At 41.2% G+C, this 144,179-nt stretch overlaps 2 protein-coding genes and 1 long non-coding RNA gene across 6 annotated transcripts; all 3 read right to left on the reverse strand.

Moving 5' to 3' along the window:
* Positions 1-20,347: 20,347 nt before the first annotated feature.
* Positions 20,348-23,185, reverse strand: LOC120441176. The gene is made up of 3 exons (XR_005613851.1): positions 22,704-23,185; positions 21,339-21,579; positions 20,348-21,196 (listed from the first exon to the last, which is right to left on the reverse strand). It is a non-coding gene; the product is annotated as an uncharacterized LOC120441176 (long non-coding RNA).
* A 6,619-nt stretch (positions 23,186-29,804) lies between these two features.
* Positions 29,805-115,828, reverse strand: LOC116334243 (mediator of RNA polymerase II transcription subunit 13-like). Of its 4 annotated transcripts, none has more exons than XM_039615212.1 (32): positions 115,335-115,828; positions 114,226-114,860; positions 96,446-96,683; positions 62,426-62,510; positions 59,451-59,534; positions 48,453-48,598; positions 46,220-46,426; positions 44,903-45,067; positions 44,630-44,786; positions 44,422-44,526; positions 43,548-44,204; positions 43,205-43,418; positions 41,887-41,965; positions 41,653-41,774; positions 41,343-41,439; positions 40,978-41,195; positions 39,571-39,749; positions 38,010-38,935; positions 37,601-37,780; positions 37,253-37,482; positions 36,957-37,155; positions 36,572-36,839; positions 36,236-36,488; positions 35,964-36,152; positions 35,625-35,848; positions 35,380-35,522; positions 33,784-33,942; positions 33,307-33,471; positions 32,909-33,063; positions 32,422-32,586; positions 32,111-32,220; positions 29,805-31,802 (listed from the first exon to the last, which is right to left on the reverse strand). In XM_039615212.1, the coding sequence occupies exons 2-32, from the start codon at positions 114,295-114,297 to the stop codon at positions 31,670-31,672; spliced, it is 6,324 nt and encodes a 2,107-aa protein (XP_039471146.1). In that variant the 5' UTR covers positions 114,298-114,860; positions 115,335-115,828; the 3' UTR covers positions 29,805-31,669. The 4 variants fall into 4 exon arrangements, with proteins under 4 accessions (XP_039471146.1, XP_039471145.1, XP_039471148.1 ...); XM_039615211.1 differs by having other exon boundaries at positions 115,244-115,828; XM_039615214.1 differs by having other exon boundaries at positions 40,978-41,192; positions 114,226-115,828.
* A 14,579-nt stretch (positions 115,829-130,407) lies between these two features.
* On the reverse strand, positions 130,408-139,155 carry mtfp1 (mitochondrial fission process 1). Its single transcript, XM_031757598.2, has 4 exons — positions 138,865-139,155; positions 135,088-135,215; positions 133,513-133,745; positions 130,408-132,223 (listed from the first exon to the last, which is right to left on the reverse strand). Exons 1-4 carry the CDS (start codon positions 138,932-138,934, stop codon positions 132,157-132,159), a joined length of 498 nt encoding a protein of 165 aa, XP_031613458.1. The 5' UTR covers positions 138,935-139,155; the 3' UTR covers positions 130,408-132,156.
* Between the last annotated feature and the right edge of the window lie 5,024 nt (positions 139,156-144,179).

The raw sequence follows: 144,179 nt of genomic DNA on the forward strand, positions 1-144,179 counted from the left end.
CTGATCCGTATGTGTAGGTTTACGGTACACGTCAGCCTTTAGATGTCCCCCATTACTGATGGAAATCTCACAGTCTAAGAAGGCTAACCTGCCACTTTTCATATCCTCCCTGGTGAATTTGATGTGTCGGTCCACCGAGTTAATGTGATCCGTGAAATGTAGTACGTCCTGAGATTTGATTTTCACCCAGGTGTCATCCACATATCTGAACCAATGGCTTGGTGGTGTTCCAGGGTAGGATAGCAAAGCCCTCTTTTCCACTTCTTCCATGTACAAATTGGCCACGATGGGTGAAACTGGGGAGCCCATGGCACACCCATGTTTCTGCCTGTAGAACTGACCCTTGTATGTGAAGTAGGTGGAATGAAGACACAGTTCCAAAAGCAAACACACTTGGTCGATGCTGAGAGTGGTCCTGTTGCTGAGGTTGGTGTCATCCTGTAATCTCTTACGGACTACCTCCAACGCTTCCGTGACTGGGATGCAAGTGAAGAGAGATGTAACGTCGTACGAGACCAAGGTTTCATCTGCCTCCATAATGACATCTCTCACCTTCTCAACAAAATCCAGGGTGTTCTGGATGTGGTGTTCAGAGCTGCCCACCAGCGGGTTGAGGATCGAAGCCAGAAACTTGGAGATGTTATAGGTGACCGAGTTGATCATGCAGACAATAGGTCTTAAAGGTGCACCCTGCTTATGTATTTTCGGTAAACCATACAGACTTGGTGTAGACTCCCCTGGGTACAGCCTGTGGTATGAGGTCCGGTCGATAGCCTTGTCTTGTTCCAACTGCTTCAGACAGTCTATCACCCTCTTCCTGTAGCCACTTCCTGGGTCTCGTTTCAGGGGCTCATAAGTATTTTCATCACTGAGTAGTGACAAAATCTTCTCATGATAGTCTTTCTGGTTAAGCAATACTGTGCACCTACCCTTGTCTGCCGGAAGGATGATAATGTTGTTGTCATCACTAAGTGAAGTGAGTGCCTTCCTCTCCTCCATGGTGATGTTGGATGCTGGGGGCTTTGCATTGCTGAGACAGGCCGAAACTTTCGTCCGTAGTTGCTCTGCTTCCACTTCTGCAATATTGTTGTTGCGAATTGCTGTTTCTGTGGCTGTGATCAGCTCCACTAGCGGGATTTGTCTCGGTGTGACGGCAAAATTCAACCCTTTGGCAAGGATGTTTTTCTCTGTTTGGGTAAGCTGTCTGTCAGACAAATTCTTCACCCACTTGTCCACATCCTCTGTGTCGCATCCTTGTCTCTTCTGACCACTGAGGACACTCTCCGTATTTTGCGGTGGTTTCCGACGTACAACAAGTAAGTCAAACTTCCTTTGTTGCCTGGTCTTAGACTTCTTGTGCTGTGCTAGACGAGCCTTCTCAGTGAAGTCAAACACCTTTTTAATAGTATTCTCATCTAAAAGCATTGTCAGTCTCCGTCGGATCCGCTCCTCTTGAGATTTTAGCATGTCGATGGTAAAATTTGTCTGCCTCACCCGTTCATTAAGCAACTGATGCTGTGCCTTCTGGAGGATTTTTGTTGCCCGGAAGCCTTTAACTGAAGAGCTCATTTGCAGACTCTTAGGAGTAATCCTGTTTTGTCGGCATCTGAGGCTGAATCTCAGGTGGTTCCTGTAGTCCGCCATCTTACGTGCTGTTTGCTCATACTGACGTACAAGCTTTAGGCAGTCCTTGCCAAAGTGGGTTAAAACGTCTTGATGCATTCTCAGTCATCCAGGAAAGTAAATCTCCAAAAGTTGAATCTGTTCATCTGGACGTAGCGTTTTGTGGGAGAAACGTTTCGTCACTCATCCAAGTGACTTCTTCAGTCTCAGCTGACTGCAGGTTTCCCCAAACCTTATAAACAGTACATTTGCATAATGACTGAAACCAGCCCACTGAAGGAACAATGGGCTGTGAGGTCAGTTCCTTAATCATAATTATGCAAATTCCCATGACCATTGATCAACAATCACTGACCAAAACCCACTGATCAAAGAACACTGATCAATGGCCATGAGTACCATTCACAGAGAGTTGGGGAATGGCTTTTTTATGTGTCTTTTTTATCTCTGAATTTCATTAGATTTTAAAAGACACACGCCCAATGATTCAGGCTAGAGTTTTGTCCTTTGCACATCATTTTATCCACTTTAATGTTGTTTCCATTCATCTCTGTACTGTATGTGAATGTGAAGATTTTGACACCAACTCCTGGAGCTGAGTCTCTCTAGAGCTGTGACAGTGTGACACATTGCGCTGTGCTAATAAATTCTTTACAGCTCTTAACTGCAGGCAATGTGCAAACCATCTTGGAATTATTTTCAGACCATTATCTATAATTTAAACCTAATTAGTTTAGCTTCACTGGTGACTACCTTGAAAGCGTTAGACTATCTGTGATTTCATTATTTAGCCTTTTTGTTGTCAATGTTGTTTAAATTAACACCTCTTTAGCATACAAGAGGCAGTAATTAGTCAACCACAAGACTAGTACAAAGGAAACTTTTGAAGATTACGTGAAAGTCCCCCCGTTGAAGGCTAGCGCTGCACTATTTCGTAGACTGGCGAGGAATACGGCACAGTGTGTTTCACATTAGGGAATAAGAGAGTGACACTGTGCTTGAACCTGGCATGTAGTAACATTTATGGTGGTATGAGAGGTGGTTAAAGTCAAACTCACACAGCCGTTTTTCATTCTTTTAACTTTTTCATCTTTCAGCAAAGCATGCTCTGTGGAGATTGTACCTTTGTGTGTGTGTGTGTGTGTGTGTGTGTGTGTGTGTGTGTGTGTGTGTGTGTGTGTGTGTGTGTGTGTGTGTGTGTGTGTGTGTGTGTGATTGCAATGAGGAAAATTGTTGGTGCCTCAGCAACACCTCTGGGATTTACTAGAACAACACAAACACTTATCCACCAAAATAAGCTCACCTGACATTTGCAAAAGACAGTTTTCTGAAGGCATTTCATTAGATCTATAAACGTACCGTACATTTGATGACCAGTTAGCTTGTGTATTTGTGCACTTACGAGCATATCTCTGCTTTTATTTGCAAAATGAGAAAGGTGGGAGACGCGGGGAATTGGATTCCTTCAAGCCTGCTGTTCCTAGTCAGTGCGGCTGCAGACAGCTGGGCGCCCACTACAGTTAAGATCAGAGGCCTTGATAACCTGGGCCCTGATTTATGGAGAGCAAGCGGCCTCTGCAATCACCTAATGAGGTAGAGAACGCAGAGTGTTTACATGTTTATTAGACAGCCAAAACCAGCTGGGGACACTATTTTCCACCTTCTCTCTTCTTCTCCTTCTCTCTGTGTCTTAACAGTTCATTAACAAACTGTTGTTGGAGAGCAAGTGATGGTTGAACCAAACAATAAGTAAGGCTAGCTGATGAAAAGAATGATGGAAAAAAAAAACACTTCTTTTTTTTATTGCTGCCAGTGAATAGTCGCCTGTGAAGAGACACTTTCTTTCCTCCAAGTTAGTGTGCCTATTTTGTTTCCACAGCAAAACTGTGCAGCACATATTTTGCTGGTAATTCAGTTCGTCTATATATATAAATTTCACCATTGCTCACTGGAAATGAGATCTTACGATCCCTGCTGCTGGCAAGCCTGTTAAAACAAAAAGGAGGAACAAGCAGTGTTAAACTAAGGCAAGATATGCATGTGAATTATATGTTTCCACACGCACATCCTCTAAAGGTTATGGTAATAAATGATAAAATAACACACCGAGATAAACACCAGGGCAAACAAAGACACTTTCCCATCAGCGCCTCCGTAATCCCTCAGCACCTGGGAAAAACTCATTGCTGTCCAAAAACGTTAACTCACAACAGATCTCCTTCTTTCTCCTTCACTCAATTTTTTTTTCCCCCCATTTGGCCTTGTAAAACACTCACAAATCAAGTTCACTTTACATCACAGTTTTGTAATTGTTGTTTTTGTTAGCGGGACATGGTTATGAGGGATTCCATTGCTCGTCTTTCACCGAGACATAATCCCTGCTGCTGCTTGATTATTATTGTTCTGGGCTGAGCAAGTGGTGAACACAAACTACGTACGGTGTCAGAACCTAACCCGAATATAAGGGAGATCCGCAGGGGCCTGGACTGTTCTAGAAAGGACCTGCAAGATGAAGAGGTCAGTATAATCAGACACACAGCAGCAATGAATTAAATCTACTTAACAATACTTTTTTTTCTATAGCCTCCTGACTCTGGATTATATTGCTCCTCATATCTGATGGTTTCACAACATTGCGGGAGAAGCGCTACAGAAATTCATCACTCCGTGTTTGCTGTTGGGCCGGTTTCTGTCACTTACAAGTTTTGACAAATCCATGCAGTGAAAGTTTTTTTTATTCATTGCTGAATACATTGAAATCGTTAAACATCAAGCAGGAATTATGTATGTAACAAAGCATGTGTATACTTCATATAAACGTAATGTCCACTTTAGGTAGACCAGCACAATAAGCTAATCACATGGTAGCAATTTAGTGCATTTAGGCATGTAGACGTGGTCAAGATGACCTGCTGAAATCTGAAACATCAGAATGGGGAAGAAAGCTGACTCTGAAAGTGGCATGGTTGGTGGTGCCAAATGTGCTGGCCTGAGAGTTTCAGTAACTGCTGATCTATTGATCTTCTCGCAAAACCATCAATAGATTTTTATTTATTTATTTATTTATTTTTTCTTATGTTGGGGTTATTTTGTTGTCCCATCCAACAACAAAGTAAAGAGAAGCAACAGCTGATCAGCCAGTTTGGAAAGTGTCAAGAACTCTTTAAGTTTACTCATATGAAGTCATGAAAACTGAACACTGTGAGTCTTGCGGAAAGGTAGCAAAAGTACAGAAAAGTGCAGCACTGAAGAAACTTTTTTACTCAAGTAAAAGTGAATAAGTGCATAAGTAAGAAAGTAGCTCCCCTAAAGGAAAATTCTACTAACCGTTTTTGTACAAAGGTAGCGTTCTGCTATATTAATATAATAATAAAATAATATTAGTACATGAGAATGCAAATATTATTCAAATTTAAACTCTATGTAGGACACATGCAGTGACGGGAACTTTAAAAAATAAACTTTTTTCTGTTGCCTACATTGTAGAGGGTGACTTTGCCTCCTCACCTAAATAGAAAACTGAGAACAGTCAAGGGTTAAAGTGGGATTCAGCATGTAGGGGAACCCTAAGGTCTGTGTGGTGGCTCAGCACGGGGAGAAGAATCACAGCTCCCAGTCATTTCTAATGTGAGCTTCAAAGTGCAGGCTGTGATGAGCTGACCTGCTGCTTTTTGTGGATTTACACAACTGAACAAGACATACACAATTTCACAAGCTATCATGGCTGATGTCTGTCCCCTACGAGACACTATACTGTCTATACTGTCTTTACACTAGACAGTTGATATAAAGATGGCATTCAGTGAATTAATCTAACCATCATCATCATAAATGCAAATTCATCTCTGCTACACTAACCTAACACTGACCATGAGCACCACAGCCACTGTGCACCAGTCCAACACAGTGCTTTACTGTGAATTGAAATTACCTGCCACTTTAAAAAAAAAAAAGCCAGTCCCTTCATGTTTCCTCCACGAGCTATTCTGAAGTACCGCAAACCCAACATACGGACCCTGCAGTCCTTCCAGCCCACTTCAAATCCCGAGTATAAACGCTATAGATGATACCATTGAACCAAAAGTAACAGGTCTGCTTTTAAAATGTGACAAGTAGAAACTACAGATATTTGTTTTAAAATGTATGGAGTAAAAGTAAAAGGTTTTCAGGAAAATAAATACTCAAGTAAAATACTGATACCTGAAAAAGTGCAGTTACTTCCAACCTCTGGTCTTATGCGTACTCCCACCATATATACAATCTTCTGCAGAGAAAATGGTCCTTGGCCTCAGAAGTCAGCAGTTAACAGCCTCTGAGAAGCTCATTGCTTTCTATATTTGAAATAACAGACACACTCAGATACAGTTTACAGGAAACCTGGTAAATGAAAGAAACCCTTTTTAAGTTGGGTGAATAGTTGGAGTGCATACCATGCGCTGAAATGCCCTCAGCAGCGCAAGGTGAACAGATGTTACAAGTGTGTAATCAGATGATTGGGCTTTCACTAATTCATGGCTGAGACGGTTTAGGATGAGCCAAAGAAACAAACAAATGCTCGGCACATGTGAATATTCCTGCTGGAAACTGCTGGAGAACTACTTAGCCTCATTGAGTCTATTTAAAGAATGCTAAGGGTGTCCAAAACTGCTATCAAAGTTTAAAAAAGGGCTTTTTCAGCAATCTAAAACCGAATACATTTTTTGTGATTTTCCATGTAAGCCCAGCTCTGTTCTTTCTCTATAATGATCAATTAGTTTTGCTCATCTCAGAAAATAGTAAATCCATCCTCTGGATGAGTAAAAGCATGAGAAATATTATGGCAAAGGTGCACAAAAATAAAACACATCTTTGAGTGATTTGAATGGTGAACTGTCACCTGAACAGAAACATGTAAGCAGAGCGGCTGAGTGCTTTTAGGGACTCACAAAAACTAATAGCATAATAGATACCCTCCTAGTGGTAACAAAGCTCAATCATCAAAGTCTGTTATCTCATTTTCTATCTTATCTCTCCTCCTTTGCCCTTAGCTGTCGACCGGCCGGCGCTCCATACAGCCCCAGTCCTAACAAATCACTCATTTTTTATACAATTACCTCCCGCTCCCTTCCTGCGCATGGCTGGGTGCAAGTGTCGCTCCGTCTGCCTGCCCATTGTGTGTTAATTTTAGGCCCATTATTTTCTGTAACAAATGTGCAATGGGCAGAGTCACTTTCACATTAATAGTTTGCACCCAGAGGGGAAGTCTTCCCCCTCATCATGGATCAAAGGTCTTCTCTATTGTATCTAACTTCCTGTTTCCCTTTTTAGCCGATGTATGTTGTTTTTTCTCACTCTCCCGAACTGGACCAAAAAGACTTGGGCAGTTTTGGACATTACTGTAAGTGGAAAGCACGAGCAGATGCCCTTTAACCCTCTTGGTGATTGCAGGAGAGCTGACAGGTGAATTGCAGAGCTAGGAGGAGATTAGAAGAGATCATAAAGTGAAAGTTCATGCTGATACCACAGATCCATGAATAGGAGGAAAGTTTGGATGCTATTGTTGTGCTGTCAGCAGAGGTGTCTGAATTTGATAGAATGCATTGTCACCTCCGTCCTAACCCCCACAGACTTGGAGTTGTCAAAGCTGAGGAGCAAAGATTACCCTAACCTTGGTTTTTACAAAGTATGCCTTTGCCAAATAAAATGCAGAAAAATGCTTTATTTTCATAATCCTTTGTTGACAGTACTGATTCACCGTGTGCGTGTGAGGTTTATGCCAAGTGCACTTTTAGTCTAAAGAGTTCAGCCTTACATATAACCTCCAATGAGAGAGCACTTTCGATTAGTGATTTACTGTGTGTCGTGTCACAGGAAGCTGTACAGTGTAGCAGAATGGAAAGACCCTTATATCGCAAGGCTAAATAAATCTAATTTCATTGTGAACCAGTAACCCAGCAGTTGTTGCCTGTGATTCACAAAGACACATTGATGGGGAAAAAACATAAATGAATAGGGCAACATGCCAGAGTCAAGAAACTGAAAGCAAGATTAATTACAGTCATAATTATATGACTGTAATTTACATTGTTGGGAATAGTAGCAGGACATGCCACGACAGTCAATCAGATGATGGCACAAGTTTTAACAAACCAAGGTAAATGAAGAAATTTTGCTAACATCATCTTTGTTATCAAGTGTGTTCCAGTACAGATACTTTCATTAGTACACTGCTATGGAGTCTATTATTATTATAATTATGTCTGTCACATCTCGCATAATAGCTGATTTAGACTCATTTTTTTATGGGTTATGACGTAACCTACGTAAGTGGCCTACGTAACATTCATCTTTGTGTATGGTGTTAATTATCTTGAAATCCTGGCCTAGTGTTTTATGTAGTTCCAGGCACAATAGGAACTAAATTCTGGGACTTTTAACCTCGTGGATCTCCACTTTTGTTTTTCACTTTTTTTATTTTTTTATTCCATTGCGATAGTTTCAGCAATCTCCCTCCAGGAATTTGCTAACATACATGAGTCCTTATATTGATGCTCTGATCATTATTCTATCGCTGATTCCTTCAAAAACTGCAATGACAAAGTAAGCTCAGAGTAATGCATAGGAGGAATACAGTCACAACCAACATGACATCTAGTTACACTTCCAGGGTTTCACAGGGGTCTGCAGTTTCAGTGTACCTACCATGTGACTTAGACTTAATGCCATACATATAAATTCCCTATTATTCATACAACGAGTAAATTAAATTTTGCCTCAATAATTGAAGTTTTGTACTAAATCACAATTGAAGCTTTTGACTAAAACTTTCACATTATAAGCTGCAATTTGCAAATATTTAAAATGTCCTGGAATTTCTGTCTAATGAAAAAGTTGAGCTCATTTTAGCTCAGTGGGCAAGCAGGCAATGATATGCTACATGGCCGGAGTGCAGTGGCCTTTTTTCTGCATGTCTTCTCTCTATCTCTCCCTACTTTCCTGTCTATTTTCACTGCTCCACTATCCAAAAAATTTTTTAAAAGAAGACCCCCCCAAAAACCATCTATCGTTAGCTAGCTAGCTACAAGTACTGATTTTGCTAGGAATCCTCCTTATACTGGCACAAAAAAATTGTTTGTTTTTTTTATGCAACCAAGGTTTTCCACACACATGCGAGTGTTATATAAAAGATGAACCGTACACTAGTCTCAGCAAAACAGTCAGGCTATCTGTGTTTGTGCTAAACAAAAATGAATATAACAAGGAAGCAACAAGGAGACATTTCTCCAGACCTAGACATCCTATGATAAAGGCCACACATGGGTAAAACTGATTGCTGATTGCTACAGGGATGACCTCCTGTGTTACTGGGGAAGAAAGCTGTGCAAGCTGCCGGGAGTTTGTCATCTGTCGCCATGTGACGTGTCCATCTTAATGCAAAATGTCCCCAGAGGAACAAGAAAGGGACTGAGCCCTGCAGACTTACAGAATCAGCGGTTTGCTTGTGATACTTTATGTCAAATAGTCTTGTCTCTGCAGTCAAGGCTGATGATTTCACAGTATCTGTGTGGCGAATCATAGCTAACTCTCGGCTAGTGGACATTTAAAGCAGTCTCCTCTATTCAGAAGCTGCTGAATACATATGTCTCTATGTAGGCTCTCCATGAAGGGCAGTGCCCATTACTAGGCAGGTCTCTCTGTTACTAAGCAAGTCTGTCCGTTACAAACACAGGTGTGGCTAGCCAGCACTCCATTTGTTTGAGCTTGGCAAGGTTATTTGGTCTTTGATGTGGTCAGGTGAGACAGGTAAATCCTTCCACTACATAAGTACAAAATGATTTAGACCAAAGTGAAAAAATAAAGGTTTGCTAATTTAGACGGTGGGACCTGCTTCCAATTCTGTCATTAACAAATGGTATATATAATGGAGGTCTTAGAATATATTATAGCCCGTACTTTAATGTAGACAAACCACTCATCACCAGTGTTTAGGTGAACAATAACATATTTTTCATAGGCATCTACACCGCTACTGCAATCTGTGTTTCACAGGTTCTGACTGCTTGTGACTGAGTTTTACTTCCTTCAGAGAAAAGTGCTTTGCATGCAGCCATGTGAGGACTGATAGATGACCATTTCTAAGAAACGTCATGTGTAGTACAGACATTTTCTTTCTACACCTTGACACCACCCACAAGGTAGACTTTGACAAATCAATTATGCACGCAAGGTGATTCAAAGACCTTACATTTGTTTATTTAACTATAGGTAAATCCACCTGGATGTGAATTTCCTTGACAAATTCATGCAATAGAGCCGGACACTGCCTCCGTCTCAAGCCTAGGTGCACGTCTATTTGTGTTACCCGTGAAATGATGGGTTGTTATAGCTCCGCTGGGCTCTGCCTGGAATGAGCAGACAAATTGACTTTATCCTTTCTGTAAAGTTCAGGGGTCTGACAAACAGACAGAAACACACAGATGGGGAAGAATATCTCTGAGCATCTGTATGTCATGGAGTCATGGGGCATGTTTAGAGATTATAGAGCAGGGTTGAGACACAGTGGGGGTTAGGGCTGTGTGGAACGGAGCAGACCGAGTAGGGGGGGCAGGTCATTGTGCCTTCAGGCAGGTGGGGGGGTAGGCTCAGGAGTTAATTGGTAGTTTGGGGTTTGATGATGAATGGTGGTGACAAGTCTGCGTGGCCAGACCCAGTGAGCCCCTGCTGCATATTCACTGTGTCGCAGGGCATTGCAGCAACTGTCACAGCTCACCACGCCCGAGAGATAGAAGTAGCGAAAGGGGCAGGAAGGGAAACAAAGACAGAAATTGGTGGGAAGAAGAAGTAAAGGAAAACAAGTAGTGCAGAATAACTGCATGCTCTTACCTTTTGGATCGAAGCCATGTGCTAGGTTTTTTCCCAAGTCGGAGCCGTTAGAAGAGAGAGATGTGAGAGTTTCAAGCTAGCTAATAAGTGTGGGTGAGTGGGTGTGAGCTTCCATAGAAGCATGACGCTTAAGTGACTCAGTGAAGCCCTGTTCCTAATTGTGGAAACTATTGTAGCTGGGGTGCAGGTCACCCCGGGCCCCAGGAAGGTTATACTGGCCCTCTTAAACCTGTTGTTGCCTGGCGCTCACATAAAAATTACACCTCGTAAATATGGACAGCTAGGGAGTGTGTGAAGCAGGACAGGGTCGATTACTTCTCTGAACCTTGCCCTTTGAACTTGCAGTCACCTTGGTCCTGCTGCCTGTTGGGTTGTGCACTCACAGCCTGCATGGCAGACTGGCAGACAAGCAGCAGCATTTTTATTGCTTAGGTAGTTGCTTTAGCACTTGAAGTAATTCTCCAGCAGAACAGCTCTGCATTATGCATCCCGTGTCCATATCTGCTTCTTCTGTGTGTCACACTTTGTGTTTCATTTACAACCAGAAAACACAAGAGCCAGACAAAATCCAACCAAAACTATGAACACAGGCCGAATGTTGGTGATCTGACAGTTGTGACAAAAAAATCTACTGTATTGCTGCTGTTCACTGCTTTCCAATTTTACTGTGTGATTGCTTGTGTCCTTCTACTCGTATGTGTCCCTGCAGCCTGAGCATGCCAGATCTCGTCTGATCTTGGACGCTAAGCAGGCTTGGGCCTGGTTAGTACTGGGATGGGAGGCCACCTGGGAATTCCAGCTGCTGTAATCTCAGGTGGCCTTGCTCAGGATGAAGAGTGGAACATCCTTAAATCAGAAAGTTAGTGGTTTGATCCCTGGGTGCTCCAGTCTACATGTCAGAGTATTCTTGGGCAAAATGCTAAACACCAAGCTGATCTGGATGCATTCGTGTGTGTGAATAAGGTGTTTAGGTGTCCAAAAAAGCAGTTTTTATGAATGAAGCTTCGAGAACTCAGAGTAAAAAAACACTATATAAGTGACAATACATTTACAATGTAAAAGATGGACGAAGCTACCATGATGTTACTCATGTTCTGACATGATGAGGAATGGCAGGTTTGTACGGTGAGGTCAAATGTACTGCATCTTAAGAAAACACCACCAAAAAATAACACAATAAATCTCACAAAACAAAACACAAGTGCTTTCGGGGAGACAATAACATGACAGAGCAGCTGCAGAAGTGATAAGTTAACAGTAAAATTTACAAAATTGAGTTATTTCTTATTCAGTAAGACACAAAATGAGTGACTGAGCCCATAAACTCATTACCAAAGTTTTCACAGAGGTCTGTGGGCAGAGGGTTGTTTTCCCAGAGACTTCTATGGGAACACAAGTGGTCACAAGTATCGCCCCCTGGTGGCCATTAAAGAGAATGCAGAATGCAGCTGGAAACTGCCATTTGGGAGCAAGGGAGAAAAGTAGGGTAAATGCTAAAGGTTAGCTAAATGTTTTAGCAGTGAATTCTAGTATTTGCTTCTTTGTTTGTTTAACTAACATCACAATTGTTCACTAACCATTGTCTTACGTTAACAAAATAGTCGTTTTTGAATAAAAAATACTAAGTTATGTCACAATACAAAAAGTTACCACTTTAAAAGAACAGACAGCAGAAAATTAAAGTAGCTAGATATCCTCTTCGCACATGTGGCAATCAATTGTATGAGGTGTACATGTGCAGAATGCACCTGTTCTCATATAGCCTCCTTTTTGTCATTGCGGCTGGTGTTACCTGGGGGGTATAGCCCACAGTCTTTGTTAGTCTGATATTGTTTTAGGGCATATTCATTCAGTTTCAACCTCCATCTATCTCGCTCTTCCCATTTTCTCTTTCTTTGGTTTTCCAGGAATCTATGTGGGAACAATAGCTGTACAATTAACGTGAACCAGGCACAAGAGAGCCAGCGTTTGATGTTCCTGTCGAGTGGCCTCCTCGCTGAGGGTAGGAAAGCAATGTTTGTCTGTGCTTCAGCTTCACGGTGTTGTTTTCCTTCTTTCTGAAGTGTGTTAGCTCCCAGATTATTAAAATTCAGGCCATAAATAATAGCTGATTGCCACTGCAATATGCCAGAAATAATGTTTACAAAGCCAAGGCCCTCATTATCTCCCCAAGCCCTAAAGTAGGAAGACAAGGAGTGGGAGGAAAAAAAAGAGAAACATGCTTTTAGCCTCCTGTATGCTCACTTTTACTCTGCTCTTCTTCACTCTCATGTCCTCATGTACCACTTTCCCTCTGACTTAGTGGGAGGAGAAAGACAAAGCAAGTTAGAATCATGCAGATATCTGACTAATGGTAGCAGCAGTAATGGAAATACTTTCCACTAGTTACCCTTTAAAAGCAAAAATGAATTTATACAGTACTTTAATCTTCAAAAAGGGTTGGTGTTTTTTTGTTTTGGGTTTTTTGTGTTTTTTTGCGGGGGTGAATATAGTGCATAATATAAAACAGTGCTCCCAGTACACAAATTATCATTTCTAACAGTTCAATTTGTTGTCACAGCAGTAGTCTTACTGTTTCACCCCTTAAAAAAAGTGAGGAAAAAAATCAACAAAAGAAAAAGCGCCTCTATTTTATGTTGTCTGTTAGGTTCAAACACTGGACCAGTGGAGTATAGCTAAAGTGATACGCTATTCTTTCATCAGCTTTCCCCATTATTATTGCCCAAGGTCAACAGCTGGATGGAAAACACAGGGACAGGTTGTAATGAACTGGCCTGAATGTTCATTTTGGCCAATTCTCCACCTCCAAATTCACATTCCAACCTCCAAACTCAAGGGTAAGAATTAAATGTCTTGTGTACTAATTCAGTGTGCGCTCATTTTCACCCAAATGTGCACTTTCCAGGGTCACAGCTGGCTTCAGGGAATTCAGTAATTAAGCAAAGGCAGGAATATACAAGCGATATAATATACAGTTATAACATATAATTTTTTTCAAATTTATATCAGCAATTATTAATGGAGGTCAGGTTGTCTACTGAGTACTAAAATGTAAAGGATCAAATTTAAGCCAAATCTATAGATAATTTTGTATCAAATGATCAAAATATGATTGCACTGCAAATACTGTGCCTCTTACTTCTGAATTTCATGTCTTCAGACCTGTTTTTTGCTGGCTTCTAATGGTTGGACATTCTCCAGAGACATCATCGCAAAAGAGTAACACAGTAAAACGAGTAGGGGGGGGCTCCATCCGCTGGAGTGGTTCAGCCAAATAAAACCCATGGACATGAGGAGCGCAGCCAATTTATCTTTAAATGTGGTCATGATGAGAAAGGACATTCAACTGAATGCATGCTTTGTAATTGCACAATGGCCATTCTGGGAGGAAAATATTGGTGAGCTTTTGGTTGCCTGCCCTGGCAACTCAAGAAATAAGCAGTAGCGTTTACATGGGAGTGGAGGCCAAGATCATAGAACTTTTGCCCCCAGAAGTGTCACAGGTTGATGTAGCACATTTACACACACAGATAAAATATTTCAGAAATATGTAACGAGCAAAGTTTTGAACATTACTTTAATTTCATAGTAATTTACCAAGATGTCTCTGAGCTGTGGCTGCTACAACAAAGAGAAGATGCAATTTGGAGCCCAGAGAAAATACAAAGCTTTTGTGAATGTTGTGTACTGTGTGTGAGTATGGGTAGGAATAAGCACATGCACTACGCACACATACACTGATAAAAATACACCAGCATACACTTGCACATTCGCAAACATACAAACAGACTTAATGCATACACTTTCAGTGCAGCGGTGGCAGGTGCTTGTTCTAAATTTAGTTGTATTGTCAGCGTCTTTGATCAGTGGGGCTGCTGATGGAGGGCGGTGAGGGCCATGGTGTGTTTCCATAAGAGATGAGGGAAGTAGACAGAAAGCGTGTCACATGAAAGCTTGTTGCTTTGTTGGGAAAGCAAAGTGGAGGGAGTGTATATGGAAGTGTGAAGTAATGGGCAGGATGTTGAACCCTCTCAGGCAAAACATAAACAAATGTTAATCCACACTGATACACGCAATGTCACATGTCCTTCAAACACAGTGGAACAAATTAGGAGATGTACAGAATGACAGACTTTATATATATATAAAACATATTTATTCAGTCCTCATTTACTTTTCCAAAAATATAATTTTTGCCTTTATTACATTCTTTTTTTTCCATCCAAAGAGTATAAGATTTCTATACTACAGAAAAGCTGTTTAATTGGCACCGTTGGCTGAAAACAGGTTTCCCTTCCTCAGGTTATCAGTCTTACTCATTGCCATCTAGAACAGATGTCACATAAACGTGTGGAAGATACTGTTTTGCTTGAGTATGGTATTTAAAAAAGTCATCTTTGCTTAAATTTTCCTCTTCAATAAGGCTACACTGTTGAAAATGTCACTTTACAGTTAAGTGTTTCACTTGTTATTTTACACTCTGCTTACTGTAATCAATAACAATCAATGCTCAAAGAAATGATGGTACTATACAACATACATGATTTACAGTATTGTTATTTGTTTGATTTCCATTATATGTTCTTTCAGTGTTCCTACCATAATCTCCTAAATAGTTCATTACTCTAAATTCTAAGAGCATTTCCTCAGCCGTGTACGCTGACTTCAATTTCTTTTCTTTCCTAAACAAGATAAACACTTCCTCTACTCGCTGGGCCGCACGGTGCTGTCGTGCTCCACATTTTATGAAGATGGCAAGAGGTGATTTAATGCCGCGGGAGTCTTGGGCATGTCTGCCCATTGCAAGCTAAACTTAAATATTGCAATCTCAGCCATAAACACCGGAAAGCAAGTTACATATCCGACATCCACAACTATTAAAGTCAAACACAAATAACAATAACAATATTCTAAATATATGATTTCCATTTTAACACATAAAATCTCATTTTCCCAAATATTTTATTATACTGTGAAAAAGATATCCTGTCAATATTTATTTATTTTACAGTAACATTTACAGGGCTTCACGTTACAAAATTTCCATTTCTTCTCATTTTTTTTTAATTTAGAGAAAAATCATTGTTTTTGTTAGGAATTCAGCAAATTTTGTCATCCGTGTCATCATAATACTAAGCAGTAACAGCAAACCACTTGTTGTCCCAGTTGTTAGGAAACAGGAAGAAAACTGAAGTTTTCCATGGAAAATTAAACTTTTTACAATCACACACTTTTCCTCCTTTGCCCCCAAATGAGATGAGCCACAGCGAATTTTACTGAGATGCAATCATGTCACTGTCCTCGGTTGTCCGCATGAAAAATGGACTTTACAGTCAAATCAGTGCTGACAAAGAGGAGAGGGATAACTGGTTGAGGAAAAAAAAATGCAAAGCCATAAGCACAGATCATGGGAGCTCATGAACAGAGGTGGAAGAAGTAACTTTCAACCTGAGTGTTTTTACTCCATTTTCCGTCTCTTTAAGTGTGTCCAGGATTTTCCATTTGGCTGTCGCTTTAGATCTGCTTCTTACCTTCAAAAACTCCTCCACCCTTCGTGGCAGCTAATGGAAATGGTGTGGAGGTGTGGCACTCAGATGGGATAGGTAGGATGGTTATAGTGTCAGAGTGAAGGAGATCCTTCAAATAATGGCTTTTAGCAACAGAAAAAATTATTTCTAGCTATCTAGGTCAAAGTATTGCAACATTATTGTGGCACTTTTTTGTGTCTATAGCTACAAAGTTGCTCTGTGAAAAGTGTTTTTGTGTTTCTGTCAGTGTCCTCCAGCAAGAAATTAGAAGTAAGGTTCTTTGCTTGTGTGAAATAAACTCAGTAAACAGGTTTTGGCGAGAACGAGAGCAGAACCAAACAGAGCTAAAATGCAATAGGGCAATCGCTGCCAGCTGCAGCTCTCTATTTGCAGGTGAGAGGGAGAGAGAATAAATCACAAGTCAAATGCCAATACGCCATCGGGCAAAATCTCTCAACCTGATGAAGCATACCAATAATCAGATTTGGAGACCCATTTTGGGAGCGCGCGATCCGGGAAAAAGGGGTATCTTTGGGTGATGATATGAGCAGAACAGACGGAACAAGGAGCACTTTTTCCTGACTGACAGGCAGCTCCAAACAAGGCTGTTCTTTGAGGGGATAAGGGTGAGGGTGGGGGTGGTGCGTGGTCTCTTCCCCAGACGTGATCCCAGCAGCTTAGAAAAAAACACAGAGGAGGAAAAATGAAGTTCTTTGTGGAAAACCGAGGATGCACTGGTTGATTTGCGGGTCAGATAAGGGTAGAGAAACTGAGAGTTTGACAGCTGAATTAGTCTTGGCAATTTTTGCAGTATCATACATTCATGTGATTGTGTGTTTGTTGTACATGCGGTCATCTGAATGTATGTTTGTCCATATTTATGTGCACATTTTGCTTTCGTCTTTGTACCTTCTTTTACATGCTCATTTGAAAGAATTGCTCTTCTTATTTTTTTAAGCAAACACGGACTGTATGCACTGAGCTTTTTCTGTTTATGAATACCCAACCGGTGACAAATGTGTGTGTGTGTGTGTGTGTGTGTGTGTGTGTGTGTGTGTGTGTGTGTGTGTGTGTGTGTGTGTGTGTGTGTTAGCGCACACACACACACACACTCTGGTCTCTCAGTCCACACAGACGCAGGCGTAGAAGCCAGTGTAAACAGTTGCTGCTCTGTCAAGTTGAACGTAGAGCACCTCAGGTGTCACTGCATTTGCGTCAAACTCGGCCCTTCTTATCACACACTCGCCATCGCTCGGTTTGCCGCTGACTGTTTTCATCCATTTCGTAGTGATGTGCATTTACCTGTAAAGACTCCATGAAATGTGAGAGTCCTCGTGAATGGGATTTGTAACAGTTTAAGTCATGATCCATCCATCAAAGGCAGAGTGTGTTTAGACAGAAGAATCTTTCACACGAGTCATAATATTGTAGAAATCTGCTGTAGTCTGAGCTTCATGAGCGGCTGAACGTAAACCTGGAGAGCTATGCAAATCACCCTGCACTGTCTGCTCCTTCAAGCAAAACTCAGGTAAAACAGCAAGTTCATGCAAAACTGTAGATCTCCGTCTGCCACGCTATGAGATTTCGCTGTGAGTGTGTATATGTTAAAATAGTCATAGTGTGCACAGGTAAGCATGCTTCATATGTTTTACATATATTAATGCTGTACCAGCAAGAACATGCCACCTGAGCTTTTAACATGATTAAAACAATTTGTCTTTTATTGTTTTTTTAATTACTTTTTAATGCATGCAGGTCCATTAACTGCACAGAGTAGTTGTGATTAATTTCTAATCAAACTTTCAAAATATTTGCACTCTAATTTGTTTTTGTTTTTTTTTTTTACAAAAAGAGGTTAGGACTATCTAGCAGCTTCTTCTGGCTTGAATATTTAGGCTGTACTACTGACCATTGCATCTGGCTTCCTGGCTGCAAATTTGAACCATTATTCTCTGAATTTGAAGTCCAGATTGAACGCGTGCTGCTGCATCTCGTTTAATCTGCTGATTGCTCGTCGCTCGTTGCAGTGCTGTTTCGTGACGGGCGCCGGGAAACTGGAGGCGAAGCTGCCGTCTGAAGCTGTGGTAATGCAAAGTAACTGTCCCGCACAGTGACAATGTCAAACAGAGGAAAGGCTTTCATGATGATGTCAACGGGCCGGCTGTTTGTGCGACTCTTGCTGATCCATTCTATTGAGCTCTGTGAATGAGAGAGCAGCAGAAGCAGGAGGAGGAGGGGGGGCAGCAGGCTACTGTAATGTGGAAAACACCGGTGCATTTACAATGAGGGACGTCAATTTGCTGTGATGATTTTCCTGTCTTTCAGGCTCAAATCGCTGTAGCACTTTGATGTTATATATTTTGTTCAGGTGTTTGCAGCTGCAGCGCAAAGTGAGTGCCTTTGTGCCTGTGTGTGTGTGTGTGTGTGGAAGTGTGTGTGGGAGTTTGTGCCAGCCGACCACTGTACAGTCATGTATCCTGCCGCAGCGGCGCCAGGTAGGGAGCAAGTACAGTCTGTGCTGGAGCAGAAAGAGAGACAGCAGGCCCGAGTCCGATAGCGTAAGCTCGCTTGAACTAAGCCTCAGCCATCTAAAATGTTATGAAGACGAGACACCAGGCATGTATATTCTTTCATTCATTCATTCATCTTTATGCTTTAAAGGACTGACCAAAACTAACCGAGCAGCATAATATCCTAATTAAATGACGAATTTTTTATTTGTTGCTGTGCGCGTGCGTTGTCATTCCCTGATACTGAGACCTAAAACTTCATTTCATTTCTATTTGAAAACGATCTTGCAGTGAAAAGGTGTCTTTTGCCATAGACAAAATGAGACAGTTTCTCTCCCTCTCTTTCTTTTTAAATTTTTGACACTGCAAATAAAATTCGCAGATTTTTATTTACTTATTTTATCTCTTATTATTATTTCTGAAATGCTCCATTAAGTTAAATATTTGTACCGTTCTTGCATGTGTTCGTTTGCTTGTGATAAGTGTCGTATTTTCTAGTGCAGTGTTCACATAATATGACCTAATTTATTAAACAGGCCATTTTGAAATTATCTGCGTTATTTGTTTATTTGTTTAAAGGAGTCTGCAATGAAAGCGCGCGTGCCCTCCTGTCTCGCAGTTCCCTAGCGCCATGCAGTGGCGGGAAAATATTTTCAATTGGATTTAATTTAAGTCTAAAACTGTCCTGATGTGATTTATTGTGTCACCTTGTGAAATTCACTCCATCCTCGTTTCCCTCTCTCTCTCTTTCTCTCTGTCTATTAACCCACTGACAAGTCTAAAAATCCAATCATTTTTAATTCCCCCCTTTTTTTTCTTAGTTGACTCGTCTTGTTGGAAGATTATAAAACAACTCTTAAAATAAGCGATTGTTCCGTGATTTTAAACGTCCGACTCTATCAATTTGACCCAACTTTGATCAAAGATTCAAAAGCGTTTCCGCCCAAAATCCGTTTCAGGCGGAAGACTCTAACAGCTTAATTGGGACTATCAAGTAAAATTGATACAACATCCTCTCGCTCCGCTTAAGATACCTACAGAAAACTGTGACACTTTTTTCTTTCTTTCCTTTCTTTTTTTTTTCTTTCGGTCTAATGACCCCTGCAATTTTCTTCCACCCAGACTCATTTGCCGGCAAGAGGAGGAAATATTGCATGGGACCATTTGAGGAGATGATTTTTCTTTGAAACCATTTCTCCGGGTCTCTCCAAAGGGGAGTTTGAAAACATGTCGACCCCAATTAGCGCTTCAGACTTCAGACTGCACACCAGAGTCAACGAGTTTTTTTTTTTTTTTTCAGCATCAACACAGACTTACAAAATTTTAATTTACATTTTCATTATCCGTATCGTGATTTTTTTCTACATGTTTTTTGGAGATGTTGAATACGACATTATTTATTGCTATTTATTGTATCTGTATATATTTTTTAAAGTATTTGAATTAGAAAGCTAGCTTTTTCTGAATTAATACTTTTTTTTTAAAAAAAATGTGCAACAATAATACCTTTGGGAGGTACATTAGAATCTTAAAACCTGTGCGCTAAACTTCGCTCTTAAACGTGATTTAATTTTTTTTTAACCATCAAAGGCAAAACAAAATGTAGAATTAGAAGAATTAGACACGGTTTAACATTACCACAACGTCATGGAATAAAAATAAAATAAAATCTCATAGTTTCCCGACCGAATTTTATTTACATATTTATTTATTTATTTATTTATTTATTAGGAGAGGTACGCACTATTAAAGTACTGTCTAATTTATTTTAAGGCATTTCTTTCTTTCATTTTGCTTTCTTTCCACCTTATAGGCCTTGCAAAATATCCCACAATAATGACACTAGATTTATTATTACAGGTGAAATATATATATATATATATATATACATGTATATATAAGTACATTTTTGTACTTAAATTAAGATGGCATACTACTTAAAATGCAAATCCACAAAACACGCTGCAATATTGCAGCACCATTTTTGTTTGAAACAAAAGGGTAATTCAAATCACCATTCCTGCACCCTGACTTCTCACCCTGACTTGGAATTATGTAACCAAAAGAAATGTGATTATCCATTATGTCCATTTCAATACCGTTTCATCAGTAATGATACCAGTATCATAGCAATCATTTGCCCCAGTTGACTATTAATCACCTTCCATTAGCGTCTCTTACCAGGCTTTCAGAGCGGTTCCAGGATCCCAGTCTATGTTTCAGGATAAATTAGTCATCAAGCCAACCACAAAAATACAATAAGTCACTGTCTTTGTGTTCCTGTGTGTCACTCCTGCATACTTCTGTGCAAACGCATGCATTGATTAAAATATGCTTCCCCACTATCAGGATAGGACATGGGACAGTATCCCAAGGGATCACAAAGGTTCGTGTGGGCAGAGCGACAGAAAGGGGAGAAGGGGGGACTCATGTGCAACACTTTAAAAGAGGCGGGTTCTCCATCTTGCTTTGTCAGGAGGCCTGCTGACATGGGGAAACATCTGCTGCGTAGAAATAGAGACTGATGACTCAAATTATGTGCAGTCCGAGGGGCTGCCAGCTTCCAGAAGATGGGGAATGAAATGGCAGAAAATATGTAGACAGCAATCCTTCAACTGAATGCCCCGAGATATGTTCCAACCCTACACAATTCAACTCTTCCTCATACGTGGACTGTAAGAAAAAAAGAAGAAGAAGAAGAAAAAAATAAAGAGATTCAACACAGCTAAATGTTTCTGTAAAGAGTGAAAAGTCAGAGGATAAGCAGGTATGTGTTCCCCTAAAGTGGGAACACAAAGAATGATGCGCACCTCACCTCGCGTGCTTACTGGGACGACCACAACAAAACCGGGATCTGCAGAGCTGTTTGCAGTCTGTCTCCAATAATGAACCTCTCTGCTGCCATTTGATCTGGCAGCTGAGAAGTCTGCCTCTGTCTACTGCATGTTGCTTGTTGTGTTGGTCCACTTGAGCGAAGATGGAATTTTTAGGGGCACGTTTCACTTCTTAGTTTAGTCTCCAGCAGCAGCGTGCCGATGTTTTCATGATTAGGATGGCTAAATTAGAACCAGAAAAACCATAAACCAAGACAAAAAGCAAGAGAGAAACTATTCAAGTGCCAAAGAGGGGATCAGCTCTTTCTGTTACTGACACCGTGCCAATGAGCTTTTGTTTTGAAAGGACGAATATTGACATTGTTATTGTAATTATAATCACCACATACAGGGCTCATGGCACAGGGAAGGACTCTGTTCCTTGACAGCATGCCGTTGTTGTGATCATCAAGGCGACCAGGCACAATATTGGATCTAAGAGTGTTTCATCAAATTTCTCCACCATAATAGTGTTGATTTACATGCAACTGTGAATCCTCTACATGAATAACAAAAGGAAGCTGAAAAGGAGGGAAGCGGGAACGCGTGCTTATGGACTCGGTTTCAGTCATGCTAGTAAGCTGATTTATCTTACCATAAGAGGCAGATCTTAAGAAAATGCAAAGAGAGAAAGCTAATGGATCATTATTATGTGTTCCTCACTCCCTATCTTTCAAATGACTGCAGGGCTTTGCAGTTCTGGCTTTGATTCGCAGCCCATTCTCCTATATGACTTGAGTGGACTAGCTGAGCTAAGACATGATTTCCAGAAGATTGCAGTGTAAGTGCCTCTGGCAAGACCTTTTTATTTATTTGGCACTTGATTTTATCCCACTCTCTTGTTTTTGGGAGACACAGAGTAATAGAGAGAGAGAGGACGTTTCTTTTTACTTACATTGTTTTGGTTTTAAAGGATAAAAATCACTATGAGATAAACGTCACAATAAATATTAATAGCCGATAGTTTTGTGTAACCATCTTCCACATGCCCGGATTATCAAGTTACAGACCCCTGGGTACAAATATCTGGTGGCCTCTAACCAGTTTGTGTAAGTTGGGCCCTTTGATTTCTTCAATAGTTTGACATGTCATACAGAAACATGTGCATACTGTACATATACAGAGAAGAGTTTTAAATAGAGAGCGCTGTGGCTTACTGGGAAAAGAAAAGTAACTTTCACAGTGCACTGTTTCACTAAAATCTTTAAAATGTGTCTGATATGAAATGGAAAATGGAGCAGGCAGAGCTTTTTCACATTTTTAACAGGATAACACTGTATTTAATTTTATTGTCTTTACACACACACCTGTTGTTGTCTCCTCCCTGCCCCTCTGTCTGGTTGTCACCCTGATGATCTCCTCCTTTACTTCCTTTCAGCACCACTTGCCAGGAACACTTTGCTCTATCTGCTACACTTGTGCACAGTCCTGCTGCCAGATGAGTGCTAAAAACAATGATTAATGATAAAGTAAAGCTCAGAGAGTTTTTGGGGGGAAAAGCACACTTTTGGGATGTGACCGGTTATAGAAAAAGAATACATACAGTTTTTTTCTGATGAAATATGAAAAATAAGACGTATTTCAAGGAATATTCCCTAGAGAATTTTCCTGGTTACTTCCCTTTTCAGTTGTGAGCTGCAGGAGTTCTTCCACTGGAGGGCAAAAATGGCCGTTTTCATCAAAGTGGCACATCCATTTGTTTTCTGTTTTCCTCTGTCATTTGTGTCATAGCCGCACTTCTGCTTGTTTCATTCATTTTTTCTGCAGGAACTAGCAGTTTGAGAGAAACTACTATCCTTAGCAATGTAGGGGAGAAAGTCGCTAGAGGAAAAAGGACCACTGCATTCTGCCAATAGAAAAGATATACATACATACACAAGAGAATGAAATTCTAGTAAGTTTATTTATTTATTTATGATTTTGATCTTGCCACAGTCTACAACTGTGGTGGCCCCCTGGACACATGCCCAACATGCCATTACATAATCCAGCCCAGATCCTCTAAAAGAAGAAAGTTTGCATTTAGTCTGGTCTAAACCAAACTTGCAAATTGTGCTATATTTATTTTTTCCTGGAAATATGGTTGCATAGGTAAAGACAAAAGGTCATAGGATGAAATCATTCCCTGCAAAGCGTGGAGTCTTCCATTTACACAGGGAGTGTTAGTGCACCTATAAATCAACAGCGTTTGGATCTGAATAAAGGATTCAAAGGATTTTGTTTTCGCGTGCGTGTGTAGTCAGATCAGTGTGTAATGACACAGAACTGGTTCAACGTCATTTGCTGTTTGCTTGCATGTGTTTGTCCTTAAATACAATAGTCTTCATCACCGTCTGTATCGTGATTTCTTCTTAACTCCAATAACTTTGTCTGTTCTTATGTGTTTTCTTGCACGCATATTTATGTCTCTGCTTGTCATCTGCGTGTCCTAAATGCTTCCTGATGACGGGAGGTGTCACAGAGGACATATTTTGTGCCACACAGGACATGTTTTGTGCAAATGCTTGAGTTGTGATCTCTTGACTAACAACTCTCCCTTGTGGGCACAGAGGACATTGCATGAGCAATGAAAGAGGTTTGAACACCTTTACCTTTCATCACTGCTTCAAATCATGCTGGTTGTGCCTTCTAGACAAGTCCCATCACATCGTCCCACATATTAAACACGCACACAATTTAAAACGGATGTCTCGTTTGCAGATGTGGCATTTTGCGAGCAGTCTAATCCACATGCTCTAACAAATACAGATAAAATAGCTCTGAATGTACCAAAACACAATAAAACATATTGCTCGTGTGTGTCACTTACAAATACAAAAACTAATAACGCACGTCTTAGCTTTGGTTGAATTAAGAGCGGTGTCTTTACCATCCAATTAAAGGTTACATCATTGTACTGTATTTTACTAAATAATGATTAAAAAGCACGATACTCTACAACCGGCAGCAATGCAGTCGAAACAATAGGCTGTCGCTAAAGAAAACACTGCAGTTGCTAGGCAAAACAGGAGTGTATAATTACCAGCGTGAGTGGCAGTTTTCCATCAGCGTACCTAACATTGAAATTCACTGTGATTCAGTCCCAGGTGTGCCGTTGTTGCGTGTTTACAGCAGCTTCAAACATGTCTCAGCCAATAGCAGCTGCTGAGTGGAACCTCCTCTTAATAATTAGGTCAAATAATTAATGAAATAATGAAACAATGAGCCTGGAGAGGCCGTGTTTTACATCTCAGAGGCGTTGATAGGGCCTCATCGCCATGCCAAGTGGGGGCTGAAGTGTCCGATGGCTTATTGGTTTTAAGAATCAGCCAGACGCACAATGTGCTTTTGTGCAGAAAAAGATTTTGTAAAAGAAAAAAAAAATCATGAAAGCATTCGAGAAATGTTCTGCTATCAGTCAACAACTGAAAAAAATTAGTAACAGCAGTGCTTTCTGTGATGTGATGACTGATGGCAAACATCTGTTACAAGATTACAGTTTATCATCAGTGACTGTCAGACTTGTGTAGAAAATGTGACAATGCCAAATGTTTCAGCCAAACACGCGAAAGTCACACGCCCACGCAAACTCTCATAGCTGTCACTCTGTTATCTGTCAGCCAACAGCTGCGTTAGTTTTGATATTGTAACCAATAAATAACCACCAAAAAAGGGACAAAAAAGGTTGTGCACCCTTTCCTGTAATTACTGATTATAACCTGTGAATAACCAATGACTCCTCAGCTGCAGGTACATATATGCAGTCTTTATCTTTTATATTGCATAATCTTGCTTAATGGCTGTTCTCATTTAATTATTGCAACATGGAATGTGTTTAATTGATATTTTGTTTCCAAATGTACAGAATGTCAATTTCAATTTTTGTTTGACCTGTCAACGTTGCTAATTAAAGTTGTAATAACAGCTTTTAATTAGTGGAAAAACCTTAAGAACAAATGAAACGTAATAGAGTCCCTGCAGTCTTTCCTGTTATCAAGCTTAGCTAAAAAAAAGACATCTTGCAGTATATCAGATTAAATTAAAACTTAAACATATTTCCAGCTAATTCTGGATGTGCCAGGAATATTACTAAACAATGAGTTCATCTTTTCCTTACTGCCTATCTGTGGTTTCTTTAATCCCACTTGCCATTTTTCTGCACTCACAAATCTTCAGTGCACAGTCCTTATCCTCAGTTTTCTCCTAAGGCTACGTGCCCCCGCTCAGCTTTTCTGGATTGTTTGTTGCACGCAGTTGCAAGTGGATTAATGTCCTTCAAACTTTTATGCCCGACATAAATGACAGATTGTGTCCTCTCTAGTGTTTTGATGTGTGTAAGAGGGGGCGCACACATGGACTGCTTTGAAGTCCACAGAGCTTTTATCTTCCTCTGTTTAGATTGGCTAAAGTGTTAAGTGGAGTTCTCCTTCGGCTTGAAGGATGTAATGCCCTGCTGTGAGAGATTTACAGAAAGGGAAATTGCAAACTCTGTGTGCTCGTTTTGTGGCCTCTTTTTAATAAAAACTATTTATGCAAATGGAAAGTCTGGAGATGGAAAGCAAATTCAGACAAAATCAGATGTTTCCAAAGAGGCTGCCGTACTGAGTTGGCAGATGTTCTGTCGCTTCAGCGGGGACCCCATAAACAAAAGCTGTTGATGGCTCTTCGATGAGTGTGAGCTGCGCCAAAAGCTGCATTTCCTTGGAGCCATCTGGAAGATGGCTGACAATATGCTCGGCTGGAGCTGGCCGAGCATGGGAGAAAGGAAAAGTGAGGGCACTAATTAAAATGAATGCTTACGATCTAATAAAGAGGAACAGAGCTTTTTTAAAAAAAAGCCTTCCCCATGATTATGAACTATTGATGGACAGCAGAGGTGTCAGGTCAAAATAAAAATTAAAAAAACCTGCTATGTGTTCTCACCTTCATTGCATTTTTTCTGGTGTCAACAGTTTATGAAGCAACGTAACCTCAAAAACTAAAATAAAATTCATCAGCTGTATGTACTGTAACTTGATGATGATCTGTAGCTCGTGTAGGATCGATGTCAACAGAACAGTCAGCATGTGACTTTAACTAACCTATTCAGGAACTCCCAAAAAGCCCATCCTCAGAGAGTGCTTTATCAGGTTGGTAGCTTTTGCACTCATCCATCAAAAAGCAGTATTTGAGAAAGTCTCACTTTTGTTACATCAGCAGATTCAGTCGTTTAATCTCATCATCAATAACCGAGCAAACCTTCACACACGCCGGCAGGATAATGATGAATAGTTCTTGCGAAATTAACATTCCTGGAAGTTTTGGTGAAAAGCATCTATAGAGATTGTATCAGTGCTCATTATTCTCACATCGGAGGGTTGCAATCCTGACCTCTACCACCCACAAGTCGTGTAGTGCTCTGAACCCTCCATGACCTGGTGGGTATATTAAAAGCCAGGCAGACATAAGACCTACCACGTTGTCCAACCCCGCAGGACTACCGCCATGACAGACACCAGACAGACCAATAAGGTATCCAAGGAGTGTGTGCGCATGTGCGTGTGTGTGTGTTTGCATTTCTTTCTTCAACCATAGGAAGATCAGTAGTGTAAGTAGCAGCTACAAAGCTGCGTGAAGATACAGCCGCCAGCTGCCTCCACTTTAAAAGGAGCGAGCGTGTCAAAACAGCACATGGCTCTGCCCTGCACTCTCACGGGTCATCTCCAGTGACAGGCTGGCTGTAGCACTGGCCTCTCTGTGCACCTCTGCACTGTTTGTGCTTTTTTTCCGAGGACTGGGAAACAGAATGGTCAATTTTTTGTTAAGACACACATTCACAGGAACGTTTGAATTGCTCTAAGCGCAATAACAGTGCTCTGCGAAGTAGCTGCAGTAGACATAATGATCAGTCATTCTGGTGAACTTTAAATGGTACCCAATTTTTCGCTCATCACATGAACTACTCACATTAGTAGTATTTTCAGCTAGCACACTGTGAGTCAGCCAGCAGCATTACCTTTGCGAACTCTTTTATTGAGCTCTCATATAATGGAACTGGTTGCAAGCACCTATCTGCTGCTATAACTTACTGCAAATAAAGTCATGTTTGTGTAGTTCTTAACACATAGCTGAATCTGTCAATTTGGGGAACTGCAGATTTTGTAATACCCCAAACATGTTTTAATGGCTGTTAGTATTCAGTATTCAGTGTGTACTGAGATGAGTAACGTTGAAGTATATATATAAATAAAAGTCAAAAAGTGAAAAACAAAGGGAATAAATACAAATTAAAAATGCTATTTCTGCATCCTGTTTCATGACGGCAAGCCAGAATAGGTCTTTATTAAGCAACCTTGTGATGTCATGTGGTGCACTGTTGACATAAAATGTAATTGACTTCTAATTGTGTAGCACTAATGTTATGTCAAACCAGACCCTGGCCTCCTTTGTCCAGTGTGTAGGCCATTTGGCTGCAAAAAGGCACTTGGAAAGCCAGATAACAGGTGAATGGCCATGGCCTAATAGGCCATCTGTGGAAAACACATTGCAGTCAATTAAGAGTCCACTTCCTCCAGTTGTCATGGCCATTACACAGCCCCACCACGACAAGTGACTCTTCAGTGGCTTTTACTTTTCAACTACTCGCTCTTTTTCATTCACCATGTCCTCGAGCTGCCCAGTTCCTCAAAAAGAGACTTTTTTTCTAGTTTTGTTGTCCACTATGCTTTTCTAGCTTCTTTTGAAATGCAATTTTTTTTTTTTTTTTACTTAGCAATATTATGTGACCCTGATGGTCAAATAGAACCTCTTTCACAATCTCTTTTTCTCTCTTGTCGGCACATATTCTCCCTTCTGGATCATACAAAAAAAGCAGAGCTCTTACCTCCCTTTGAGAGGACAGCCTTTAGAATCATTACATGTATCCAATGAGCTAATTTAAAAATCCTTGTCTGGAAACGTATTTACTGTTTTTCATACGGCCTTCCCAACATTTAACACACAAGCGCACACATACACACATGCACCTTTACAGGCAGCCAACTCTCCCACAATCCTGCATTTTTCACAAATGTAACTTTATAAAAGAAAGCATCAAACCTGCAGGTTTGAACAGCAACTTTCAGCAGTTCACAGCCGCATTAGCAAGTCTAATATGGCACACCTCAAGTCACGGTACAGTGACATTTCCTTCGTCGGTTCATTTTTGTTTTTGAGTAACACTGACGCATGACAGTTGACGTGCAGAAAAAGCACTTCTGTAATGTGACAAAATCGTATTGACGTTAATTCTTTTTACAAAAGGAATTTAATCAGCTCTTGTGTTTGCAGGTGTGAGCTGAATACACACTATAAAACTCGACCGTCTTGTTGAACAGGAAGGGCAGATTGTGCGTGATAGTCAATCAGCACTGAACCGTGCGTTATTTTCATTTGCTCTAATGAACCAGTCAGTAAACGTCGCTTTCTTCAAAGGTTACTTGTAATCTTATTTCCACGTTCAGTTTTACTTCCAAAGAGCCTGGAGAGCTTGTTGTCATTGCGCAGCCTTAGATAATCCTTGGGTGCTGTGAAAGACGGATGCTGAAAAACAATGATTCACACCTCTTGACAGCAGCGCAATAAAAGGCTTATCGCGCTCGTCTCACAGCTTGTTATATGACGCTGTCAAATTATGATTGCTCTTACTGTGCACACACTGTTTACACCATTTCACGTTTGAGCTGTTGCTCTACACAGACCTACAGCCAGCATTTATGTCCGTAAAAGATTTTGAATCAATGTATATCCTAGTCAGAGTCACACTTACTTTACCAATTAGTTACTGTAAATGGTGAATCCTGAACCCACTGCTTGCCTTTTTTTTCTTTTGATACATTCTGTGCACATGTGCATTTGAATTAAACTAAGCATGATTAAAGTAAATGAAGCAGACATAGTCATCAGCCATTCACATTAAATAATTTAGAAGTATATTCAGCAAGTGCAACTGTGAGTCAGCCTGTAACATGACTTTTTGAAACTCTGCCATTGAATTTCGCATTAAGAATTCAGGTTGTAGCCCTGCAACAGTTTGGCAACCTGTCCAGGGTGTATCCTGCCTCTCAGATAGGCTTCAACCTCCCACAACTCCGAATTGGATGAGCAGAAGATGGATGCATGGAGGAGGTTGTATATCATAGCAAATTTGGCTCTGTAATTCTTGGCACATGTTGGGGCGCTTAATACATCCTTGTCTACCCGAGTACTGTTGCTGACCATGTCCGTCCCTTTCTGGTTTCTTTAACAGCTGTGTGATGCTATCATGTTAATATGGGCCAAAATCTCTGAGAAATATTTCCAGCACCTTGTTGAATCTAGTCCACGAAGAATGAAGGTAGTTCTGAAGACAAAAGGGTGTTCCTAATGAAAAGCCTAGCTAAATATCACCAGTAGAATAAAAAACAGTAGCATAACATGTAACAACACAACTTTACTTAGATGCAGGACTTGTTTACATTTAACCATAAACTGGATAACCCAAAAACGTGTGAATAGTATGGAATAATGTTTTAAAAACATGACAAACAGTCTGAAGTTTGCAGTATTCGGTATTAAAGGACACTGAACACAACTTCATTTGCAAGAGTTTTAATAATTTACTAAAAAAAAGAGTGTAAAAGTAACAGATCTCTCCCACCAAAGTGGATCTGTTTGATATTCAAAGTGATGACAGATGTAACAAATTTTTGCAAACTTGCCTTTGTACATTTGTGTATACTTACTTGGCAATTTAACCTCTTGGCTGTAATTAAATGAGTTTTGCACTGTATACTGTATATCAAAAAAAAAAAAAAAAAAAAAAGCTCAAAGGGAAAAAAAAATACTTTGATATGAATTACGTGAAAGTAAACCAACCAGCATTAAATGTACAACTTTAAGAAACTCCAAAAAACACATCTGAAAAGTGTATATACAAACATGCTAGGAATCTAACAAAGAGCAGACTGAGGGAAGCTGAAGAGAGACAGGCCTTTCTAATGGTTTTCTTGACATCATTTAGGAGAGCCAATAAAGTAAAGCATCGTTCGGAAATGTTTCATAATCTCGCAATACCGTGGTTTTTTATTGCCTATTTCAAGTTTTTGTTAGGAGAATAGGAACACTTTATAAATATACAATTCATAGCGTATCTCCTGTGTGAATTTAATTTAACTTAAATAAAAAGTTAAAATGTTCAGCATCTGTAGAAAACAAAAAGAAACTAAAATGCATCTTTAATAAATGCTCAGACTGTGCCCATCCCCAGTAACATTAAGTGCCTGCTTGAAAGAGGTAATATATATTTATGTATGTACACATATATATATATATATATATATATATGTATATATATCAAATTCTATGACATGATATAATTTGTATAAATATGGCGTCTTTACAACTGCATTAAAATGACAAATTTTTATTTCAGATCCCAAGACGATTAATGGTCGAATGGGAACAAAAAGGCCTTGTTTAAGTTTCTCATTTTCTTGTTTTAAATATTAAAAATAAGTCTTGATTCTTTGTAAATGTATGCCATACATTATAAACAACACGTGTTACTCAACTGTACAAATATTTTCCATCGTGTTCATATCTACAACACTTTGGAAGGTACGAGGGGGAAAAAAAGTGCCATTATCAAATAGTCCCCCGTTCTGGAGCGAGTGGGAGTTGCTCCTCTCAGAGTGAAGGTAAACGTTTCGGTAACCAACCAGCAACCGAGACACAAGGAGCTCAGTTCTATACAAAAAAATGTAAAAACACCTTTGATGTAACAAAGACACGCGCTTGTGATCTCACGTCACTCTGCTGGTTGTAAAACACGTCATGTGGAGTCATGTGACGCTGCACAGAAGTCCCTTTTGACAGTTGAGGGTGTTTAAAAAAAGAACCGTACGGAGCTTCTCTGTAAAAGTCATCCACAGATGCTTCCAAACACTCAAAGACATGCTGCCCATGTGGGATATAATGGGTTATAGTTGGGATGGATCTGTCCGTGTTCCCCGAAATGTTTACAGAACCATTTCTGAAGGTGCACCCTGCACTGGCTTTCCACTGCGTCGCAGCTGAGTGACGTTGCTGTTGAAAACATTTCGCTCTTCTTTTATTCGTTACATTCCAGGCATGGGATTGTCTGGCTTGTCCTGTCCTTTATTTGGCCATCAATCCATGTCTACCTAATACAACAGAGGAGCTCTGGTGCTCTCTGGTGGTCGGAAAGAGGTGTAGGCACAGGAGAAATTAAGCTAACCCTCGGCCTTTGACTGCTGTCCTGGAAGTCTCACAAAAGCTAAAGCATGTTTAGGATGGCATTGTACATCTGGACTAGTATGGCCAGGTGGACGGGCAGGCAGGATTGGCGATCTTGAGTGGCAGGGGTACACGTCAGCCAAGAGAGGGCATTGTACTGCTCCAGCACAAACCTATGAGTGGAAAATATACACAGTTTTATCGAGGCGCTAGGTAAAAACTGCTGAAGAGGAAAAAATGTAACTGCTGTTTTGTCTATGAGATCACACCTAATTCTGAACTCATTCTTCACACTAACAAAAATATGCAAACATCTGCCAAAGGTGATCATTATGAACTTTTCAAGAACTATAAGAAGAAGGCTTCATATTTTCAGGCTTTATGCATCTTCCTTCATCTGAATTGTTGGTGCTAATATGAAACATATAAATTTATCACGCTTGTCGATTTCATTAGCATTTAATGCACATAATGAAGTTACCTGAGCACGTCAGAGGTGGTCTTTGAATCCAAGGGGTGGGGGGCCCTCTTAGTCTTCTCTGACACGATCTCATCTGACTGTGTTATGGAGATGTGGTGGTGGAGAGAGGCCTGCGGGCAAGAAACACAAAGCAGTTTAAAGTACTGAAGTTTGACTGTAATGAGAATCTGTATGACTTTTTGAAGTTTACCTGAAGATTTTATAAACGGATCTATAAACAAATCAATAAATTTCAGGTTTGTGTCTCTCTGAGTTTCTCCCTCTGTCTCTAATCCTGAAAGCTTTACATTCATTTGCAGTGTTGTGGGTACCTTGAGGAAAAGCGGACACTGTTTCTCAGCCTGCGGGCAAGAGGCCCAAAACCAGTGAGGAAGTCCGTTCGCCTGTGCAGTGGAGACGTAGTAGCCCAGAGCCAGCGGCTGCTGCTTTAGCTCCTCCGGGGGATTGTCCCTTGACAGCAAGCGCTCTCCCTGGCTCTGCAGACAGAGAGAATGCCAGCAAATAAATATTACCTTCATTGCAATCCGGGGTCATGGCCTGTATAATTTATTCATCTGTCAACAGGCTATATTTCTGACCATGTGCACTGACAGCTGTGGGCTGTCTTCCTTAAACAGAACTGTGTACGTTAGCATTTTATGACAGGCAACTCTTCATTTTTCAACCGAAATAAAACGGTTATGTGTAAACACAGCTCGTTTACATTTTAAAATATACGACAGTCGCTCTTTTTCTTTTGTTACAGGGTGCCACTTGTTTCAAGCCTCTGCATTTTCTTTCCACTGAACCTTGACTCACCCTGGTGTGCTGGAAATGGGATCCCATTCCCATCCCAGATGGAGACCCAGGCGAGGGCACGGGAGAGGTGTTGGGTGAAGAGTGGAGGTTCAGCATTATGCCAATGCCAATGTCATTCTCCAGTTCATCAGGAAAGGGAAGATCAAACATGTCATCTGAGGAGAAAAAGTAAAGTAAATGCATACTTTACTCATCATAACATCAACTATCTGTGGTCATTAAAAGCCTACTCAAAGCACACAGCAGCACATATCTGAAAACTATTTTCAATGTGACTTTCAAAGCACAAGGACGCCACCTGTTGGTACAAAAATACCATTGTATTTATCGAACTGTTCAAGGTCTACTGCTAAATAATCTTATTACTCTAGCATAACTGCTATCCTGGGAGGCGTTACCATTATTGTCTTCTGTCGGGTAGGAGCTGGACGCCAGCTGGGTAGTTGAAGAAGTTGGGAAGACTAGAATGTGTGTACAGGAAGCATCCTGAGGTGTGTTTAGCTGCGAGGTCTGCAAGTTCAAAGCAGTGCTGCGGCCAAACACAGAGCCCATGGTAACCGCATCTGGATCCGCATAAACAGAAACACACAAAAGGTGAGGGGAAAACTCAGATTATGTCTTGTATTTATTAGCTATTAAACTGAAGTGGTCAGCACATGTGTAATTATTTATTATAGCTCAATACAAACATTTGTTTATGTACACTTTTTCTTAGTTGCACACTGGTGCAATAAATTTCTGTTATTAATCTGTTACTCTCACTGTTGTGATGTCTGAATGCTCAAGTATCCGCTATTATTAGTGCCACGGCCATAAACATGACAGCTAAACTCATAATTTATTATGCTAACTGCGAAAGTGGGTGAGCTACTTACCAGGCATGACCACGAAGGAGCCCTGTGGCTCCAAGGCGACCAGGCAGGCGCTGAGGATTGTTGGAGAGTCAGCAGCTGAGATCCCACACATGCGGCACGCCTCCCTCAGCTGGCGTCCTATTGAGTGGAGGGAGTGCTCCCCAAGGAGTGAACTCCAGTCTAGTAAGAGAGAAAGAGTGGGAGATATAGAGATGTAGCATGAAAAGCAAAGGTCTTAAGAGAGAGCAAGTTATGAAATGTCTTTCCATTATAAAACGTGTCTCTATGTGCGCACGTGTGTTTGTGCACCAGTCTATGCCTACATCTGTAATCAGTACAGGTGGGTAACACGAAACTCTCCATTGAAAAGGTCAGAAAATTAAATTACAATAAAAGAATAAAAGAAGAGTTCATCAGAGAAGTCTGTGCTGACTGAATGGCCCAGTTGTCTTTGCTTAAAGCCAGAAACTGAGCAAGTCCACTGAGTCCCAGCGTCCTTTCAGTGGATTATATGGAGCTCAAAAAATTAAAGGAACACTTTTCATTCAGAGTATAGCGTCGCATCAGTTAAACCTCTGGGATATTTATGTTGTTAAGTAGCAGAGGGGGTTGTTGATCAGTTTCAGCTGATTTGCTGTTAATGAATTTAAGAACAGGCGCACTAGAGGGGCAACAATGGGACAACCCCTACGGGAATGGTTTTACAGGTGGAGGCCTCTGGCATTTTTTTGTCTCCTCATCTTTTCTGTTTTTTTCACTAGTTTTGCATTAGGCTAGGGTCCGTGTCACAACTGGTGGCATGAGGTGATACATGGACCCTAAAGACTTTGCATAGCTACCCTAACTTCTCCAGTTGTGTCTCCCAACAAAGTCCCAGGAGCATGGAGGAGATCCCAGGAGAAAGGAAGTAACTCTAGAAGAGCTGGACAGGGTCGTAGAAGGTCCTTTACCCATCAGCAATACTGGTATCTACTACTTTGTGCAAGGAGGAACAGGATTAGCACTGCCAGAGCCAGAGCCCTAGAGAATGACCTCCAGCAGACCACTGATATGAACGCCTCTGATCAAACAATCAGAAACAGACTTCCTGAGGATGGCCTGAGGGCCTGACGTTCTCTAGTGAGCCCGTGCCCACTTCCCTGTGGGGCATGATTGGCATTTCCCATAGAGTACCAGAATTGGCAGGTACACCACTGGCACCCTGTGCTTTCCACAGAGAGCAGGTTTACCCTGAGTACATGTGAAAGATGTGAAACGTTGGGCTGACTATAACATCATTCAGCATGACCAGAGCTCAGTGATGTCCTGGTCCAGGTCTGATTGTGGAGGCCTTGAACATCTTTTCATTCCTAACACATTGCCCAGTCCATATCACTATAGATATTACAAATAGATATTTTCTCTCATTGAGATCTGATGTGTTTTCTAATGATCAATTTCATTTTTTTCAGCACTGTAATATTGATAGATGTACAGTATGAAGAGTAAAGGTCAGTCCCTAAATTAACCCTCAAGACTTTTTACTGCTATCTTGCAACAAACACTATTCTACTGCACACTATACTTCCTCTGCTGATAACCTATCAGAAAGAACTGAAAATGAGTTGCGTCACTCACCTTTAAGCTCCCCGTGGCCTAGTCGGCCTAATCGACCAATAACAATCCTCCATGGCAGTGATGTCATCTGAATGATGCCAATGCACCACTCCCACAGCTTCTGTAGTCCCATCTTCCTAGCTGACACCTTAGGACGGCGGGCTCTGAAGTGAGAATGAAATCATGAAAAATGCTAGAAAGATCGGACCACCATGTCACACCAAACACTATGACAGGACAGGCCTTTCACTGAAACCATTTCTCACCTGTTGGGCACATCAATGTTGATGATACAACTCTCCAAGAGCTCTCCTTGCTGGTCAGTGCAGGAAACAAGCAGCCAACGCTGGTCATGTGACAGGCAGTATCCTACAAAGAGCACGTTGTATTTGGGAGGCAGCTCTGCCCATATTTCTCCTGGTTCTGGCTGCTTGGGACGGCTCGGACCGAGCACAAAGGGTGGAGTGTACAGCTGCAGTGGGCTGGGGTGCTAAATTAAACAATTAGGATTTTATTAAAAAGGGAAGTTATTATATATATATATATATGAGTGAATATACTACAGTTACTGAAACCAAAACATATCATTGAACTGTCGTGCTTACCTCTGGACTCTTAAGTACCGAACTGACAGTGGAAACTGGGCCAAAACCAGTCAGGGACTTGATATGTGTTTGCTGGGGTAGTAGACGCCTGCATTGAGAGTAACAAGAGAAGGCCAGGGAGCGCAGGTGTTGCAGGTACAAATGGCTCTCTCCGCTAGCTGGCTGGAGGAGATACTGGCACGGCACCACCTAAAATACAAATGATGCAAAGAAATGTTGAGGATGGCGATCAAAAGTAAATTCTGCTTCCTGCCTCGCAATTATTTTCTTACCTGTAGCACCAGTGCGGGTCTTGTTGTTTCAGGCAGTGTCTGCAGCATCTCTGTGTAGCAGCGGAGAAGCCCTAGCAGCCAAATGCTACTTGACTCTACCTCGTCACCTTCTTCCTCCTCCCCTCCATCGTTTCTCGCTCCGCTTGAGCTCAGGAAAGCGTCCACTATGTAAATAACGATAGCTGGTGGGTTGGCATGGCTGTCCACTGAGTCAGCCACAGTGGGGATGCCAATTCTAGACTGCTCGGAAGAGCTGAAAAAAGAGCAGAGGACACAAGCTTCAGTGTAAATGAGCTGGAACAACAGCTGAGATGTTTAAATCATTCTTAATCTTACAGTTCAGGGTTTTCTGCTGGTGTGTTGGCTGGTGGGGTGGAACTAGGAGGTCCTTTGGAGTCACTGGCTCCTCCTTGGGTCTCTTCTGTCTGGCCTGAGGTTGCTCCAGTTGGGGCTGAAGCATTTACTGAACTGGCACCACCTGTAGTTTGTTCTCCTTCTTGAGTGGAAGAAGAAGGCTGAGCTGAGGATGTGTTGTTCACAGGCGGCTGGGCTTTGGGAGGTAACAGAAGACTGCTGTCCAATGGCAGGGCAGAGAGCTGGGGGCCTGAAAGCGATAAAAAGAATACATGCTCATCTTCATTCACTGAAGATAAAGAAATATACAGATTCAAAAACAGAGCTAATGCGATCCAGTTAGTTTACTCTGTTCAGTGATTCTCACCAAGCTGCTGCTTGCAAGCATAAGCATAAAGTTTGAGTTTGTTGAGGTTGTCAGTGTGCTGCTGTCCAACCCAGGGTCCAGTCAACCACTGGTCCACATCCAGCTCCTCCAGCTTTTCTTTCTCCACATCTTCTCCCACGCGCACGATGCCATCTCTGGACACCTTGGCCAGTGGACGGTGCTTCCCAAGACGGCATGTCTGGAATAGGAGTTGGGAAAAGGACATGAAAGTCTCAAAGTATGTACAAATGAGTTGAAATCGGACCGTGGCTCTTATTGGGAGTTCAATCTCCTACCTCATAAACAGCACTCAGCTCCAGAAAGAAGGATCGGGCAGCAGACAAAAGCGAGGGGCTGTTGGGACAAACCACCATATAAGCAACATCTCGTTGCCCACCGTAAGGTTCCAGCAGCAACTTCTCCCAGAAAGGCAACGCCAGCGGGGACAGTGCCAAGAAGTCCCGCTCCCGGTCATAACCCAGCAGCACTGTAGGAATGGGCAGGGGCTCCGGAGACTCCTCTGAACCTAAGGAAGGAAAACATTGTGATATCTTTAAGATATATATTATGGCACAAAATATACAGGTAAAATTCAACACAAAGCGCTAGCTGTTCACGCAAACACTAAGAATGCACTGACTCACCATAAGAACCTCTCCCTGCCATCTTATGAAACTGCTGCCAGGTGAGCGGACCCTGAACATGCTGGATGTTTTCCCAGGTCCGTCCTGTTCTCTTTTTCTGGATGGCATCCTGCAGGAAAGGCTGCAAAGACAGCAGCATACGCACCATATCCTGTGACGACAACATGCTCATATCCACCACTTTCGAGACACACGCACATATACACACATACACACACAGAAAGTATACAGATGCACAGGCGTTAACAAGATTCTGAACACCAGAGAAACAAAGAAATACATAAAGAAATACGAAATACGTCATAGTTTACATATAAAAGCAGCCCAGCATGCATAATAAATATCTTAATTTAAGGGATTTTATCATAATTATTTATCCACTCTTTAGAAGCCAGACCACAATTCTTACCATTAGTGTGAGGCCAGGAGTGGAGAGCGGTACTTCTGACAACAGATAGATCTACTTTCCCTCCTGTGGGGTTATCCACGTACTGAAGTCCCTGCTCCAAAGCATTGTAGCAGGCCGTACAGGCGTCACTCCCATCTGCCCACTGCTTTTCAGACATCCAGCTCTGGAGGAGTGCCCCTTTGCGGCCGTGGCAGGAGCAGCTCAGGGGGAGATGAAGTGAAGCCAGAGAAGAAATGGGGTGGGAGCACTGTTCCTGTAAAAGGACCATGACCGCAGGAGAGGCAGGCGCTGCATCCTGCGGTCGCTTGGCCTTGGAGTCTCCCATAGTCGGGTCCCGTCTGGAAAGTGCTAACCTCCTCTCAGCTGCTCGCCCTACCTCGGAGGTTCGACCAAAAATGTCGAGCTCGTCCTCCAGGAAGAGGCCTGTTCCGAGGGCCAGTCGCCTGTTCACGATGGCGCTGAAGCCACACATGCAGCGGTATTGATCTTCACCAGTTGAATCTGGGATATAAACCCCCACGTCTGCTCCTTTGACATTCTGGTTGCAGGCACAAATACAGCAGCTGTCAAAGTTGCGATCCTTGAAGACACTGAGGACAGAGTCTGAGAGCAGGAGGATTGTGTACAGGCTGTGGGCCTCAGGCAGAGACGGGCCCGGCCGAGCTAGGGGCTCTACAGAGCTGAGCGGCAGGCTTGTAGAAGGGGTGGAAACTGGTGAGCTAAGCTCAGTACCATCCTGCTTTACTGAACCCTGTCCAGAGCTTGCGGTGTTAATACCCCGTGGTGTACGTGGAGTTCTTGGGGTGGGCACAGAGAAGCGTGGGGTGGCAGGAGATGGGAGGATGCCAGTAGTGATACTGGTAGAGGCAGTAGCTCCACTCATCTGCACATAGTCCTGGTCGGCGAGGGGAACACTTGGAATATTTCTGGAAAAAGAATCGAAAAAACACAAACAAATAGCGAGACAAACAAGATTAGTGTAACTGTCTGGAGAGCATCTCTTAAAGGTCGTGCAGTTTGTTCCAAACACAAAAGGAAATCCTCAAACTAAGTGATACCATGCTTAGAGCACTACACTCTTTCCAGTGAGGCTAAAAAGTGCCCACAAGCCATCCTTTCAGGACTTGCATGCTTAAAAAAAACCTTTAAAATGAACTCATTAATTATCCTTGGTAGATTAAAATCCTTGCCACCAGGGGGCAGCGTTTCACCAGTGTTGAGATGTTTTGGATGTCTGCTTTTCTTTAAACTACCCTCTTTTTTTGCCTGGCCATCATTGTAAATAAGAATGTGTTATTAATGACCAGCCTGGGTAAATAAAGGTTACAGTGACAGGTACAAGCTAAAACTACATGAAAGTAAAGCTGGGCCCTAATTCTCTCCAACACAATAAACAGATGTTCTACACATAAAGTCAAAACAGTTGTGGTGTCTTTGCATTCTGTTGACAGCTTTAGTTAATTTCAGAAGCTTTAAACTATTTTAAACAGTGATTTACAATTACAAGACAAGCACAAGATGAAAGTCGTTTCACTCTCTAATGTGATAACTGATTACTCACATGTATCCATCCTTGGTGAAAGCAGAATTCTGGGGATGCATGACCGTGGGGAAATGTTCCATCTTGGGCAACAAGGACCAGGAAGGACGGTAATAACACTGTTCAGGAATCTTGAGTGGTGGAAGATTCTGGCTGGGTAGGCAGGGTAGTGGAGCAAACATGGAGGAGCCTATCAGTGGCTGGACAAAGAGAGGAATAAATGTTTGTTATTATTTTATGTTATGTTGTTAAAGAGCAGAAGTTGAGGAAAAGCTTCTGTCTACTCTAGGTGCAATTATAAAGGCTATTTAGAAATCAGGCTTGCAAATAAATCAACTATAACAGTATTTTTCCAGATTTTTGGAAAAAACAACTCAGTGACCACATTATTGAATGTGTGTCCCCAGCATCGTTAGCAGTCCCTACCTTGAGTTTCAAAATTGTTGCTTATCTACTAATCACAGATTTTCAAATTATAAATACCTCCTGAAAATCACTGAAATGAATAAACCAGTGATTCCACAAAATTAATGCATCCATCCAGTTCAGTTCTGCTTCTCCATTTCAGGGTCACGGGAGGCAAGAGTCTACAGGCATAAATCAATCTGCTAATTTTCTTGAAAAACATAAAAAATTTCTTGAAAGAGCAGAGAACTGCAGTTTTTAGCAAACATCTCCTGTCTGTGGTACTCTGTTGACTATTTAAAGCAACAGGATGGCTTGGGGACACTACCCATGTTCATATTAATATGTTTTTTAGAGCAAACAGAACAGTGACATTTTCTCAGCTTTAGCTGCGTAACTGATATGTTAGCAAGATATTCCTCAGTGCTCAAGTCTTCTGTTTGCATTAGGGACGGCATTAGGATTCTAAGAAACTGTTAAAAGCAGATGTTCTCCTTGAATTATTCACACGTTTAAACATTCAATAACATGTCATAAAAAGCAGGATTATGACAACCCTTATCTGCTTTAGATCACTATGTATGTCAACTCATCATGAAGTCATATTCACTCAAATCTAATATTTATGTATTTCAGTCTTCCTTCTCATATCGAAGCTGCTCTAACAATATGATTTGCTCTGAGTAACTTGCTTGTGTTGTCAAGAAGATGCACTCAGTACGGAGCAAATGCATTCATAATGCATATGATTAGCATTCCCAGCTCACCGAACCTGCAGTCAGTACAGCTCTCTAACATTAAAAGGTATTAGTGAAACACTTCCAGTGTGATATGAGCTAGCGCCAAGTCAGCCGAGTCAGACATTTAAATAATAACAAGTAAAATGGACAATTTATCTTATTTCCATCCATCTGTGCACTTTTCTAAATTAACGCCTGCTGCAAAAAGCTAATGACATGTTTTTATACCAGGGATCAATTCAGAGTGTCAGATCTAATAATCTTAACTACCGCTTCTCCTCACCTTGATATCCTCCTGCCTGGGACTACCAATGTCATCCTCCACCTCCATCCTGTGTTCAATCAGCTGGGTGGAGGCTGCTGTAGGAAGGTGGTCAGCAGGTCCAGTGGGCGCGGGGGGCTCTTGACTCGGGGTGTCCCGATACGTCATGATGGGAGAGAAGGCTGGGTGCTGCTCTAGAGAAGGCGGGGTGGGAAACATCCGCTGGAGATCTGCTACTGCTGAAAAGAAAAAGAGATGGACAAAGAGACACAGAGAGCAGGGAGAGGTAAATAGATGGTGAGCGGAATTTAGAATATTTAACACCAAACTACTACTCGAGGGAGCTTTTGAGATTTTAAGACTAGATACTCATCAGAGTGACTCACTTGATGGATAAGGTACTGCAACTCTTCCTTCTTTTCCAATAGGACGATCTTCTGTTGACACTGGTACCTTAGTTGAGTGCTGGTTTGGGTAAACAGTCTAGAAAGTATTACAGGGTAAGTTATATTACTAAAATACTTCATACTTTAAAATTCTTAAATCTTTAACTAAAAAACTGTTTATTTTCTAATATGATATTTGGAGTTTTGTTCTTTTGTTTGTTTGTTTCAATCTAAATCAAAATTAGCACTACAAAGTGTCTTACCACTGTTAACACTGTTACAAGAATATAGATAAAACATTATATTTTACCCCCGGCTCTTCATCGTCTTCATCAAGTATGTTGTCTAGATCAGAGATGTTGACCACTAGATCTATTTCTCTGGTCAGAGAGGGATTGGTTTTAGCAGCTCCGTCGTCCTGGCCTGATTCGTCTAAAACAACACAAAACATCGTTAGACTGAACAAAAATACTCACGTGTGACATGAATTGCTGTTTTGTAGAATATGTAAATTATGTTTATGTCTGTGATTAGGACCCCCCACCTGATTTTGGAGCAGAGTTAAAAATGGACATAGCATCTTTTCCATCAGTTAACGCTCCATTGCTGGTGATTTCTTCTCCCTAGTGGAGGGATTCAAATAAAATGAAAACATTCGCAGGTTATATTCAGCACAGTTTCAGTAAAATATGTCGAGAGCCTCACTTCATTATTATAATGTACGCTTTGTGCTGCAAAATGCCTTATCCTGATAAAATGCCACATTCTGTAGCAAAGAACACAAAGCATTAGCATTTTAGCATTTGCAATATTAACTGTCAGTTTCTTCCTGTTAAAAGAGAGTTTATTCTTCCCACTGTCACCAAGTGCTTGTCATGTGATTGATGGGGTTTTCTCTGTATTGTTGTAGAGTCTTTGCCTTATAATAGAAAGTATTGGATTGAATTGAATTAAACCTACTTAAGTGTGTCATAGACAACATGATGGGTTAAAGTTTATTATTCACTGTCCATTTAGCTTTTTTTGACTTGTCCACCCTACTAGGGGCTTATCCAAGTCTTTAGCTGCTAAATGCTCTGTTATATTCACCCTCTGGCTCACGGCTGTTAAACTCATTTTACTACATGAGCTGCATATATTTAAATTTGAACTTAAGTAGGCTAGACTACTAATAACCTATAAAGACTATAACCTATAAACTTTTTTTAGTGTTAACAAGTGTTTAAAGGAAATGCCCTTTTTTCACTGTAGACCCATACTGAATAAAATAGCAAATTCTCTATTAATTCATTTATAGTGAAAAGAAACACAATTTTCTGTTTGGTTTTTTTATGGTGTGTCTATTACTTATTTTGGTGTAGCATGGCAGGTCAGGAGTCTTTGTCGGTACAAAGGCTGTAAAAATGACGATGATTCAGATCTCTGGACACTCAGTTTGGACTTTCATGACGTGATCAGTTTTTAAGCTTGAAACCCAGAGGAAAATCTACATTTATACTTTACATCTTTGCAGTAGTCACATTTTGCAAAGTGGAATGGATGGCCTGGTTTTGACCCCTGGGCTGGACCTTTGAAAGCCCAGGCCTGGTTGATAACTATGTCTGCTGTTTGGGTGACTGGACAGATAAGACTGATAGCTTTATTTATTTTATTTTTTTACTCTAAACAATTACCTGTTACAGCACGATTGATGGCAACTGTAAAACTAAATTAAACAACAAAGCTACTATGAGACTTCCTTGCATACAAGTGGTCATGCAATCCATAATTAATAGATAAATATTGATTTTAACCACGTTACATTTTTCCTGAATCCACTTTTTTGGTTGGTATTTGTATTTTCAAACTGTGTGTTGTCCTACCTTGGCCTTCTTGCTTGGTTCTCGCCCTTGACCCTTTAATCTCTTGGAAGTGGAGAAAGTGTACTCAATGTCTCCTTCCTTAAAGTCATAGGGATCGTCCCCATTATCCCGAAGTGCCTCCACACCTGGCTGCTGGAACAGGCCCAAAGTTTGGATGTGTTCCCTCACTCGCTCCTCTGAGATTTTAAATCTCTTGTGCGCCTGTGCGTATAGTCTAAAGGAGACAAAAGAACAAGTTTATTCTTCTGTGTTCTCATGTACCATACAAATGCACTAAATTCCCAGTATTATATTCAGTATACTTCCAAATATTATTTCCCCAACACTGGTGCAACTCTCCTACCTTTTAAGCGAAGCTCCCTCGATGGTTGTGTCTGTTGTCACTTCCTCTAGTTTATCAATGGGGAGTTCAGAGGGTCTAAAGTCAGTCTTATCAGTCCTGGGAGTCCTGAAGCCTCTCCACCAGCCAGCCCCGCTCTCCCTCTGCCTCAGCAGAGCTGCATACACAGCTGTCTCGCTAGTAATCACCCCCAATCCTGAAGCACCATCTTGACAGACGGGCATATCCACAGGCCCATCCATAGCCTCTGGGTCTTGTACCCGGGGGTGCGGGCTAAGAGTGGGTGGAAGTGGAGATACTGGTGAATGGAGAAGGGACTCAGGGGCTTTTCTGCCATTGGAGTGGGGCTTGGAATACTTGCAGGTTGGCAGAGTGGCCAGGGACTCTATGGGTGGATCCAGCGCCACGAGGCCACCGAGCTGGGGCCCTCCTGGAGAGTCTTGTTCCAGAGGACTCTCCTGTGTGACAGACAGACGATGGTGGAAAGGAATAACAGCTGGCCTCTTGGACTGTTTGTCACCCTTTTCTGTCTTGTCACTGGTCTTGTGTTTGGGCAGGGAGGGAGTGTATAATGATGAGCCAGAAGACTGAGTGGGGTTGGCACTAGTTTGGGAGTTGGCAGTGGACGCAGTGGTCAGATTCAACTTCTGCTGCTTTAACCTGAAACAAAAATAAATAGTAATCTACTTAAAATTCTCTGAAAAGACTTCCATCTAAATTATATGTCTGAAAAGTCTGTTTTTTAAATACTTTAATATTTCTTTAAAAGACCCACAAGCAAATCCTTCTATCAGATTATCAGAGCACGCATCAGCATGAAAACAAGAACACCTGAATCTAACAAATTTGGAACAGCTTGGGTGCAATTCTGGAGTACCTAGAGCAGCTGCAGGGTGCTCTCGCTCCCAGATCGTTGAAATCCCACGTGGTAACTCCATTTGGCACTTCCTTTCGAGGCGTTACTTCAGTTGACTGATTCGGTCTGCGGGGAACGAACAGATTCATGAGGGCGCCAGCTCAGCTGCATCACTGCACTTCAATTATAATCCAGCCAAAGTCAGGGAGTAAACTCCAGATTTACTTACACATGCTGAGGCTGGTTGAGATAGCACTCCCTCCAGGCCTGATGGACCACCTGACAAGTCAGCTTCTTCCCAGAATGCTTTGGGCTGATGCTGGTGATACTCATGCTGCTATCTGGTGTGGGCACACTTGAGGCTGAGGTTACGAAGCCGCTGTCCGCTGGAAAAAAAAAAGAGAAAAAAAAAAAAGAGTGAAACACTGTCAATGTAAAGCTGTCTAGTTTCAACACTTCATCATGTGTGTATAATGCCGTGGCATGTCTGTGTGCCTGTTACCGGAGCATGGCTGCTCTGGTGATGTTGGTGGCGTCAGTGGCACGCTGCAGTGGTTCAGCTCTTTGTTGAGGCCCTGAGCTGTGGGAACAGGTGGAGGCTGCTCCACTGGTAGGTCTCCTTGGGCAACTAGCACGAAAGCAGCTGGGTAGGTCATTCTTACTCCACCTGAGAATACAAGAAAAGAGGATCTGCTGTTATGCAAAAACAGGATACATTTAAATGCTGGGTTAATTTTTTAAATGGGCACCATTTCTAGATAATGCTAATAATTAGCCTTACATAAATAAAGAAGCTGTATAATGTCTGGTTCTTTTTTGTTAATGTAATTACCCACTTTCGTACTCACCGGTCATGAAAACATAATCAAATCTAAAATCCTTTTGTACTCCTTCAGTATTATTTCTGGCTTTCCTCTTTAGATGCAAAGCAGTTTTAATTGTAATCAGGTCAAACCAAAGCTGTGGAATCAGACTGATTAGACAAAGCTGTTAGAGTAACTCCCCGGGGTTTTTTACCTCAACTTCACTTCACTATTCTTCCTTTCTGTCAGTCCTGCTCTCTCCTCCCCTGCCTTCCAGTCACTTCCTGACTTCTGCTCTTTGATAACTGACTGTAAGGATCATTGCAGTATAAGCACCTCATCCACTAATACCTCAGCTTAAACTGCCTGGGAGTCTACATGAGGACAGAGGGTAATTAATGTGATGTTGATCTCTCGGTGTTTGCTCTAGTTCCTTCTCATTCTGAAAGAACTGCAGTCCTCTTTACTAAGTACTGCTTTTTGGTAGTATTGTATGCAGGATATGAGTTTTATTGCAGACCGACTGCACAGCAAAAGTTTTTTCTTTTTTTTCTTTTTGCATTGATTAGGTGACCCTGAATCCTCCCTTAGTTATGCTGCAATAGGCCCAGGGTGCTGGGGGTTCCCATAATGCACTCAATGTTTCTTCTTCACTCACCTCTTTGACTCTCTATCTGTTATTATTTTTTGGCTCTCTTCAGCAGGCCTGTCTCTCTCCCCTCAACCCCCAGACAGTCAGAGCAGATGGCTGCCCCTCCCTAAGCCTGGTTCTGCTGGAGGTTTCTTCCTGTTAAAAGGGAGTTTTTCCTTCCCACTGTTGCCAAGTGCTTGCTCACAGGGGGTCATCTAATTTTGGGAGTTTTCTCTATATTATTGTAGCATCTTAGCCTTACAATAAAAAGCACCTTGAGGTTAGTGTTGTTGTGATTTGGTGTTATATGAATAAAACTGTACTGAATTGAATTGCATACCATTTTAAATCCAATATCTTTTTCACCACCATTACTTTTCCATACCTACAACGACCTCCACTGCCACGTGACTGTTGCGATCGTAGGCCTGGCTCGTTTCCTCTTTTTCCTTCTCTCCACCTCCCTCTTTCTGCTGAAGTACCATGGGGTAGAAGTAGCTCCACTCCTCCATCAGCTTCCGCACTGCTGGATCACTCATCTTATAGGCCTGACCTGTAAGAGTGCCGCTCAGACCGTACGGACTCAGGATCACTGCATAGATAAATTAATAATGTAGAGAAAGTAACAAAGTTCACACATCAGTAGCTCTGAACCATTTTATTATTTTTTTCTGCATTGAATTTTATTTTCTTTGCACAGCAAACCTTTAGTGATGGCTCATAACTGCAATGCTGAAATACTTACTCTTGTTTGTGCTATTTATACTTCTACCACTGGTAGAATTTGACTTTTTACACTAGCGAATCGAAGTGTTAAGTTTTTATACACATAACACACCAGCAGCAGCGCCTAAAATATAAGATATTACTTTTAACAAAGCAACCTGAAAGTAAAGTATGTAAAATACTTTGTAACCAACGGGATCCTCACTAGGCTATTTAACCTCTCCCCGACTGGTGCCACTGTTCCCACCTGTCTGAAGGCCTCCACTATCATTCCTATCCCCAGAGAACTGGTATAGACAGCCTCAATGACTACAGCATATAGCCCTCACATCTGTAGTCATGAAGTGTTTAGAGCGGATAATGTCTCAGCACATCCGAGACTGTCTACCCCCTATCCTCAACCCCCACCAGTTTGCTTACAGAGCAAATTGGTCCATGGAGGATGCCATCACCATCACCCTTCACAGAGCGCTGAGCCATCTGGAGAACAGGAAGAGCTACGTGAGGATGCTCTTTGTGGACTACAGCTTCCTAACCAACCGGCCTCAATTAGTCCGAAGCTGAACGTCCTTAAAAACAAAGAACTCATAATTTACTTCAGGAGACACAGACAGGTCCACTCCCCTCTGATTATAAAGGGAGAACAGCAATCTGTCTCCACCTTCAGGTTTCTGGGCACCGACATCTCTGCTGATCTGACCTGGAACTGCAACACCAACGCCCTGGTAAAGAAGGCCCAGCAGTAGCTGCACTTCTTCAGTGTCCTGAGGAAGAATAAGCTTGACCAGAAGCTGCTGCTGGTCTTCCACCACTCCTCAGTGGAGAGCATGCGCTCCTACTGCCTGGGTGTTTTGGTACACAGGGGCTACAACAAGGAAGGGTGCTCATACAGTAATTATCACAGCCCAAAAAAATCACTGGCTGCCCTCTGCCACCCCTGGAGGCCATCGCCAGATCCTCCTCTCTCAGAAAAACCAGCGCCATCACAGGTGACAGCATGAACCCCACTCACCACCTGTTTGACCTGCTGCCCTCTGATCGGCGCCTCAGGTCAATCAGGTCCCACACCTCCAGACCCTAACCCTAACCCCCCAAACCTTCCACTGGGTCATTTGGACTGTTAACAAACACTGTTAACAAAGCCATGGTCTGAGTAACCCCCCATCACTCAGGCCACTCTATTTCTTTACACTACTTCCAAGCACTTTGCAACTTGTTCTCTATTGTGTGCCTTTTTCTTCTTTTTGTATATATATCCTTCTTGATTGTATATATTTCTCCCATTTGCTGGTTATTCCTGATGTCTGCTATTTATATTTTATTCCAGCACAGTTGGACCACCGACAAGAAAGGGCTAATCTATTCTATTCTAATTACATACTGATTTGTATAATGCACAAAATAGTGTCACACTCACAAGACCAAAAATAACTATTATTTGTGCATCACAACAGATTTTGCTCATTCATCCAAGCAATAAGCAGTCATGTGTCGTTGTTATTTCAACTGTGCGGTAATACTAAAAACACATGACTGAACCACACTGCTGGTCTGAGTGATGTTTCATTATTATAAACAGCATGGGCACAATTGTTTATTCAGAAACAACTCTATGGGCTACAAACAGTGATCGCCTGTATTTCACTTAACTGTGGCTTCTTGAAAGTGAAAGCAAAAGCGTTCAAGTGTAAACGATTCAAACGCTTCCTCTCTACCTGTTGCTGACTTGACTGTCGTCTCATATTCCATTAAGGAAATTAAGAGACTTCCATTTGTACATAATAATAATCACACCTCCGTTGGATATATACTGAACACGAGGATTGCTTTGTTTTACATGCATAAGCACTAGAAGAAAAAAACATAATAATACATCGGGTTTGTGGTGTTACCCTGTACTGGTGTGACGGAGGTCTGCGCGAGACGGATGTGGTGTTCTGTGATGTGGTACGCAGGCTGGTGCTGGGCAATCTCCACACTTGTGCACACGTTGCTCTCTCCATGGAGGAAGAAGGAGAAGGAACACGACAGGTGTTCGCTGGGGAGAAACGACAGTGAAGATTCAGATGATGGGATCAGGGATGAGCGTAAACAGCGTAGAAATGTGGTGGCGCGCTCGGTGTGCTGACCACAGAGACACGGGAGCGAGTAAAGGTACACAGCCTGATAAAATAAAACTCGTTGGCAATACAACACAGTTCACGCTGTCCATTTTAATTACATGTAAATTTTTCAGTGTAACACAATTAATTTTATCTAAATTCATTTACAGAGTCATTACGTTACTTGAGACTGAATAAACCCAAAGATTGGATCGTCTAAAAAAAATGTTTAAAAAGTAAAACATGAAGCTGCCTGCCTTTTAGGCCACAGAATAACAAATGAGAGCATTTCTGCAAATAGCAATTTAGAGAGCAGCCTCAGAATGGATCTTGGTAAAAGCCTCGCTGAGCTCCACCTTCATTGATCATCTTCATCAGTTACCAGATATGCTCCTTATTGCAGGTATAAATCCTCATTTGCTTATGAGTGATTGTGGTGACTACATGTTTACATTATGCAGCGCTCTCTTTATTACACAGCCTGGGCATAGTTCATCATGTTTTTCTTTTTTTTTTAATCACAGAGGATAATTGCTGGGGCCTTATTACAATCTATGTACCAGTGGGCGGGCTGGACATCATCACAAGTACCTCGACAGCTTCACTGATGTATATTTTTAATCTTTAAACTTCCTTGCTACCTTGGTTTATAGATATCAGACTGACAATAAAGTCAGCAGGTACTGTAATCTTCTTGCGATTACCCTGCTGCCTATGCAATATCCCTTCTGCCCCGAGGGAGCTTGACCTCCATTTGAGTCGTAATGGATCATCAAATTCAATAAAATGGCCAGCTCCACAGTCACTCATTTGGGCAGAGCTTAAAACGCAGTCTAGGGTGACGGCCTCCAGATGGCGCTGAATGCACTCTAAGATAGAGCAGGCCAATTTTTTTTTCTGCTTCATAAACATTCCTGATGCTCCTGGAGAAAAAAACACATACCCTCCTAACAGCAGGTGGTTTGAACACAGGTCTGCACAATCACAGGAGAAGAGCAGAGCTGAAGCACATGCATATGCATGCACGGGGCTGCGACAAACGGGTGCACAGGCGCATGTCGCCTCCACACCTACAGGCGCTGCCCCACTGTCTCCCTCACGCACGCACACACACACAGACAGACACACACAGTTCATCATCTCTGCAGTTCACATCTCTGCAACACATGACTCAAAATGATTTCAATGTCACTGTCCTCCAACCTTGTCCTCACTGCATCATCCCACCATATGAAGAGCTATATATAGCTGCATGGGGAAGTTCAGGCAAACAGCTGCAAGTCATGAATACCGCTCATGCACATACGCAAACAACTACAATTATCACTGAGGGATCTTTAGTCTCTCCACTCTTACATGCTTTGATTCTGAATGTGTTCACTTTTTCACACAATTTCAGCACTTGGTTGGATTAGTAAGTTTTTATTTATTTATTTATTTATTTATATATTTTATGGTTGATCAGCTCTCTGATTGGCTGATTGACTCTTGATTGGTTAACTGTACACAGTCCTGCACAAATTAAATAAGGCTGTTGAAGGCTGGTTATTCCCGTCTTATGCTTGTAATTTATTTTATATCTTTACATTATTTATATATACACAAAAATATGACTCCCTAAAGGACTGTTATAGACAGCCGAGACCTAATCGCAGGGAATCACTGTAGAGAAATATCTCTCTTTAACTATCTGTCTGTAACTCAGACATTGATCCAACATAATTAAGGGCTGGATCCTTCTGATATCTCAGCTAAATTTACTGTGCACTGATACTGACTTGTTCACAATGGGGCAGCCGAGTAAGTGCACTTGAAAAAAGTAAAAACGTCGCAGGGGGACGAGGAAATATTTGCTTGTGCAAAACATGCCGACCGATAAAGCAATCAATGAAGCCAATAACCAGTGTGCAACAATTGCAACAAAGGAACTCTCGTAACGGCAATAAATATGCGATCATATGCAAGTCAGGGAAAAGCAGAACTACAGAAAGATCATCAAGCTGTAGGGCTGACGCAGCTGGGAGATTGATGCTCCCTGTCCTTTTACAAAGGGCATTTTCCTGCACAGTAAGCGAGTGTGAGTGTGTGTGGACGCACTGGGCTCCTTGCATCCTCTGGGGCATTTGTGCAGTCGGCAGGCATGTGTGTGCAAGAGAATGGGAGACAGAGATGCGAGGCAGCTCTCTGTGCTGGGCTGTATGAGTACAGGTATTAATAAATGAAGAGGAGTGATGGTTGAGACTTGCCTAAGGGCTGACAGTACAGGAGGAGAGATAGAGAGAGGAGACAGAGAGAGTGAGAGAGGGAAGGCTGAGAGTGGGATGAGAAGAAAGAAGCGGGAGCGTGAGGGGGAAGAAAAGGGAAGACAGAAGGAGAAGAAGATGGAGAGAGCGAATTAAAGCCGTGCATGGGTAAAATTGAGACAAAAGGGGGGGTGGGGGACGGAAGGATGGAGAGGAAATTAGGAAGACAAGGAAAAGAAAGATGGAGTTAAAATGAGGAGTGAGAGCAAAACAAGTGTGTGAGAGAAAGAGGAAGAAGTGAATAATTCAGTGCCACACTCTGCAATTGCTGCACACATATCGATGAGATCAGAGTTTTAATGGGTGGCTACTGAGCATACTTTTATGGTGAAATCAATCAGGAAATGTAGAGTCAGACAACACAAAGAGACACACCGCACACTGTTTGTGTGGTTTCATGTGCATGTTATGTGCCCACAATAAGAGGTAACGGTATAAATGTAGTTGAAGCGAATGTATTACATATGTGCAAACATGCAAATGCCTTATGCATGCAGAAAGTGGCATTAAATGCAAGCACAGCTAATGCAACAACGACAACATACGGTCTAAATGCTGCACGCGTGTTTGAAGGGATTGTGTTTTGGCTCATGTGACAACGTGTGTCTTTTTACCCGATCACAACAGTACCAGCCAGCCAGCCAGCAGGGAAGCTGGTTAATGTCTGACATGCATCATGGACTTGACACAGACACACACACACACACATCTGTGCATATAATCACATGCACACAAAATAACAATGTTTATCTCGGTTGTTGGGCTGCTCTCATGTCTAACCCAGGAGACACAAAGATAAAGCAAGATTAGATTAAAGGAGATACAAAGCAATAAGCATTACAATCACAATGCGCAAGGCACACAAGGCTCCTGTTTCCACTCTTAGATGCACTCCCAAAGCCCATGATGTGATAATTATGTTTAGCTATAATCAACTGTAGTTACATGCACAAAACACACATATCAGTATTTTTCTTAAGATTCTCTGAAATCTAGAGGGATTAATCTGCTTAATCTGCACTCATACTGTTTTGTCTGTTACCAGCAAAACTGAGAGTTAAACTAACGGTTACCCTGTTCCTTCTCACAGTCTAACCTTTCCCACACAGTTGCACGAGTGTACACATTCCTCTGGTGCACACAGGCCACTGTGGAGGATGTTTGCACTCCTGTGAGCTCTTGTTAGGAACGTGTACACACACGCTCCGAAAGTCCTTTCACTGCTGAATTGCTGAAATTATGGCAAACAAATCTAACCAAGCCACCTACCATGCATAACGCATAACAGACTCAGGCGTATGCTGCTGCATGTACAACACCACTATTAAAAGTAACATAGGGGCACATGCAGTAAGTTTGATGTATTATTCAGCGGCCCCTGGTGAGTGGCCTTAGCTAGTGTTGCTATCACAATCTTTGTGTTCAAACAATCCTCACAATATCTATATGGATGCACAATGAAAAGGTGTGATGTAGACAAAAAAAGCACAAAGATTGATTGATTAATTCTTTTTACAGAATCTCTGCAAACACTCAATCCAATCATTACCAAGTGGCTAAATTCAGAGAAAAACTTCAATGTGAGCCACTACAGACTTTTACTTCATATCTATGATCTAATTAAAAACAGAGGGAAGGGGTCTGGTTTTAGGTTGTTGCTCTGATGTATCACCATCCTCTCTATTGATCTGTATGTTTTTTTCTCTCCTCCTTCTTGAACTCTCTCAAATGCTCTCTGTGGTTTCTCACCTGGTAATATAAGAAATCTGGGTTATTGCGCATCGCATGTTCTTTGCGTTTTGTCTATAGGGAGGCTGAACGCGTGGAAAACGTTTCAAAAGGAGAAAATCTAAACCTCTCAATAATCCAAATCATTAACAAACCCTCTGATGACTGGTGCCACTGTCAAACTTCACAACTTAATACCACACTTAACTCTGGAAATGATACTATCAGTATCATTGTCTTGTGCTAAATTAATAATTTTATGGCTCACAGTGCATTTAGTCAATCAATGAGCCATTGTATAGACTTTTAGCTAGTTCATGAAAAGAAATAGAGACAAGAACATTAACATAAAGTAGTCAAAATTCATGACTGACTGCTGAAGTTTTAGCGATTAAGCTTTAATCGCTTTTGTTGTCATTTTTCACTACAAACAGTTGTTTCAGAGTCATTTGCAAGCCAGCCATTATTTTTCTTCAGTGCAATACTGTACCATGTAGTAAAATATAATAATTTGGCTCTAATATACGTATGGAAATACAGTGGCTCAGAAAAAGTTGCATGAACCTTTGAGTTTTTCTGCATACAAAAAAAATAATAAACTCAAACATTGTGGGACTTTTTTTTCATATTTTCCTGGTAAACAGACTCCAAAGCTACAGGAATACTGAAGTAATTATCATTTGAACAACAGCTCTGAACTTCCCACTTCCACAGTCCTGGTCATGTGGTCTAGCTGCTAAATCTTCAACACTCATCTCGGTCAAAAACACAAACAATCAAAGCCTAGACTGAAATACGATTTGAAATTTTTTGAAATTTTTTGTGCTCGCCGGCGCAGCACTGAGAAAAATCGACAGCAAATTATTGGATGAAATAAGTATGAAGGCAAAAAGTACCGAAAACTCCCAGCAGCTAAACTTAAAAGAACCGGTATAAACAAATTAAAATACACTGATTTAATTTAAGCAGCTAATTCGCCTGAAATGATCCCACATCTGGGATGCTGACTTCCTCCCAGTTGTAGTTTTACATATATGATCATTTCTTTAACCTTTTTTTTCTTATAGCTCAAAAAACAAAGAATATATTTGTGCAAAAACTTCAAAGCTTTCAAAGCTGATCCTTTCCTCCACTTTCACATTAGTATTACTCTCCACACAATAATGAGGATAAAGAATGTGTTACTGCGTCTGTTGCAGCGAGGGAGGGGGTGGTTGCATACTTACAATGAAAATAAATTAGGTCATCTGATTTTTTTATTTGTTTGGTTTTTTTTACTAACTTGTTTGTGTTGTTTGTGAATGAATGTGACTGAATTTATTTATTTTTAAGCTAGGACTCCATAAAACCCAATTCCAGCCTCCCTCCTCTCCTGCTCATGCAGTTAACCGTGGCATCTGAACTGTGCATAAACATAAACAAAGACTGGTAAATTATTTCACAGGCTAAAACTCAGATGTAGCAAAGTACATAGAGAGTTTTCAGAATGTGAAGGATAAGAGATGACGGGGGGGGGGAGATCTTTTTTCTCCTTTCATTTCTTTATGTTATGTTTTTATTTCTGGAGATTCTGTGACCTTGTGGTGTGGCCTAACACCAGATGTCTGTTGCCTAGGAGATGGCTCATATCTCAATGTCACTTATCCCTGAGGAGAGGAGAGGAGAGGAGAGGAGAGGAGAGGAGAGGAGAGGAGAGGAGAGGAGAGGAGAGGAGAGGAGAGGAAGAGGGGAGGAGAGGAAGAGGGGAGGACCTGCAGTCTGTTTTAAAAAGCTTGTTCTGTCAGATCAGGTAAGAATTTCTGAGATTTAAAAAAATATATATTTAGGTAGGCGATGCAGCTCGTGTCTGTTTTATAGCCGTGCTACACTAAAATAACCACATTATTTATGCATGAGTATATAACCATTAGTGAAATTAAAGCACCAATATTAACAAGCATACTGTGTACTGCACTTGACATGCATAGAATTGACTGAACTAATGAGAGAGACAGACTCTAATACAACCATTCAGCCGTCTATAGTAATGATTAATTTATGACCCCCTACTTTCACTGAGCCCCACCACACACACTGAGCCTCCACCCCACTCTTCCTCCCTCTCACGCTTCTCCTCTCATGCTCTCCCCTGTAACTCTCTCCCCTCAGCGTCTGATGCAATGCGTTACCAACCCAGAGTGCTTTCCTCTCATTCAGACACAAAGAGAGCAGGAGTGTTGGGTTAAGAAAGGAGGGGTTGACGTTTGCGTTGTTGTTGGTGATGGTGTTGGTGGGAGTGGGGGTGGGTGGGAGGAGTGGGTTTGGGAATGTTCTCCGGGATGCGCCGATTCCCGCTGTGCCCCAGGGACACATACGAGATAAACACCAGATAAGCCTGACAAAGGCAGCAGCGCCAAGGCGCAGGAGTTGGCACAAAAAGGGAGCATGCCATTGATATTAGCACCAAAGCGCCCCCTGTTGGGGATAAAAAGGCAAAGAGTGGAAGTGAAGAGGAGACAAAGGAGGTGGTAACACAGCTGAGGCGGGAGGTCACTCTACGCCTAACTGAGCAATGTCCCCCTCATGGCATGAAAACACTGATGGCCAGAGATCTGCAGGGGTTTTTAGGACTCACACTGTCAAGTGCGGGGCAACAGTGCAATTGTGGGAACAAGGGATGGTTTCTGTGTGTGTGGAGAATGAGGGAGGGGGGAGGCTGTGTGCTGGAAGTGAGCTGTGGAGATATGTGGCAAGTGCAGGCACAAAATGTACAGACATCTATAAAACACTTGTATTTGTTTGTGTGAGCGTTCAAGTACATTTCTCTCCGTCTCTGTCGTCCCTCGCAGGACTTGTAATAATTCACAGAAAGAACAAGTCAGGATTGGCATAGCAGGGGGGCGTACCAGCTGACAACATATTCAAACAGAGCTGTCGAACTCAAGAGGAATTACATGATGTGTAGAAGTCACACACACACGCAAACACACAAAAACGCATGTTCAAACACCGAATGTGTGTGTATGCATTATGCCCACTTACAGTAGGACACACGTACCAGCATCTTCACACCATCCTACTGCCCACAAATAATTTAATTAATCTCCAATAACGAGATATGTGATCACCGCTAACTCTACTTAGTAAGATGTACTGTTTGCATGGGTTGTTGATTTGTTGCATACTTGTACGTCATTTGTATATTGTGCAGTTTTATGTTGCCATCTTGAGGTCTACAGAGATAAATTTATAGTTTTGCTAAAATTGGGCATCTTACATTAATATGCAAAAGTCTTGCGCAAACCGTGATTTCTTTATATTTTGCGTCCAAGGAGCCACTTTCCTGTAAGTTTGTAAAGTGCTCTCCATGCTTTCTTTGGACACTCATTTCACTCATTATCGCTTCAGTTCTTGTACACGGCCATTTCCAGAGGAATGTGTTTTGTTTGTTTGTGTTGTTTGCTTGTTAGTCTTTGACTCATGAATCATTTAAGCATAAAAAAACCACCTAACTCGAGAACATAGTCAGAATCAGAATTACGTTTTAACGCCAAGTTCGCTTTTGTGTCATGGTCCGAAAACACTGGTACAGAAATAGAATATAGTGTTGAAGAGTGTCTACACATAAACCATTTTGAACTGTATGTTTTGTATTATTTTTATTTGAATAGTATATTTGTATTTTTGCACTAACAAGGTGAATCCCAAAGAGCAACTCGCTGAAAATTATGCAAATCTTGACATGGTGTGGAGTGTATTCTTAAAAAAATTGTGAAAACTGGAAATGTGAAGGATAAAAGAGGAAACAGCTGGACTAAAAAACTATCTGCGGTAGATCAACAGTATCTGAAAGTCATGTCCTTAGGAAATAGGAAAAAAATTCCAGCAAAGACATGACACAGTACTTGAGAAATGTACCTGACCCTTCAGTTGATCCATCTACTGTTCACTCAAGCCTCATCAGAGATGATCTCAATGAAAGGGTGGCTGTCAAGAAGCCACTCTTAAGCAAGGGAAACAGGAAGAAAAGGCTGGCGTTTACCAAATTACACGGGAAATGGATTAAAAATCAGCTGCAACAGGTCTTTTCACATTTTCCAAGATCAAGACTTTTACACAGTATATATGGATTATACTGAAATCCCCTCACATGAACTGTCCCTGAAAACAACCCTTTTTAAAATTTTATTTAACACATCATTACTTTGTCGTCGCTCTTTTACCAGCACAAACGCAAATGTATAGCATTTGTAAAAAACATCAGCTGTTACCACATGTTTCAAATTATTACAACGTCATACATCAAAGGCCCTGACTGGACTGGAGGATAATAACATTTGCTGGGGGGTTTCTTGTGTACAGCAAGCCATTACACATCACCAGTATAACACATGACCTCAAGAAAAGAGGAAGAAGAAAATGTTAAGAATCTATTGCCAAAGCTGCATGCCTTTCTAGCTGGACTCTTCTGCCCTGAATGCATTACCCCATTGGGAGAAGTTAAACAGGCGCTTGGAAAGCAAACATCCCCTCTGAAACAAACCTGTACTACTTCCAAACAGGGCTGCATTTGAACCAGAGGCAGCAACAAGTTTGCTACACAGTATCAAAAAAGTGTCTGGTAGGGCGATGGAGCCAAGTTATATGTTCATGGAGCTCAAGCATGGCCATTCATACTTCATTAAAATAATTAAACCAATTAAGAAACAACTGAATGACGAAAATGTTGCTGGGTTTTTTTTTTTCCTTTTTGGTTTTTTGTTTTGTTTTTGCAGCATAAAGTTCTGAAAACAGACATTTTCCTGTCAGTTAGCAAAATCTTTCTGTTTTATAATTACAAGACAGCCTGGCCAATCAGCTACCAGAACGTTTTCTGTAATTTTACACATTTATTTCTTACGATTCAAGCCCAAACAATTGTGCTGACAGACTTCTATTATTAATTACAGCAGATTTTATTTATCACATAGAAAAACCGAGCAGCATTATTGAAATTGCACTTCTTTTCTCATATTAAGGCATCTCAGGGATTAAATGTGTCAATAAACTTCTTTACACTGACAAATGGGGGATTTCAGCGCTCTGGCACATGTGAGATCAAAGAGAGCTGTATGTGTACATGATGTACAATGAGTTTGGCATCTCTGGCTTAACGTTTCTATTTCTATTTCATTTATAGTTTTTGTTTTCAATTCACTTTAGTTCATTGTCCCTCAGTTCCTATAAAAGTTACTGCTACTTTAGACTCTTCCCCCTCCTCCATGCACCTCAGAAGCTGCGTCAGAAACCACTACTGAGCCAACACAAGCCGCCAGACTAGCTTCAGTGCTCACTCTAATATGTTCTTTATAAGCATTTTTAAAACTATCAGAGGGACGAGCTTGTTATAGACGTTAGAGGTTTTATCTTCATATGCACAGTGGAAATATACACAGCAACCTACACTGTGAAAATTGTATTTCACTGATCTCTCCCTTCACAGAAAACAATTCTAAAAATTCTAATGAAAATAAAATTAAAGATGCACAAAATTTTGGAAAAGAAAGTGGAAGTCATACATGTGCAAACAACGAAAAGAGTTTAAAAGACCTGCGCTTGAAAAACTGAGTTGTATCTCAACTTTGTGCAAGTGTGCAAACACATCTGTATAAATCAGTGGAGCAGCAGATAGCAACAGTCACAGTAACACTCAGCAGTCTCATTCAGGAGTCTGATGGCGGTGTCACAAGCATTCACATCCTCTCCATCTTCATAAAATCATTCAGCGAAATAATCAAAACATCCGCACTCCGAATTATATCTGATTCCTCTATTACTTTATCACCGATACATACAGTACATTTTACCAAGAGTGCTTTTTGGTACAAAGATGTCACAGTCGCGTCAAGCTTTCTCACAGCGTTTCACAGATATATGCAGTACAAGTGACACACACTCTCTCGAGATGTCACGCGGCATGCCTCGCCGAGAGGCTTCCACCTGCTCTAAACAGCTAAACCCAAGTTTGCCTCAGCACATCACAGCAGAGTGCACTTGTGTCAGCAACTTTCTACAGGAAGAGTTTCCTGTGCATTTGTTCCTTTGCGCTACGTTTGAATGACAACGCAATTTACAACTTAACAATGTCCAAATATATTATATAAGCACATGCATGATTTGTGCGTGTGTGTACTCGTGTGTGTGTGTGTGTTTGCTGCAGCTACGCAATATAAAGCAGATTTCCAAAAGGAGCTGTTTGACAAAGCCACTTACTTATCCACTCAGCGTTTGAGCGCTGCTATGTTAGAAATGTAAAGAATGTTGCCTCCTCACCAGCAGGAAAAGCTGAAGTGGGCCGACTGAGCTGTGTGAGGGAAGTGTAATGGCTGCAGCAACAAGTTGAACTACTGTCATCACACCCACCCCTCTTTTTACTCTGTTTCAGTCTCAGTGACTGTCTCCCACACTGCCTACACAGCTACACAGCATGATCCACAACCCTTCCCTCACCCTGGGAGAGAGAGAGGGGGAGCTGTGAGAACTCAGCTATGCTCTCACCTTCCACCACTGCTCTAGTTTTTAATAGTCTCACACCACGGGCCAGCTGCTGAAACATCAAGGACAGGCGACTCTACAAAGTGTGACACAGCTATTTGCACAGCCAAGCTGTGTCACACTTTGCACACATGCATTTCTCAGAGTCAAACATACATGAAAGAGGAAAAAAGAAGAAGAAATCCTATTAAAAGTAACCAAATGAGATGTGTGCATGCACTTTTGTGCCAAGTGTTCGACTTACGTGTTGCCCAAAGACTTCTCCTCCAGCTCGTGCGGCTTGAAGAACCATTTTCCAATCCTCACGAACCCCTTATCCGTCAAACATCTGCAGCGATGAGCAGGAGAGGAAGGAAAACCCAAGAAGAGAGAGCCATCAGTTTTCTCTCATCATCAGCAAGCAAGTGATTGATTAACTGCAACATCTGAATAGCATTGTGCGCTTCAATCAAAGCATCAAGTAACAAATAATATTGTTGGAAAGCTGAAGTTTTTGAGTTTGTAAAAGTGATGTTCAGAATGAACTTTAAGGCTTCTGCATGATAGCTTCCGATATTAATCATTTTCAGCCTAATAGTTTCAGAGTTACAATTATAAAAAAGTTATAATTAGCCTTGCAAAATTTGTATTAGCTTTCTAATCCTCCTGTCTTGAGCCATTTTACTTTGGCTCTTTGCTTCTCAGAACTGTCTACTATTTTACTTATTACTAGTAATGCTGATATGTAGTTTGCAAGTGCACAGGGGAAGGAAGAGTAATTTTCTGCTAATCTGTTTCCCCAACGTGATTTGCACTTTTGCACATGGCTTGCCAAAACCACTTCTTTCATCTGATCAAAATATGATCACATCAAAGTTCAGTTCAGTCATCACGCTCCCTGTTTGGCTGGGCAACCAGGTCTTTTAGAAGTTTTTGACTCGTCTCTGTGTGCAGGTGCCAGTGATTCCCCCGCTGAAATCTCTGACCTGGGTCAAGGAATTACAGAGAGATTTCAAGAAGTCCACCTCACTCACCCAGACTCAGCTATCCAAAGCTTTCAGTCTCCAGCTGTACCATCTTTGGTGCATTCTGATTAATGCATTTTCTCATCTGATCGTGCCTTTCCATTGCATATAAGCGATCTCTAAGTTTTACAATAATATTCATAAGGAACAGATTACTATAATGAGTGTAGTGTATGTATGTCTCTTTTCTCTTCCTAGATTTATTAATCAATCTGGATGAAACTTGCTACATAAACTGGCTACCAGGACCATCAACATCTATACAGCTTTTGGGAATTATATTTATAACACTGACATCCTCACAAATGATTCATATTACATGTAGTAACTGATCTCAAAATGAAATGTATCAAAATTGCATTTGTGTGTATGTTGCTGTTTATAAATGCATTTTGGCAAACAATTTCTTGACTGAATTGTGTCGTCACTTCACGTCATCGCCATATAAAGAACATTTTAGCATACAACTGCATTTGTGCAAATCCAGCTGACATACAGCAACGTTTGCATACGTCTTCTCATTTTATCTCAGTTTTGGTTTCCACCAACTTCTTAGGCAAATGTCTCTCACAATATTGACCAATAATATTCACCCGCCATAATATTGGTCTTGTTTTAACCGTTTTCATTTCTATGAAATTTTAAATGGTAAAATGAGGCCTTGCCTTTTTTTTCCTTTAGATGTAGGGAGTTGATGTTTTTTTTCTCATTTCCCTTAGCTCTATCTTGAGGCCGCTGTGTTACCCATATCTCAATTTACCTGCAACAGTGACTGCCATAAAGTGTGCAGGAGAAAAACAGCAGGAAAACCCCCAAAACACACTTATAGCCTTTTTTTTAATCATCTGGCAAACTAATCACTTATGATTACGCTGTACAAAGTGTCGCTATTCCATTTTATTTATGATCATATTTTCTGATTCTGCCCACTGCGTTGTCTTTATTGGAGCCAACCAATACATTCATCTTCAAGTAGATCAAGGGTATGGGGATAATTTATGGTAATAAATAACAATAAAATAGCATCCATCCATTTGAGAGTCGGGCTATAAATTTAAATCTATAAATCTGGCGGTTGATGTCACACTTTCTTTATTCAGCAAAACGTCTTTACTGTGATTGGCCAATTTACTTGTGACACTCTGTCTTTTACAGCTCTTATTCTCATGCCAACTTAACGAGCAGCACAACAGAGTTATTGTAACATCTTAACTTTTACATTAACTTTAGCAAAAGTTATATTTCTGTCTTTATGCTATTCAATCCTTTAAATAAAAAAACTGCTTGTAAAAGAAAAAAAACTGAATAATTTTTGATGACAATAATCATAATTAAAATCAGAGCTATAATATCGGCAGCCTGAGACAGAGGTCAGCTTGATCTGCAGAATATAAAAGAGAAAGTGGAACCGATACCTTTAGTGTTGAAACAGTGAGCTATTTAAGGAGTTAGCTTCAAGGTAATAGGAAGGTTAATTCAGCATGCCCCCTATGATGATCACTGATGCTTCACTTAATAGAGAGCAAATATGTGCTGCTTCATTTAACAGATGGCTCTGACTCAGAAAGGAGAGCTTTGGGTACTTGAGCAAGTGATTCAGCACTCAGTTTATAATTCCATTAAGGTGAAGCTCATGCAGGAAAACTAACGCGCTCTGTCACTTTGACTTAAAGTTGTGGTTTTTTTATTTGTTTGTTTGTTTGTTTGGTGACTTTCACAATTCAATTCCCAAAACAGGAAGAAATACACCCCTATTTAGCATTTAGAAGAATCGTGTCGCTGTGTAAATATTTAGGAAATGGGAATCTGAGGACATATTGCACTATTATTTTACCCCTATCACTTTGTTGTTGCACCGTTGAGCTGGGTGCAAAGGTAATAAAAAAAACTAATCTACGTGTGTAAAAGGCTGAGCTGGCATGAAGCGACGCTGCTGTGTCAGACGTGAAGCCCTTCTGTGTAAACTCTGGCGGCATTACACCAGCTCGCTGTGGTTCAGCGTAAACAAGCAAAGGCGCCATAAAGCGGGGTCTCCGTGAACACCAGCATGGTGAAATCTCTGTGTTAAACAGGACTGCTCATTATTTGCCTCAACAGGCTACACTTATGGGTGCCACAGTGGAGTTATCCAGCAGCAAGCTTGTTGTTAGACACCATTTATTTACATTTATTTACAGCTCTCGCGGTGGACTGGAGAAAGTGCTGATGGTTTTACCTTTCCAGCAGGTTGTGTATGGCCTTGAACAGAAGGGTTCTGCACTCGTAGGAAAGCCCGCACTCCCACAGGCCCTCCTCACCAACTGAAAGAAAAGGAAACAAAGATATTTGTCAAGATTTTTTTTCTTTTTTCTTTCTTTCTTTACTTTTTTGTTCATGAAAATTAGTAGTTGTATCAATCAACCAGCCATGGAGCAACATCCACCAATCTCCAGCATGCTCAGCCCTAACCAGTCACCAGCCTAGCTTGCAACTATCACATTTTCTGCTCATTTGCCTCTGCTCTATCTTGGCACCGCTGTGTTACCCAAATCTCAACTCACCTACAATAGCAACTGCCAACAAGTGTGTAAAACCGCAGTAATCCCCCCCAACACACACTTTTAGCCTTCAAACTATTCACTCATGATTACCCTGTACATTATTATTTATTATTTATAGCCATTTTTTCTGATGCTTTGTCTGCTGTGTCCTTATCAGAACCAATCAATGCCCTAATCTTCAAATAGATCAACGATATAGAGATAATATGTCCAATTACGAGCCACATGCTAACATGCTGTTAGTGGGGAAGCTGCTCACTGTTGATAACAACAAACCCAATCAGACACTTAAAATCACCCTCAGCTGACTGATCTGGACATTATAAAGAAGATAATAAAGGCAAAGTACAATAAAGCAAAGTGATTAAAGTTAAAGCTACCCAGAGCCTCGGTATGAGCATCAAAGCTGGTGAAGTTATAAACATAGTGAGAAATTATGTACACTTGACACTTGTTTTGTTATCTAAATCTCCTGCACCTCTATTTGCTTGATGTAAGGTAAAATCTCTCAAGCAAAGGCGCGTGAGCAGCAACTCACAGCTCATTTCTTTTTCCAGTAGCAGACTACTTAACTGTATATAAATGTATTCAGTTGTGTAAGTGAATAAGTTTTGCAGTAAGTTACAGGCATTACAGGCATATGCATGGAAAAAAGCAGAATTTTGTTTGTATATGCTGTCAGTCAGAGTCTTTAGAAAGAAAAATCAGTGTAAGGAGGTCACACTTTGCAAAAAGATCGGAAACTGGAATCACCCAAGAAAATTGTGATGTGGCAGCCGTGAATCGGTGCATCTCTATTGAGAAAGTATTACATTACTATTATCTCAGTAAGTAACGTCATTTACTGTGACAGTTGGACATCTGCACACGCCACCTTGACAATAATAAACAGCACATGGTCAACATGTTAACGAAATTTTGTTTATGGATAACTCTGTCAAAACATGCTGCATGTGCTGATGAAATAAATTACACATCATATTTAAAATCAAGATGATGCCCGTGTGCGTGTGTGTGTGTGTGAAGACAGAGAGTTTGCTCGGCTGTACAGCTGTCACATTGGCTGCAACGACAGCCCAGTCAAACCCCATGCAGTTGTCAGCCCCTGTTAGCCTGAGAGTGAGAGCGTGCCTGTATGTATAAAGGCTGACACACAGGCTTCGCCCTGCTCAGGTTTTTACATGAATAAAGAGTTTTAACTCAATTCACTTTTCCTTTAAAAACGTGTCTGAAGACAAATTAAATCAAGTTTGTCTAAGCAGTTTGGTTTGCAGTATGCTGTGAACAATCCTTCTGCCTCCTGATTTCTTTACCCCCCCACTCCGGCTCCCACCCAAAACCTACCCTGGCACCAACCCCCTGCCTTCCTCCTCCCCCAAAAAAGGAGACACACTCTCACACACACACTGACAAATGCACACACAGCGGCCAGTTAACAGTGTTTCTCTTTGTTCTTCGCCATATACCTGCAGGGCTGCTGGAAGAACTGGAGGATTGTGGGTGGGTGTTGTGTTTGCTTATAGGGTGGTGGCAAACAAACCAAGCATCACAGAAATACACAAGGAAAAAAAAAAAGGAATGAGAGACAGAAGCAGAGGCAGATCGCCGGGGGGATGGGTGGCACAAACCCCAGAAGAGGTTTCCTCTTTCTCTCCTCTGTCTCCTTTTTATCTCCTCCCTGATTTTCTCTTTCTTTTTTTTTTCACCGTGTCTGTCTTTCCCCATTTCTGTTGCTTTGTTGATATTTCCCTCCTATTTTTTTTTCTTCTTCTTCTTCTTCTCCATACCAGAGTGAATGAAATTTCCTTACTCGCCAGAATTACCCTGTAACCATGGAAACGCTGGCGGTGAGAGCATGGCGCCCTGGCATTCAATTTCAGCACTGGTCCCTCCCACCCCTCACCCCTCCTCCTCCTTCTCCTCCTTTTCTCTGTTCTATTGCTTCCAACACCCCTCCACCGTGCCCCCGCGTCCCCCCCACCCCTTCCGCCCTCCCACCCACCCACCCCTCATTTACTCCTGCTTCAGGGCTCAGACAGGAAGCTCGCTCATGCCAGCTCTTCTACAGAGGAGAGAGAGAGAGCGAACACCATGAGCAGAATGCCAAGTCTCCACAAAATCCAGCTCATTAGCTCTCACTGTCTCTATATCTCCCCCTCTCTCTCCCGCTATTAAAAATCCCACAATTTTTTTACCTTCCCAAACTCTGGCAGTCCTGTACAACCCATCTTCATTTACTCTCCTCATGACCAGCTCCATAACACGCTCCTGACCCCTATTACTCCAGAACTATGTCACGGACTCCTCAGCCTCACATTTTCCAACACTTCCACCCAAAAGTCAACAAACTGAGCCGCCATCTAAAAGGAAACATTGCCACATTCGCTCCCCTAATGCATGTAATTTTGTAGCTAATAAAAGAGAAGAACGCGTGCAGCAAATCCCAATGGTAGCTCCAGCGTACGCTTTAGATGCCAGAAAACACGCGATTCACACTGGACGCTCACGTTTATAGTGTAGTTGTCAAAGAGCCAGCTCACTGCGCCATATCAACACAAGGTGTGACAAATCACTGTTGCAGGGAAACAAGGTCAGGCATCCACACAAGCACGTGCACAAGCTATTAGTGTAAATATAGAAAAAATGGAGTGTGAAATAAACTAGCAGTGGTATCAAAAAGGGGATGAAGAAAATACCATGAAACTGTCATTTCACCAACGGTCGGCCGATGACCACCACTACCTTTCCACTTTTAACTGCCTGTTTTATTGGAGGAGAAACATGGAAGGCCTGATGAAGAAGCGCTCTGTCAACGCTAAATGCACAGCTAAGTGCAATACAGCTTTACAGCATCATGATCAATCATTCATCCCATCCCGAGCTACAGGGAACTGCATCACGCCTGAAAGATTTTAAAGGAGCTGGGTGCAATCGACCTCGGTCTCCATTAGATTAAACTGACTCATCAGTTTTTGTTTTACTAGGTCTGACTAATTAGCACTCAGTTTTTAAAGAAGCAGATGCAATTAAAAGCTATTTTCACATTGATTTACATCTTACACTCAGTGCAAATTTATGTCGAAGTAGAACGACAGTAAGGAAAAATGAGGGGAAACAACTGCAAAAGAAGAGTGTGTGTGCAATCCACCTAAGTAAACAGCAATAATTGAATTATTTACTTTATATGTTGAATGATATGATATATCATGCATGCTTCAGGATCTCTTCATTTTCCATTACGATGCATCCCTACAATAATAGAGAGAAAACCCCAACAATCAGATGACCCTCTATGAGCAAGCACTTGGTGACAGCGGGAAGGAAAAACTCATTTTAACAGGAAGAAACCTCAAGCAGAACCAGGCTCAGGGAGGGGCAACGATCAGGCGAGGGTGAAAGGAGGGAGACGAGACTAAGGCTGTGTGAGAGGAACAATGAGAAAGTATTTTTGTCAGAATCAAGGCTGACTTTTTTAAACCCTTAAATTCCAATGATGGCGAACTGTAAGCTCCAATATAACACTGTTCCCTAAACACTTCACCCGCAGATATCATTCGACGTGAACAGCATAGCCAAAGTACAAGAACTGCCCATTTAAAGAAATTTAAACTCCCTAGCAACAGACGTGCCAAGTGTGAAGTAGAAAAGTGAAGAGCACATAAACAAACAGCGATTCCTTCTTTTGTTAGTAACATAAAAGATGAAAAACGGGAGTAAATTCTAACATCTGAGAAACTGGAGGAAAAAGTCAAAAATAAAAATCATGTGGAAAAATTACACAATTAGCAAAGCAGCTGCTGTTAATCATGCCAATCAGGCAATCAGTTGCTCAACTAATATCTTTATGAGCGCGTGCGCGGGTGCAAGTCTTTGTGTACATGCATGTAACGTGAGGTAACATCCTCACAAATGCATGTTTATTTCACGCAGCCTTGCCACCCTCAATCCTCGTGCCACAATGCTCTTAACTGCTGCGCCACGTCAAACACAAACAAGCAGTGATGGAACTGGGTCGCCACTACCACTCTGAACACTTCTCCCTCTCTTTTTCTCCATTCCACCCTCTGCATCTAACCCCAGCTTTCCACCTCCATCTGTCCATCCGTCCCTCTTTTTTCTCTTTGTGTGCTCTCTCTCTCTCTCTCGCCTTCTCTTTCAGCTCCTCAGACTGTGTTGCCCTGGCACCACTAGAGGGACTGACCGCTCACTATAACTCTGAGCTAATAAACACAAAGACGGTATTGATCCGAAGTCTAGCGGTGACATCACGCTGCCTTTCATACGGTGACCTTTTTCCACGCTTGAAAAAGTAACACGCTACTGTAATCACATTACATTTTGTCTGCAAAAGAAAGCACATTATGGTTAATACTGAGCTCTTTAATGATCCCTCGTGCTTTGTGAAAAAACCATGTGAGCCAACTCTGTGGCAAAGATGGGGCTAAAAATGGCAGAGCAATCTACAACTTTTTAAGGTTTGGAAATATGCAGTATAATTCAAATTTATTGTGCAAAGGGACCACGAGCGTGAAGGTTAAAGTGAATAATGCTGGATACGCCCTTATTAGTATAGGGATTTGTGCTGATATGTAGACATAATTATTAGCACAAATGTCACTTGGCAGTTATGTAACAATGTGTCTCATGACGATGCAAAAGTAATGTAACGAGAAGTGTGGCAGATGACTTCCTCCAGCTGAGTTACTTCGTGAAAAGAAACAAAAGGTGAGGTCTAATACATGACTTTTTTAAGCATAGCTGTTTCTCCCCCTCCTGCTCTCTGTCTTGTTTTGGATCAATAGCACCAGCAGTTCTGCTGTCCACCGGTGTCTGTGCCGTGCGCACACTATGAGCTCTCACTGGGCAGCGTGTGCGTGTGTGTGTGTTTATGTGTACAATTTCACACAAACCCCACTGCCACTTTACTAATTAGCTGGCCCGCTGCATGTCTGAGCAGAGGTTGGTCTCTGTTTACTCTGTGTGTATGTGTGCAAGCATCTATGTGTGTGAGTCTGCAATGCTTGGGTATGCATGGCAACACAGTGTGTGTTTTCATTAATATGAAAGAAAAGAAACATTACAAGGCTGCACAGATGGGGAGAAAGTGAAACAGAAGAAGACGTGGCACAGAGGGGAAAAGGGAGGAGGACGATAACGACACATCTCAGAAGAGGATGACAAATCTACAAATGTGGCTTGGGGAAAGAGGCAGTTTTCATAATTATCCCCAAAAATTCATTTATAACTGTTCCGATATTTACTGAGGTTTTTTTTTTTTAGTCACAGAGTAAAAATTTATAACTCTGTTTTACTTTAACTCTTTTTTTTTTACTATTTAAACATTTTTATTAAAAGAAATCATTTGAACTTTAACTGAACTGCACCCACTCAGTGGACACTTCATTAGGTACAACTTTATTAGGTTTAACTGCTTATTAAGGCAAATATTTAATCAGCCAGTTACACGGCAGCAACAGTACATTTAGGCATGTAGACATGATGTCCTGATGACCTGCTGAAGGTCAAGGTGAGCCATCAGAATGGGGAAGAAAGATTATTCAAGTGACTTTTAATTAGGTAATATTTGTTGGAGCCTGACAGGCTGGTGTGGATATTTCAGAACTGCTAATTTTCCCACACAACCATCTCTTGAGTTTACAGAGAATGGACCAAAGTAGAGGAAATATCCAGTGGGTGGCAGTTTTTGGACAAAAACGCCGTGTTGATGCCAGAGGTCAGAGGATAATGACCAGACTGCATCGAGCTGATAGGAAGGTAGCAGTAACTCCAAAAACCACTTGCTACAAGGGATGTAGAAAAGTATACAATGTGTTGAATGTCAAAGCAGATGTTAGGAAACTGAAGCTACAATTCACACAGGCTCTTCGAAATTATACAATAGAAGATTGTAAAAACATTGCTGAATCTCATGAGCCTTGAGTTTTGCTGTGACATTCAGATAGCAGGGTCAGAGTTTGGTATAAACAACATGAAAGCATGGATCCCTTTACCACCACAGCGTACCCGTCTTCTGATGGCTGCTTCCAGCAGGATAAGGTTACTAAAAGACTAAGAATACTGAGAGTTGCATATAGCTGTAATTGAACACAGACAACATCTACAGTGTGTATGCAAATGTGCTGATGTCATGAAATGCTCACAGTACAGTTTATGACAATGCCCGGCAGTCAAACACAAGTATAAGCGCTAACGCTTGATGAGGTCTAAAGATGTCACCCAGGAAAATTAAAAGGCTGTGAAAGCGGCCCATTTCGACATGCCTGCAGTGATCTTTTGGATCAGCACAAACACAAAGTTCAATTCTTTTTTATTCATTTATTGATCGGCACGTTTAGCCCATGACGCTATCCCACTTTATTTTTCTCCCCTCTCCACATAAAGGGGAATATTCCAGCTAATAATGTGTGATTTTGTGATATGACGCAGCAAACTTCTATCTTTTATATTTCTTATTTAATACTCACACAGACATCATAACAATAAAAACAACAGTGTGCAGGGAGAAGCCAGATGCCCACAGGGGATTACTAACAGCGCTTTCCAGTACAGTAACAGTAGTTTGCTGTCTTTTTGCTGGCTGGCGATATGGCACTGCTGCAGCATGAGCCAGAGTTTATGCAGCTTATAACCTAAGCATAGTCATAAACAAAGAAAGAGAACTGTCCATCACTGTTCTCCTCTTTTTCCTCTTGAGCCTTATTGAGTAAGCGGATCTGTGAATACGCAAATCACTCCCTGCCTCCCCCCTCAGCCGCTTGCCCGGAGCCAGCCCAGCCATCCCTATCATTCGCGAGCCCCATTCACTCATAAGGTCTCCTGGTAGATGAAAGGAGACGCAGCACTGGTCCACACTGCCAGAACGTGTGTTTTTTCTTAAGCTGGAGATGAAAACACAGTTCTTAATTTGTCAATTAGGAGCTCACATCTGAGGCATCCAAACCTGTTACAGCTCACAGGTGAGGCGAAGCAAGAACCTGTTGCAGTATTGGAAACTTCTCTTGTTTGTCTTTAGACATACTGTAATTTTCTTGGGAGCGATTAGCATTGCTAATTCTTGGATAATTAAAAGATCAAAGGGCCTTTTTTTTCCTCCACAGCTTTTCTGTTTCACATGGTCAATTTTTTTTCCCCTGCGTGAGTTTGACACGGTGTGGCTGTCTTACGTAACAGCAGCTAGTTCTCTTCTCCGGCCTACTCTTTCTGGTTGTAGGTGTGCAAATGTGTTAAAATTAGCTGTACAATTTAGGTAGAAAGGAATCCTGCGTGCATTTCCATGATAACTGGCTGAAAAGCAGTGCTATTTTTTTCATTGTCTTCAGTAAGCTACATGATGTGAATGACACACGAGAATAAGATGAGAGGAAATCAGTTAAACAAGCAGCAGCTGACATTAGTGGCACAAAGGCTCGGCATCGTACGATGCTTTCTTTTTATCCTTGTAATACTCACATCGGTGTTTTACTGTGAGATTTACACATTTTAAAAGTTATTATGTAATATGCTTGTAGGATCACAAGCTTCAAATCCAGCAGAGGTTGTTTAGATGTGAGGTAACAAACACAACAAGGATTTCTGAAATTAAAAGAAACTTGGTTTCTGTGCTTGCTGCTTGTTTGCAGTCAGGGTGCTTTAGAGATCAGCACCAGGTTTCTACTTAGACATCCATACAGCTCACTATGTAACATTTAATTTTTTATAAACACACGCACAAAAAAGGAACATATTTCCTTTTCACCTGATTTCAGCTTCATGCTGTGCCCTCAATCCCTCACACACTCTCATGATCTAGTGACACCGTTCTCCTAAACCCGTTACCGACACCTGTCACTTCAACGCAACGGACCAGATCTCTAAAACACACCGCTAACAATGCAGGATTCAGAAGGCGGTAAACAGGAAACGCTGTGGGCTTTTGAATTTTACAGCTTGCAAATTGTTTACAACCTTTAAACTGCTGGCACAATGACTTCTGTTTCCCTTATTCCACCCTGGACAGTTTAGATTTACAACTTCTGGTTAAAGCTTTAATTGTCAGCTGTGCGCTTATCATCATATTTCACTGAATACTGATTGTTTCCCATGAACCTTCGGGTGAAAATAAATTTTAACATGGTATACGACCTGAGGAGAAACACCTTTAACGTGTGTTTGCGTATGCAAATTCATACGAAACAGACAAAAAGAAAGGGAATGTACACATGGAAGGCACTCAGACCCAGGAGGTTCAGAGAGAGAGAGCGAGGGGGCAGCAGTGACAGCGAGGAGGAGGAGGCTCTGAGAGAGTGAGGGGATGAGGAGATGGGGGGGAGAGAGAGATCTGGAATCAATTAGGTGACTGAGCTGAAGTTGCTTGCATAGTTGTGGTGGGGAGTCAGGCGGAGGGGAAAGAGAAGGGACTGGGGTGTGAGTGTTGTGCCATGAGCGAATGTGTCTATATAAACACAGCTCGCAAAAATAAGTGCAGTATGCGCCCGCCCGTCTTGATTGGACAGCATATGTAACTGTGCGTGTGAGCCTTTTTACCTGCTAGCCCTGACATCATCTCTTTAACCAGTAAAGTCAAGCCGCAGTAAAGCCCCTCGTCCGCTGAGCGCTCCTGAGCTAAGGTCAGAGTGGGTCACAAGAGCGGATGGCTGGCACCGACCCAAGCCATGTCAACACAGCAGCTCTCACTATTCCCTTACGCAACTTCCTCTCGTTACTTCTGCGTGCACCAGATTCACACAGTGTATTCCTGCGCTGGCTCTGACACTGGGGGAATTTGAGTCGACAAAGGAGGAAAAAAAGCTCCAACACTGCGAACTTTTGAGTCCATGTTGTTAAAGGAAAAAAAAGAAAAGCCATGGTTTGTGAATGGTTAAACATATGCAGAGGATAAAGTGAAGTCACAACCTCAAGTAACGCTAATTGAGGTTTATTCACATGATTTCAAAAGCATGTTGTGCAGCGTCACTGATGGCCGGATGCGAACCCTCTGAACAAGAAAAAAAAAGAACATCTTTCTTAAGAGTATTTTGCAAACCTTGGATCAAGGATAAAATGTCTTTTTTTTATTTTTTAGGAATTTGGTGGGAAGGACTGCAAACTTCAAACTGTGACTCAGACATCACTTCTTTAATCATTATAAAATATGTATAAAAAAGTATGCCTTTTCTACTACACTAAACTAAAATAAAGCAAATCCTCACAATCACATATACTTTAAACTTTTTTTGTCAATAAAAGCAAAATACATTACAAAAAACCCCACACAAGTGCTGTTTAAATTGGTCAAAAAGAGCCTAAGCTAGGTTGTTTGAACTTGGAGTATGATATGTATTACAGTATTAATATTTTCAAAATGCTACACAGCTACAGTTCAGCGTCTGGGGTGTTGGGATATGAAGTGCTTGTGTACATTAGGTCAGGAATAGATGGTGAAATGTTACAACTGCGGACTGAAGAGGGCTCGGAGAGCCTGGAGCACCTCCGCTGGCAAGCAAAAGGCATATTGATGAGAAGAAGGAAAGTTCAGAGAGCAGAAAGTAAGAAATGAAAGCACAAAATGTGAGGGTTACTGTGTGTGTGTTTGTTTGAAGGTTAAAAGTAGACAGTCAAGAAAGTCTGAGTGAAAATTCTCTGAGAAGTCAGCCTCAGTGTGAGCGGCACATTTTATATACTCAACAGGGGGCACGTCGGAAATGGGAAAGAAAAATAATATTAACAGAAACACAAAGAACATCTTTAAATTCACAAACTGCAACCGTACGCTAAAACTGAAAGACGCCAGCTGCTGCAGCTCAGATTTTCTCATCAGCTCAACAAAACAGACTCCAACCCATCATTCATTCAAAGTTAACCGGCGATCGGTTTCTTCGGCGTGTTTCTACATTTGTCAGCTTCTTGACTTTTTTTTTTTTCATTTATTTTTAATTCAGTAAACAAATGTGGCACACACTGTAAGCTTCTTGATTTATTTATCATCTCACCAGTCAGCCCAGCGCTAATTTGAAGCGATGCTGTGTATGATTCTGCAGCTTTTAATCGGGAAGAGCTTGTCGACACCATAATTTATAATTTACAGGATATTTACCGTATTAATGTAGAGTCAATGGTGCAATCAGAGTGACTGAAGAGGACTAAGCTCGGGCTATTATGTCAACAAGAACAAAATAAGATTTACCACTTTATCTCTAATATAACCTGCTAGAAAAAAATTGATGTGTAGATGTGCGTTTATAGGTTTAGCGGATTTGTTGGTATAGAGGACAGAGAATCAGGGGAAAAGACTTCAACACAGGCATGAAATAGGAGGTAAGGAGATGAAAAAGTGGGGGTCGGTATGTAAAGTGCACTTGTGTTGGTGTGCACACGCGCTGGCCTCTTGCCAACCCTGACAATAAAAAAAAAAGAGCCAAGTCTGTGGAGAAAAGCCAGCAGATTTATCCCACACCCTTATGTAATTTGACAGTCACTTAGTTCTCTCAAACCAGCACAACACACACGCACACACACACAAAGCAACAGCACACACTAATCTTTTGATGTCTAGGATGCAGACAATGGATGGATGGATGGATGCTAAGCACTAAGTGCAGTGGGAAATATATAAATGAATGTTCGTCCGTGGCGTCCCAACTATTTTTCACGCGCTGCAGTGAAAACACATTTTGTCTCTGTGGACACACATAATGACAATTAGCCTGTTAGCTTTTAGCACAGAATTAAAAGCAAAAAAATAATATTGGAATTGAAAATGAATCCCAATAAAATCTGCGCGCGTCAGTGTCTCTGTTGAACCGCGTTAAACGGCTATTAATCAAGACAGATAAAAGCCTGTTTCCTCAAACGCCTGGATTATTCCTGTATTGACTCACAGATCTTTCATCTGCATTTCTCTAAACCTGAATGTTTACCATCAAAACTGGCCTGTTTGAGTTAGCACTTTTACACGATGTCTCTTCCATTCCTTTAGATATCCTACTGCAGCGGTCCCCAACCTTTTTTGCGCCACGGACCGGTTTATGCCCGACAATATTTTCACGGACCGGCCTTTAGGGTGTCGCGGATAAATACAACAAAATAAAACTAGTACCGGTACCGAAAAAAAGAAGATTTATTCATAACACACATGAAAAGACCCAGGAAAACCGAGTTAACGATAAAACGATAACAAAATAACGCTGAAAAACGATAAAACCCTGAAAACATACATTTCACACCTGAGCCTCAACTCTCGCGGCCCGGTACCAAACGACTCACGGACCGGTACCGGTCCGAGGCCCGGGGGTTGGGGACCGCTGTCCTACTGCATAAAGAGCAACGCACTGTGACTTTCTCAAGGAACTGTGTATTCAAATGAGAGGTGTTTATACACGTAGCTCACTGTGAAGTCTTTACTCAGGGATAATTATTAGCCAAGCATATTATTACACTAATGTGTATTCCCTTCACAATTTCAAGTTTATGGACTTCAGACTGCCGCATGAATAAACTGTCAATCATCTCATCCATGCTTGCCGTCTAATGCATCCTCTAAGAATTAATCCTATTTGGCTGAATACACAGGAAGCAATAGTAACTCTTTATATCAGCCCGCAGAGCTGAATGCGGTGTTGATGCCTCATATTTACAGTTTGCTCTTCATATAAGCAGATGCTGATGAGCTATTGCGCTGTTGGTCTGTGTGACTGTAGCGTTTACACCTGGATTTATGCCTGCTAGCGTTAAATAAAAGCATATAAATGTATAAAAGATACACAGTTCCACAAAAAAAGATTAAATTAAATACCGACATGAGAAGTGGACAGGGCAGAGTGTTAAAGGGGCCTCTTATAATGTTCAGCCTTCAAAGAATTATGACCTTCCTTTGCGGTTGCTCTCAGCTTTACAAAGCTAAAGCTACACAAAGCTGCAGAAGCTTTCTGTTCATTGCTTGGCGTGAAGTGGGTATGGATGTTGGACTGACAGGTCCTGAAGGTTACAAAGACAGTCGAATATATCCCCCTGCAACATCGTGTCAGAGAGTGAGTAGTATTCTGGCAGGTTCAGTGTCCAGAAAACCAATAAATAAATACCTAAAAAAACAAGTTGAAGGTTTGATAATAAATAAATATTCAGTTCCTCAACAGAAAGCCTGCAGCAGTAATTGAAAAGCACACAACCAGATTACTAAAAAGCAGAGAGGCAAAAGTTTTGAAAGGCCTTTGAAAGTGGTTTCATTTTTGCCTGTGCAAGACTCCACCCTCTACCACCCACCTTGCCCAGCTGCCACTGTTGTTGAGCTCCCATCATTTATTTATTGAGGTTATTAATTGTGGTGTCGATGGGAAAAGTTGTGGCAGCTCAAATACAGACAAACAAGGGAGAGTTCTCCACAAGTCTCCACACCTCTACTACCACATTTACTTGCCTAATTAAGTTTCTTCTTCTTCTTTTGCTAACCAACTAATCTTTGATAGCTGCCCCTGACAGCGAAGCATGCCTGCGCTTGTTCGTGCTTGTTTTAATCCACGCAATTAGGAGAAGGTGAGCTCGCTTTGGGCTCACAGGTTATGGTGTAAAAACCACACATAGCCCGTTCACACCATATCGGGGAAAAAGATATTGGCAAACGATCAAAAACAATTTGTCTGATGTCCACGGTTTCGCAGGAAGTGTTTGTGAAGTGGGACGCTGGAGAGTGACTGCAGCTGAAGGGGTATTTGTTTGTTGTCAGTAATGCCTTCTCAAGTGCATGAGGTCTGATATTTTGAGAGTTGCTCAGGTAGAGGGAAGCGCTGCCTTTTGATCCCCATTCATCCAGGGTGTATCTGCAGACTGTCAAAGTAATGTGTCAAGCGTCGAGCAGCCAGTTGTGCTGGGATTTGTATGAGTCAAGCATCGGTGCTACAGTAAAGAAAACAGTTTATCTTTTTGTTTTTTTGAGACGACTGAGGATTAAACAGAAGTAGACTTTGAATAATGTAGGCATAGTATCATGTAAGCAAGTGTTCATTTATAATGACTTAGTCTGGTGCACGGAAAATAAAGTGTGACAAGCATTTTAACTGATGCCTATTAAAATGAAACACCGGCAGATTAAAATATAAGAGCATTTAATCTTTAGCACTCGCCAGAGTGGAGAAGCTAGCGATGTAAAAGGGACCATTTCTGTGTGTTGACCCTCAAGTTAAGCCACAGACACTTGAGCACCTCATTAGAAGTGAATGGGCTTCGAGGTGGGAGGCAGGGCAGCCATGGAGAGGCTTAGCGGGCCTCCACAGAGTTTCCTAACTGCCACTAGAGGGGAGGCGAGAGAGAAAGTGTTGGAGAGAGACAGAGACCGAAGCGCTGTCTCTTTCTCTCGAGGATGTTGGAGAAATGGACTGTTCTTCCTCCCTTTCCAGGGAGCATTCAAGGCAGTATTTGTGCTGGTCCCTCATCTGGTCTACAGAGTTTAAGAACTTATGAGGAAACATTTTCAGTGAAGTATTTTAAAGTACTCTCAGAGATCAATAGCTAGATGGTCAAAACAGCCCATCAGCAAATATGCCTGGTCTCTGAGATCATCACACCACTATTCATCAAACTGAATTAAACATCTCAGTGGAGCCACACGAGGGCTGCAGGGACAGAGATGCTCAAATGGGAGCCATCAGTTTACTCTAATGAGTGTCGGATACACAGGAATCAAGTCTTTATTCAGTTTTAACCATTTTCTTGCCTTCCTTGCCAGGCACTGAGACGCCACCACGTATCAGTTATCTTAAGAACAGCTGCTTAATTTAGAGTTTATTAAATATATATTGCAAAACAAAATGTTAGCATTTAATCAATAGCTTTCAAAGTGGATGTCGTTCATCATGGACATCATGGCACTAGAATTACTGCACCCGTCAACTTTTGCCTGAAATGGTTGTTCCAAAGACCCCCGTCTTTGAAACTACCAACCAAGTCCACACCATTCGCCGTCAGCTGCCGCTGTCTTTACACAGATTTGATTGTGATTCAAGATGATAATAAAAAGGCAATAAGATGAAGCCAGTCTGCTATCAGTTAGTAACTGCAACTACATGCAATTTGTTTCTCACAATATGACAATGAACTGGAAATCACAAATCTTTTGTTGTCTACATACACGGAAATTCACATTAACTACTTAGTCTCAGAGTCCACTCAGAAACTCATAAATCTGAAACAGAAATTCCTTCACAGCGATGTAGTTGGTGCAGGACAGCAATTTAACTACAACCAGTTGGCAACCAGTTCAGTCCAGTCCCCATCTACAAAGAGACGCATCACAGACAAGTTGTGCTCATCGGCACAGACTGACTCACAGTGACTGCAACATGTTGGCAGTCGACCTTTAGCTTTTAAATGAGATTAGAAATTATTTGAAAACCTTCACAAAGCTGTCTGAAAGTGATTGCAATTTTACCCAAAACAGTTTAGACATCTTTGTAGAACGTACAACATAAACTACGTAAGCGGCCGATACCATTGCCATGCAGTCCGAGGAGTCCTTCCATGATCCCCTGCTCCTTGTTTTTGTCTTTTTTCTTTCACTTCTTTGTACATTCACTCACATCAGTTCTTTCAATCTCTATCCAGGAAATACTGACATCTGCGAGTCCTTATATTGACGCTAGGATTATGGTTCCTTATACTGAGGTTGACAATTATTGTGCTCTCAATGATCCATTCAAAAACTGCAGCGGAAAATTAGCCATTACGTTTATTACTTAACCAGTGCTTTTTGGCCTGCAGCCTTCATCGGGGTCATCAAGAACTATATTGCAGACAGCACTTTAAATATCATGCTGTGTAGGGTGTCAGTGGAGCTTGCAGTTATGACGTACCTACAGTTTAGATTTAGCATAGAAGCATAAATCCCCTCTGAGCCCAAATGAGATGAAAATCTCTTACAAGAGAGTTGGCCATGACAGGAATCATGAGTCATGCATAGCTAAGCTAGCACAGCCCAGTGTTAAAAATCAGGAATTGGAAATGAGTATAATAGTTTTTCTTTACTGTGCCAGAATTGTGATTAAAGCCAAAAAAGATGTACACATACTGATGATGACAAACTACAGCTTGTAAGGAATCTGTGGGAATTCATTTTACAGGCAGTGATGTTATTCCCACCTGATTACAACAAAGTTTAAAAAGAAAATGCATAACAGTAATAGCATAATATACCAAAGTAGCTAAAAATACTATTTAATTATTCTTCTGGCCGATGTGTAAGTAGCCTATGGGCATTATTGAACACATTCCTAACAAAGAGCACATGTGGAGGTGTTCAGTATCCAAAAAAATGTAGTCTCCGTGATTGGTAATTGTTTTAACAAGCAGCTCTAGCCCCTGTAGGAGAATCGCAGGCTATTGTGGAGACATTGATTGTCTGTTTACTGCAACAAAATCAGCATTTCTCTGCTTGTGATAAAAACGCCAAGGGAAAAAATCAATTTGGCCATTGCAGTCACTTGATGCGAGCTGAGAGGCCTCGCAAACTGCAGATATCAAAGGCAGCTGGCTCATCTTCAGAAAGGAGGCTCGAAGGAAACAACAACAGCATTCATACCATCTATTTTAAAATATAAGCATATATAGCTTCATTTTTGAGTCATGTTTGCTGTTAAACAAATTTGGCTTTAGTCTGCACTGCATAATACTCGTGTCCTAAAGCGAAATAGAATTAATCTCAAAAGTCACAATGGAGGAAGATTTGGAGCAGTGCTATTCTAATTTATTTCTTTATTTATTCGAACAAAGCATGGCGTCTTGTTGTTGTTGTTTTCTGCCTTTTGTTAATGATGTTTTCCCCACAGTCAAGTCAATTCTATGCACGTAGTCTAAAATAAAATAAATAAATAAATGAAAACACAAAATTGCCTCACAGAGCTTTAAAATCTGTGCAACATAAAACACCATCTACTGTCTACAACAATACTTCTGACAACACAAATAAACTTTGAATGTATCATCTCAAAGCACACAGCAGAACACTGAGAGAGTGCTTTGTAGCGAACTACATACCATCATATATACCATTAATTTAATTTTCAGATGTTATATGTCAGACAAATAAATTCCCACTTAGAGTCACACTACATATATATATACATATATTTACATATACATATATATAAATACATATATATACAGAGAGAGGGAGAAAGAGAGAGAGAGTTAGCATTAGCTAATGCTAGTTAGCTAATGCTAGCTAGTGCGAGTTACCTAAATTGGGCAGCAAACTATTTCTATAATATATTGATCATATTGTATAAATTATTATTAAAGAAAACATCTGAGATGCTTACCATTTGTTCCAGAATAGTGTTAAATATGAACCAGGGCATTTTTTTCTTTTTCTTTTTCCCCCAAATTGCTATGCTATGACATCATGAGGCCATTGGTCAGTTGCAATGTTCATCCTGAAGCAATATTATTATGGACATGCAGGAACAACACAAACATAAATAGATAGGTCACTTGTATCTTGTATCCATGCATGCAGAAAAGTCAAAAGTGGAGTTTAGCAACTGTTCTAAGTGCCACTGTCTCCTTTTATAGTACTGCCACATCATCAAATAAAGCGCAGCTAAAGTTCAACAACCTTCCTCAACTTAATCATAAAAAACAGATTCTCGGCACAGCTGCCTTTGCGAGGAGTACACTGGTGAAAAATACATAAACAAAGCTTTGTTGTTTTTCAGGGATTTTTATTAAATCTGCTGTATATTCCATAGCAGCAGCAAACTGTTCATCCCTTTGAGGTCAGATCGAAAAGTTATACCGTGTCCACATTTGCCCAGATTAGTTTAATCCCACAATTCCCTTACAGCCTCTCTTCTTTCTATGTCTGCTTCTGTAAAACTCCTTCTCCCAGTCTGTCCTTCATTTTGTCTCTCAATCTCTTTTTCTATCTAAGACACACGCACCCACACAACAACAACACACACACACACACACACACACACACAAAGCTTTCATTCTTTCAGTTTGCGGTTTTTCTTTCAAAACTGAAAGGTTGTGAAGGAAAAGCGTACACTCCCACCCCTTCTCCGTGCAGCTGGGAAACTTCACCCCTACCGTCATGTCGCTCTTTCTCACTCATACTCACACACACACGCACACGAGGTGACGAGGTCACGGGCCACGCCCTGAGAGCCCACAAGGGGAGGAGAGAAGAAGAGGAGGAGGGCAATCAGAGATTCTCTGTCCTTCCCCACAAATTTGCAGACAAGTAAACACGACTGTGGCAATTTTTTCCTTGTTTCCTAACTCATTTTCCCTCCTCCCTTCGTGTGGCGTGTGTGTGTGTGTGTGTGTGCCTCCATCTGTCAAGTAAAAGCCAGAGGATAAAGTTTCTCCCCCCACGAAAGCATGTTTTTCTTCTTTGCGTTTGGAATTTGCAAGTAAATTTGTCCATCCTGTTAGAAACAGTCATAGCTGAAGAACAGACTGATCCTTTCTCACATATTCGAGATAAGAGAGATGTGAACAGGAGGTGTGAAGTGACCAATTTTCAAAATGAGTGTATGTTGTTGTTGCTGGCAGCACAGCAAATAAGAAACCAAAAAAGAAAAAAAAAATGGAGAAACATGTGCAGAACACCACACCAACTGCATATCTAACGGCCTAAAGAGAAATCGCAGATGTTCTGCTCTCCCTCCAAACAAACCACCTCTTTTCTTCTTTCTGAAGCATGAATTCCCGTCTCTCTCACTCTCTCACACACACACACACACACACACACACTCACTCCCGCCATTCCTCCCCTCTCTCACTATATGTATCTCTGCCTTGTCCTTTCCCTCCCTCTTCATCTTCCCACTCTTCCCACCCCTCCTCCTCTCTTTTTCTTGCTCATGTTTTTTTTCTCCTATGATGGAATTGCTGCTTTCCACATGTGACTCACTTTTTCACCAGCCAAAGCCAGACAGGGGGAAAAAAAAAGTCAAAATGCATGTGTCTTCTCATTGCCTCTCTGACTCTAGTAAGTCCCTCTCACTAGGTGAAACAGCATTCCTTCGGGGGCCTCTTATAACCTCCATAGGTCTCCCTCTTTCAGCGAGGTTGTTTCCTATTGAGACATGTGTCAGCCAACGACCTAGTTCACGATTCGAGCAAAATTTGGGAGGCTAATTATTCACCCCCTCTGTTTGAGTCTCGCTTCTGAGAGCTGCTCCTAAGACAAACCCTGAAGGAATAAAGAGAAGGAGTAGGCCCTGATTGGCAACCGTACACCCACACCTTTTTATTTGCCAAGGAACTAAGCGTGCTCGCAGATATTCGCCACCTTAACATCACAGAGAGCAACCCCGAATACAAGGGAGGAAAAAGGAGGGGGGAGCACAACAAAGCTCCAAAAGGAGGAGGGTTAGCAGGAGGAGGAGAGATGGCTAGAAAAGGAGAGCGTCAGTGCATAGAGCTAATGCCAAGTAAAACTTGTTGACACAGAAAAGAGGCTACCAGGGAGTCGTTTAAGATTAAAGATAGATTTAATTTCTTTTTTTATTATTTTATTGCTTTATTTTTCTCAAAATCAAACAGTTTTGGATGAAGTGACAGCAGATTTCCTCTGCTGTGAGCCAATAAAGTGAAGTTGAGCATTTGCCTCTAAAAGGACACATTTCAGTACAGTCATATTATTGAATCTATGGAAAAGGCTGGTTATGATAAAAGCACGCTTTGCAATGCATGAAAAATGTAGCAGGTTACTGTTCTCGCCATGAATATCTCTCTTTGAAACCGCCCCATAAAGATCTCTTTCCACACTCACAGAAGTGACTTTTATCGACTTTCTTTCATTCACTTCCTGTCTGTTTTATTTTACCCCGGCTGAACCCTGCGGCCTTTGTCTCGTTAGTCTTTAACAACCTCCACCTTCGATTTGCCAACTTCTGGCTGCAAGTCGTAAATATCAAGGATTTTCTAAAGCTACTTTTCAGACGTGAACTCCTTTCCATTAATCTGATGGCATCTGAACATGTCGCTTTCATGCCTGAATGCACATCGTAGTCACTTTACCACAAACAGTCTCAACAGCAATCTTACTACAGTGAGTCTAGCCTAGTAATATTTGTGTGTCACTTTGAACTTGGCAGAAGTTTGTTTTAAAGAAAGGCAGACACAAGATTGTGACTGTGCACATGTCTCTCTTACATTCTTTCATCTCCCTGAAGGCACGACTGTTTTGGAGAATACCCTAAACGGCAATAACGTAAGAAAAGAGAGAGAAAAAAACACTTTTGGCACGTGATATCCTCTTTCGGTCTTCATCTGCCCAAACGTATCTGGCAGAAAACCTCAAAGATTTACCAAAAAAGTGACATGTTTATTTTCTACACAAAGGTTAAAGTCTGAACATTTTAACATTTCGTCTCCTACATTGGTTCATCAACATCACAAAGACAGCACAAAACAGAGAGTTTGCATTTCCTTAGAAGCACACAAGCACACGCACACAAAGTCTTCCCCCAAATCCCAGCACAGTTGAGCTTTCCTGGCTCACTTAACCCTGCAAGTTCACACTAAAGCTTGATTTAGACTTCTGCGGGGAATCTACATCCTAACTTACGACGTAATTAGAAGCCGCTTTTAGCCCTTCGCTGTAACCTTCCACGGAATTCAAGTCATCGTGGGCAGCATCGACGCAACATGTAGTTATATTTCTCAGGAGGTGCACTCCTGATTAAGGATTAAAAGGAGTTTCGGGTAATGTCGATTATGTCGGTTCTTTAATGCTGTTAAAGGTCAGGTTTACAACATTCACAAGTAGCGAACTTAATCCCATTTTTGAATTTTAACAGGAGTGAGTCAATCTTCTTGCTTCCAGCTGATTTTAGAAGTCTTTCTCCTGAGTTTATTAGAAGGCCTGCTGCATCAGACAACAGCAGAAGCCACCCTTGAGCTCCTCCCAAAACAGCAAACGAACAATAGCGAGAACTTTATTAGGGGCTTCTCATAAGCCACGGCAAGCATGACGACAGGATAAATCGACATCTAACAGCTAATCACTCTGTGTTCCTCGCGTCAGGCAGGTGTGCTGTCTCACAATGTTTATAAGCCACAGTTTAAAAACAGGTCTGTCTGCTTAAGTGTGTGGATGTCTTCTCACAACCACACACAGGATGTGGCTTATTTAATTATCATAGCAATTAAGAAAACTCTGACCTCATTCACTATATGTCACTTGAATTACCGCCAAATCTCCAGAAGAGTGCACAAGATCGAGCGAGCGCTGCAAGTTATGCTTTCAGCAGAAAAAGTATATAAATATATACACCATTTCAAGGGGGTTTAACAAAACCTATGTGGAAAGAAAGCTCCACTTTGAAGCCCACATTATCAGGTCGGAAGCACACTTTCTGCTATGCGCACTGGCACCTGTTTTCTGCGACAGCATTCAACATTCATCCAGGGAGGACTGGTTCATCGTGTTTGCACACAGCTCTTAAAAAATGTTGCTGTGTATGCAGGGATCACTTCGGCACACTGCTGAGCAGGGAGAGCATTGTCGCGAGCTCTTCACTCCTCCTCACTTCTTTATTTTCCACTATACGTTATCATTATGATGATATGGGGAACAATGGCTCGGCTAAAACAATATGCAAAGAGAAGAGACGGGAGAGCAGAGGAGAAAGAAAAGATTATATCTGCCCAGTCTTTAGATTTTATATACAATAATAGACCTGAGTGCCATTGTAGCATAAGGTTATGTATTCAGCTGCTCGCTGCCGTCATTAAAATGATCACGTGGTCACAGCTCAAGCTAAAAAGTGAAGAGGCAGCACTTTAGGATCACCACCTTGAATCCTGGCTGCAATAATCAGAGAGGTGAAACAGATTCCAGTCGGCTAACAACTGCTGCCGAGATGCACTTTCAGCAAAACGCTTAATCTGTCACTGATTCGAAGAGGGTCTTTAGCCGACCGGCTACATGCTGCAGGACACAATAGTGCTATTAGGTTTATGATGCAAGTATCTGTCACTGTGTTGGGATGGTGCCACAGACTCCACATCTACTCTGAACAACCTCAAAAATCAACACATAATGAAGCTACTTGACAGGACACTTTAAACACAGCAGTACTTCCTATTTAATCCATGCAAAATCTTTCAAATGTTTAAAACACACACACACACACACAGAGTGGTGCAGCGCAATAAGTTTGCAAGTTCTCATTTTATCAGCGTGGGCTTCCTCCCACAGTTCAAAGACATGCTTGTTCGGTTAATTGGCGATTCTAAATTTGCCTTAGGTGTGGATATGAGCGTGTGTTGTTGTGTCTCTGTGCAGGGTGTACCTAGAGTCAGCTGGGATAGACTCCAGCTCCCCTCACCTTGCAACTCTGAAAAGCAGCTAATAAAAGCTATTCATCACACATTCTTCAGCTGATAAACAACAATTTAGAAAGAATTTTTCCTAAATTGTCAGTATTTCTTTAATGAGACGGCTTTTATGTTTAGCCGAAGAGACTGAAACTGTGCAAATACCTGCTCTGGATTAATGAAGTTATCTTATGTAGTTCCAGCAGACAGTAATCTAGTTTGCACATTAAAAAAAAAATTGTAACTTTGAAGTTCACACTTGCTGTCTCTTTATTCTTCTCTAATGCAGAGAAATAACAAGTACAAATGTTAGAAATGAGGCAGAACCAGGAACTGTCAAAGTCCATCACTTTTAAAGACGTGAGCAGTGACAGCTGGAACAAACAAAGCACGTATCTCAGTTAAGGGTGACACTTGTTCCATTACCAGTCACCTCATTGTTATTTCAGGTGGGATACTGGTGGAAAAAGCATGCTCCAGTTCATGCTATAGTCAATTTTGAGGTTTTGGGCTACTTTATAATGAGATGTCTGTTGGATGTTTGTGTAGATTGGAGCATATCTGCATGTTTAAAGACGACATTTCAGAAAACTTGATGCTAAAAAAAATATTTAAAGCATGTGGGGAGGTTTTATGATGATTCTTGTTGCTTGCATGTTATTCTGTTCCAGTCAAAAACCCAGAGACGTTTCACAATACATAGCTTTAAAGACTGTTATAGCCAGTTTTATTACTATCAATATTTATAGAACATCTTATGGCGTGAAATTGATTTTTTTGAATTTATTCAGTATTTTTAGATTCATGAAGGTGATGAAAAGATATTAAAAACCACTGACTCCGATATGTTAACAAACCAAGAACAAGAATCTATCTGGTTTTTTATCCAGCGTTCAGATTCTTGTTCTGGAAAAGTGAGCACAGCGGTGCATATTTGGATAAATAATACGCATCATTTGCACATTAAAACATAATATTGCAGAAAACTAATCATAAAAAAACTATTTTTTTCTTATTTTATTATATTGTGCCCCGTTCACCTGCAGTGTCTCCCTGTTGAATTCCTCCAATAAAATTATGAGCTTGCTCCATGTGTAAAATGCAAATCCAGGACTGTCAGGCAGAGCTGCGAAATAACCTGGAAATTGTGTATGTATGGCACTCTAATAACTGTGCATTCCTGCCGGCAGCTCCATAACAGTAATAACCTAAATCTAACCTGTATTTCTAAAGCAGGTGGCAAGTGGTGAGGAGGGTTTGTCTCCACAGGCCAGATTATGAGTTCACAGCCAGACGTGGACAGATAGAGGCAGAGGTTAGCCCTCCTTCCTGCTCTCTTCTACGACACACACACACACACACACACACACACACATTTTGGCAACCGTTTTTTCACAGGACAATTACCTTGCGACCTCTGCCAGCCCACACACACACACACACACACACACACACACACACACACACACACACACACACACACACACACACACACAACAATTACGGACAGAGTAAAGGAATGATAACAGTCACAGTCGAGCAATACACACACACACAACCTGTCATGATGCGTATACACACTCCACAACCCCTCCAGCGCCACAAAATATGGCACTCTCTTTCTGAAGGGCACAGCAGCACCCAGCTGCAGCATTCAAACACACGAGACACTAAGACTATCGGACTCCCCGTACACATTTGGCACAGATTTCCCTGTTTCACCTTGTTTAAACCAACTGCCTGCAGAAATGTCCGATTCAAACACACTCACACTCTTCTTTCTCTCTTTTAATTTCATTAAATCTGATTATTTTCTCATAAGCATTTCTGCTGTAATCCACTTGTTGGGTCACACATCTTTGTTGCAGCAGCCAAACACTGAGCTGATAATGGATATGCACAATTGAGGGTGTTTTTAAAATTCACTCCTGCTGTGGCTCAAACATTCACTGGTACTGCAAAAATATGCTGAATGACGCTGATGACATTTGGATGTAAGATAACCGTATGGGGGGGATGCTTTACATGTAATACCTGGAGTATATGGTGTATAATTATCTCTCTGACGCCTTGTTTTTCTTTGCTCTTTAGTTTGTGGTCTCTTAAGATCGTTTCTGAATAAAACATGTACATAATTTCCTTGAGACAGTGCGGTTAAGACGCTCGTCTCTGGAACAACATTCACCCCCAGCTAGGATTGATTCCAGTCAGAGTCTTTTTTGCTGGATCCCCCCCACCCCTCCACCCTCGACTCCTACTTTGTATTCCCCTCAGCTTTACTACAGTTTCAAGAAAGAAAAGGAAAATTCAGGGTGCTGGAAGTCGTCCTCTTAGTTAAAGCTTAAACAAAAACATATAGATTTTCAAGTGTGAATTTCCAGCAGGAGCCTTAACGCCAGGGAAATGCAAATATCATAAATTTGCCTGATTGGGATGCACGTTATAAATATTTCAGCAGCCTCAGATGAAATTATTCAGATCATACAGCATAGATTAAATTGCAAACACCTGCTACACCCGCTTAAGTGAATATCCCTCTAACTCTTCCTCCTGCAATCACCTTGACCACATGCTGTTTTGGTGGCACACCGGAGCACCGCCTATGGTGTTATCAAAGTCATCAGCCTTTCGTTTTCCACTGCAGAGTGTCCTAACTAGATAACGCTCCACCCACACACCCTCTTCAGCAAATCCATAATCAATCCCATTATAGGTTTCTTTGTCCGGTTGTTAACCGAACACATTTGTGGGCTGATAAAGCAAACTGACATTTTCATTTTAGTGATCAAGCTGCTGCTTTTATACGGAATAATTTGTGACCGCAGCAGCAGAATAATTTGAAATTCATAAGCCCACTGTTAGGGTTCCAAGGTTCAGTGGCTTTACAGCACATGTAACACTTGTTACCGAGTCTTTTTATAATATATATATATATGAAAGCCATGTTTGATATTTTTATGTGTTTGTGCCAGGAGAATGGAAAAACCATGACAATGTCTCTCTATGAAAGAAATACACCTACCAGAGAATTCTCTTTTTTGATCCTAACCATCACATCTGCACTTTCTTTGAGACTGAACAGACCTTCTTTTTTTTATGCTGTAAAACATAATCGGCAGTGAAACAACGTAATTTAGGAGGTTTAATAAAAACTGGGCCATTACGCAGATACAAAGATGTGACTCAGATGCAAGTTTTTTTTAAGTTGCAGTGGAGGAGAGGTAATGACTCATCCTCATCCAACTACTGTGGGAAAGTCATTCCACCACAGGAAAGGAAGGAGACTGCAAGGCCACTGCAGGGAAAGGGATAAATAATTAGACAATTGCACCAGAGCAGAGAGCGAGGTGTCTAGGTCACGACCTGAAAGTACAAGTTTTGTTTTTAAAGTCAGTATGTATAGCCACGGCCACAAATAGACACAAAGGACAATTCTGACAGCAGCTGTATGGATGAAAAGAAGGAAAAGGTTAGCAGGATGCAGGAGTGGATACAGTGTGATTTGGGAGCTGTGGCGGGCCGAGATGATTGCTGTGATTTGGGTTAGGCAGGAAGGAAGGCATGAACATGGTGAGGCTGAGAAAAAAAGTGTCATCATTATTGACTGTACTAAAAAGATGGCTGTACGCACTCGGTCTTCACCACTTTTTTTTTTCAATCAAGTCTTTTCAACCACAAAGCAGTCATACCAACCCTGCTTTATTGTCCGAGTAATTCTAAATGTGACATTATATACATTACATAATTCTTAAAACTAATGATAGAACCATAAACTCTTTAGAAAATCAAAGACCAGGTAACCCAAAGGGTCGTTTTCACATAGACATTTATAGAATCCAACAATCTGGCAACCTTAAGATAGGATGCACTTCCGTATCCTTTAACATAGTTTATGATTAAATATCCCGTCAGCAAATATTGCTTCCTTGTAGCTGACTGCATCTCAAAAGGCAATATTTAGTGGTAAGAGTAAACGGTTCTCTTTGATGGAGGAAAAATGACAAAATGCATTTACCAAACACAGTTCCTGTCTTCTTATGGGAGCATAAGAAGACAGGAACTGTGATCGGCGTGTAAATGCCATTCGTCATATCTCACGCGAAAGTTTAAACTTTTCACTTGTTAGGTTTACACTTTAAAAATGAACCAATCATAATGGACACTGAACATTGACGCTGAAGGGTATCCTATGTGTTATAAAGTGACGCCAAAGGAAAGTGACCAAGCGTCAGCATGTGATGCACTGGGAATGAGACTAAGCCCTCCTTGCTCAAACAAGTCTAATAGAAATGGCAGGAGGCCCACTAGTGAACCCTGGGGAACGCCTCCATGTAAAAAAAAAGGTACCATTGGACCAGAATAACAATATAGTCTTCTTTCAGCTGTGCTACAGTAGATCATCTGTCTCCATTTCACCCTATCCCTGCAATCCTCCTCTCTTCGTGTCCTCCTTCACTACATCTATGTCCTTCTCTCTCTCACTCCCTCCTAACACGCCTTCCCTCTCTTCTCTTCCTTTGTATTTGGCCAACAGAAGCATAGTTTCCACCGGCATCCTGTCGGCCAACTGCAGGCAATCATTGTTAACCCTGGGCCCCATGGTGGGGCCACAAGCCAGTATACTCCTAGTGCCAATCCCAAGCCTGGATAAATGGAGAAGGTTGCATTGGAAGGGGCATCTGGAGTAAAAGCTTTGCCAAGTTGAACATACAGATCATCAATAAATAATAATAATAAAGTAAGTGATTAAAAATTCCGGGGAGTTATAAGAAAATGAAACCCAGGAATTCACTGTTAATATTTCCAAGACGTGTGACTCCTTGTGGAAGATAGAGCTCTGAAAAGCAATCCCACTAATCTGAATCTTTCATACAGATTTATACCGACTGTTTAATCATAGGAAAAACGTATTCCTAAAAAGATTTTCACCCCTGCCTCTTGTGCTCTTGCTTTGACTCCTTCAAATCAAAACAAAACAAAACAAAACAGTAAATCTGAAAGCTTTCACTCCAAAACTAGGTTATAAGAGTATAACCACCATCAAATTACCACTTTCATGTAACAGATTTACAGCAAATATGAGCAAACCAAACCGTTTCTTTGTGTTTTGCTTCAAGAGCGATAAATCACCTCTTTAGTTTAAAGACCACATGGGGTATTAAGTTTAAGATATTATTTGATGTACTGTCTTGGTTTGGCTGAGTAATTACTGTAGTGATTACAGTGGACCCAATTTTGACACATTTTTAGCCGTGCATCCTGCAGAACTGAAACATTTTAACCAGCGCCTCTATGCAAAGCAGCTCTTTACAGGTCTATGAGCCATCACCCTCACACTCACTCTCACTCACACACACAAGAGTGGCTCGAATCATCTGTTTAACACTTGTGATTACATGTGTGAACGTGTGACTTAAAACCCACCTACTGACTGCCAGACATTTTAACCATTTGAACTGATCTTTTCTCACTGTGGCTGTGTAGTGACATGTTGGCTCTCTGTCATGACTTACAGGGACATTTCAAGGGAAGAGAGCCATCGTTAATGTCGAAGATTTTTCTTCCCTCGTCTGACATATCAAAGGTGCGGAAAAAAGACCAACAGAACCAGACAGTAAAATGCATTACCTCGTTCTTGCATTATGACACTTTGACTTATGTGTTGTGGTTTCATTCAAACCAGTTCTGTCCCTAATCATCTCAAGGTATATTCAAAACACCAAGTGCTGTTGCCTCACAGCAAGTGTCTTCTATTTCCCTGAAATATAAGTTACCAAAGAAAAATCCACACCAGGTAGTTGATGCTGCTTCATGAAAGCAGCACCAGAAAAGCTTCCTGGTTAATTCTGTTTAACCAGGAAGCTTTTCTGGTGCTATTTACAATTACGAGTAATTGTTATCGAGTAATTCATGCAACAATTCTTTTAAAGATGCGACCGCACTTTCATCGTTTGTAATAAATGATCTCATCATCGCCGTGTCCCGCAAACAGACAAAAAAGAGAAGTGTGTGTTTGTTTGTAGCTGCTGTAAAGAGACAGTGCCACACACACACACACACACACACACACACAGGCTTCTTTGTGTCTCTGTATGAGTATGTAAATCTCTTTGGTAGGTGTTGCTTCTGCTGGATGATCAGCAGGTCCAGATTGTGTGTTCAGCCACCACTTTGACCATTATGCATGTTTAAGTATGTGCATATGTGTGTGTGCGTGTGTACACGACAGCCTGTGTGTTTGTGTGTATGTGTGTCACTTTCTCTTTGGCTGTGCTGGCAACACACTGATGACTCAGCCCATTCAGCACACTAATCCTGTTTCCTCACAAACTGTACTCAGCCCACACTGGGTTTTATTATGCTGTATACATTATAGGCCAATGCCGTCTGATTTTAGGACAGCAAGTCACCATGAGTTGAACATGATGCTTTAATGCCTGTCATTTAACCAAAGGCAATACCACAGAGTGCTGCAGTATAGTGAGGAAGGAGAAAAAGATGCAAGGCTGGATCCAACAGTAAGCTGCACATGCTGCTGGGAGTAACTCAAAGCTGCAATTAATTAAGACTAAACTGCAGATGAAAATATCCATCACTTTGAATAGTTGGAAGCCCGTATCGATATATTTTTGAATTTGGTTACTTTGTGTATATTTAAACAAATGCGCACAGGGAAGTCAGCTACACCTGTCCTGTTACCTTAGATCACCTGAACATTAAAAATATTAAAAACAGCTACTTGGTGCCAGCCAGTGCCTAGCAGGACAGCCAGAGCAGGAGATGTCTGTCCCGTGTCAGAATGAGTTTGTAGCGCTGTCCAGCAAGTGGGTTAGAAAATTTAAGTGAATTCTACTTACATGGAACATAAACGTTACAGTGTTTGCTTAGACAACAAATGACCAAATATAATTCCATCTATTTTTCAACCCTTTAAGCCAAATGTATATACACATCAGTTTTTGAGACTTCTACCTCATCAGTGGGTTTTTTTTTTTTACCTGAAACTAACAAAACAAATTGCACAAGACATTTTTAAGCAATAAATTACAAAAAAAAAAGTTGGATGTAGTAAATATGATACAAATTAAAACTAACATTATTAATATTATTATTATTTTATTTTTTTATTTTATCAGATGGGTCAAGAAACACTATTTTCAAAGAATTCAAGTTTGCTGGCAATTAATTCATGGTTCAGGCTTTAAAGGGTTAAGGTTGTCTTAGGTAGTCCTAAAAAAAAAAAAAGATTTCTAGGTTTTTTGAGGTAGTGCTGTACTTCTGGTGACTTGGCTCCACAAGTAAGACAGGCTGCCACTGTTTTTGGCTAGCTGACATTAGGCTTTTCTTAGCCTCAATCTGGGACTTTACAAGAAATACAATCACTTTTAGACACAAATAACTTTGTTATCCAGTTAAATTAATAACACTTATTATAATGTTACAGACGGGCTGGGCTCCTACCTTAAAGTTATCATTTTATTTATAGTCATTAGCCTTTAGCCGTTACCTTAATGACAGCACACCAGACAGCTTAGGGCCCTTTCACATTGAAAGCAGCATGCACTACACCAAAATTTGTGTTCAAGCAGCCACTACGCGCTTCCTGTACTACGTTGTTTTGTGGCCACTCATGGTCTACACGAGTAGTGTATGGATAACTAAATATGTTTGATCTGGCAAAGAGTTTGTGCCTGATGCAACCTTCCCAATACCAACACCGCCACTGGGAGTAAACGAGCTTGGGACCACCTGATGCGGGGTTTGTAGCTTTCAGGTAACTGCTAATAGTTAAATGGCTAACACTGACGTATGCACAAGCCAGGTTCATATTTATAATACCTCTTCAGTACTTCAGTGTTGCTGAAACTGAAGCTTCATTGACCTTTCCAAGGGTTGCTTAGTGTTGTAAAGGTCAAAGTTCAACTGCTAGTGATGAGACAAAGACGGTAACATTGATATCGATGCTACAAGTTTCTAATCGAACAGTAACTTTTAGTTTTGACAGCCAGTGACTGAGGATGCAAATGACATGTTACTTCAAGTTTTTTAAGCAAAAGATAACAATAAAGGTAAAATCCAATCACTGTAAAATTCTGTGTCCCTAAATTATGTTTAATTACTTGACAATAACTTTCAGGAACGTTTCACCTCAAGAAAGACAATCTGCTTTCTTCTAAATCCTTCTAACACCTACCAGCATGGGTACATTACACGCAACACGCTTTAACAAGATGACTTTCCCAGGATGATGTATTTGTTTAAATGATCTAAGAGTCCTAGCTCTTTGCCTATTTTTACACTGTTTACAGGGTGCTACAGTTTAGTTCAGCTATTCCAATTAAACTCTACAGTCAGTCTCTTTTAAGCTGATGCGTAAGGGATGTTAAGCATCATCGTCTTCTTAACTATTACAAGTCTGATATAGCTTCTGAAAATTTGAAGGATGACAACCTCTTTGAGTGGAGCAGCCAGCTAATATGTCAGAGCACACTGCTTTAATATCTGCTGTATGACTCAAAACATAAATACTCTAAATAGCTCTAGCTGTTCCATCAAATGTGTATGAATCAGTCTTTCTTTTTTTTTTTAAATGAATTCTTGGATTTTAAATTTTGTTATATGAATCTGGCAATCATGTCCATTTGATAGTATATCCATTAAAAAAACATTTAAAAAAGAGTTTAGATTTTCTTTTCTTATCCATTCGTCCCCTTGTTCCAGGTGGGAGTAAGTACGGAATGGCCACAATCTTTGTAGACTATAATGGATTAATCCCAGTGGCTCTAATTATCCCCTCACTTTTCCATTAACACCAAAATAAGTATGACATACATGGTACCCTGGAGATTCAACATAATAACTTTTATCCCCTATTTTTATAACTGTTCTTTTCAACTGTAGTGAACTTTTGTTTAATACTTTGGTTTAAGACTAAACAGCTGCAGCACTAGTGACATTTCCACCAGCCCATATTGTTATTTGCATCTAGTTTGCATTAGCAGTAATGCAAACTAACTGCTCAACTACAAAAGTACGCGTACCAGCTTAAGCTTCGTTCAACAGTGTGTTGAATATATGAAGGTGTAAGGCTTTTAATGGGGTAAAAATGAAACTCTGTTGGATATTTTAGACTGGCTCGGTCAACTAAGAAGGAAAGCAAGGCGAGCAATGTGATGTGAGAAATCACATGACTTTCGCATGTGACAAAAGAGGACAGAAGTCAGAGCAGTGAGTAAGCGAGGCAGAGAAAGAGGCGCAGAAAAGGGAGAAAGCTAAGATCAAGCTTTTCCACAGTGAACAGATATGCAGGTGTGCAGCTTTTTAAAGACTTCTTAAAACACTGATATCCCCTGTGTGTGTTACAACTGATTCTAATTTGGAAGAAATCCAGCTTCACTTTAATTAACAATTATCAACCACTTCTTACACCCCAAGTGCTATTTTCAATGCTTAATAGGAATTATACATAGGAGACCTGTGAGATTTTACAAATAAGAAGTGTTATCATCAGAAGTGTATGCTTGATGTGTGTGTGAGTACATGTAGGCTACATTTGTTGTGCTGTAGCGAGACATCCCACAGCACTAACATCGCTCCAAAACTGGCCTGTATAAGATAAAAAAGTGGAAGTACTGAAAGTCAAAGACATAATCCAGTAGATTCTTACTTCAAAGACTGAGACTACCTTAAACCTGCTCACTTGGACTTCAGTTAAACAAACAATTGCGAGATCAACCCCTGTAACACAAGGCACTGCTAAATTAAATGGCATATACAGCAAGACATAACAGTGACTATAATAAGAAATAGATATATCAATAGCTCAATGAATGCGTCATTTTTCAGTTTCAGTTGTGTGATGCTACCGTTGTGTTGGAGACAGTCCTAATCTACCCTGGGGGGAGTACTGGCTGACATGGGAAGGTCATGAGCTGAAGCAACTCACCTGGATTTTCCAGATGAACTGCTCAGGTTTTTCTTCCTTTCTACTTGTTGTCAACCCTCTTTGCTGTTTGCTACATTTAAGTTAGGGTTCATCTCATTTAAACAAGCATCTTGTGTGGATTCCTTTCTTCGCCCACGCTAACAGCAAAAGACTCAAAATGTGATGGTTCCAGCTTCTCAATAGGAAATTTTACTGCCTTTCAGCACCTTATCGATATAAAAAAATTAAATATTTATAGTTTCAGGATTCAGTTAATCACTATGAGAAGAGTGTATAGACTACAACAGGCTGATGTACAATTAAAGCTATTAACAGGCCATTTGTGAACATAAACAGCCGCCAGCATTGTCACCAAAGCAAGCCTTGCCACTTGGCAGCCATCTCTAAACATCTCTGGGTTCTTGTTTGGATAGTTATGTTGAATCTAATTCAGCCTGAACATTTAGATACAAGTCTACAGTTAACAAAAATAAGCAGAAATATCACCATGTGACTTTTGTTGTTGATTATTACATTTTTTAAAACAAAACATTGGATGTTTAAATGTGTAAATGAGGCTTTATCTTTTTTTCTTTTTACATAACAAAGATACGATTATTAGATCAATTTGTGCCTTTAAACACACGTAATGCAGAAAAAATATATTTCAGACTTAAGAAGTAAAAATGTTTCATTACAATTATTTTTTTCATTTTGTTACTTACTTTTGCAAAATAAGGTTTTGTAAAACTGTAAATATGTTGTATTTTAGTACATATAAACGTGTTTACACCATATATAAAATATTAAAAATGTACATTTTGGTTATTTTCTTTCGACTACTCTAAAAGAAGGCCTCCCAAAATCTCAGAATATACCAGTGCATGAAATATTACCTTGACTTTCTTTTAAAGTAACGTATAAAGAAAAATGTCTAACACGTGTTAATGTGCAGGATACATCTCTGCATTGAAAAACAGACAAATAGTAATAAAATTCTTAGAACAGTGACACCACTGCAACAGGAAGAAATCAATAACCATAAAATGTAATTAAAAAGGCTTAGATTGTTATCAGCTTTATTGGACCTTAGTGTGCTAGTCAAAGAGAGTTATCATCAGTGTTTTAGGCTGCCATTAGCAGCTTGTAAATTGGTGAGGTAATGCTAAAATTTCACGCTCTACATGCTTGTTTTATGGCTTCAGGTAACTTTTTTGCTCCGAAAGCCTAAATGCTGCCACTGTTCTCACTACACTGACTCAATGTGTTTGCGTGATCGTTATCCACTTTCATAGATCTTCTCAAATCGATGACGATGGGGGAAAAAAATACCATTTTCACAAAGGCCAGATTATATCAGAGTTTGATGATGTGAGTAGATATAAAAGTGGAGTTTGGATGCTGGCAGCTTAGAGGGGGGAGGGGAAGCAATGAAAAAAGGTGAGTTTTCTCTATGTCAGTGATGCAAACGTAACTCAGAATATACAGCGTATCTTTCTGTCTTACACGTTTGTGCAGAGTAAAGGGCTCTCCCCAGCAGCGGTAAAAACATCTGTCAAATACCTACTGCAGTGCCTGAAAGGCCTTTTCACGTCAAGTCAGCTTTAATAGACAACCGAAAAACTGAAATTTTCGCTACTGCTTCCACCTCTCCATCCAATATTGTCTTTCCCAGCTCCCGACTCTTGTCCTGCTGAACCAAACCCAACACAATCCCTCTCCTGTTTCCCCTTCCCCGTCTTCCACAGGCTCGGTCGATACGTTAGACTTCCACACACGTGCGCAGCGAGATAATGCAAATGTTGCTATAAATAGGGACAACAGTGCTGACAGTAGCACTCTCTCAAGTGAGATATCTCGGTGTAATTTTCACCAGCACACGCCGCCACACATAGTCACGCTGGCAAGAAAAATCTACTCGTTTGCTGCGCTTCATCATATTGATAGTCCTGAAGCAGCATATAAACACTTGAGATGCAAAAGCAAACACAGATATGAGCTATAAGGGCTCAGAAATAGGACTGCTCCACACAAACCGGATCAATATGCCCTAAACATCTTAAACAAATGTGCAGCCGACTAAACAGCCTGAATCTGCATAATACTCAGGTCTGCTATATGAGAGCCCCTGCGGCTCATGTATAACATACAGGCATTATGCCACACTATGAAACCCTGCGTTATTGTGTGTATTTTATCTAACACACAACACATATTTCACTACTTCTCTGACAGTTTTTCATAAAATCCACTAAAAGCACAAGAAGACTGTATTCCACATGATAACTCCCCTCTATATAAAGCAACTACAAGCCCGTAGAAGCTTACAACCTCAACTTCCAGAGCACAATGGAAGCCGAGGCGAAGACCGATGGGATGGAAAAATAATTGAGATGGATAGAACACGGGAGCGACCCTCATCCTTCATCGCTTTCATCCTCTTTCTCACCTTCCAGCTCTTGATGAATGACACCAGTGAGGTTGGGCTCTTCGCCCCACCAGAAGATCCACAGCTCCTTGGCATCGGGCTTGATTTTGCGTCGCCACACGCACAGCAGGTTGGACTGCACGCAGCGCATGAAGCTGCGCAGAACCGGGTCGTCCTGGGCCGGGGCGGAGATCACGGGCCCGTACTCCCCGCCGCTGGAGAACCTGTAGCAACGCCATTTAATGCCCGTCAACTCCGCCTGGAAGAGAAGAGCAATTAAAAGAACCTTAAATGTTGTACTTGTAATGCAATGTTAATACATACAGTAAATAGTAGAGTAATTTCCCTGTGGCTTCAGTGCAAACATGGTTAAATGCAATGTAAAATAATTAGTTCATTTATAAGTTAATTTAGCAAGTAATCTTTTTAACAATTCTTTAATCATTCACTTTTTTTTCTCTTGTTCTTTGGTTCGAGCCTCACCAAAGCGAGCGGGTTTGCTGTTTCACGCTTTTTTTAATACTTCTGCATTGAATATTTTTGTATTTCTGGCCAGACATTACAGGACGCTGTCTTGGCTTCAGTTAAAAAGCGACGGTTGGTTTTCTTCTTTTCTATTTTTGACACCGATATGAGTTTATATCAGGAGGAAAATTAACAGTCTTGCAGTGTGTTGCACAGAGAACAATCTACTGCTTGACAACAAAGAAACCAAGAAACTGATTGTTCCATGATTGAAAAAAAAAAAAAAGGAGGCAAAGACATGCACACACACAGCAGCAGAGCTGAGTCGGAGCATGTGAACGCTTCTAGGTTCCTGGGAATCGTTAGGACACTGACATGACACATTTACACCCTTGGAAATAAATGCTCTTCCTAAATCGCGCACAAGAAAAAGTCATTTGGAAACATCACAAACTTTGATAGGTTGTGCACAGCCCAGGATGGGAAGGCTCTGCTGCATGTGATTAAAAATGCTCATAATATCATAGGTACCGATCTAGCGAACATCAGCGATATGCTAAATGACAATGCCCAACCCAGCCGCAGCCTGTTCACCCCGCTGCCATCTGGCAAGCGATACAGACGTATCCACTTCCGTGCCACAGAGAGCAGTTTCTTTCCTCGGGCTGTGAGATTACTGATTTCATCCTCCACACTTCAACACAGATAATAGCTTTACTTTTCACGACCAAATTATTTATTCATTCTATTTCATTTACTTTTTGTTTTGTTTCGTTTCGTTTTTTGTCGGCAGCATAAATGAACTACAGCTGAACGTCTTGCAGAATGATGATTAAAATGATCCTGAGTTTAATAAATGTCATTTTTTAATCATTTATTAACTAATAGTTAATGTGCAATACTGTTGTAGTGAGGATTTCTAAAAACATCAGCTTCTAAAAAAACATTATTATATAGAAGGTGAATTAAAACCAACATTAAGGATGAACCCATTAGGTGTGGTTTTTAACAGTGACCATATAAATTGTGTTATCACATCAGACCATGCTGATTTAATCAATATCTGCATGTGTGCCGTCCACTCATTTTCTATTTTCGCCAGCTTCCTGTTTACACAGCTATGATCGTTGCGTAAACAGTTAAAATTATTTAACGTTTCCCTGTTGTGTTGTTGTAACCTTATTTAATCGATGCTTTCACTTGCCGCTCTCGCCGCTGCTGCTGTAAAGATAGCATAAAGAGTGTGTAACTACTGCAGAGAGACGAGCTGGAGAGTGACAGGCAGACGTAAAGGATGGCCTTGAGTGAAATGCATGAATGAACTACTGCAGGAGTGGCGGCACTGAAATGCAGGCCAAGCCAAAAACGAGAGAGAGAAGAAAAGAGGAAACAAGTGTCAATTTCAATGGTTGGAATCTGGCCCAGCAACTGACATCTTCTCCATTTAATCTAATGAGATAAAGGGTGTTTCTGTCGCCTGCTGCAGACTTGCAACTTTGGAAACGTCTCCTCCATCAAAGCCTGACAGGAGACATAATCCTGTCATAATCCTGATTTTTTTTTTTTTTTTAGGAGCACACACAGTGTGGGTAAAGAAACCAAAACACACAAATGTCAGTGATCCTGTGACGATCATGTGTGCTCCGGAAACTATATTCTGATCTTTGTTTGTGTTTTCGTGTTTGCATTCGAGCATGAATGAGCAGAGTGCACAAAGGCATTGTTGAACAGGACAGAGATTTGGCAGGCAGGGGGAAAATCTCTGAGTGTGCTGCGCTGCCCTCCTCTCCTCCCCTGTGTTCACCCAGCTGTGAGGATCATGTTTGGCACACTGGCCCAGGCACCAAGCCATCCAAGGCCAACGGAGGGAAGAAAAATACTGACCCACTTTAACGCAGAGACAGGTAGAAAAGAGCAGCTCAAAGGAAATTAAAGCCCGCGGTGTCTTTGAGTGGGTGAAGAAAAGCAGGCTCCACGGTTGTGATGATTGTAAAAAGAGGGGACAAGGAGGCTTATAGAAATGTTAAGTGTGTTTGCAAACTGGCGACTACTCTCTGCACCCAAGTAAGAAGCTAAAAAGAGAAAGCAAGGACTCTGAGGAAGGGTGTGTATATGCTCAAGTATTCCTAACGAACATATCCACATTACCTACTGGCACACATCCTAAAATGTGAGCGTACAATAAAGTATGCATTTGGCACGCAGGAGCATCCTTGCAGCAAAACGAACCCATAATTGCAATGCGTCCCTTCTATAACGACAGCGCGTGTAATAGAAGATATAAACATTGGCGCTGTGATAAGCCGAGCCCCAAAATTAGCCGTGACAAGGTCAAAGATGCTGTTTGTCCCAAAGCAAAGAGGAAGACATCTGCTTGCACTGCCTCGTCACTCCCAGTCAATGTCAAAAGTTCCTCCACTGTTTGGCACAGCTGTCTGCTGCTTCTACTGAATCAGGAGCTCTGAGATGATGGAAGCAAAATGTCAGAATATATATTTACAATGGCGGCATACCAGCGAAAGGCACGCTCCCGTGAACGGATTCTTCAAACGGCCCCCTTCAGACATGCTCCCCTGAGAAGTCTGCACAGCAATTTATAGCAAAAGTTGGAAGAAGACACCTTAATTTCTGCCAGTATAATTCTAATAAACTCAAGGCGCTTTAGATTTTAAGGTAAAGAGCCAACAATAACACAGACAAACCCCCAACAATCAGACAAAACCCAATCTGTGTGGAAAAGGCTTAGGTTTGATCAAATAATCAGTTTTATTTTTGTTTATTTTTTGTCTTTTTGTGGCCAGAGTGCACAAAAAAAGGTGCTGTGTACTTCTTGGCCATGTGGCAAGTGCTGCTGAACTCCTATGGAGGAATAGCTGTGGCACAGTTGAAGGAAGGGGGAACAGAGCTGCGCTCACACGCTGGCGGGCACATCCAAACACATGCCTGCACACAAACACTGGCATGCACACACACCGCAGCTGTGATGATGTGCAGACCAGAAGTGCTCGAAATTAAAAAAAAAATCTAAAAAAAAATCACTGGCATGCATCGGGAGGCGGACATATTTTCCGACTGATGTCCAGTTATTTTTCAGACGTGACAGCTAAGATCTGCTCATCTATCTGTCTGTGCGCGCGTGTCTGTTGTAGTTCATTTATTCGGCTACGTGCACGTTCATCAATATTGTGTCTGTGTTTTTCTTTAATATATGAGTTGTACACGGAGGCAGTGATAGCTACACTCTTGCTGGATAATAATGATCTCTCAGCACTCTTCACCTTCACTATCAGACCTCCGAAATCAGTAGTAGTGCTAACAAACAGCTAATTCTCATATTTGTATGAATAAATTACCACTTGTAACACATAAGAGAAAATCTGCCAAGCATGTGAATTCAACTGATATCACAACTGAGTCTGGAGACAAAGAGCGGAGCTATTATTTGCTACTCCACTGGCAAATCAGTGTTGCTGAAGAAAATCCAGCCACAAAGGACAACAAAAAAACACGGTTATTTGACTCATTTAAGTATAATTCTGTCATCACCGCTCTTTAAAGGAATGGGGGGTTAAGTTCCTGAAGTGCACACCAAATCAGAGAATGGATTTCAACAACAACAATGTGCTGTATGAGTAGAGCAATTTTGGTGCTAAATGAGGCAAAACTGTAAAAACATGTTATAAAAGAACGGATTACCCAATTGGGATTCCACTCTCATCAGTCTGAGAGAAATTAACTAGGACAAAAATGTCCTTTTGTGCCGTCGGCGCGCTCGGTTCGACTGTCAGTCTGCAAGCCGGCAAGATGGCAAAGAAAAAAGAAAAGAGCACAGCAAATATGTATTTGAAAGCAGCAAATTCCTCATCACCCTTCCGCGGAGAAAAGAGCAAATCAAAGATTATTCCAGGCTGCAGTCTCTGTCTATTTTAAACACTACCATGGGGAGGGGGAAAAGGCAAAGGGGTCAAGAAAAAAAGATGGGAAGATTTTGTTTCACTGTCAATAAAACCCTGCACTCCTCCGAGCCCCTTGTTCTCCAGGTTGGCTGGTTCAATTTCTGATTGAATGCAGGACCAAAAACAAGAGCTTTTCCTTCAATTGCTAAGACGGACCAAAGCCTTGACCTTACTCTCACCTCTATTATCTTTCTCGTCTTCACTCTCCCGCTCATCTCTCAGCACTTTCTCACCTCCACAGATGCCTATGTAATACATCCTGGCAGGTGTGTTTCATACTTTTTCTCTTTGCCTTTTTTTTTTTAATTTATCTTTTTATGTGTTTTTTTTGTTGTTGTTTTTTTCATTTGTCTAATAAACACAGCTTTAGCTTTAGCTATAGCTGCTTTAAAATCTTCCCACCATTCTCACAATGGGATAGATTCAATCTTGTATCTTTAAAAGGTGGTGTTGCACAGAAATCCAAACTTTAAAGCTGAGAGTTTAAAAGGTATTTCCTGGAGAAAAAAAAGGGCAGGGGGGGCTCAGAATAACAGAATCTGTCTCCAAACCAGAGGTCAACCTCAGTGCACCAGTCCCGCGCTTGTAATCACAAAAATATGGAAGTCAGTGCTTTAATCTTTAGCACACAGTGCTCGAACACAACATGACTTAAAGAGGAAAAGAGAGAGAGAGAAGTGGATCCCATTTCTAGAGATGTTTGTCATGCTGCAGCTCAAACAAACTGGAACTCGTGCGTACATGTTGTTTAAAGCCTGGGAGCTTTACAATGAACAGGAAACATTCATTACTCAGATGGCAAAGCTGAGAGGAAAACACACTTGACATAGACTTTTCAGGAACGTCTCAGCAGTCTGAAAATATTTTCGGTCCCCTTATTTTTCTCTTGAAAACTTGCAGACCTTCTGAATGGACCTCTTGAACTCCCCGAGTAGTAGTGATGCAGGAAAACACACACACACACACACACACACACTTTGGCCCAACCCTAGAAAAAGAAAGAGGCGTGTACTGACAAAGCATTCAGACATGACTCTGCGGAGCACTTCCTTTCACTTTCAGGACAAACGACTGCCGTGAAAAGCCATAGCACATAAAGCCGCAGAAGACAGAAGAGATCTTTGAAAACACACGTTTACACCAAAAGTTAAGAGGAAATATATTTAGTCTTGGTCGCGAGCAAATGCCTGAACTTCTAACAGGAACGCAGCCGATGTGATCATCTGAGAGGATAAGCGCCTAATGCTCTACCAAAGCTGACAGAAAGCACACAGAGAATGTCGTCTGAGAGAGACGCCACTTCTTTAGGAATCTCAGCGCGAGAGCCTCGCAGGCTGACAAAGGAGCCACTTTAGGCGATTGAGAGACAGCTTGGCTCAGCAGTTTTACCTACTCTGGCACATGCCGAACACTTAGTCTTTCTTAGAGTGGCATAGCTTTCTCATCAACGTCAAATCTGATTAGACGCTTGACAAGCTGCCAATATTTGGGGTGTGTTCAGATCGCTTGTGATGCCCGTGAGTCTTTAGATAAGACTTGTTGTCTTTATCAGACAAACACAACCGCATCCATCTCCCTTTGATTCAATGTCAGAGGACTTTATTTGCTCTCTGAAAACGAGTCCTCGTTGCTTTAAGTCAAGTGTCTTTTGATTGGCTGCCTCTCGCAAGCAGAAGGTTTGATGAGCAGGTGGGCGGGGCTTCTGCGCCTGAGATGATCACAAGCATATCTGCCCTCACTGACACCACACAGCAGAAAAAAGTAGGGAAAAAAACAGCTGTATATGAATAAGAAGCAGCATTAGTGGATTTTGGGTAATCTGGGTATTCTGGGTAAAGCCGCGCATGTCCCGTTATTTGGTAGGTGTGGGTTAAGACAGTGTTTGGTTGTTTTAGGCCTGTGATGAACTAGAATCCTCTCTTAGGTGTGTGTAAACCGCTAGCTCTGTATCAGCAGCTCTGTATAGGCTGTCGCATTCCCACAACACTAAGTTAGATAAGCTCTTAAGAAAACATACATAACGTTGTTACATGTAAAATGTGAGATTATTTCACATCGTTTCTTACATATTGTACTTGGGAGTGTAAAGATTTTCATGAATGGTACTTGCAATAATTGGACTGTTTTTGTTTTCTTGACATGACAGAAATTAGCTGTGCATGCAGAATAAAATTAAGAAATTCCATCTATGGAAATCCCCTTTAATATTTACACATATTAATTCCCCTCATAGTCATTTTTATTGCATGTGGCTGTCAGATTCAGGCCAATGTGAACAAGATCACATCCTCTTATTCTCTTAGAACTGAAAGCATTCACGTTAAAAGCATGCAACAGGGAACGCACTGGATACGTTTGTGAAGGAGCTAAATGAAACAAAATGTAATTTTTTTTCCATGGTTAGCCTCAAAATCAATCTTCAAATCAAGAAAGCTTTAATCTGGGGCATTATTGACAGTTACACAATACCTTAGTTTTTCCCTGCTTCAGTTCTCTCCACTTTCACGGCTCTCTTTCTCCACATGCTGCCTGGTTCTCTTCCTTTACATCGTCTGATAAAGAAATAGGTTGCCACTTCTCTGCTGTTCTGCTTGCAGAATGAAATCAGATTCCAATTTTTTTGTGCAGCCTGATGAGAAAGGTCAATTACTGATCTGTTTGGCTATGCTGCGAGCAGACGTAGTAGCTGCCATTCTTTTAGTATTCTCAGCAAAGTAACTGCTCAGTGATTGCTGCAGCATTGAGCCACACTTGGTTCTAGAGTAGATGTCACAATTTAAAAAAAGGAAGTGAAATCTTACGACTTTAATGACAGTTTTTTTTCCGTGTGTGTTTGTTTGTTTATCGCTTCAGCGCTGAAATGCTGAAGCAGTCCAACGGAAAATCAAGTGCGGAAATGAAATATGAACAAAGACAACGTGAGCTCTGATGCTGCGATTGCTAAGTCAACACTGAGAAGGCACCAGTTAGAGGAGCCAGTGGCAAAAATCAGAACAGGCAACGACTCCCCCTTCATCAATTAACCCGCTGAAATCAAATTAACCCACAAGGAGTCGCGCTCCCTTCTGGCATTTTACAACACAAATGAAGAGCGATGCACATTACTGCACTTGCGAGGAAGCGAGAGCGACACCAAAGTGCCAAACAGGTGTAGAAAAAAGGCCTCTGGGACACTAAACAGATGCCTTTCCTCTGCCTTCTGCCACCACCTTTACAAGCCCCTGCAAAACAAGGGACCGTCATTTGATCTGTGCTCTGCTGCAGCATCCAGCCCTGGGAGGTGAGCAAGCCAAGCGACCTAATTAGAGCAGTGAGAGTCCCCAGGGCTGAGTGACGGATAGACCTGCCAATCACGCTGCGGAAAGCCTCCATCAAACCCTGACTTCTCACCTGACACAAAGAGAAGTAGGAGGTAGGAGGAGCAGCGGCGGAAGACCAACAAAGACAGCTGGACACTGTGTACAGTAGCGAAGCCACATCTGAAAGACAAGATCCCCTGCCATTTGCAAAATGAAACAACACAAGCTGCAGCATTAGGCTGCTTTCAAAGCATTAAGGGACAGACTAAAGCAGTGGTCCAGCTCCGACTGAATTATTAACGTGCAAATAAATAAACCAGCCCCTGCTTTACTAGTGTCTCTGGTGTAACTTAATTAACTGTGACAAGCCACGGGGAGGGAGAAATGAGCAAAAGACACAAAAGACAGAAAAACGGAGAATCACAAGAGGAAGAGAGAGAAGTAAAAACAGTTGCTAGGCAACATACAACATCTGTAGGAATTCAGCAAGATATTCAAGTTTGGAGATTTCTGTCTCCAGGGTTACAGTGAAAATATAACATTACAGTACTGTAAAAGCTCAAAATCACAGAGCCGCATGCTGCACGTCTCTCCTGAGCTCAGCTACACCTCCCAACACTTCATAACAACCACCGTTAATAAAAGCTAAATTGATCATTAATTAGTTTTTTTAATTTACTGTTAATTACATTTTTGTTAATAGTTATTTGCTGTTAATATGCAATAAAGTGTTTACAATATTAGATATTATTAAGCCCAAACTGACATTTATGGCACTCTGTTTAAGAGTGCGTGTGGGTTATATGGCACATATACAGAATACAGTGATATGCCACCAAGGGAGTCTAATATGTGACGCTGGATCTCAGACTAGTCTCACTATTGCTGGGACAGTTGTGTCACAGCTGCAACACCAAAGGCCGCCTTGTGTGGTTCTTTGAGACGCCAGTGGCTTTGACAAAACGGCGGTTTGACACCCTGGGAATGAGCTAGGCTCGCTAGTGAGTAATGACATCTTCATTTTAAAAGGAGCAATGCTATCTGCTACTCATTAACAACTAATTAGAAATTTGTTTTTCATTAAAAAAAAATATAAAATAAACTGTTTGTTGGCACATTTCATCACAGTGAAAATTTTAGTCTTTTATCAGATATGATACAAACATATTACAGGACAGTTCAGTCAAATTAGTCGAATGAATGAATGCCAAAGTCTCAGATTTTATATTATTAATAATAATTAGCAAGTATCATTGCTCATCATATCCCTATTTACAGCTAAATGTTATTTACAATTTCATTAACGCTGAACTTACAATAGATTAAGAATATTTGTTATAAATTACAGCATTACTCCCCCTTACCCCCCACCCCCGCCCCGTACAGCTGGAATTCATGAGCTCCAATGTGACTGAACATTACCATTGTACAGGATTACACACTGAGTTTTTGTGCAGCAGGAATGACTTAAATTGTATTAAAAAAAATTACTCAGTGCAGTAATTGTACAATTAGCACTGCATGGAGGCTTTTTGAAATGCCTACAAGTAGTTAATAGTCTGATTGTTCCTGAAATTGGGCAAATGGAGCATAAGCAGTATGAAAAATATCTAATTTGGCTTGTAATTTCCTGCATTGATTTTTTCCCCCCCCACAGGGATGCTGTTTCAGATAAAAAGACAGCCCTCCATAAGTCAACATGACTTTTCAGTTGTTTCATCACACACCAGATAAACAGAATATAAGGAAGGAACCTGGAAAGCACGAAACTGCATGTGGGTGAGTGGGTGGAGGGCTAACGCATTGCCAGGCCATTAGTATCTCAGTAGGTCACACCTGAACAGGTTTCAACCTGCAACTCACCCGACTGCTGTCTCTAATCCATTGTTTTGCTTACTAAGTGGGCGTGGTAGCCAATCAGAGCTTTTACACTAAAAGTCCTCTGCACTCCAGCACATGCACTCACACAATCTTATGTAATCCCACTCAAGTCTTCCTCTTGCGTCCATTCACTCTTTACAACCCAATACAACAACAACATGGCATGTTCGCGTCTTTGCATGAACACTTTCAGCCCCGTGTCTTCACGCTCACTCAGTCCTGTCTGGTAAATATTCCATCAAACCTCTTTGTGCTTCGCTATTACGCTGCAATGTCCATTTATTCCATAAAGCAAGCCAGGACTGAAATTGAGCTGTACAAATTTTCATTAGCATTTGAAAAATCATGAGTGTCTGCCTAATTCAAGATGAGAGAGAGCGCGCCGTTTGGCAGAGCAGGGAGAATCAATGCACAAACGGCCGTGAATCAACAGTCTGCACATAATGTGTTTGTTCTCATCAAGTACCCGTCTGATTGGTCGCAGATAATCTCTCAATGGAACATGAACACACGATAATTAGAATTTGCAACAGCGCGGCAGACAACATTAATGTTTTCTCTCTCCCCTCTTGTTTTGCAGCTCTAAGAGAAACCCTTTAACCTAAGTGCGCTCTAACAGCAATTGAATCCCAGCCAGCCATGATATTGGCAAAGCTGTCTGGCTTGCGGAAAATATTTGCCCAGTTACAAGCAGGGCAATATCTCCCTTAAAAGAAATTCTCTTTGTCAATTGGCCTGCAGTCAGGTGGAGAGATAGCAAACAGATCTCCCCGAGGAAAGCCCAGCATGCCTGTGTGATGCTACATGAGACCTGCGGCATCATAAAAACAAAAGTTTGACCGGTTTCTGGAATATGTCTAACAATTAGGTACCGTCCTTTGGAATTTGTGTTGAATCCAGATGTGGAGGAGCAAAGTGAAATTCACGAGTAGAAGAAAACAGCAGAAGTCGGTGGAAATACTCTGCTGGGGATATCTTTATTTTTTTTTTAGATAACAAATAACAACTGAATTGATGGAAACTGCATTTACTTAGGATCTATAATTAACTACAACGTCAACTTGTTTTAGGAAAGTATGCAAGGCTCCTTATTTTCTAAAGCATAAAACATTTAAATCATGGCTTTAAAGTATATCAAGAGCTGTTATTGCATCATCCAAGTTACAACCTCCAGGGCTGAAAAATGAAGCCAACGCTGAAGTGCCAAAAACTGCAGTGCCTCCAATGTCCATTTGTGGTTGGCTCTAAAAGCAAGTCAGTCCCCACAGACTCCCATGTTAAAATGTCCAACCTTACAATAGAGTTAAACGTCTTTATAGCATGGTAAAATACAGCTTTGGTCTTTATAGCTACTTTCCCCTTCATAACAGCTGCATGAAACTGATTTTTATTTATAACTGGCCCATTTAAATTTCATTACAGCTCAAATATATGCATTACTAGAGGTGGGACCACTCTGAGTGGCAGGTAGAATAAGTCTGAACTATAGCTCACAGCTGTGTTTGTGCTCTTTTGTACCATTTGGATTATTTTTAATGTAATTGTAATACAAATACTATAACCTACCGTGTAATACACAGTATCCATTTAGTCTAAATTTTAGATATATGTGTATTTTTCTTCTGTGAATAAAATATTGTCTTGTGCAAAGCTAAGAAAATGTTGTACTTTTTATCCCAGCGTGACCATAAAATGGCAAAAGCAACAATGATGTTTTCAATACACATTTCTCTAAAAGTCTATCAGCCTGTTCGCCAACCACCTACCAAACTTTCCAGCTGTCACGGGCAGCTGATGGCACCAGCTACTGCCCATTCCTGCCAATCCTCCTGCCCCTCTCAGACTTCTGTCGCCCTACACACATGCAGGAGCACCAGCGGGCACTAAGAATAGAACACAGCTGGCACTGCTGGGCTTACATATTTCACACTCAAGCCACCGTGCTCCAAAATACTCCTGCACCATCCTGTCCCACATCCAGCTCTGGGACCGGCGGCGCTTCCCTCCCTTCCCGCCCACTCTGCCTTTGAACCGTTCTTCACCTCTGCGGCAGGTCCCTGACAAGCCCTCCGCTCAGATAAGATCCATGACTTCACTCGAGAGAATTTACGAGAAAAGGGATGTGTAGTGAAAACAGAAGTACGAGCGAGGAGATTCCCGTCTTCCTGTTTTCGACTCGTACTCTACCCTACTTCTGTAACCACTACACTGTTCATTCACAACTTATTTGAGTGCAGCATGTGTTTCTGACACAGAGCATGCCCCGTCCAGACAGACAGGTGGGCCACTGCTTGAACAAGACCTATTGCCATGACAAAGGATTCCCTCTGCGGCGGCGGTGGCAGATTAGTGGGAGGTGTCGCACAGAGACTAGGTGAAGCCAGCGCTAACTGTCTGAACTACAAGCGAGCAGTCTGGAATGATCACTCCTTAATGCTGTCCTGGCTTCAGTGTCGCCCTTAAAAATCTTTGTATAAAAAAAGCAGCAGCGCATTTATTTAAACAATGCCGGCATCTGATATCGAATGCCTAGATTAAGGTTTGTTTACTCATCATTTCATCTGACAGATCCTGATTTTGTAATCGTCTTTTTCTTATTTATATACACATAGATTTGAAAGATGCTAAATTTATACTGACAACTCTATGTGTAGACAAGCCCGGAATGACTTAATCCCTTGTGCTATACACTTGCATTATTCTATAACAAAACACACCAGTGAGCAGTTTCTTCCTCCGCTTTTATAATGTTCACCAAGGACACCGTGGAGTGCCTTCCATTAAAAACATACACAAATCCACAGCTTAATGTAGTCTTAACCAAGTTTAACACTTCATATGTCGTGGCTAATGCTTCTTAAAAAAAAACATCTCCACAAAAATTAATTTGCCTTTACCTTTTCTTGCTTATTGGCTAATTTATTCTTTAAAAAAGCTTGTGTTTACACAAGGAAACAAGTCATTCTGCGTGCTATCACTGCATGTCTTTAGCTACAGTTTGACGGTAAAATTGTTACTAAAGACTGGTTCATTGCTAGACTCGCATGATTTTAGCGGGGAAATAACTGTGACTGAGACGTGCACTGAGCAGGGCATTTACAGCAGAAGAATAAACAGCATCATGGTGACACTACATCTAAGTTATTACTCACATACTCCTGCTATTTTTGTATGTTTTGCTACTTATTAGACGTAGGCGGAACCTGATGCAGTTTCACGTCGTGATAGTGTATCGATACAATCCCGATACAATCCCCAAATACTCTGGGAATACGATGAATAAGAGGGATCACCTCATGTACCACCATCCTGAGATAATGTTAGCCAAGCAAACCGAAAAAACATCCAACACCAGCACAATCACTCACACTTTTGATCATAAGGCGATTGGTACATGTCACCTGTTAGGAGGCAACCTTTCTGCAAACAGTGGGAGTCTGACTTGGACTGATTGCAACCGCTCTCAGAGAGATTGTCAAAGGTTTGCAAATAGTTTATAAATACAGACTGCAAGCATGTTGCCATCACTCTGAATGAATCTTTGTCAGTGTGCAGAATTCAAGGGGGCTCGACTCAATTGGCTGCCAGCTGGTTGTATTCTGGTTATGTTACTATAGAACAGGAGTGTTGCTGAGTGCAATTGTAATAGTTAATAGTGAATTTCTACACAGACAGCAACGGATATGTGATTTTTGGCATCACAATTAAAGTTATCACAGTTAACTGCTCTATCGTCAGAAACAGATTGAATGTAACTGCCAACTTATTGTTTCATTCAGTCACACACTGATATCAGTCTGAATCCATCTTATGGCAACATTTATAGCAGGTTCCAGTGACAGCGTTGGTATGCTTGACAATCTAATCTCATTTTGCAGCAAGAGAAAAACTGAAGTGACATAACTATCTTTTTGGTGAAACAAATACTGACAAAGTTTAACTCTGAGGACATCATTTGCAGTTTAAAAAACAAATGATAAATCTCTGCATATCTCAAAATGTTAAAAATCCCAATAATATCAATCGTATTGAGAGGACTGACAATCTACTACTACTAATATACGTGACGTTACTTGCTAATAATTATTTATTTTTAGAGGTTGTTATGGTAAAAAAAACAGCCTATGTATATATATATATATATATATATATATATATATTAAAGAATTAAAGAGCTATACATGTTTCATTCTTAGAGTGCATCAAATACCAAAAACAGTAGTCTTGCTGTATAGTTTCAACACACATTTCAAATGATGCCCAGTTTAACAATTTCTTGGCTCAGCAGACCACGACATGCACACTATCCAACCACCAGCTCTTTTTCATCCCTAAGCAACCTTGCAATATTCTCTACCATTAATAACAAGCAGACGCAAACAGCTTAAATTAAAAAGGCACCGCTCCTGATTACCTGCTTCTTCTTACAAGCCATGGCCGCTCACCTGCCATAAATCAAGACGCCGCTGTTAATGCTATTCCCTCAGCCTCATCTCTTAGCATTTTTATGTCCACGCCAGACAGTAGCATCATCATTATACAAGCAAGATCTCTATTGGAATACAGTTTGGCTAATGAGCACCTTTTAGTTGATCACATTAGACCTCTACTTGAGGACACTTAATTACCAGTGTTACACTCCACGTGCCTCTGTCGAGGGGGACAGGAGAAGTCCTTTAATTAAGGTCTCTCCATTCCACATATGTTTGCACAAGCCTGGGATGTAGGATACATTCACACCCCGGATGAAGGCGACGAGGCGCATGGTGTGTACCACCACGCCAGAGTGGGAGGAGGACTTTAGTGTGCGCGTGCACTTTTGCGATACATATGTTTGAGTGTGGGAATGTGGGTGTTTATTTTTCTTAACCCCCCCCCACCACCACCACAACCACCACCTCTCTTTTTGTGTTGCTGCTTGTGTTTGTGAAAGCATCTCCGGGTGTGTTTGTCTGCCTGTGTGTATAATATGACGGGTGTTTGAAGTTTGCCTCCAGAGTCTGCATGGTTTACAGTGTGCCCAGTGCAAACCCACACACACACACACACACACACACAGAGGCTTCCTGTGTTGTGAGGCTCTTAACTGTCTCCTCCTTGCGTTTCATATTCAGGCTGGGACTCAGTCTTATAAGAACCTGCCCAGTCCACAGAAAGATGACTGTTCCCTCTCTCTCTCCCTCTCTTTCCCATTACATTCTCCCTCTTTAATTTTCTCTCGTGCTCTGTCTCACTCTTTCACTCTCAGTTTCTCGCTCAAATAGGCTGAGGCTAGCAGTCAGGAAATGCACATCAGTCATAATACTTTCCTAAAATGAAAACAGATTCTGCTTCAGTCCATCAGCCTCTCCCTCTCCCTCTCTGCTCGCTCCTTTAGCCCAAAACATTCCTGTTTCTCCTCTTCTCCCTTTCCTCCACCCTTCCCTGTTTCAGTGCCACTTCGACTTAGCTCACCATGTCACCTCTTTTTCCTTTCTTTTCTTTTTTTTTTTTTTTGCCTCCCACCTAAAAGGTTCTTGTTTGCTTTCTGTCACAGATGGATGGTCTCCAGCACACAAGACAGTTGTTTTGTGGGTTGTGTGATTGCAGCAATCTCAAGAATCTGACACGGGCCACACGGAGCTCATGACAGTAATCCTGCCGTGCCCCCATGAAGTTCCCACATTATGGGAGCTAAGGTACCTTTGTTTTTTTTGTTTTTTTACTGGTGCGGGTTGCAATAACAGTAAGCAAGTCGGTGTGAGCGACAAGGTTAATGCATGCTGGAATGCTGTTTAACAGGCTGTCAGAGCAGGAGCACTCAGTGATTAGCCACTAGAACACAACCTAGAGGGAAAGATAAAAAAAACAAAAAAAAAACATCCCACCTCAGAGGCAGTTTTACTGTCATGAAAAAGAAAAAAAAACCTGACTCTGCCTTCGACTGATTCATAAAATCAGAAGAATAGGAGTAACTGGTTCATCTAATCTACAAAGCAGTAGTAGCTACACTTCCACTCTACCTTTGTAACAGTTACCAGCTATTTTCCTCTAAATGGTTGTTTCTTGATGTGCTTATAGTTCTGACAGAAAGACCTCATCTCCAGCATGCCTGCATCTGGTGGTGAATTTAAAAGCATCATAAGGAATGAATGCACTGCAGGAGACCTGTGGATGTTAAATGTTATGAGTATTTATATATTCTACATTATGCTGTAGATCTTGTATTTTAAGTTGTATTTGTATCTTTCTTTTTTGAGTATATTATATATATATATATATTATATTGTGATTGATTACCTTGGCCAAGCCTCCCTTGTAAAACAGATCTGATCTCATTGGGACTTCCTGGTTAAATAAAGGTAATAATTACTCTCCTTGTTGATCAATATCCCATCCACTAATCGATAACCGTTTCTGCATTAAAGCGACGCCTGCAGGAAACAATAAGCGCAAATATGCAGAGGTTTTTGTTTGCTGATTCATTTCATCCCCTTCAGGTGATATTAACAGCACCTCAACCTCCACCTCTGCCGCATTTTGTCACATGAGCATGAAAATGCAACTCTTTATTGCTGTCTCTTTGTCTCCATCATCCCCTCTAACCAGGACACTTGGTGTCTCATTAGTGTTTTGTCCCGTCTTGGACTTCCCTGCATGGGTCCTGCCAGTGAGCAACCACTTAGGCACCAGCCAGTCATAAATATTCTAAACAAGCCAGCTGATGGATGGTCTCTTTCTCCCTGCGTTTGAAAGGGATGTTCACGATGGCCAATAATGCCACAGCGAGTGAATGTAAGCTCTCTCCCCCGACACACACCCACGCACACACAAGGGAATATCCGCGAATGACACGGTGACAGAGAGGCAATCGATGTTTTCTTTTCTGTCAGGCTGAGAAAATTTAAGACTTCTAGCGTAATGCCCGTGTTTCTGTGCGACTGCAATCCAAACAAGCGTCTCAAATAGCTCGAGATTCCCCCGTTTGTTCCAGTTACAGACACCAATATTACTCAAGTACACAAGAAAGAAGAAGTGATGATTCATTTTGACTTTCTGTGCTAACTACAAAGTCTATTCTTCCCCTATCTCCTGTTTTGTGTCGTGGTTTTTAAATCATGACCATACTTTGTGACATGTGCCTCTATAACTTCTGTATGTAGTGTAACAGGGGCCCAACTGCTGTTGTAGTGTAACAGGGGCCGACAACCTGCATGATCAACTAAAAAAGCCCCCAGGACCCATATGTTGTTGTGGTTCTCAGCGGCAGCCTGCGCCTGAGCTCAGTCTACTGCATGCCTTTCCACTTGGCTGCCTGTTGTAGTAAGACAGTTAACTCGCTGATTGCAGGATGAAAAACTGTGAAAGCACCGCCGCTCAGTTCCCTTCCACCCTCTGCAAAAATGCTGCTGCCTGGAGAGTCAAAAACACCTTGTTTTCAGTGCGAAAGTGCTGCTTCCGTTGTGTGCCTAATACATGATGCTGCCTGTCAAGATCTCTCTTGCTTTTTAAAAAAAAAAAAATCTCCTGTGAGACAATTATTCCACTAATTCTCATTCTCAGATCTTCTTCTATTTCCAAGTTATGAGCTAGGCAGCATTTTTTTCTAGCAGCGCCATGCATAAAACTATTATTTTCTGAAAATCAGAGTTTTGGGGGTTTTTTTTATTTGTTTTTTTGTTTTTTTCTTTATTCTCTGGCTGTAGAGATATCTGACAGTGGCAGCAGCAGGGCTCCTTTCCAAGTTAGTTGCTTGGCAATGCATTAGAGTTCCTGCAAGATTTCCAGTGAAATGATTATTTAAAGGGGGTGGAGGATAATGGCCACTGTGCTCTTCATAGGGAGAAAAGAAATGACTGTTTATCTATTGTTTACTTGCCAGATACATGCAAACACACAAATAATTGGCCAGTCAGTTGTGGTAGCATTTGAACCCTGCGTTTTAAAGCGTCACGAGATTTAGTTTGGTTTGAAAATGTGATAGCAAAGTTGATTTATTCTCGTTAAACCCTCCTTTTATGATATCAGGCATATAGTGATGAAATATGCTGTTTATTCCGAATCACTAACCCGTGTTAATGATTGCCTAATAACAACATCACCGATTGGTTCACCTTTGTACAGCAGGCACACATTAAAGCATGCCTCCCCACTGTCTTATGACTTGTCCATCACAACCGCCTCGCGTGTCTGTGACGAACGTGATTTATTAATACCGTACCAGAGAGAAGATGTTGGAGTGGCAGTCCTCAAGGCTTGCCCCGTTAGCCACCCAATTCGCCGATGTAGTCATAATGGTCCGCCTTTGGGGTCGTCAGCGCAGGGCATGTCGAAATCCTACATCGGTTATCAAACACCGAGCAGGGGCTGACAAATCGGTTCCCTCACGAGTCTGCCCCCAAAAAAATAAAAAAATAAAAAATAATAATATATATATAAAAAAAATTAAATTAAAAAAAAAAAAAACAAGCAGGCTTATAACCTCACAAGAGGTCCGGATAATAGGCTCGGAGTGGTCGGATGGGCGTATTCAAAAAGAAGTGCAGAATGCATTAAAAAAATAAAAATAAAATAAAAAAAAATGCCTGTGTTGTAGTGTTGATATATCCAAGCGTGAGCGGGGGATCACAACATTGTTACAATCCAGGTCGGGCGATTCCAAATCTGATCACTGTCAACAGCCGGAGAGCGCACAAATGTATCCATTTCAATCCCGAGGAAGATCCGCCTGTTTCCAAATCAGTCTCTCCGCGGATAGTTTCATCATTAAATGACCGTAATCCATTTGTAGGGGGGGACGCGACTCCCTTTTCTTCCTCGCTCTGGGAACAGCCTACCTCCTCTCCTCTCCTCCTCCTAAAACAAACAAAAAAAATTAAAGAGTCAAAACTTCTTGAAATATAATCGCTGCAGTGCGAAACAATCAAGTTGAGGAGCACGCAGGATATCTGATTCCGTTTCCACAAGCTGATGCACCACTTGTGATAGTTTTCGAGAATCGCGTGTGCTATTTATAGCCGTCTTTCTTGTCACAACCGTTCCTCTCACAATAATGTAACCCCAGTGTGCGTGTCTCTCACAAACACACACACACACAAACGGGTGGTGCGGGCAGGAATGTTTAATCCCTCTGTTGCTCTTGAATTAAACGGGAGCGCAGACGGAGAGGTCTCTAAAAAAGAAAAAGCTTCCCCCTCCACACACACACAAACACACACCAACCAACCAACCAAGTGCACCTCCGCGGCAGGACGGACAAAGTCGAGCGGGTTCCTCAGTTAGCCTGAATCATGAGTCAAAGCGTTGAGACAAGAAAAAAACTATTCTTACAGGGCTCACTCCACCAGCAGGAAAACGACAAACAGGCGTCTGTGCAGACGGAGGTTTGAAAAAATCCTTCCTTCCTTTCAGCTTTATATCATTACGAAACGTCCTCTCGCGACCACAACAGCCTCAGTCTTGCACACCAGAAAAAAAAAATACATATATCAGGTAGGATTTCTTTAAAAACGCACAGTTCAAGCAGAAGTGGCCGTCCTTGTCTGGCGCCCGTTGCTGACATAAAGAATATGTTGCATGCTGCAGATATAAATATATTTGAAATGTCTCATAAAGCACCGCCTCGGCATTTAAAAGCGCATCCTCCTGTTTCTCTTTCGCTATTGAATTAAATCCTCAAAGGCGTGTTTGGTTTCCTCGGCGGCGACTCCTTCCTCATTGTTTATCTCTCAGATGGCGTTATTATGCAGCTATGGAAGTGTATGCGTGCGCGCAGCCCGAATGTGTCACTCTCACCCTCCGTGTCTGTTTGTTTTACGCCGAACGCTGTGGCGTTTCTTCGCGCACGATCGTCCAGCCCACCGCGCATTGTAATGTAATGGCGGTCGGAAGCGTACTACCCGAGACTCGCCTTTTCCATTTGGCCAAGTTTGTACTCACGTGATCAAAGTCCAGGATTACAGTAGTTGAGTGTATTTGATATTAGAGGCGGACGCGACAGTCGCCGAGATTCCTTTATTGTTGCCATGTGCGCTTTGTTTCTGTGATCTTTTGTTCTGCCTGAAACGCGCAGTGAAGGGTTATTATTTTATTTATTATATATATATTTTTTTTTTTATCACTGCACGGTGTCATTCTGTGATGCATTGGTTACATAATGTATCTGTGCTCTCACAACAGAGGATGTGACAGAATAGAGGTCAGAATGACTTACTGAGCACGCTGTGTTTCATAAGAGATATCTATGTAGGTTAGTCTTACACTCAGCATGTGCATCACATATTATCTGAAAACATTTCTGAGGCTCACGCGAAAAAATAAAAATACTCAATATGACTCAAACCAAAGATTGGGAGTTATTTAGAGTGGTTGTATTCAGGGCCGCAGCTAAGATTTAAAAGATACACCTAGCCCCACCATGAACCCCACCCTAGCCCCAAGCCCCAACTATTGTTTTAGTGTACGGTGTCAATAAAGTTAAATATTTATTTTTAAAAACATTTAAAAATGCTGAAATGCATTTTGAATATATTTTTAATGCTAAAATATAATTGTTGCTGTCATCAATGAATTTTCAAATGTACAGTTTTACAAAAAAAGAAAACAGTCAAGCACATTTTTTTTAAATTAAGATACCAAATTCCAGTTAGTTATTAAGTTATTCACCTGGTGATGAAACTATGCTGAAGGGTGTTTCTTTCGTCTCTTTGCATTTTACATTTTTATCTATCGGGTGTTATTAATGATTGATCAACAAATAGCTAATATTGGGAGATAATAGTAGCCTGCTGATACGGCCCCATTCAGGCTTTCGCAACTGGGCAATAGTTTGCTAAAGCTTTTACTATACATTAAAACAGCATTAAAAGTGAAAGTACCTCTGTAATTTGCTTACAGCTTTACATATTCCAAAACATAAAGGCCACACATTTGATAAATGCAGGTTTGAATAGAGATTTGTTGGTTTCCTCTCAAGATCAACTGTTGTATATACACTTAGCAAATGCTGTCACTGAACGCTGTTTTCTTTGTAATATGTGTTGTTATTGTTTTAGCATGAAAATGATCAAATAAACAATGTGAAAAGCGAGAAAATTAAGAACTAGGAAATATCTTTTAATGTGTAGCTTGTTGTTAAGTTTTAATTTCAAATTTAAAAACAGTAAGTCCAGTAAGTTTCCAGGGAGAATACCAGAGACATGAAATTGCCTGGAAATATTCCAATTTTGCTTGATTTAATCTATACAGTGGAAGCGCATTATAATAATATGTACTGATTATTATTCTGTCAATGCAGTGTACACAAGTTATATTTATATTACAAGTGTACTGTTAGAGATTTTGTAAACTCCATCCATAAACATGCGGTTCGGGTCCTGTGTCAAGCAGTCTCCATTGAGGTTTAAGAACAAAGCATTATTATGCAGACACTCTTTCCTTGTACTGCAGAGGCCATTCAGAAGTCAGCACATAAAATATTTGTGTTACTGTTAGTGACTCATATGCTGTACATACATTATATTTGTCTGGGTTTTCTTTATGGTTGGATATCAAAGTTAACTGGCTTCGGTCTTTAAGCTTGCTCAGCGTTTACTTAGATATGCTAACCTGATGCTCTTTTTTTCTGAAAAGAGAATGTCTTTTCTGACTACACTGAAGTAACTGGGCTGCTCTTGCTCAAAACAGAAGAATATGCAGACCTTTGCATGTGGATCCCCCTAGAGGCCTTAAGATTCAATAGTTACTTTATTTAGCCCAAAAGCTTTTCATCTCTCCGCCCTCAGAAAAATGAAATATGTCATTGAACACTGACCTGATCTGACTTTTTCATTTGGAGTCATATAATGATTTTTAAGTGCTTACACACTGCAAAACCACCTGCCCGTGTATTATTTTCCCTCTGTTGAACTGAGATGTTATCTTTAGAGAAAAAGCAGCTGAGAAGGGCAACCAGTGTCTCACAGCCTTTGTATGAATCATTAGATGCATTCAAAAAGTGACATATATGAATAATATATATAAAAAGAAATTAGTAATATGAAGACAGTATTTGTAATAATACTAACAATAACTGACTGATGTAGTGTTTTGATTAATGTAATCATGTGAGCCATGACTGTCAGGTGGACACGTGATGCAAACTTGGGTTGCAGCTTTGGGAAATATGCAGCCATCTGAACCTTATTTGAAGTGTGTAAACAGTTGCTCAGTGGCACTTCCAGGCTAATCAGAAGATCCTTTCCACACAAGAGACGTTACCTCTAATTCCAGATCTAACAGAGCTATTTATGGATGTCTGTATATTCCCTTTGTTGCCTTATGTTTCCAGTGAAGATCGCAATATGCTGACTTATCTAGTCCATCCTGACATTGGTTCAGTTCTCACATTAATCACTACGTACAGCTTTATGTATTTGAGAAAACAGCCAGTAGCTGGTACATATTGCCACAGAGCAGAAGCCTTTAGTCTGGTGATTCCTCTTATATCTGCGCAAAAAAAAAGAAAAGAAAAAAAGCAGGGAGGGGGCAAGATATGAATCAGATGGATGAGCGAGAGGAGCTTAGCCTGGTGGTTATTGATCCCTTTGCTCCAGGAATGATCCAGAACTCATTTGGACACTTTTTCCCCCCCTCTTTTGTTCAATACACCCTTAAAGGCTTTGAAGACAGTTTGGCCCACTTGGTGTGAAGCTGATAGGATGAGATGCTATCAGTTTGAATAAATCTATTTCAATATGCCACACATTTCCCCTTTGTCAGGCCCCTGCTGACCGAGGAGAAAGGAAGCATTACTGCTGTGATTAAAGATAATATGTTTGTCCGGACAATCTGTTTAGTTGTGCCGTGCATCCGTGTGCGCTTTATTCAGGAAGTGTGTCTCCTGACATGTAAAAGGACGCTTTATATCAGGCAGGACATCAAGTTTTATTAAAGCTCCTAAAAAATGTGGTTGCAATTCGTAAATATTTATCAGTGATATGAAATATTTATGATGAGATATAACAGCCAAAGTTTAAGTTGGAAAACATCCTTATTAGTAAGATTTTTTTTTCTGTTACTAATACGCTTGAAAAGGTTTGCACCACATGAACAATGTCAAACAAAGACATTTCCTGTAACTGTGAAACTGCTGTGGAGCAAATAAAAGTTGTTCACAGAAATCAGCCCTGTCCCCTGTGATACCAAAACAGCTCTGACTCATGTGGGCACAGACACAGGACCTCCCATGGGAATGTGGGCAGCAGAGCCTTTGGATTCGTTGGGTGGTGAGATATCTGTGCATCGCGTTTGTTCTGGCAAATCTCATGGTCACTTGATCTGATCGGGATCTTTGGAGTCCAAATCAGTACTTTGTGCTTTTTGCTGTGTTCCTGGAGGCAGTGCTGAGCAGTGTTTATACGGCGTGCTGGGTCACCCTGCTCCGTTGCTGAGGCAGCTGACACTTGGAGAAGGGGCTGCCTTTGCCAGAGTGGGTTAGGTACATGTCAAAAAATAACATCCACATCCACTGTGTTATTTTAGAGTCAAGTTTATAATCAAGAGTAGCACACATTTAGGCTATTTATCTAATATGAGGGCCAAAAAATGGTCACATAAGGGTGTGAATAATAGAAAAACACAAATAATTGTCATCTTGTTAGGCCGCCTCCATAAAACTATTTTCTTCTGCTCATCCAATTTAAGGTTATAGTGGTGGTGGACACCCCAGCTGTCATAGGGCGAGAGGCACGGTACACCCTGGGCAGGACACCAGTCTGTTGCTGGGCTAATAGAGCAATCCGTGCTTTCTCCACACAAATTTCCCAGCCAGCCAGCCAGTATATTAAAACCCACAACCTTCTTGCTGTGAGGCGACAGTGCTAATCACTGCACCACCGTGCCATGTTTGACCACCCACAGGAAATTTATTTTAAGGTTGTGATGCAGCTTGCACATGTAGTTGATTGCTTTTGATAAGGCAGAACTAGAGACATTCCTAGCCATGGATTTACACATTATGAAGACGTTACTTTAATGTGATTGCGAAAATCAGTTTTCAGGGACAAACACTGCTGTGTTTTCCAAATGTTTCACACAAAGGCCGCCATCCACATTATTATTAATTCAAGATGAGCATATTGCAGGGGATTATGGGCATCAAAGGGAGTTCATCATTCACAGCCAGAGAGGAATGTGTTTCTTTTGAGAATGAGCAGTAGCCTCGCAGTATCTTCATTAGCGATTGATGAATTACCGTGTGCTGAGTTAACATGCACCTAGCAGCAAATCCTCTCGGTAAAATCAGATGGGATTCTCGCCTCTCTTCGTGGGTCCAATACCACTCTGGCATTTCCTGGAGCGCGGAGAGTCTGGCTGAGAAGAATAGATAGTGTGCATTATAATGAACATGGGCTGACACCGCCTCATCCATCATTTCACCCGGGAAAATTATAGCAGTGCCAGAGAGAGAAGGAGAGAGAGGGACTTTAAAAGAGGGGATGTCTACAGGTCTGACTTCTCCTAGGCTGTCATCGGCTCGTCGTTGTTATTGTTTTTAACTGCTCAATCTGATTTTGCTTTGACTCTTAGGAAGATACTGTCTAGCTGTTGGGCTCCACTTCAGGTTACTGCATATTAACTTGGCCATCATAAGCCCAGAGCCAAATATTCTAAAGACAATCCATTTTAAACGATTTGCAAGCTTAGTGTCTGCATTTCTAGGTACGTTGCATGTTGGTCAGTCACTTGATCCACCACTGGTGTAAATATCTAGAAGACAGTAAAAGCATCACCATCAGATTTTGCATACACATTTCCTCTTAGAGGATGAATCCTAATGACTGAGAGGATACCTTTCCTTTTAATAGTGCACCATCGGATTATTGAAAGCCAGGTGATCAACATTTACATTATTAATTGGCTCAGTTATTTTATACATACATTCATATTTCCAAAAAGATTAATCTTACTGTCTTTATTAAATTGTCTATGACTTACCTGTGCAGGTATGGAGATGTCTAGGAGAGAGGGCAGTGGGCAATCCGGGAGAGTGAGTGAAGAGGCCTGAGGAATGGAAAAGAAGTGTACCGGTACTGATTTTTTAAAAACAAGGCTGACGCGCAGAGTAGTAACTACAGAAGGATAAAACTGAGGAGCCATATCGTGAAGCTCTCGGAAGGAGTTGTTGAAGCTCGGTAACAATCAGAGCTGACAGCGGGCTGAGAAAGAGCACTGCAGATGTGATGTCTGCTTTGAGAGTGTTGATGGAGAAGTATAGAGAAGGTCAGAGGAAGCTGCACTGTCTTTGTGGATCTAGAGAAAGCATATGATAGGGTGCCAAGAGAGGAACTGTGGTACTGCATGAGGAAGTCAGAAGTGGCGATGGTGAGGATGGTGCAGCGAGACAGCGGCGTGGAGTGCAGTAGGACTGACACATGGGTTTAAGCTGGTCTGTGCCCCTTCTTGTTTGCTGGTAATGGACAGGCTGACAGATTAGGTCAGGCAGGAGTTTCTGTGGACTGATGTTTATAGACAACACTGTGAACTGTAGTGAGAACAGGGAGCAGGTGGAAGAGAGGCTGGAGAGGTGGAGGCATGCACTGGAGAAAAGAGGAATGAAAGTCAGTAGTCAAGTAAGACAGAATATATGCGTGAGTGAAAAGGAGACTGGTGGAAAGGTGCAAGGAGAAGAGGTAGGGAAGGTAAATGAGTTTAAATACTTACGATCCAAAGCGATAGACAGTGCACAAGACACCCAAAGGAGAGAGTCCAGGCAAGGTGGAGCAGGTGAAGACGAGTGTCAGGGGTGATTTGTGACAGAGCGATAGCAGCAAAGACTGAAAGGAAAGGTTTACATGAGGATAGAGAGACCTGGTATGATTTATGGCAGAGTGGAAGATGTGAAGATTAGAAATGAGTCTATCAGAGGGACAGCTCAGGTGGGCAATTTGGAGACAAAGTCAGAGAGACGAGGCTGAGATGGAGGCAGATTATTTTATTTTATCATATTAAGGGATGCAGGCCAAAATATTTTTTGTTTATTTTTGTTTATTTCACTTCTCAGTTGTCATTCTGAGCCCCGCTCCATCGTGTAGAACCACCACCATCCATATTTTATTTTGTCTGATGCTTTGGTTTAATGCTTTGCTTTCTGTCTAGTGCCAATTTGCAGACATTAGCATGTTAAACATTGTGCTGTTCCTGCTCAGCGTCAGAGTGTTAGTTATTATTATGAGCATGCTTGTGTTAGCACTTAGCTCAAAGTCTCACAGAGACACCAGCATGGTGGTTGACTCTTCTGTTGTCAGTAGTAAAGCAAATAATTTCAGTGACTGACACTTACTAATCTTTTAAAGGGTTGCAAAGCTGAGGGCCAACTTTTGGGAAAAGGTGGCAGTACAGTACAAACAGGTCACCAGTCCATTACAGGGTTAACAGAGAGAGATAACCATTCATGGTCATTCATTTGCACCTAGAGCTACTTTAAAATCACCAGTTAGTCATTGCATATAGAAAGGTGATGAATGAAAGGAAAAAAACAGGATCCTCTGCTCCATCTGTGTGGGAATCTGGAGGATCTGGGGATTTTGTTTGCATGATTTGCATCAGATAGTCTCCTTAAAATGAAGGGTCATTGTAAAAAAAAAAAAAAAAAAAATTTTTAAAGTAAACTGCCCTGGTTGATTACCTTCATCCTATTATGAAACATCCCTACCCTGATGGAAGTGGTCTCTTCCAGGATGACAATGGCCCCATCAATATTGCACGAGGAGTCACCGAATGGTTTGATGAGCATTAATATGATGTGGATCTTATGCAACCCAGCTGAATGTCCATGGGAGATTTTAGCCTGACGCGTCAGACAGCGCTGTCTACCACCATCCATCAAAGCACCAAATGAGGGAATGTCTTTCATGATAGTGATCCTCGTTCTCCCTCCGCTTGACTTCCAGGAACTTTGTAATCAGAGCCAAACCCCATTAAAGTACTCTGGGACTCATCATCTTACCCATGCAGTTTATTCCTGTTTTTCCTTTAATTTGTCCTCATGTGTGGGACTGTGGAAGCATCTACATGTGAGGAAACAGAGCGGCCCTACCTGACCTGCTTGTCTCTTAAACCAACTTTTTTCAGTGAGGGGACAGCACTGCCTGCATGTTTTAATATTTTTCTGTTTTATTTAGGTTTTTTCCCTACTACTAAAGACAGCACTGTGCTTTTCTCTCTGCCCCCTATGAACCCACCACAATTCATCCTGATACCAGTGCCGATCTCCTGATTAGATATTTTCCTGAATGTGCAATGAGACGAACTTAAATTACACACCAAAAGTCGAATTATTCTTATTATATGCAAGGACACAGCGGAGGAGACGGTGTTCTTGTGTACCTGCGTGTGTGCGCCTCTTTGTCTCCCTGCGTGTGCGTTTTTCATCTCAGATCTCGGGTGATTCACTCAAGCACGCTGTGAAGACTGTTGTAATGGTGTTTCCGCAGCATATTGATTTCACGATGAGCAGATGATGTCTTTGTAAGATGACTCAAGAGATGGGGAAATTAGATGTTATCGCGCAACAACAGAAGATGAGGAATCATATGGTACGTTATCTGATTTTTAGAATTACGTCGAGCTGTCACACTCACTGCTGCACAGGGTGTACGCGGCGAGCCTCTAACGATGCAGAGAAGGTGATTAGCACACACAAGTGCGAGACGGTAAACAACGTATAGATTTTAATTTACATTGCAAATAGCAGCTGCAAAGTTGTGCAGGGTAGAAGATAGCCCGGAGGTTAGAGTGAGGCCTTTAATCCTCAGCAGCCACTATAGAAACGTGGTTTCGTTGTGGAAGAGTATGGCTGGAGTCATGTGTGGCGCTTTCATGTAGAAAGATTACCACAGATAGTGGGCTTTAAGTGACCACGCCAACATTTCCACTTGGCTGCACCCTCTGATGCCACCTGAACAGAATTCAGCAGGAGCCTTCAAGCGCTCTCATACATAATGTATCGCTGAAGGTCTGCTCAGTTTTCATGTTCTCCTAATTCATTTCACAAAGAGAGAGGGAGAGAGAGCTCTGCCAGCATGCAGAGCACACAGACTGTATCACACGGTAGTGCTTGGCAACACTGATACCAAGGACATACAGGACCAGTATCACTGATACCAAAACCAATATCTTTAACCTATAAAGGAGGCTTACGTGGGGGCAAGCAGTGCCTCATGACTTATGAGATGAATCATATCATCAACTTGCAAGTTCTGAACAGCTTTCAATGATGACTAAATAACTGTGAGTTTTACTTTCCACAATAATAAGTTAACAAAACACCTTTTAGCTTTTCATGTGTTTTGAAACTGGGTTTGTTAGAGACCTGGAATGTAACGTGTCTGTCTCCACTTCTGTTCTTTTAAATGTGCCATAGGCTATAAACAAAATAGACGTGACAGTCAACAGAAAAAGGTGAAGGCAGATTTCACAGTATATCTTTGAGGTGTATTTTTTCCATTTCCAAAAAGGTAACAATTTATTTAACAGAATTAAGTGAGCTAAATGCAGAACATAGAGGATAGAAACAACGTAGCAGTTCTGTCATGCTAGTATTGAGCCAATACCAATACCAGAGTCGGATGTATGTTAAGCCAATAAATACTGAACCACATGAATAAAAGGCAGTGTTGTCATCATTTATCAAAATGAAGACCCTTATTTCCCTATAGCAGAATATAGGTCTTTTAATGACACCATATAGATTTCCCAGCTGTAATATCTGATGTTATTTGTTTTTAATGATTTAGTGTTGAAAGCTATTATTATTTCACCCCACATTTTCAACTCAAATACTCTCTTTGGAGTTTATTTTCAAGTTGAAAATAAATCAGCAACTACACAATAGCAACAATGTGCTAATACCCCCTTCTTCCCCCCTTCAACACTTGTAACAGCTTAATCCAGCAGAGTTCTTCACGCTCTTTGTCTTCACATTTCCAAGAAACAAACTGATATTTATTAGCTTAACGCTCAGTGACACGGCTCTGGCCGTGGCCTTCATTTTTTATGTCGCCTCCCCTTATTTTCTTTTGTGGCCGTGATTTGATGTGCTGTGATTGTCTTTTGTTTCTCTTTTGCTCACAGCATAAAATCATTCATGAAAATCAATCCAAACACGACCCGCTCTTCTATTTTTCAAAACGTAGCCTTCCCCTGACCTCAATAAATCGACCGGCGAACGTTAAACATTTCAGTTGGTGCCCTTAAAATGGCCTTTCCACAAACATAGTCCTTCACTAAAAGGGGGGCACTAAGAGCCGCGTGTGTGCATTTGTGAGAGAGAGCGAAAGAGACCGAGTTGTGTAGCAACCACCACTTTTTAGGCTTTTTTTAATGCTTTTACCAGTAGAGGGATATAATTATGGCCCAGTTCTAATCATTTTAATTTTGTCCATTCGTTTTAGTTGATTTTATCTTAAAGAGAACAGACTTTTTTCCTGCCCTTTTATCTGAGAGTCAAATGAAAAAACACAGGATATTTCTGGTGTTCAGAGAAATCATCATGAATTTAATAAATGTGGTTTTAAAGGGAGCTATTTCTGTCTATTTCTTAGTTGACTGGCTATGGTAAATGGGCTGTTTTTTTTCACTCTTGCGTAATGATACTTTGGCATACAAACCAGAGCAGCCGGGGATCGAACCACCAACCTTCCAATTAGTAGACGTGCCCTAACTCAAGAGAAGTCAGCAGTAAATATGTGCTGTGCAACATGCATGGACAGACTTGTAAAAGGCTTCCAACCAGACCACTTCTTCTAGATCTTATCCAGCATAGCTCCAAAACCTTTGTTATCTTGTTGATTGAAACCTATATCGGCATTCACTAAACAAGATACTTATGCTTTCCATAGCATCTTATTGTAATTTACCAACTTTTTCAAGTTTAACACACACACATACCACAGCAATGCAGCAGCATCCTTTTTCCTCTTCTTATTTGGGCCTTTTTACCCTTTATTATGACAGGGCAGTTTAGATTTAAGACAAAAGCTGGGAGAGAGAGAGAGAGCAGGAAACAGCCTGGGGCAGATTCACACCCGGGCCTCTGCAATAGCCTTATGGCACATGGGTCATCTGCTCCAGCCAGTGAGCTAAACCGACACCCTCACTTTCAGGCTTTATTGGGCATGACTGCTGCTTTAACTCCAGTCCACCTACTGAGTGTTTCACAGCGCTCAGCAGCACAGTCTGCTCGCAGGCACCAGATATCAACCAGCAGCTGATTGGATTTTAGTTTGTTATCCACATGTAGCACAAAACCTGTGAGCACATCTGAGCTTTGTCCAGTGAATGGCCTTCAAACATCGGAGCCTTTAGCAGGGCAACTGCTTTTCAAGGGGGAAGCGCTTTAGAGAAACAACACAGAGTGAAAGCTCTGAGCCAAGATGGCGGCCTTGGCAGTGTTCAAGTTTAAGTTCAAACAAGTTCCCAAAAGAGGGAAAGTCACACGCCTTACTGTCAATACAATGTTTTTTAATATGGGATCATGAGGAGCAGAGCAAAGCCAGTCTGAGACTCTGAGGCACAAGGTCAAAGCAAAAAAACCTGTTTTTTTTTAAAGACAAGAAGCCCAAATAAGGTACTCATACTCTTCCAGTTTGTACTTACATGGACTGTACAGTTAAAGCAGGAAAAGGGGATTAGGGAAGACCTTATGACAAGAAATGAAGGCATAACACCACTATCTCTGCTTTCAACTCATATTTGAATGGAGCGTAATAATGCACGTAAGCTCAGAGAGCACGCACCAAGCAGAAGAGTTTGAATTTAACCTCGTAGCAAAAGCCACGTAGTGTACACATGCAGACAGCTAAGTAAAGATGCTGTATATTTTTAGATGTCTTCCTAATGCCTGACATAATTTATATTTGCCTGTTACCTGGTACCTTCTGTTTATGAGAGGAATGAAGCTGGCCTAAAGGGGAGATAAAACGTGTTAGTATCGGACACTCTGGGCTTCACCTAGCTTCAGTATATTTACACAGGAACTGCATGAAAGTAGCATAATTAGTCCATAGCTGTTGTTTAGATCATGACATGATGTGTTGCTCTTTGTGACCTTTTCGCCTGCCTCACTTTGTCAGATAGGTTCTATTTAAGTGAGGTTTGATGGTAATCAGGCCTGGGTGCGGCAGTGACATTGAACTCAGCTGTCGAAGAAAAAAAAAGTGGTTAATCATAGTTAATTTATGATTCAGCAGGGGGAAGGGCAAATACTCTTTCCACGTAGGCCCACGTTGGTTTAGATAGCTTCTGTTTTAAATGAAATCATTTAGAAACTGCATTTTGTATTGACTCGTGCTATTTTTGTCTTATATTAACACTTGTTTGACCATATGAAGCAGTTAAATGTGACACGTCCAAAATACTTAGTTTGGACAAATACTTTTTCACGGCACTGTGCTTCCAAAGAGCACAGAGAAGTTAAAACTTGAGCAACATTTGGAGTATAAAGAACAACTTTTTAGTCTTAATAAAGTGCACCACCAAATGTGAGTTTTATCTGATATATCTGATATATATAATGCAGTCGATACTTGCATTCTTCAAGTTTTGGGGGTGAGGTGTGTTTCTGCTTCAGATTGTGTGGATATCAGAGTGGGTTATGGGGGTGTAGAGGAGCAAATGAAAGGCTGGGAAATCATGGAGAGAGAAAAAAAAACACACACACACACACTGAGACAAGTAAGAAGGAGAAAGGGAGGTCTTTTGGCCACTTGTGGCCTTCGTAACCCAGGCACAAATCATAGAGGGACATGGCAATTGGAGTGACAGATGAACAATGCTCCCCTTTTCCAGCCCCCGTGAACAGGCCCATCCATCACAGCGGGGGAGATTAATTCAATTCATCAGTGTTTTGTCTCCATGGGCCCCCTAATGCCACCTGATATTGCTCAAAGGGGACTTATAAATGTTTGCGGATTTGATGTGAGCTTTGCTGCTTGACACCGAATTAAAACATTACTCTTTACTCGTAGCAGTACACAGCTTTTGCCAACAGCCTGCCATCCACCTCTGCCATAATTCTGATCAAGATTAATTCTTATGAAGACAAAATTGTTTGCCAAAGGCAACCAACAAGAACATTAAGTAGAGTTTGCAAAGAGAGGAGGGCTTTAGTAACGGAAGATTGATGGTTGCAAAAGAAAACACAGGTCAGGTAGATTTTATTAAGGCATTCAAGATGTACAGCACCTTGAGGCATGTTGGCACGAGACTGCCTAAGCTCATTTACACAATGACCAATTTGTCCTCTACAAGAATGGGCGTTTTTGTCTCTGCTGGCCAGCAAACACATTATTCACACAGATCTTCACAGAGGCAGAAGCAATGATTGTGTTAGTTTAAAAATAATATATACAATTTTTTTTTTTAAATTAGGCTTTAACGGTGCATAAACACAAAGCGCTTAAAGCCAGACTGAGTTTGGAGTCATGAAGCTTATGGACATGCAGCACAACAGAAAAGGTCTGAGGTTCAGTTTACAGGGTCAGATATTACCATATGTAACAGAGCATAAGCTCACAGTACAGTGCAACAGCATGATTGCAATTGTGCAGAAGCAGTTCTTTATAGTTAAACAGCTCGGGCCTTATCCAAAAATTGTGTTAGTGATGACACCCAGTGGCTGCAAGATGCACAACAAGCATAAGTGACTGCTTTTTTTATTTTGAATAAATGTAAATGCTCAGTTTTGGTCTGAAAAGGGTTCTCTCGAGATGCAGTAGTTCATTACAGTTACACAGTATCGCTGTAGAGATGCCCGGCTTGTGCACGTGTTACAGAATTGGCATTGGATCTGTAGAGTGTACATAAAAACACAAGTTCAGGTTTACAAATGTCTTGCAGGTTCTATTTTTTGTTCCTTTCCATAAATTGTGGTACAGAAATTTAAAGTAGGAGGCCCAGTGCTTAGCAAAAATTGCTTCAAGTTTTCATGGCATAGATTCATCAAGTTGTTGGAAATACTCCTTGAAGACCAATATAAGGGAATCACAGAGTCTCACAGCAGCTGAAAGTAGCTCAGTTGACCAGCAGTTAAAGTGTACCTAACAAAGTGGCATGTGCATGTGACACATGGTGAAGATTAAACATGTGCAGTATGTGGGCTAAAGAATGCTTTTTAGAGCCTGAAAAGAGCAGTGGTTTGGGGACCACCATATCACTTTCATTATATGTAATCACTTTCATTTTTATAGACTTCATCACTGCCTCATTTTTAGTCACCAGTATGAACAAGTAGCACTGAATCAGTCAAGAGTTACAAAACAGCAGCGTGTTGCAAACATCCTCACATAATCCACAAACAATTCAAATTAGACAAGGACTTGTGGGAGTTACTACTAAACATTTCCTTTATTTAAGCATAACCCTCCTTCTGAGCCTGATAGTAGATCCTGCCTCCTCTCCAGACACACAGGTAGTAGGCCGTGCTCAGCAATCCCACTATAGACACCAGCAGGATGGCTACTACCAGGGCAATTTTCCACACTGCTGATCCTTCGGCTTTTTTGAAGTCTAACAAAGCAGAAGTGTCACAAATCAAATCTTGAGAATGCAGGATGACCAAAAGAGGTCATGATTAATGGTGTTAGCGATCATGTTAAAGGTATGAAACCTCAACCCACCTTGTTCCCTCACAAGAACTTGTTCTGGGGTAGCTGATGACATCTGGTCCTTGGCTTCCAGTGTTCTGGGAACTTCTGATAAACTTTCAGGCATGCCATCCTGGACTGCTAGAAACTGTCCATCAGCATCAACATACTGTGGATTCTCAGTGATAAGCCACTTTTCCTGGGTGTACTGAAACATGGCTGTAAGTAGATACTCAAAAATATAAGCCAATTTATCAGATCCTGACCCAACAGTAGACGCAGGCTGCTGTTTTCTTACCTGAATGACCACCAGACACGGTCAAAAGGGCCAAAAACACACACCAAAGCACAAACATGATCACAGATGCGCACAACCAGCTTTCCCTTGGCTTTTTTAATGCAGCCACTTAATCTACAGAAGTGACATCAGCTGTGTTGTCCTGACTCAATCAAGGCAAATTACAGCAACTGGGCTCCCAAATCGCCTGCTTTGGTGTCCTTTAGAGAGCCCCCATTTCAGTGGTTAAACTACGCCTCTTTCATCAGAAAGTGACAGTCAGTCAAACAGAAATTGACCACACAAAGAGCAAGTTGTTATGCTGCCACTTGAAACAGCAGAGAAGAGTGTTCTTCCAGGAAGGCCTCGCTGCAGACAGTGCATCGTAAAATCCAATATTTTGTCTGAAGTTCAGAGGTGGATACTCAGAAAACGTTAAAGCCATAAATATAATAACTTGAGAACCAGGTGTGATGAGATTAAAGCAATCACTGAAACAAACCACAAACAGACAGATCATTTATTTCATTACAGTTTTGGTACAGAATAACAGGACTGCTTAATATCAGAAATCCACTCTAATGAATGGAGCTTTAACATTCATCACACTCCATGTTGTGAACTACAGTAAACGAAAGTTTGAGGTTTGACCTTTTATTTTTTTGTCAGTTAAGGCTGAAACTGTGACTCATTATTCCCGCTTGTAACACACAGTCACACAAGTCACACATACATTTTAAAGAAAACCATCTCCCTCTCCCCCTTTTTTGCAGCATGCAAATCAGAAATGTTGAAACGTAATAAGAGCATTTTCACAAGGGTGGCACCGGTACACTTTGTAATCAAGGCAGGCATTTTGACATGTCACAGCAGGATAAGCACTGGTGTAATCAATGACATCAATTTGTCATTCAAATGTCCCAATTCCCTTTAGCACAGCTGATCAGTACATTAACTGCAAGCAGACTTCAGAGCCTTTACGCTCCCTATTACAAATGAAAATAAGACTAAAATCACAAAGTAAACGTGCTTACAGTAAGATGATAACATTAAATACTGCACATCCTGGAGATTTGAGTATGTCTTTTAATGGAAACCCCCCCTCAAACAAAACAAAGTAGTGTTTAGGTGATCTTGTGACTGGCATCACTTCTTTGTGTCACCACGTGAATCACAGGCTTTTCCCTCACTGACAAAAATAAAACAGCGTGACACAAACATGTTAAACAAAGGTTATTGCTGATGGCCTTTACCTCAGTGTTTCAGCTAAAAACGTGACATCTAATCAAAGTATTGCGCTACATTTTCATCAAAATTTGTGCGCACTCACGAGATGGGAAAAATAATGTCCATTTACTGACAAGTTACTTTTTCCCTTGCATAGTTCAGCATGAGATTCAGCATACGTCTCTTGACGTCTCAAAGAACTGCTTATAAGCACAGAATATCTGCATATTTCTGAATCCCTTAAAACATTTTGTGCATATCAATGACACTGGCCCTTTGGACAGTGATCATTCAAAGTCTGATCAATCAGTTTAATCTGAGGCCTACAGGAATCAACAGTCCTGGTGCCAGAGAAACATGTAGTTATAGATCTAACATCTTCAGACTGCAGTAAATTACACTGTAGTCCACACTGATCTGGTACTGTATATACAGATGGTTGTAAAGAATGCGTTCACTAACCTTCCAAGTAAGAAAACCCTTTCAGAAAAGGACAAAAACAAAGTAAAACTTTAAATTGGCAATGAATAAGAGAATGGCTTTTTGGCCTGTCATTACAGTACCGCAGAATATGGCTAATAAATACAGCAAGTGAAGCCTCAGAGTAACAGTTCACATTGTGCTGTGTCTCTATAAGATAACAGGAGTATGGTAAAAATATATATATGTATACCGCTCCCAAAGAGCAGAAGTTCACTGTACTATGTAAAGTACTTTTTTTAACTCATCATACCCATTTAAATATTTTGGTGTCACCACCCAGACCGCCCCTGAGAGTTTTAAATTCAGCATCCCCAAAAGGGATATTTCACACAGTCGGTTTTCACTTCTTATCTATCTTAACTAATGTAGTGCATTTCATAGTTCTGCAATTTAAAAAAAAAACGACAGTATTATAGTTTATCTGACTAACTGTGGACTAATCTCATTTCATGGATCCCTTCTTTACACATCAGCAATGGTCTGCACAGACTGGACTCCTGCTCGGTCAGAAGGGGGACAGTCTGTCCTGCGTGATCCCTCCTTATTTGTGCTTCTCTTCATCACCGTAGACCTTCCGAAGGCTGGAGTCCAGCAGGTAATCCACTGACCTGCAGAGAACATGGGAGTGAAAATGTTTTTATTTACCATGAAATTATTTCTGGTTCCATTTCCTAAAGCAGAAGTGATGCAAAGAACACTTCTGCTTTCAACGGCTGCTGTTAAGCAACGTTTTATCAGTGAGTGATAGCGGCTGAATTTGTTTATAAAGAGAAGGTAGTTGTACAAGTAATATTGTGCAGCACCCATATTTTGAAACAATTTTTCTGTTATAAACAATACACACAGACTTAAAACCGGGGACATTAACTATGCTGTGGTATATTTGAGCAATTTGCCAGCGTTTTGGATAAATAACCTCTCTTATCTTATCTGTTTGGTTTTTTTTAACTTACTGAGTTTCTTATTCTGTTCTGCTGTATTTTATTTAGATTTTTACTAATGAGATCCTTTCCTTTATGTTAATCTACTTTTTCTGTTTTAATCAAGTTCTTTATTTGGGGAATCAACCTGGGTAGTGTCAGAAAGGATGAGATTGCCCTTACAAGTGGTGGGGCTTCCCCCCCAAGGGAGGGACTCTTTCTTTATAGACAAGCTAAAGACATTAGTTGGGGAGGGACTCAGACCAGAGATGTACTCCTCCACACCTACAGGGGGCAGTTAAGGTTGTTGTGGAATTTGGCCAGGATGGCTCCCGTATGTTAGATGAGGAGTTTCAGGCCTTCATGACCCCGATGAAGGCCACTAGCCGAAACGCGTCGGTCAATTATTAAAGTTGTTCATCTTCCCTCAAGTGTTGCTGGAGTTCCTGCTTTGTGAATTCTTTCATCCTCTCCATGCACCTTGGAAGTAGGTGAAGTTGTGCCAGAAATTTTTGTTGCGATTTTTCTTTCATGTGTCTCACATGTCTCAAAACACCTGGGCCCTGTATATTTTATCCTTTATTTAACTAGCAGTTAATAGGACATTTGTTGGGGAAAGACAAATCCCATAAAGACAATACTGCTGAGCCACTAAATCTGTTTACAGTAGAAACATTTAAATAATCATGTTAAAAAATAACCTATTTAAACATATACAACACTGGATTTGATAGGACTTAATATGATGTCAGTCCAACTCTTTGCAGCTTTAACAGCTTCAACTCTTCCGGGAAGGCTATCCACAAGGTTTAGGAGTGCATTTATCATTCTTCTACAAGCCCACTTGTGAGGTGTTGGAAGATCCATGTTTTTATGGACCTTGGTTTGTGCACTGATGTGCAGTCATGTTGGAACAGGAAGTGCATTGAATTCAATGATTTGGATGAGTGAGTGAATATATTGTAACTTGTGCTTACCTGTCTATTGGAGTGATGATGAAGGGGATTGTAGAGAGACCTATAGCAGTGGTGGTCCACTTGCGGACAGGTAATGGCCACCTCGTGGTCCTTCCTAACAGGTACAGCGACGCGGCACACACACGGTTAATGGTAAATCCTGGGATGATCACGGATGCAAGAGCCTGCCACACAAATGTGTCCACCACTGCCACAGCAACCCTTGTTGTCCTCCCTGGGTTGTCCCCATGGGCCTTGAGACACAGTTGGATATTTGGAAAAATGAGGGTTGTCAGAACTGTTATGGTCAGGTTTTAAACACAGTTAATGATGAAAGTTTCAAGCAGCAGTGAAGTGGATAAGCAAGTTTAGCTGGACTTTTCAATTGAACCAAAAGCAAGCAGCAATATGAAACATGCATTCTTTTTTAGTCTGAAGATCACTTGTACCACCTTTCGCAAAAAATGAAGAAAAAAAAAGTTTCCATTCATTTATTTTAAAATATGATCAAATTCAATTTTGCAGTTGCAACTATGAGGTGTTACAAGGAATGCGCAGTCTCCCTAGATCTTGTATTAGGTTGACATCATGACTGCACAGCTCAGCCTTTTAACCTTCCAATGCATTACCACACACGTAGACATTTATTGAGATAGTAAATGTTTGCTTACAGCTGTACCAAATGGTTATAAGAGGGGAAAAAAAAAAAAAAAAAAAAAAAAAAGTTGAGCCAAGTCCATGTCCCAAGTTTGGTTTAGCCAATCAGTGGGACAAATTTCAGAATGTTTTGCCTTGAGGTTCAAGAACAAAACAAAAAAATACAAAGAAAGAACAATAAGAGGAAAATAGAAACATGTCTGTGTTTCTTTTTGATCCTTTCAGATAGTGGACACTTGTGGGGCTTATAACCCATTAAAAATATATATATATTTACTTGCCAGTTTTAGTATGTCAAAGTCAAACTGTTCAAATAAAAACACTTGTAAAGTACCATGTCTCAGGATCAAATCCATTCCAGGGATCTAGGATTAACTAAGGTCGTTTGCACACCTATGGTTCATTTATTATGGTCCAAATCAGATGATGAGTTTGTAAACTTGTAGCTTTTCTGCATGGTTTGGTTTCTGTTCACACAGAAAAATCCAAGGTAACTCCAATCAGACTAACATGTGTTACTACAAACCAAGTGAGAATGTCCAGTCTGCTTATTGGCCAGATATGTCTGGGGCGGGAGCAATAAAAGTAAATACAGAAAAGAAAGTGTTGTGTTCTGGACTATTGGAGAACATGAGCGAATTTACATTAATTTTCACAGCTAGTTGCAAGCCTGTACAGACCTTTGCACATCTAAGGTACCATATGTGACTAGGGGTTGTTTTTTTACGCACAAACTTGCAATGTACACCTGGTAGTTGGTAAACATCGAGGTCAGACAAACACAAATGAACCTCACCGAGGGGGAAAACGAATTAGAATTCAACTTAAAGTCACTAAAAGCTAAGATGTATTTAAACCCTTTCCTTGTTACATAAAAATGAAAATGTACCCTATAAGGTTTATTAATGAAGATACAACAAACTAATGGTAATATCTTACCACAGCTGCTTTCTTCCCTTTGTCCACGGCATCAGCAGTAACATATGCAGTGGCCACAGCATAGCTGCCCCATACAAAGCTCACTGGCACAAGAGCACGAAAGGCCTCCCCGACTTCATTGGCATAGCCTGTGGGAACAGAGATATAAATGCATTCTAAGTCTGCTTTAGATACACAATAGCCTATCAGGTGCTGAAGCTCAAAAGCACAAAGCTAATTAATAGTTATAAACTTTTATTCATAATAATAAAGATCTCTGCAGTATAGATTTATAAGCTAGATCGCAGGACAGCATACAAATCCTGAAACGAAGGGGCTAATAAACAGCTTTATCTCTTTCCATTTCCATTCCAATGATGGTGGAATGACTTGCACGTCCTAGATCTTTTATTAAGAAGTCACCTGCGCCATATCCCATAGTACATGAACATCACTGGTACAATTAACACCAGTCACACAGAAGCATTATCTTTGGTTCAATGACAACAGAACCAATGGAGCGTGGTGGAGTCAAATTCTGCTGCCGCTATATGATTACATCAAGGGTACTGCGGGCAAAACTGAAGCTGTTCAAGCACTGCCAACATGTCTGTCACAAGCTTTGTGTTTAACACATCAAAAAGCAGCTGAATCCCATGTAATCAAAATAGCCTGAGTACACAAGATTTAGTGCTTGTTTTTCTCTCGACCACATGTGACATAAAACTAAAAGAAAGCGCAGTCAGAGTAGCAACAACTGTATACAAAAGACGGAGGTTACCGAATACCAAGCGATTGATTGAAGTGTAGGCAAACATCATGGATTTTATAATGTTACGATTGGTGTTTTCACAAAGAACGTGGGGCACAAGACGACCTCTACAAAAACCAGCCATGGCAAAAGTTATTGGACTGGAGGAATAAAGCCTTGCAGTCTGAACCAGTTCCAAACACACCCAACATCATAACCCAAAAGGCCAGGAAGAAACCAAATTCATGTGTTAAAGGAAAGACTGTCATAGAAGAAATCAGAAGATGAGCCTGATATTAAAATATGGGTAAAAATGAGCTTTTTCTTACGCTATAACTTGAGTGGCTGGTAATAGAAATAAAAATCATTCTAAACAAGAACTGCAACACTTCAAGTATATGCACAATTGGTTTAGCTGCAGCTTTTAACATAGCTTACACTGGTTTTCAGTCGTTTCAAGGTTGTTTTGGGTTTTGTTTTTTTGACAATATCAACACAATTCTTCCTTCTTGGCCTGTTCCACCTACTAAATTTGCTTTCCTGCTACTTCCTCCACTTACCCAAACTGAAAATGGCTGTTTTGACAATCCGGGACTTATTGCTGAGGCACAGGTGCAAGGAGACACACTGAGACTGCAGTGAGATATCTAAAAAATAGCTCAAACTGTCATTTTTCACAACTCATCTCTGTGTATTTTGCCAAGGTTTAAATTAAGAAGCATGGCTGCTTTGACTCTGTCTCCTAAGGTTCAAAGGGGAGAGAGACCATCTGACCATGTGTAATCAGCACACAGTTCAAGAGCGTGCATCTCTTATGGTATGGGGGTACATTACTGCCTATAGAACTGGCAGCTGGCACATCTGGAAAATAATTTCCAATGCTGAAAGGTTTTAGAGTAACATGCTCCCATCCAGACAGTGCTTGCATATTTCAGCAGGACTATACTAAACCACAAACTGCATCTATTACAGCAGAATGGCTTCATAGTCAAATAGTCCAGGTGCTGAACTGACCTGCCTGCAGTCCAGATTTTCTTGCAACTGAAAAAACAATTAATGCATCATGAAATGAAAAATACAGCAAAGAAGACCCAGGACTGCTGAGCATCTAGAGTCCTATATCAGACAAGAACGGAACAATATTCTTCACCCAAAAGTCAAGCAACTGGTTTCCTCAGTTCCCATAAATTTATGGACTATTGTTACAAGAAGAGGGGATGCTGCACAGCAGTAATCATGGCTGTGTCCCAAAGTCGCAAATTTCATCACATGGTACACTTTTTCATTTTAAATATTTGACTGTTACTGTCCAGGTCAGCTACTGGATTTGGACCAGAAGGTGAGGGTAACATTAACAAAAAGATAAGAGCCCTTCTTTTCTACAGTGCATGCCATCAAATGGTGTACTGATAAGGTTATCTAAGAAAGCACTGTCTAATGAGAAAATATGCCATGCCTTTGTATTACTGACTGCTGTTTGCCCAGCAAGGCAGGAAGGTTAGTTAGAGAGATTGGGTGTGTTTTATGTGCCCACAAGATAAGATAAGCAGCAGAGATAAGGACCACAAATCCTGATAAAGATAGCAGGACGTGGGTGATAAAAGTGACGTTTAGAGATTTCCATGAACAATTAGTGAGTGCTCACGTATGCAGCGGGGCAATTCTGCTGCATTATTTATTAGCATCGGGTTATAAAAGTAAGTTGGTATTAATCTACAAGCACATCAGACAAGCCACTGTCTCTTCTAATGCCATCCACCAATAAATAGCCTCCTGTGTTTCACTGCCAAAACACTTGGATTTGGGGGGGAAAAAAAGTGCGCCATTCAATACTTTGTGGTAACATGCTCAAAATATCTCTAAAACAACCAAACATAAGGAATTTAGGTCATCTCAAAGGTCATTAATGGATCTCCCTACTAATTTAACTGATTATTTTGTTATAATTAAGATCAGTTAAGTTTGAGTTGGATAACCACCACCTGGCAATTTCATCGCAGTGTGGAGACATGTAGTATTAATAAGAATTTCATGTAGAAATGTGTAATGTTTCTTAATGTACAGAATAATATAGCTGGAAAACTAAAAACGATGGTTAATATTTTTAGGTCACCCTTGTGCTGCCAAAACAGCTCAGACCTGACCTCTGGGGGTGTCCTGTATTTTGTCACCAGGAAATTATCAGCAGTTCCTTTGTGTCCAGCAGGTTACTCTGCCCGATCACGTTGGGAGCTTGTGGAATCTGGAGGCTGGGACAGTATCTACCTGTTATTCACGTTCGAGTGAACCGTCAGGTTTTTGTCAGGTGGAGGACTGCTTTTGCCATGAGTGGCATGCTTGACCTTCAGTGCTTTTAAGTTATATATGTCAAAGTAGCATCAACATGAATGCTGGAACACATCGTAATAAGATCATTATTGCAACTGAATTAACATGTAGGTGCTTTCACTGTTGCGGCATATTGACACATACAAAAATGACAGGAATACACATTACGCCGCATACATACTGTTACTACGGTGTTACTGCTGCCTAGTGTATGTTATGAAAGCTGAGGAGGCATGTAGCCTGTGGGAACAGCTGCAGAGTTGATCCCCTTCAGGACTGGTTGCTGCCCGCGCCCTCCCTCGCTGTAATAGCTGGTAGAGATGGGGAAGTAAAGGGAGAAATACACTAATCTTTCATAGGATCACGCCTGGGCGTTTCTCAGTGGTTGAGTCACTGTCTCAACTTGCTCGTCAACTGCTTTCACTGAGTGATTTTAAGGGCTAATCGGGACAACTACACGCCGTGGAGTTAGTAGCGCACTGCGTCTTACATAACAGTGTGGAAACAAGACCACGACACTGCCGAGCATACCTTCAATGCTTCAAAATTATACCATGCAGTAACAAAACGACCTTGAACAGGCAACTTTACTATAAATAGATATTGAGGAGAGTGGTTAGCTGCCTTTGCTAACTCCGAGCTAGCTAGCATTTGGTCCACACTCTGTCCTGGCAGTGAATTTAGCGCAAGTAACCAGAAACCAATTAAACAACACATACCCAGGAAGCGGACCCACGTGTCTCGATAAATGTCCACCGTTTTCTCCAGCTGTTCTTTAGAGGGATCCATGGTTTCCTGCCTTCCTTCACACCATCCCCCGATGCCAAACTCTGAGAGGGGGCGTGGTCTCCTTTACAACATCCACTCCGCCGACCAATCTGCTGTGCCTGCGAGCTGACACAGGGCGGCAGCAACATATTGCAGTGTATGCAGTATAAGGCCCTTTTCCATTAGTAGGTTTTCAGGGTTTTCAATTAGGTGATAGTACCTGGTACCGGGTACTTTTTTAGTAACTGCTCGGCCGGGTTTCCAAGGTAATAAAATGTGCCATAGTCAGACTGTATGCCCCCGACTGGCTGGTCTGTGGCGTCATTTGTAATGGAAAACCATTCGAGGTTGGCGTATCGATCCGAGTAGGTACTATTGGAAAAGGGTCTGCAGATTATTATGACCTGGATAACTAAGAACCTACAAATGTGGCAGTGTTTCCCAAAGTGTGGGCCGTAAAGGTACTGCATGTGTGCAGTAGTAATAACAGAAATTCAGTTTGAAATTACTCACAAGTTACATATGTATACAATTTTTATTATTTATGTAAAAATCCGTTTGTGATATTCTTCATTGGGGGGGGGTCACACATTGACCTGAACACTTATAATTGGGTGTAGTGGGCATATAACAATCAATAGCAATTTATAGCCAATCAAGGTTACCAAGCAGCCTGTTTTTTTCTTAATTAAGTATTGTTCATAAATTTACATGCACAGACCTACATGCTCTGTATGCTGACTGCCTTAAATGGAAAGCCAGTATATGCAAAGACTCCCCACACCTAGGACACCACCTGTTCACACGTTTACCTTCAGGGAAGATATATCAGATCATTAAAACCTGAAAAAACAGACTAAAAAGCAGCTTCTACCCCAGGACTTGGTCACGCATTAAGAGGAAATGGGAACAGAAAAGGGAAAGAAGACAAACGGACACACACAAACACACAGACACACAGAGACAAAAGGGGAACCTAAAGGACAAGGAACCAAAGAGGAAAATAAAAAACTCAAGACAGACTAACCTAAAGACTTCTAATGAACCTAAAACATAAACCATAATACAAAAATGACACCAAAACACAAGAACTCAAAAACACTGGATCGTGACAATGAATTGTGTCTTAGTGTCACATTTCTTGCTTTCAGCATGTTAATTCTTGGCATGTACTCTGATAAATAAGAGGGCAATAAACCAGAAGTAGATTTATAAATAAAATAATACCATTTAGGACCATCCTCCATAAGACCAATGAGGACCAGTCAAGCAGAGAATATAGAGCACAGTTGTGTGTTAAAGGTTTACAGCAGTTTATAAATCTTAATGCCCCATGATAGACAGAATCCAACAGAAGAAGAGAGTGAGGAGAGGGATTCGTGTAAATTATGTCACTGTAATCCAGAACAGGTAAAAAAATTGGCAGCAACAAGCCCTTTTCTTGCTGTGAAAGAGAAAAATGATCTGTACCTGAAAAAGAACCCCAACTTCAGCCTCAGTTTCTTTAATAGATGTTCAACGTGTGGCTTAAAGAAAAGATTTTCATCAATCACAATACCTAGATATTTGTATGAGGTCAGAGTTTCAATACAAATACCTTGAGTACATACAAGAGAGGAAAGTTCTGCCAGCACCCTCTTTCTGTTTGAGAACAGTATGACTTTGTTTTTTTCTGCAATTAAAACCAGTCTTAGCTGACCCAGCTGAGACTGAATACTATCAAAAGCTTGCTGTAATTGTTTGAAAACCATGTCGATGGTACGAGAACAACAATACATAACTGTATCATCTGCATACAAATGAACAGATGCATCTAGATGTTGTCCCATACCATTGACATGAATAGTAAATAAAGTAAGCCCCAGGACATAACCCTGTAGCATTCCATTAGTGACGTTTAAAAAACTGGAACAGAGACCTCATGTCAGACACTTAATTTTATAACTACAAAAAACTTTTTTTTCCAGATTCACCATCTTTTTTTTTTCCGTCTCCTCCACCTTCTCGTAGACCTCCATAATGTTGTTGGTCATGCAGGATGACTGCTTTACCTACAATTAGGCAAGCACTAACATATTAAGTGAACAAAAGAAAGGAAACTGTTTTTTGGAATCACTGCTGTTATTGTGATTATTTTTCATTACTGGTGCCAAAGTCCAAGTCAGTTAAATTTTATTTTAGAAATCGGAAATCTGCTGCCCTATGCAGTTTCATTTCCATTAAATAATGCCAATTCACAACAACAGTTATTGTCATGATTCGCTGTGTGGCAGGCAGGAGGAAGGACCCTGCAGGACTCGAACACAGAAACATAACTTAAAACGGCAGCTTTATTGCTGGAAAAACACTCCAAAAAATAAACTCGTGAAAAAAACCAAAAACCCTGAACATGGAAACTAAGAATTAACGCTAGGAAACTTGGAACGGAAACAACTAGGAAACAGGGAGCACGGAGACAATAACAGCATGGAGAGGGTGTACGACGCGACAACAAGCAGGGGAAGACTGAGAACTAAAATACACAGGGAGGAATACGAGAGGACGGAGAACAGGTCGAAACACAGCTGGGACTAACCAGACATAATGAGACGAGGGAAAGCATAACTAGATGCATTGACGTGGGACAAAGACTATCAAAATAAAACAGGACACATAGACCAAAACTCAGACTCAGGGCACACAAGCTTAATAACTTTAGCTAAAGTGAATTGTGTTCGAGTCTAATTCATTACAGGGAGTGCAGAATTATTAGGCAAATGAGTATTTTGTCCACATCATCCTCTTCATGCATGTTGTCTTACTCCAAGCTGTATAGGCTGGAAAGCCTACTACCAATTAAGCATATTAGGTGATGTGCATCTCTGTAATGAGAAGGGGTGTGGTCTAATGACATCAACACCCTATATCAGGTGTGCATAATTATTAGGCAACTTCCTTTCCTTTGGCAAAATGGGTCAAAAGAAGGACTTGACAGGCTCAGAAAAGTCAAAAATAGTGAGATATCTTGCAGAGGGATGCAGCAGTCTTAAAATTGCAAAGCTTCTGAAGCGTGATCATTGAACAATCAAGCGTTTCATTCAAAATAGTCAACAGGGTCACAAGAAGCGTGTGGAAAAACCAAGGCGCAAAATAACTGCCCATGAACTGAGAAAAGTCAAGCGTGCAGATGCCAAGATGCCACTTGCCACCAGTTTGGCCATATTTCAGAGCTGCAACATCACTGGAGTGCCCAAAAGCACAAGGTGTGCAATACTCAGAGACATGGCCAAGGTAAGAAAGGCTGAAAGACGACCACCACTGAACAAGACACACAAGCTGAAACGTCAAGACTGGGCCAAGAAATATCTCAAGACTGATTTTTCTAAGGTTTTATGGACTGATGAAATGAGAGTGAGTCTTGATGGGCCAGATGGATGGGCCCGTGGCTGGATTGGTAAAGGGCAGAGAGCTCCAGTCCCACTCAGACGCCAGCAAGGTGGAGGTGGAGTACTGGTTTGGGCTGGTATCATCAAAGATGAGCTTGTGGGGCCTTTTTCGGGTTGAGGATGGAGTCAAGCTCAACTCCCAGTCCTACTGCCAGTTTCTGGAAGACACCTTCTTCAAGCAGTGGTACAGGAAGAAGTCTGCATCCTTCAAGAAAAACATGATTTTCATGCAGGACAATGCTCCATCACACGCGTCCAAGTACTCCACAGCGTGGCTGGCAAGAAAGGGCATAAAAGAAGAAAAACTAATGGCATGGCCTCCTTGTTCACCTGATCTGAACCCCATTGAGAACCTGTGGTCCATCATCAAATGTGAGATTTACAAGGAGGGAAAACAGTACACCTCTCTGAACAGTGTCTGGGAGGCTGTGGTTGCTGCTGCACGCAATGTTGATGGTGAACAGATCAAAACACTGACAGAATCCATGGATGGCAGGCTTTTGAGTGTCCTTGCAAAGAAAGGTGGCTATATTGGTCGCTGATTTGTTTTTGTTTTGTTTTTGAATGTCAGAAATGTATATTTGTGAATGTGGAGATGTTATATTGGTTTCACTGGTAAAATAAATAATTGAAATGGGTATATATTTGTTTTTGTTAAGTTGCCTAATAATTATGCACAGTAATAGTCACCGCACACACAGATATCCCCTAAAATAGCTCAAACTAAAAACAAACTAAAAACTACTTCCAAAAACATTCAGCTTTGATATTAATGAGTTTTTTGGGTTCATTGAGAACATGGTTGTTGTTCAATAATAAAATTATTCCTCAAAAATACAACTTGCCTAATAATTCTGCACTCCCTGTAGTGCAGCATTACTGGATTGCCCCTGTTTGAAATGACATGATATGATATGATATGATATGATATGATATGATATATGACTCTCACTATGTTTAACTACCATAATAGGTCTTAATAATTCTTGGGTTACTGAGTGTATGATTAATTACAGTTTTCTTTAAACATACTGCTCTATTGTTATGATTGGCAGGCAGAAGTTGTCAGGTCACCAGTTCACCTCCTAAATCTACTAACCTTTACATGTGTTTTTGTGCAAGAAATGGAATGTCCCCTGAAGGCTGAAGATACTGAATCTCTACGCCTTGCCATTGATCCCCTTGTGCCTTCATCTAGACATCTAGACAAGAGACATTTCCTTGACCACACTCTCACATGCTCTGTTCCTACATGTCATCACATGCTTGAACTCATGTCAGACATGCTGTAACTGTAGGGTTTCAATGGCACTTTGGATGAACACCATACAGAATATGACAGGTGTGGTTGAACTGCACGAAGACTCTGAAGGTTCTCTTCTCTTCTGGCAGGACAGGAATGTGGCCTTGTCCCGTGAGCCACTTTAAGGATGCACTTAGGTAGAGTAGAACTGGACCATCACCGGCCTCACGCTCTTCACCTTTTCAAAGACAAAGCAGTCATTTGGATAAAATATTGGATATTCTTTACCTGTTCACAGCTCAATTAGGGTAGGGGTATATAAAAAAACGGCCTTGAGCAAAAAGTAGTTCCGCACCTTTCCCCTGTGTTGAGAGCGCGCCCAGCAGTCAGAGAGGCAGATCAGTGAGCACACTGAGTATGGTGACAGTGGGAAATGATGGATGCCGAAACTCTAATGGCTCTCTTTCTAATCTTTTTATTAATTGAAGAGCTGTCCTGGACAGGTTTTTTAACAATGAGGATACTAGACCTGATTTTCACCTGAGCCAAGGAGTCTCGGAAAGTGCTGCTGAATCTGATTAACCAGGATCAGACACAT

Source organism: Oreochromis aureus, linkage group 7, assembly GCF_013358895.1.
Source record: "Oreochromis aureus strain Israel breed Guangdong linkage group 7, ZZ_aureus, whole genome shotgun sequence".
NCBI lineage: Eukaryota > Metazoa > Chordata > Actinopteri > Cichliformes > Cichlidae > Oreochromis > Oreochromis aureus.

Excerpts from the sequence above, each read along its gene's own strand:
- LOC116334243 (XM_039615212.1), bottom strand. The coding sequence starts at position 114,297 with ATGACTACATCGGCGAATTGGGTGGCTAACGGGGCAAGCCTTGAGGAC. Across the intron at positions 44,527-44,629 it reads CTCAACCAGCCTCAGCATGT|ACCGAATCAGTCAACTGAAG; the intron begins GTAAGTAAATCT and ends CGTTCCCCGCAG. Across the intron at positions 36,840-36,956 it reads TGCTTGCAAGCAGCAGCTTG|GCCCCCAGCTCTCTGCCCTG; the intron begins GTGAGAATCACT and ends TATCGCTTTCAG.
- mtfp1 (XM_031757598.2), bottom strand. The coding sequence starts at position 138,934 with ATGGATCCCTCTAAAGAACAGCTGGAGAAAACGGTGGACATTTATCGA. Across the intron at positions 133,746-135,087 it reads AAGGGAAGAAAGCAGCTGTG|GCCCATGGGGACAACCCAGG; the intron begins GTAAGATATTAC and ends CTGTGTCTCAAG. Across the intron at positions 132,224-133,512 it reads ATCATCACTCCAATAGACAG|GTCAGTGGATTACCTGCTGG; the intron begins GTAAGCACAAGT and ends TGTTCTCTGCAG.